This window comes from Mytilus californianus, unplaced genomic scaffold (genome assembly GCF_021869535.1).
Source record: "Mytilus californianus isolate M0D057914Y unplaced genomic scaffold, xbMytCali1.0.p SCAF_7, whole genome shotgun sequence".
Lineage (NCBI taxonomy): Eukaryota > Metazoa > Mollusca > Bivalvia > Mytilida > Mytilidae > Mytilus > Mytilus californianus.
This window is the reverse complement of record NW_026262723.1, coordinates 96,234,739-96,361,331: the sequence shown is the minus strand read 5'-3', so window position 1 is coordinate 96,361,331 and position 126,593 is coordinate 96,234,739. Positions and strand designations below refer to the sequence as shown.

Here is a 126,593-nt window from a genome sequence, read left to right as displayed (position 1 = left end):
ATTATGTAATTAAGGGTCAATTGTAATGGTATATAGGTTTCATGGGCAAGATATTAAACTTACAAGACGTAACACATGAAAATTAAATAAAAACGCGCGAACGCTTTGAATTAGGTAGTAGAGTAAACTCTTTCTTTTTAAGATAGTGTAACAGGTGGAACATAGTAAATAGAATACAAACTGATATTTGGAAGTGGTTTTTGGTGATTATATGTATTTTGTATTATTTAAAGTCAAACATAATGTATTTGCAGCACACAAAGTGCTTCAGTAAAATAAAATAAACTTCTCTAGATAGACTTTAAAAGTTAGGAAGCCAAACATTTACAAAGGAAGTGAATGTATACTTTCCTTTCGTTCCATTTGTTTAAATAGTCTACCGTTTGATTTTGTCTGATTTTATGGACTTCCCCCTATTTTTTTATTTTACCTTGGTATATTTGTTAATACTTTTTTTTTGTATTAAAATATAAAGGACATAAATGGAGTAAGCTAGCTCGGCATTTCCAACTAAATCAAATGTAATAATGTAATATAACACAGTATATCTTACCCATAAGACATAGCAAATATTTATATAATAGCCGTCTTCATGTGTGCTCAAAACCAGCCAATTGTTTAGAGTACCTTGATGCCAAGAAGTCGTAAACAGAACAATTAAATACAATCAGATAGGTATTAAAACCCTGACTGTGTTTCAATGTACATTTCACAAATTGATATGGCTGAAGGGACGAAACTTCAATTCAGATAAGTTTAAATAATTCGCTTCTTTTTAAAGATGTTTTACTTTATAAAGGATAAATGATAAAATATTGATTTGTTTCCCGTGGTGAAAGTATTACCATAACGAGAATTTGATATGCAAGCACTTTTTATGTTCGAAACAAAGACGACCGTACATTTTGGTTATATGTGGTCTTAATTGAATTATTTTTTAAGGAATGTGATGTCAAAATGATTTGTTACTTGTTTATGTGAAAAATTTAAATAATTAGATAGAAAGAAATGTTGATACAGTGTTTGTGGCTTATTAATTACATTCAAATTAATGAATAGTACGTTAGACACATTCATGATAATTTTCGCGTAGGAAAGACTTCATATCATATTAAATATATGTAATACCAATGTATTGTATAATAGCAAGGAGTTGATAAGGAACCGCAAATCCTAATATTAAAAAAAACAGATGGAGCATCATCAGGTATGTTCTGAGGTAAAGTATTATCTCATACTACTCCTCTGTCAAACAAGGTCAATGGACATGTAGGGTTGATCATACTATGTGGGCCCTTTACCATGGCTGGGGACAATTTGATAACCACTTTATTTCTATTTGGTTTAACCTGTAGTGTTGTCTTGTACGATTCAGTGATGTTAATCCCATTTTGTATAATGCTGTTCAGGGTCAGTTGGTTTTAGAAACTTCCTGTTTGCAAATATTGCAACTAGTGAATAGAAACAATTATGATCTTTAGCATATGTCACTATGTAGGAATCTCGAACTGTCTCCCCATTCTTGTCTATAAAAAAAAATATTGTTGTTTGTTATATTTCCCAACATGACTGCATATGTACATACATTTCGCTGCGTTGAAGACCCATTGGTTACTTTGGGCTGTTTTCTGCTCTTTTGTCGGTTTGTTGTCTCTTTGACACATTCCTTGTTTCCATTCTCAATTCTATACAACCTGCTCGTCAACGGGATGACATAAAACACGATACTACTGTGGAATTGGGCATTTTTCTGTATCAAATATTTATTAACAGTTGTATTTCATCATAATACATCCCAAGATATTTATGAATAGTAAAAACTTCTCCTGAATGATGAAATAACTGGCTGCGATAATGCATCTTGTTACACGAATTTGTTACTACAAATATCCTAACTGTTAAAATGTGAATCCGTGTAAATAAAATCAAATTTTGTCAATAAAACGGAACTATAAACAACTGACATACCAATAGGAGGTTAAGCTAGCTATAAAACCAGGTTTAATCAACTATTTTCTTCCGAAAATCCGTGAACCAAGTGAAGAATTTGACACTTGTTTTTCACTTGTTCCGTTGATCTATATCGTTTGATTTTGTCAGTTTTTATGGACTTCCCCTTTTTGAATTTGCCTTGAAGTTCGATACATTTTTAAAACTTTTTTACTAAAATCAGGAACGGTTTCTGATTTTAATATTGTCAGTGTTTCTTTTATATCCCTTTACTATAAATACACAATCTTTTTAAGTTAATGTTGGTCATGTAGCTCCTAAAGTATACATCTTTATGAAGGTAAATCCAGGCAAACGCTTCCGACGCACTAAGCTTATTAAATCTGTTTACATTATTCAAATGTGTAAAAACAAACAGTGCTGAAACCAAAATTCTGATACGTTCGACGTATGATACCGAGCTTTGTTTAAATTAAACAATGTGTGTTTTAGTTGTTATAGATTATTACAATCAAAGTACTGACGTAGTGTTTACTCGGATTATCCCAAGAACTTACGGCTGACGAATAATAGAGAAATGTTGTTATCCCTGGCTTAGTATATTTCTTGGATTTTGATTGGCTAATGACCGTCGTTAAAAAACCCATAGACTAGGGTGTTGCTAATCCATATAATGGATATTGCTATCCATTACCCGGGGAACTTCGCGCTCGTTTTCCTTAGTTCCATGGTTGTTCACAGGGAAAATTGAATTCTGTAGATTATCCATGATGTCTGTAATTGATTATTTTAGTAACTGCAACACTTGGCTACTACGTCGTCAATGAACGGGACTACTGACCTAGTTATGCAAATGACTCACGTTGACGTCATGCTGTCTATGACACAACGCTTGCGACATTGAGTGTCAAATTTGATTTATTCTAGTTTTTCTCTGTCTCTGGATTACGAAAGTCTTATATTTGACTACCAATAGGGTTTTATCAAAAGTAGTACCCTACACACCGTAGAAAATATGTCAAAAATCCAAATTTCAATATAAAAATGTTGCTTAAAAATGTTGCTTTCACGTTACATTTTGTGCCCGAATTTCTAGAAATCGCCCGATTCGAAAACAGGGGATTTTTTCGTTATCTACCTTTATATGCGTAGATATTGGTATTTTAACACCCTTTAATCACCCTGTACACCAATCGGCTTCGCCTCAGGGTATTAAAATACCCATATCTACGGATGAGACGTACATTACTTATAATTTCACTGAAGAACCTGCTTTTGTTTTCTTATCAGTTATAAAATACTTAACGTATATTTGGTCGATACCATTTTTACAACTGATTCGTCGGTACAGAGCGTGAACAGCGACAACTGAAAAAGAGGATTTGCAGAGCTTTATCAGAAATTTTTATTTGCAGCATGTTATTACATGTAATAACACAAAGATTGTTGCAAGGGTTCAGCAACGGGAAAAGTGCATGGTACATTCCGAAAACATGATATTATTCACTTATATTAATGCCCCATACAGATGGTTTTGGACGTATACAGGCAGCAAAATTGATGCACTCCTGTCTTAGAAATGGCTATTTTTTCCACAGAGAAGTCCGGGTGGTACTATTATACTCAATTTGTCCTGATGTTTAGAGTATGGTATGCTTCTCCATACATCTTTGCTTCAAAAGGAACTGAACTATATTTCTCCTTTACTCCCTTAAATCCATAGAGTATGTCGTTAATACCTTCAAAACTGTCTTGTAAAGCTGTTTGCATAGCTCTGAATATTTTTCTCTTTTAGGCACGACCTCTCTAAAGTCTTAATCGTCACATTCTCATGCAGAATGATTAATGCAGTAACATCATAAAAACAATTGTCTTAGTGGTCTAAATGAATAACAGTATACTGTTAGAGGATGTCTCATAATTGTCTTTCTTGTTCGTGAACCAGTATCAAATTCAGACACTCTTGAAAATGGAGAAGTGTAGTTGAATGTGTGTAAAGCGATGGTGTAAAACTGACTTTAACGCGTTTTAAAGCAACTTTGAGAATGGAGAGTTCCGACCCTAATACTTATTCTGCCTGTTTATTTTCTCATTCCGTAAAAATCATATACTAACATTCTGATACGTTAACTGTATATGTTAATGGATTATTCGAGCCAATCTTAATCCTAAGCCTTTCGATGACACAGCTCCGCTTACTGAACTTGACAAAGATTGTAAAAATTTAGAAAGAAATTATTATTTTTATAGCGGATTATACGGAATGGGTTTTGGTCTATGTTGACGGCCGTACGGTGACATGTGGCTGCTTTGGACACTGATGGGTAGTTTTCTCATACTATCTCCTTATTTTATAAAGAGTATACTTTCCTGACCGTAAACGTCAGACTGAAAGAAAATTTATTGTTCTGGTCTTAGCTCTTTGTGTTTTAATTTGCAGCATATCAGTGTGTCAGCTTTTTCAGAAAAGTCCGCTCGTCTGGATCAAAATTTAGCTGATAGATTGATAGAAATTTTGTGTAAATGTAACACAATTCAGCATAATTGATATGGTTAGATTAATATGTATGAGTTCCAACAAAAAAGCATGGAACAAAAACACAGAATTATTTGTTCCAGTAAAATATAGCAAAAACACAAGTATACGAAAACAATAAAAAACAAATCCGTATCAAATAACTCTTCCAAGCCCCCCCCCCCCCCCCCCCCCCCCCCCCCCCCCCCCAAAAAAAAAAATTAACCTGCCGATATGAAATCATGTCGTCCTAAACTTGATATATATAGACTCTACTTCGGAACATATTTCGTACAGTAATATTATGAATATGGAATAATTCTTAAAATAATGAGCATTATAAAAAAAGATGATTTCAGCTTTCATATTACATGCCTACTATTTACGTTTAATTTAGTTTGATTAAACTTAAATTGATAAATTTCATGAAATGAAACTATTGAGAGAGAGATGATGTCAGAATATCTTTTTTTTTTTTTTTTTTTTTTTTCTTTTTTTTTTTTTTGCTATTGGGCGTTTTCGTAGAACGACATTGCGTCAGTTATTTCAGAAATGTTTACTACATTATTTTATCATGTAAAAAATATAAGAAGATGAAGAATGATTGCCAATGAGACAACCACAGCAATTGGCAACTTAAGGTCACACGGTCTTCAACAATTAAAAACATATACCGCATAGCAAGCTATAAAAGGCCGAACATGACAAAATTTAAAACAATTCATACGAGAAAACCAACAGTCTTATTTATGTACAAAACAATAAACGAATAACAAATATGACATAAAGCAAAAAATAAACCCATCCACTGCATTACAGGATCAGGGCTTGGGACAAGCACATACAGAATGTGATCAGGTTTGTGGGCGTCCAATCCTTTCCCTAGCATGGACAGTGGAGAAACAACACAAAATTAGAACAAACTGTTGATAAGTTGAAAAGAATTTGACTCATACGATCGATACGAAGAACACACGAGAACTTACAAGAAGACTAAAGACACAAAAGACCGATCTGAAAGTACTTGCATTAATGAAAGATAGTTCAAAGCCAAAAACAAGTAATAAAGCAAATCAGATATCCCAATCAAAATATAAATCAGAATGAATCAAGTGTATAAACGTCATAAACTGTCTGATAAAAAAACAAGACTTTGTGTAACGCCAAAGTATATGTACCGTAATGATGAAGGACGTAAGTGTTAATTACTGTATAGCAATTCGTATTTAGTGTGGTGTTTATTTCGCTGAACTAGTATACATTATTGTTTATGGGCTAGCTGAAGCCCGCCTCCGGGTGCGGGATTTTTCTCGCTGCGTTGATGACCCATAGGTGGCCTTGGGCTGTTTTCTGCTCTTTTGTCAGATTGTTGTCTATTTGACACATTCCCCGTTTCCATTCTCTATTCTTTTAGTTATGTTTTGATTTTTTTTATAACAAAATGAATATTAATACCAATAAAAATAATATTTGAAAATCTTATTACAGTGTTAAATTGATAACCTTTTAGAATAGGTTTATTTAAAGCATCGACATGCTAACATGGATCGTTTCTACATTTACTTGATCTATGACTAACATCACCGTAACAATTAGGATGTCAATTCCCGTTCGTAGTAAATTTTCTGCGTACAGCCATCCATCCAAACCAAATCTATGTATTAAAGAATAAAATAAAGGTTTAAAAGAGAGGCGAAAGATACCAAAGGGATATTCAAACTCATAAGTCGAAAACAAACTGACAACGACATGGCAAAAACGAAAACGATAAAGACAAACAACATAGTAAATAAAGGCAACAGTAGTATACCGCTGTTCAATAGTCATAATTCGATTAAGCAAAAACAAATCCGGGTAACAATCTAAAACCGAGGAAAACAACGGAACAACAGAAACACTGAACTACAACTAAAGCAAACGCCAACGTACATAGAAACGGACTGTCTGATAACAACTGCCATATTCCCGACTTTGTACAGGACATTTTAAGAAAAAATTGTTGGTTGAACCTGGTTTTATGGCTAGCCAAACCTCCCGCTTATATGGCAATGGTAAACTAAAAACTGAGAAACACGAACCCCATCAAAAACCGGTGATAATTTCATATGCTCCGAAAGGGTAAGCAGATTCTGCTCCACATGTGAGACCCGTAGTGTTGTTCATATAAGTATCGGTACGTCACATTTGAGGAAAAGATGATGGATTGTTGTTACGAAAATTGGAACATATTCAACGTCATCTGTGAAACAGATATTCTATAACGGTCAGCCAACTTGTGATGACGTCCGTAAATTTTGAAGGGATGATTTCTACTCAACCACTTGGAACTCTTGGTCTAAGAGCTTCTTTTGTAAAAATCAACCATTTTCAATGAATTTATGATGCAAACTCTGGAACATATTTTTGGGAGATATATACTCTATATGGAGGCGTTGCTGGAATTTTGCTACATATAAATGATTCAAAGTGATTAGTGGTAACGAAATCTGTCATAACAGAAGCACATAGGTCAATTCATAACCTTGACTTTTCACATTTATTGATGAACAGCGTTTTCGCGTTGAGTATGCAATATAATGTTCAGCAGTCATTTACTATGATTCAAAATGTTTTTCTTTTTCTGCTGTGTCTTTTGTAAATGTAATATTGGTTGATAACGTTTGATTTTGTAAGTTTTTATGGACTTCCTCTTTTTAAATTCATCTTGAAGTTCGGTACTTTTTTATTCTTTTTTATAAAGTTGATTCTGTATTATAAAAAGGATATAACAAAAATACGGGGGTATTCAAAAACCATGTCATAAAATACCAGGGTAAAAGATAAATACAAAAAGCAAATACTAGACTACAAATAAGACTAGATCATAACACACATCACAGAAAACTATAGATACGCAATAACGAACACCATCGAAACTAGGGGAAAAGGAAGAATAGTCTATTCATCCTCCATAAGTTGCACCAGTTACCCGTTGTGTTACTCGCGACGCGTAAAAAAATATCCGGTGAGTCATAAGAAAGGAAAGAAGCACGGGATAGTGGCTACAACAAATGGAGCATCTGAGGCTATGATGAAGTTCGGAAAAGCGATATTGGATAAATTACCATGAGACAACACTCCCAATGTAAATAGGAAAGAATTACTATTCGTCAAAGATGTTGTGCTTTCGTTATTCTTCTTGAGAGCTACAAAAAAAGGTTTTTGATGGATGACCTGTTCAAGTTATATTCACTACATAAATTAGAATCCAGAACATCCGCCGAAATCACATTGAGTTGAAATTCTGTCACGAATGGTTTTGTTTTAAATAGATACTTTATATCACCAATTTCAATAGAAAAAGACCTATATGATCCGGAACATTTCAAGATTATTTCAAGTATAAAACTAAATGCAGTATCCATTTTATTACCCTTTTCCTTGTATGTCTGTGACTGAACTTATTATTATTATTTTATCAAGAGGAACACAACCAACACTAGAACTCCTGATAATTCATAATTTTATGAAAGCTTAAAAAGACTTTTCCACTGTATTGTTAAGGAGGAAATATTAAAATTCAATTAAAGATAGTTTAAATCTTCGATGTCATGAGAAAACGACCTATATGACCTGATTATATTCCAGGATTGATTTAAGTGTATGCAGTATTGATTTAATTACGCCTTTCCTTCCTTTTTATATGTAATGGAATTATTAACGTCTATTGAAACTCTTGTAACAAAACAAAAAAAACTTTATAAAAAAATCCCAAAATATTAGTGATCGTTAGTAAAACGTGCTACTTAAGGAGATTAAAAAAAAAAAATTTTCAGTGTTGAAGTATTGTGTTTCAAAAAATTCAATTAGTTGAACCATATTAGGTTGACTAATTGACATGAATTTGCTTTTACTAATTTGCTATACTCAACGTGTATGCCACTAATTTCATTGTTCATTACATTTGCTTCTTACATAAATAAAGGCAACAGTCGTATACCGGTGTTCAAAGGTCATAAATCGATTGAGAGAACACAAATTCGGGTTACAAACTAAAACCGAGGGAAACACATCAACTATAAGAGGAAAACAAAGGAACAACAGGAACACTGAAGTTCAACAAAAATAAACGCCAACATACATAGAAACGAACTATTTGATAACAACTACCATATTCCTGACTTGGTACAGGACATTTTACGAAAAAAATGATGGGTTGAACCTGGTTTTATGGCTAGCTAAACCCCCGCTTATATGACAATGTTAAAAAATATCGCTAAATGACAATACTATGTGACAGATATACAGCACAAACATACGCAAGAACACTCATCACAGAGAAATGCACAAACAAATAATATAATAGTCGACACAACATGCAAACCACAGAACAACAACGAACATCTTCCATTAACCACAAGACATCACAAACAGTGACGCACTTACGTAACGAACATGCAATATCGAACTTTATACTATTTTTTTCACAATACCAGTCCAAACAATTTTCATGACAATGATGGTATTGAAAGGCTATTTTATAATTGTTTGGACTACAAACGATAAGACATAACACATTATCTTCATTAAACCCTGTGTATGCTAGACCAAAATGTTAAAGACACTTACAAAGTGCGTAGAAGGAAAACCATTTACGAATCAAAATAACAAATGGTGTTAATTCGACCCCGCCACATTGTATTTGTGCTTGTCCCAAGTCAAGAGCCTTTTATTAAGTGGTGGTCGTGGGTTGCTGTCTGCTTTATTTGTTTTGTTTTGTTGTTGTCTTTTTGCCTCTCTTTTGTCATGCCAGGGCATTTTTGTAGCTCACGATACAGTATCAAGAGTTCTTGGGTTATTTACACCATCGCCCTGTTGTTTCCTCTGATTTGTCGTCTCATTGTAAATCATGCTATATCTCCTTGTTTCTATTTTGATATAATATATATTGCGGTTAAAGTCTAACGGCAATTATGCTTGAAATTGTTTCTAGCATTGTCCGAGTTAAATTACATAAGAGCTCATTGTGCAAATAGTATAGGTGGAAGTTATTAGTATTGATTGATTGTTACTTGACTAACTTCCACTGTCAAATATTTCAATTATATTCTGGACGAGGATGTAGATTGTAATAGATTAAGGGGAGATATGAGAATTGGTCTTATTATTCTTTACTCATCTTTTTCCTGTTCCACATGATCTAAAAGAGCGGGTTTGATAAAAGCCATCAGTTGGCCAGGGAAATTACGAATATTGCAAAGATCGTTCAAAGTTAAATTAATGTTATTGGTAAATGAATAGAATAACAAATCTCTAAAAAGTATTGCAGAAATGTGATTTGGAATGTCACTGAAATTGCGAATATTGCAAAGGTTGTTCAAAGTTATGTTAATTTATTGCTGAATGAATAGAATAACAAATCTATATACGGTAGTGCAAATATGTGCTTTGTGATGTCACTGTGACCTCATGAGCATATCGAAATTGACATATTTGACGTAAAATAGTCATTTTTTACATAGTTTTGCTAAAACTATATTTGATCAACAACTTTTCCTAAACATTTTGTAGATATTTTAAACTCTTCTATCTGTGATAACATTGTTAAAAACAAGACACTTCCATTGTTTCTTTATTACTTTTTTACAATTTTGGTGAAATTTTCATCATTCAATGTCTACGTCGAGTAACAACTCTTCTACGAGTTCGTCATCTGATGATATATTGTTGATTGTGCTGTGTTCTATGTAATCTACGATGGAAACATTATCCTAAATGATTGTCGAAGTTCGTTTATGTATATAACATCTGCTTTACTGTTCGATTATATTCTTAATTTCGGCAGTTTTTGTCTCTTTTTTGTATTTTTCTCCCCTTTCTTAAAACAATAACAAATAGTTTTGGAATCAAACAAATGAAAACTGCTGTAGTAGCTTGCGTCAATGTCGACATTTTACTTAGTTCTATGAATTTGAGAAGGATTGAAATGGACACAAAATTATTTATTTTGTAAAAATTATTTCCGTACTCCATGTATACCTTACAACAAAATTATTTTTATTTACCTGTGTACGTTATTTTATTTGGCGGCATTTTGTCCAAGGTTATGGTTGTCTTTCTGATATTGTTAAACATCTAACCCCCTTGTTTTATTAATTTTGTATTTAAATTGTGTCATAGATTAAATTTATTCGTTCAGTGTATGTTCACTAGTTTTTGTTGATATGTCTTTTGATTGAGTTAAGCCATTTCAATTGATATTTTATAGTGTGTTTTTCTATGTTGTGATGTTACACTATTGTTTCAGGTAGGATGAAGGTTGGCGCCTATTAAAACGTTTAAACCCGCTGCATTTGTTTGCACCTGTCCTAAGTCAGGAACCTGATGTTCAGTGGTTGTCGTTTGTTGATTTGGTTCATATGTGTTTCTCGTTTTTATATAGATAAGACCGTTGGTTTTCCTGTTTGAATGGTTTTACACTAGTCATTTTTGGGGCCCTTTATAGCTTGCTGTTCGGTGTGAGCCAAGGCTCCGTGTTGAAGGCCGTACTTTGACCTATAATGGTTTACTTTTACAAATTGTGACTTGGATGGAGAGTTGTCTCAATGGCACTCATACCATATCTTCTTATATCTATATATAGAATAATTACGATGAAGGTCAGTTTCAGTAGAAAATAGTATTTCAATTCTTAAGGGTCTTTAGTACCGAACAACATATCGAAACAAAGGTTCGGAAACAGACATCTTCCAGCCATTACAACTACTAGTAATCAATGGAATGGCCTGGAATTGTCTTCCTTATTTCACTCGTATGCAGATGTTCTTTACGGTTTCAAAAAGGTATGTATATACAGTTTTTACATGTTGTATGCTTTCTGTTACATTTATTATAACTGTAAGCGTGAAAACTAGATAGCCGTAAGTAACGTCTGGATAAGCAATAAGTCCAGCGAAAGAGTACGTACAAATCCGATAAAAAAAGATAAAACTCTCAATAAAAAGTAGCGAGAATAAGTAAATGTCAAAGGCAACACATACGGACATAAATTCAATGGCTACTCTACCGAAAGCAATGCTAGCTGAACCAGTCCTCTGAAACGTGTGCACTTGCTTTACAGTATTATAATATAAAATTGAGAATGGAAATGGGGAATATGTCAAAGAGACAACAACCCGACCAAAGAGCAGATAACAGCCGAAGACTACCAATGGGTCTTCAACGCAGCGAGAAAATCTCGCACCCGGAGGTGGTCCTCAGATGGCCCCTAAATGATGTCCTTGTACCGATGATAAAATTTAGTAAATGTTTTGACTAGTTTGTGATATCGAAAACCCTGGTGTAATAATTTTTCAGTAATACAGAGATTTCTTTCGTTGAAATCAAATACGTTGTTACGTACTCGAGCGAATCGAACAAGTTGAGATATATAAACACCATAAGATGGTGACAAGGGAACGTCACCATCTAAAAATGGATAATTAACAATAGGAAATGAAAAATCATCTCTTTTTTCATAAAGTTTGGTATTAAGCTTCCCGTTAAAGATATAGATATCAAGATCCAGGAAAGGGCAGTGTTCATTGTTAGTATTAGCTTTATTTAAAGTCAGTTCGGCAGGATAAATCTCTTTAGTGTACATACTGAAGTCGTCATTATTGAGAGCCAATATATCATCTAAATATCTAAAAGTGTTATAAATTTTTGAATCAGATGTTGTTTCGATGGGTCTTTGCTGATTTTAGTCATAAATTGTAACTCATAATAATACAGAAACAGGTTCGCAATAAGTGGTGCGTAGTTAGTTCCCATGATAACCTGACGATATACGGAATCTCCATAGCGAACAAGAATGTTATCTAGTTAAAATTCAAGGGCAGTTATAGTATCAAAGCAGGTCCAATTGACATAGTTCTTTTGTTTGTTGTTACTAAAAATGACCTCAAAGAGTTCGAACATATATATTCGCATTCCGACTTTTTAAATGCCCATTTAATCAGGTGTGTGAATTTTTTCTTATTCAGATTATGACGCAAAGTGGTATATAGGGTAGAAAATCTAAACTTTGAACAGATATGCATTGATTATGATAATGAAAAATCCTACTACAGGCAATCCGTACACAAATATTGCTAGCACCCATTCAATAACGCATATTAACAAATAAATTGGGACCAGAGCACGGTAAGAAGGAGTCTATATAACATTCTATTTCTTGTCAGGATGAATCCATTTAATCTCCTTTTTTGAATATGGAACCCGAGATCCAAAAATGACAGATTAATCAGCATGTAAATATTCGCTCTAAGAACCGAATACAGTCGTTTATATCCTGCTTGCCTATGAATATTTAAAACAGCCCTTAATTTTGCTTTCGTATTTATATCAACAGTTAGTAAAGACGTAAACATGTCTGCTTTATCGTCTTAATCCACAAATTTACACAGATGGAAGACAAATCAGAAATGCAGTTAACGTAATACAATCTTAGTGAAATATATGGACCTCCTAAACACGACAGAAAATTGTCCTTACTGAATAAAAATCCAGACGCCATAGTGATCCAATTAAATGGGACTCCTGCTTTAGTGCTGGTTACGACAAAGTCATACATGTAGTAATAATACCTCAGTACTTCAAAACTGCAATCTGCGAAGTTAAGAGCATACAGATGATTTTCAACAATCTTGAACAAATCTTTCCTGAGGCACAAGTACGGCTAAAATGATCTCTCGGTACGTTACCGAACGATATTGGAGTTTAGGGTAGCCATTGTTCATGTACGACGTTTACATTTTTATATTTCTCTTCAGAGTACTTTGTCTATAGAGTGTCTATATGCCATTTTGTTTTTCTTTGTTAAAATATTTATTTGTTTTATAGTGATTAAGATTATAACACAATGTTGACTGCTGTACCCCAATTTTTGACATTTTTACCTACAATTATGTCTGTTTGGTTTGCTCACACATTATTGTCAATATAATGGAATTCTATGCAGCTGTCATACAAGTGAGAGGTTTAACTAGCTATAAAACCAGGTATAATACACTATTTTCTACACAAAGAAACGCTTGTACCAAGGCAGGGTTATGACAGTTGTTTTCCATTCGTTTAATGTTTTTCAGCTTTTGATTCTGCCATTTCATAAAGGACTTTCCGTTTTGATTTTTCCTTTGAGATCGGTATTTTTGTTATTTTACTTTTTCCTTGTATGTCTGTGCCTGAACATTTAAATTTATCAAGAGGAACACAAAGAACACTTCCGGAGCACCTGAGATCACCCTCAGTTTTTGATGAGGTTCGTGTTGCTCAGTCTTTGGTTTTCTATGTTGTTTCGTATACTGTTGTTTGTCTGTTTGTCTTTTTCTTTTTAGCCATGGCGTTGTCAGTTTATTTTTAACTTATGAGTTTGAATGTCCCTTTGGTATCCTTCGCCTCTCTAGAACTCCTTACAATTTCTAATATTATGAAAGCTTAAAGAGACCAGAACTTTGGCACTTGATTGTCCATGATCTGTTTTAAAACGAGGAAATATTAAAATTAATTGAAAGATAGTTTAAATCTTCGATGTCATGAGAAAACGACCTATATGACCTGATTATATTTCAGTATTGATTAAAGTGTATGCAGTATTGATTTAATTACGCTTTTCCTTCCTTTTTATATGTAATGGAATTTTTAACGACTATTGAAACTTTTGTAACATAAAACAAAAAATTATAAAAAAATCCCAAAATATCATGTTTAACTGATCGTTAGTTAAACGTGCTACTTTAAAAGAAGATTAAAAAATGTTGAAGAAATTGTGTTTCAAGAAATTTAATTAGTTGAACCCATATTAGGTTGACGAAATAACATGATTTTGCTTTTAATTTTTTGCTATACTCAACGTGTATGCAATTAATTTCATTGTTCATTACATCTGCTTCTTACATAACTTTCATTAGACAGTGTGTATGCCCGAGACTAACATGTTAAAGACACCTACAAAATGCATAGGTGAAAAACCATTTAAGAAGAACGAATTAAAATGCTTTTGATCCCCCCCCCCCCCCCCCCCCCCACACACACACACTCTCTATTTTATGCTTGTCCCAAGTCAAGAGCCTGTAATACAGTATTGGTCGTGGGTTGCTGTCTGCCTTACTTCGTTTTGTTGGTTTTTTTGTTTGTTTTTTTGGTGTTTTTATCATATATTGATTAGTTGGTTTTCTCTTTTGAAATGTTTCAAATGTTGTCATTCCAAGGCCTTTTGTAGCTTACAACACGGTATGTGTTTTGCTCATTATTTAAAGCCTTCCAGTGTTCTTGAGCTATTCAAGCCATCGCCCTGTTGTCTCCTCTGGATTGTCGTCTCATTGGCAATCATACTCTATCTCCTTATTTTTATATTTGTATTATATATATTGACAGTATAGTCTATCTGCAATTATGCTTGAAATGGTTTCTAGCATTGTCTAAGTTGAATTACATAAGAGCTCATTTCTCAAGTTATATAGCTGGAAGTAAGTAATATGAATTGAGTGTCACTTGCTTAACGACGAGCAAGTAAGTAATGCACATTCTTTGAAAATCATAGATACCAGGATTAATATTGTGTTCGTCGGACGCGCACAACATCTTGAAACATTTTTATTTTTTTAAAGGGTAGATATAGATTATTTTAAATGAAGAGGAGATATGAGATTATTATTCTTTACTGATCTTTTTCATGTTACACATGATCTAAATGTGTGGGTTTGATGAAAGCATTCATGTGGCCACTGAACTTACATCGCATAGATCGTTCAAAGTTATGTTAATTTTTATTGATAAATGAAGAAAATAACAATTCTATATATGTGCAGAAATGTGATTTGTGATATCATTGTGACGTTTTGATCATTTTGCAAATGGCACGTTTGACGTGCTTTAACTGCGTTTGACCTACCAACGTGCCCAAAAAGATACTTTTTTATACACATTTTTTTAAACTAAATAACTTTTGGGGAAAAGCTGTCACACATATCTAAAAATGAATGACTACATAAAAAAGGATCATTTCGGTAAGTTTTTGCTGAAATGCAAGAATTCTAAAAAATTAAAACATATTAGACAAATTTCAAAAGTATACAATCCGCTATCTGGCTAGCTTTAGATTAAATTTACAAACTTGTCTTTGTGTAATTGCATTGTTGCAAGTAAGACACTTCAATTGTTTCTTTATTTATTTTTGACAATGTTGGTGAGATTTTAATCAATCAATGTCTACGTCGAGTAACAACTCTTCTAAGAGTTCGTCTTCTGATGATATATTGTTGCTTGTGCTTTGTTCTATGTAATCTTCTGTTGAGACTTCATCCAGAATGCTGCTCGGAGTTCGTTTATGTATGTAACATCTGCAATACTGTTCAGTTATATTCTTAATTTTGGCAGTTTTGGTCTCTTCTTTGTATTTTTCTCCCTTTTCTTCAAAAATGTGCCACAGTTTTTGGAATCAAACAAATACAAAGAGCTGTAATAGCTTGCGTCAGTGTCGACATTTTACTTAGTTCTTTGAATGTGAGAAGAATTAAAATAGACATATATATAGAAGAATAACGATGAAGGTAAGTTTCAGAAGAGAAAAAGGTATTTCAATTCTTATGGGTCTGTAGTACCAAACAACATACAGAAACAAAGGTTTGGATACAGACATCCTACATTCATTACAACTAATCAATGGAACGACCTGGAATTGTTTTCCTTTTTTCACCTGTATGCAGATGTTCCTTACTGTTTCAAAAAGGTATGTATATACATCTTTTACATGTCGTATGCTTTCTGTGACATTTATTATAACTGTAATCGTGAAAACTAGATAGCCGTAGGTAACGTCTGGATAAGCAATAAGTCCAGCGAAAGAGTCTGTACAAATCCGACATAAAAAAAATTAAACTCTAAATAAAAAGTAGCGACAATATGTAAATGTCAAAAGCAACACATATGGACATTAATACAATTACTACTATACCAAAAACATTGCTAGCTGAACCGGTCCTCTGAAAAGTGTGCAATTGCTTTACAGTATTATAATATGCATTGATTATGATAATGAAAAATCCTACTACAGGCTATCCGTACACAAATATTGCTAGCACCCATTCAATAACGCATATTAACAAATAAATTGGGACCAAAGCAGCAGTAAGAAGGAGTCTATATAACATTCTATTTCTTGTCAATATCAGGATGTATCCATTTAATCTCCTTTTTTGAATATGGAACCCGAGATCCCAAAATGACGGATTAATCAGCATGTAAATATTCGCTCTAAGAACCGAATAGAGTCGTGTATAACCTTCTTGTCGATGAATATTTAAAACAGCCCCTAATTTTGCTTTCGTACTTATATCAACAGTTAGTAAAGACGTAAACATGTCTGCTTTATCGTCTATTCCTTTATCCACAAATTTACTCAAGTCAGATGGAAGACAAAACAGAAATGCAGTTGAAACGTAATACCATCCTAATGCAATATATGGACCTCCAAAACACGACAGAAAATAGTCCTTACTGAGTGAATATCCAGCCGCCATAGTGATCCAATTAAATGGGACTCCTACTTTAGTGCTGGTTACGACAAAGTCATACATGTAGTAATAATACGACAGTACTTCCAAAACTACGATCTGCGAAGTTAAGAGCATACAGATGATTTTCAACAATCTTGAACAAATCTTTCCTGAGGCACAAGATCGGATAAAAGGATCTCTCAGCACGTTACCGAACGATATTGGAGTTGAGGGTAGCCATTGTTCATGTACGACGTTTACATTTTTTATATTTCTCTTCAGAGTACTTTAAAAAAAGAAGTGGCAGAAAAAGGAACAAGAACCAACCCATTAAATAAGGAAAATTCCACCATAACTCACTATCAATCATGATTGTGTCACTAGTGCACGAGGTGGTATCGTGACGGGTAGTTTTATATAATTTATTTCGGCAGCATCGGTAACCCATACTTTGCTTTAGACGGATAATGTATTTACTGAACATGTACATGGTATATTTCATATGCCTTTTACTTACATAACAAATATATCCATACCTTAATCCGATTTCACTATCATGTTGAAATGATTTGTTAAAAACTTTTAAGAATGCTAATCCTAAACGCTCGGTAGTATTTTTGTCTCCAATTCTCATAAGACATTCTCCTTTTAAATTTAGATTGAATGTCATAGATATGGTATAGTGGTCAAGCAAGCTTAGCGAATAATAGGAAAATTCTTTCATTAAAGATAAGTACTGAAATCTACCGTTTTCAACTTTATAAGTCCATATCCATTCATGGCGAAATTTAGTATGATTTACTTTTAATTTCATGTCCTCTGAAAAATTGAGACTTATTTTAAGCAAACTGATGTGATATTCGTGTGATCACAGTTTATTTACGAAGTGGTTTATATCTAGTTGGTTAATGGTCACTTCACAATCTTCATTTACATTATCATAATCTGGATAAACTGTTCAGTAGTTATCACATTCATCCTCATGTATTGATGAATTTTTTTGAATACTTGAAATGAAATGTTCTTTCAGCAAAGGAGAAACCATCTCCACAAGGAATAATGTTGCCAAAAACTGTAATACGTTCATTTTGTATTTTATGGAGAGGGTGCATTTAATAAGGAAGCAGATACAGTAAAAAGTGTGACTTCACGTGATACCCTTATGTTTGAAACCTCTTCTTATCTGAATATATTCAGGTCCCTCATATCATGATTACCTGAAAATAGTAACTTGGAAGTATTACATTATTAGCGTAACCTGGATTAAATGTCAATATACTGTCTCCTGCCACAAATCTGATGGATTTAGAGATTAATCTAATATTTCCATGGTGTGTAGTAACTAACCTGTTATGCCTATAAGCAGCCTTTACGTATTATATCGAATTTACTGTTCCTTAGAATCATTACTCAGAAGCTATGATGATATGAATTATAAATCAACTTATCTCGTCTACAGATTAGAGAGTAACCTTTGCGGATTGGTATATGTCGGTGAAACGAATGGAAGGCGCAATATACAACGTATATGCGGTCACAGATCAGACATTAACAAAAATGTAAATGACATTGTTTACCAGCATTTTAATCAGTCTGATCTTTCCCTTTCTATTCTAGTTCGCATCATCGCAAAAATATATTACAGAACTAACAATCATCATCTTGCAACACCTCTTCGTAGTCAACAGGCAGACTAATTGATTCGAGAATTAGGAACTGCAATATCATATGGTTGTTCAGACAAATTTGATGGTATATGTATTATATCTAGTCTTTTCTATCGCTCGGTGATTGTGATGAATATTTTCAGCTCTGCTCCTCGACGTAGACACAGTCTTGGTCATCGTCCGTATACATCACCTACTCTCAATGATGTCTCTACTAATGGCCTTCTTCCATTTATATAGAAGACATTGGGTATTCGTCACATTTGCACGAAGCTACCCCTTTCAAAACTTCATTCTCTGAAACCTTATGTTTGGAGACCACTGTTACAAACCTCCATTCAAACCAATACAAACATACAGATATCATCTCGGAAATTGCCAGTCATAGACTTTTCCGACCAGTTCTCATGGAAAAGATGAAAAGGAGAAAAGATCCTTTAATGGACTTTTCGTTTTGAATTTTTCTTGGAGTTCGGTATTTTTGTTATTTTACTTTTTTCTAAAACTTTCCGTTACCAACAAAGGTTTCAATGCCATCAACGTGGGCATTATCCTTCATCATTCATCAGTTTACTCAAAATATTTCCCTACTTTAAAGATCAGTATGTACCTATCATCTTTTATACCTATACCAAAACAATTGCCACTAAAATATTCAATCACGAACAAGTGTTGCAGGATCTCAATATTAACGAATTCAAGTCTAAACCTCCTGAATGCACCTTTGCTAGTCCGCCATTGATATATAATCCGGCTGGTTATGTCATTACTGGTGACTTAACATCGTTAATATAACACTTCTCAGCGAAATGTTTTATCCAAAGGCCCGAAATATCATGAGCCTAAATCCATCAATTCTACTTGGTTTCATCAGCTTTCGGATTAATATTACGTGCAACAAACGGTTTAAGAGAAAATCGATAAAACCTTTTGTGTGGACAGAAAACATAGTAAAAGCGAGTAGTCTAAATTATACAATTCGCACTTATTTTACAGTCATGATAAAGCTATCTTTTTTTAGAAATTATAATTTGCTATGAGAAATTTTTGAAAAACAGTTATTGTATTTGAATAGTTCAAAAATGATGTACTACATAAAGCTGGGTATGAAAAAGATACAACTTTTTATTATATTCCTGTAAATGGAATCATACCTCGAAAAAAATTCTGGTGTGTGATATCCTTTAGTAAAAGTTTTGATATCATTTGGTAAAACTTTTGACCACCTGTTGTTTTAAGTAATGACAATACTACATATTGATGAAAGAAATATTGTTAATGTCGATGTGATAGGAAACCAGCGACGCAAAAATGACAGTTAGAGGTCAAAATACGGTATTGAATAATAGAGAAGTCCGCAAAGCAAAATAACGTGAAAACGATGGCAAACAATATCATTTCATCCTAATCAAGCTGTTTGATGATGACAATTGGACAAACCTATCCTCTTTTTAACAAATACATATTTATAAAATAGACAAGTGAGCATAATAAGGAAAAGTTCTGAATATCACCCCGTCGTCAAAAATTATAATGATTTGATTTAACAAAACTACCAAATATCTGCCACCAACGCCAAATAACTATAACTAAACTCTTGTTAATCGACCAAACTTTATAAATATAAATTCAAGAATGAAGTACCAACGAATTAAACCAATCAATGAAAGGAAAATTAATTACCAATAAAAATAGAAATGCGACTTTCATCATCTTTTCTTCGATAAAAAAGGGACAACCATTACATTTTAGACTGCATGCTCCATAGAGACTCCCTTAAAAGAACATATATATCGTGTGTTTGTACATAAATCAGGTCATACGTTTTCCCGTCTAAATTGCTCATTCGGGGCCTTTTAAAGCGTGTTATGCGGTGTGGGTTTTGCTCGTTGCTGGGGGCCGTGCGGTGACCTATAGTTGCTAATTTCTACCTCATTAATTCTCTGGCGGAGAGTTGCCTATTGGGCAATCATACCGCATCATATTTTTATAACAACCAATGTCACATGTGCTGCTCAGTCATAGTATTAAACTGATAAAAAACAAAGATATCAGGCTAATGATTACTTATGTCAAACGCGCTTTTAATCTACATTAGACTGATCAGCTGCGCTCCAATCAAAACAATAGTCAGGCAAATTCTAGAACAAAATTAAAGAGCAGAAAAAAACTTTTGGGTTTCGGAAGATTTTTAATTTTCAACTACTAATGAACAGTATTTTTACAGAAAAAAACCGAGTCAATGATATTTTATGTCAGCATAGGAATGTTGACTACTGGGCTGGTGATAACGTAGAGGTCAAAACGTCCACCACCATTTGCATCGACCCAATGGTTGTTCAAATTGATCAAAGATACCAGACTTATAATTCCGTACGCTAGAAGGGCGTTTCGTCTTCATAAAAGTAATTAGTGTCAATTGAATACTAATAGTTGGATGGTCAAATCTACAACAAAGTTGAAAAATTATAGGAAATCAAAAATTCCACCAGTTCGTTTCAAATCTGTTCAGACCTTTTTTTAAACAATTCATGAACAGCTAATTTAAAGAAATCAAAGTATCTTTGATATTTCATGTCCGCACAATCACTTTACAAGACATTTGGTCGTTCATTGTTAAGACAGTGAATCACAGTTGATCGCATATATAGTTCAAAAGTGCATAAGTTATTTTACCGATATCAACTCTAAACCTGTAACCGGCTTTTTTCCACTAGGAACAACGACTGTTATTACATGCGAAGGTATGTATGCTTAACCCTCCAGGAGCACCTGGTATCTTTCCTGGTTTTGTTGTAAGTTTGTTTGTCCATTCTTATTTTTTGTCTTTGCTGCTCGTATGAGTCTTTAATGTTGGTCTATATGCTTTTCTTTTCTAAATCAGTTCTTGTTAAGTATTGTATGCGTATTCCCCTCAGTATTTATGTGAAAGTATTTACATTTCATTACTTAGATTCATTTTATGTCCTCGATTGTTACATCGTCGAATAAGGTATACTTACAATGAGCAACAAGACGGATACCAATAGTGGAACAGGATCTGCTTACCCTTTCTGGAACACATCAGATCACCCCGGATTTTGTGTTCGTGATTATTAGACTTGAGTTATTTTATGTAGTGCTTTGTAGACTATTGTTTGACTTTTGTCGTTTTTGTTTTTTTGCCCTGATTTTGTCGGTCTCTCTTTGACTTATGAGTTTTGATTATCCCTTTGGTATATTCCTCCTTTTCTTTTCAATTATAGATTTAAGTCATAACTTGAAGCAGTTTAATCATTAGAAGGACCGATGAAAAAACAATGAGATAGAACAGCTCAGATAATTTAAAGAATCTTGAAAAAGAAATGCAATGATGTTGGTACCTAATGTTCATTGGTTGACGTTTGTTGATGTGGGTCATAAGTGTTTCTCGTTTTTTATATAGATTAGACCGTTGGTTTTCCTGTTTCGATGGTTTTGCACTAGTCATTTTTGGGGCCCTTCATAGCTTGCTGTTCGGTGTGGGCCAAGGCTCCGTGTTGAAGGCCGTACCTTGACCTATAATGGTTTACTTTTACAAATTGTGACTTGGCTGGAGAGTTGTCTCATTGGCACTCATACCACATCTTCTTATATCTATTTGAAATATATCTAACATTGTGTGGTGGTTGTCGGTTTCTATGATCACTCTGTTATTTTTTTGTTTGCCATATTTTTTATTATTTATTTTGCTGCTATCTAATTGAATTGTGTCTCAGTTCCTTTAATCATTAAAAATGTTTTTATTTTCTGTTTATTTGAAAGCGATGACGTAAGAAAGATAACTCACTTTTTTAATTCTTTTTCAAAAGGAAAAAAGGAAAAAGGATGCAAGAACCACACACAATAAAAACTTATACAATAAAGTAGATTGGAATTATTGAAAGTCGTGTTTTTGCAATAGTTGTAAGTGAAGAACTGTGAACACTTCGACTTATGGAATTGAATAGTGTTTCATTCAAGACAAAAATATTCAACATTATTAATAGAAAACGGCATTAAAACGGCTACGAAATTGACATTATCACATCTCTGTACAATCCGAGAGAAGAATAGAGAGAATCTGATATTGCCGTTTATAACTTATCACGACCCGGGAGTAACGCATACTTATATTTTGGTATTAATATTGATTCACTCATAGGGTCTTTGCATCGGAAATAAACATATTTATTCTAAAACCAGTTGTTGGCATAATACGGGTTATGTTCTTCTCATATATTTTATAATGGTATGATACTAAACCCCTAACGGGTGGTATTGTACTTGATTTTCATATGATGAAGACATAATCTTTCAATCAGTTTAATTGAGGTTTGGAGCTGGCATGTCAGTAACTGCTAGTAGTCCTTTGTTCATTTATGTATCATTGTCATTTTGCTTAGTTTCTTTTGTTATCTATTCTGACATCGGACTCGGACTTCTTTTAGACTGAGTTTTACTGTGCGTATTGCTATAAAAAGTAAAATCACAAAAATACTGAACTCCGAGGAATGTGTTTCTTTTTTCTACATTGACTAGAGGTATAGGGGGAGGGTTTAGATCTCACAAAACATGTTTAACCCCGCCGCATTTTTGCGCCTGTCCTAAGTCAGGAGCCTCTGGCCTTTGTTAGTCTTGTATGTTTTTTTTTAATTTTAGTTCATTTATATGTTTTGGAGTTTAGTGTGACGTCCATTTTCACTGAACTAGCACACAATTTTATTTAGGGGAAAGCTTAGGACCACCTCCGGGTGCGGAATTTTCTCGCTGCATTGAAGACCCATTGGTGGCCTTCGGTTGTTGTCTGCTTTTTGGTTGGGTATTTGTCTCTTTGACATATTCCCCATTTCCATTCTCAATTTTATTATAATGTTGCAAAGGAAAATGTTTCCCATTCTGTATCAAAGAGAAAAATTGAAAAATGTGTTAAAAAAACCAAATTATCCATAGTCGACGCAAACCTAGCAACCTAAAGAAACAACTACCAAGGGCTAAAATGTGATATGAATGAACCAAACTTTTACGTAACAACTTGTGGTGATTCTAGGTGTGGATGTATCAGGGATAATTAGTATATGAAATACATTAAAAACTGGGAAAATAATCGAAGTATACACATATATACAAAAAAGTAAATCTGCATCCACACAAGAAGAAATATCCGTATGACCATACAATATGGTATATTTTTTTTTTGCATTAGAAGGATGACATGAATGGATATATATATACTAGCATTGATAATGCAATCGTCGAGGTATCATTTCCAATTATTTATTACGTAGTTTCGGAATTTTTGATCGATTTCCAATTTGGTCGATTGGAATTCTATATATTTATAGATAGCAATGTCATGCAAAATAACACACACGTACTTAATTACAGAATTGGGTCAAATGGGAAAAGTACTGGAAACCTTCGATCATGATTTCCGAAACAAAGTGATTCATAATTGGAAACCAAACCTCACCGATTGCATTATATTTTTGAACAGATCAAAGGAGACATTTAAAAGTTCCGAGACCTACAGAATACCTTGCAGCTGTCTATACGATTTTTTACAATTTAAATAAGCAAAACTTATTTACCTTTTTCTACATAGTCTTATCAAAACCTGGTAGTCACCGATATCTATGACCAACAAAAATGGACACACGTCAATATTTAAATGTCCATTCGTGTCATCCTTCTAACATAAAACTTAAGATTTCTAAACAGTGTACAGAATTATATAACTAAAAATGAAGAAGCTAGAAATGTTTTAACATTGCTGTATTGTCTAGCTTCATCCACCTTGGAACTTGTGACTAAGTATGTTTAAGAAAATGAACGCTTGTTTATTACCATTTGGTAACATTTCAGTGTGGCTATTAAAATACCAAAACAAGATTTCTCAGGAATTTTCTCATTATATAGTTTTTAGCAATGTTGGAAGCCATGCATGTTTTATTTTTGTTGTGGTTTGCAAACATCAGAACTTGAAGGACATATTATTCAATGTGTCTAGATATGATATGACAGGGTGCGAATATCAGCAGTTATAAAAATTAAAGAGTTCATTTTCAACATTCAAGTAGTCATAACACAAAGGGAAATGAGTCGTATTGTAATCACCGTTTCAAGTCATGAGGAAACTACATGGTGGTTGCAGTTTACTTGTTCAAATTTAAACATTACTAAATATAGTAGTTTAAAAAGGTAAAAATAAAGTATTCTTGAGTAATGCGTAAAAAATTTTAACAGGAAGTTCAACATCAATATAAGAGATGGCCACATCCAAACCACATACTGGATCTATCAGAAAGGAACAAACTGCTCTAGTCTGCCAATTATGTGAAAATGAGCCAAAAATCAAATGGAAGTGTTTACAATGCTCTTTGATGATGTGTCAGAGATGTAGAGACAAAGTTCATCCTAAATTTAAATCTGCAGAAAGTCATCAAATTCTTGACCTGAAAGATGTGGGAAAGTTAAAGTATGAGGAAGAGATAGACTTCTCTCAGTTCAAGTGCAATGCACATTCAGGGCAGCCATGCTGTTTATTCTGTGAAGGTTGTAAAATCATGATCTGTCCTAGCTGTGTTGCTGGAATCCACAAAAAACATGACCTAGTTGAAATTAAGGTGGAAATACAGAGGAAAGTGGTGAGTGTTCAGAACAGAATAAAAGTCACTGAATCTCAATTGAAAGAACTGAAGGAGGATGAAAGGAAATTAAGAGGAATTCATTCAACAGAAAAGGACAATTACGATAAATTGGGTGAAAAAATTCTGAAACAAGAAAAACATATCTTTAACATTTTACAAAACCATACAAGAACGCTCAAAGATGAACTTAACGAGAAATGGACAGATATAGACCATTCTGTCTCTGAAGAAATAAAGCAAGTAATAGAATCTGGTACTAAATTAGAAACACAAAACAAAACTTTACTTGAAATTCTCCACAACAATGATCCAGTTAAAATTGTTGCTTGCAGCGCAAGTTCTGCCAAGATCAAGCCTACTGTTCTCAACTTCAAAACGATGCCAGTATTTGTTCCTAATAAGCTACATGAAAATGACCTGAAATACGGTTCTTTGAAACAGCTGCTATCAATACACAAACAGCCACCATCAATATCAACTTCAAACACAAAATTTCAACTTTTGAATCAATTTACTCTGGACCATGACATTACCAAAATAAAAGTTGGGGCAGATAACTCAATATGGGTAGCACATCGATTTGAGCAAATTCTTTTGAATATGAAAGTAACGGAAACAGGCCCAAAAATAATTAACCGTTTCACTGATCTTTATGTCTACGATATGGATTTCTCATTTAAACAGGATTTATTGTTGTCCATTGAAAATTGTCACATCTCAGTCATACCAAGTGGAGGTAAAGTAATAAAAGAACTTTCTAATATTTCTCCCCTTGTTACAGAAGCTATCCATGTGACCAAAGATAGAAAAATAATTATCGGTGCTATGGATAGTGGACCACACTTTTCAGTTGGAAAAAATTCAAAACGACAAATGATCATAATGAATGAAAAAGGGAAAATGATAAAGACTTTAGACATGGTAAAAGACAGACTGCCTCAATTTACGTTTCCAAGTCGTATTGCAAGTAATTCGAAAGGGTATATTGCAGTTATTGACATTCATTCACAGGAATACGATGGTAGGGTTGTGGTTCTGAATACGAATGGGAAAATTAAGAACTTCTACACTGGTCATCCAAAAATCAACACCGATTGTCCGTTTCCACCATCAGATATTGATTTAATTCCACAGGAGAACTTCTTGGTCTTGGACTATAAATCGTGTTGTTTCCATGTCTTGGATGAGTGCGGCGATTTCAAAGAGTTTTATGACATAAGACATATAAACACTGATGGATTACCTCAAGCATTTACCTTTGCCAACAATTATCAACACTTATATATTGGATATATACAATATGAAAACAGCAAAACAAAGTCAAAAGTGTGTGTAGTTCAGACACCGTTTTAAGAAATACTGTATTTAACTAGTGAACTTTTGTATACTTTGAGAACTGCAATATCATAAATTAAGATAAATTAATATTGCGAATAAACTCATCATAATTACCAGAATAAAAAAAATATACGTCAGATGCGCCAAAAGACTCATCAGTGACGTTCGAATCAAAAAATCAAAAAAGGCAAAATAAAGTTGAAAACCGATGAGGACCCAAAATTCAGAAAGGTTTTGCCGAAAACAGCTACGGTAATCTATTTCTGGGGTAGAAAATACTCAGTATTTCGAAAAATTGTAATTTTTTGTAAATATCTAATTTATAATTATGAACATATCAATGATACTTCATGTCAACGCAGAAGTGCTGACTGCTGGACTGCCAACCTTGATTGGGTTTTCTTTGTAGTACAACATATCACACCATGCACCAATGAATGATCTAGTTTTCGGTCTGAGACACAATAAAAAGTTTCATTTGTCGAAACGAAAAATAAATTCACAAATTTATTTTGTGGATTTCATAAGATCGTATTTTTTTCTGTCCTGCTCGAGACGTAGCTAAACAGCAGCTGATATTAGATTGGTAGAAAGTATGATTACTGTTATCCGATAATGTACTAGTATTTTAAATTTGATTTCAAAAACTGTAAAATATAATCGTTGATATAGTACAAGTATTATCGTTATTTAATCTGTGTAGTTTGGTCGTATGTAATAAAAAGATAAGTTAGTTAAGCGTTTTTATAACTGAAACTAGCTCGCATAGGGCCTGGCCAGGCAGGCCATTGTGTACAATTGTTATTACTTGACTTCCGTCGTCTGCTACCTTTAACAAACATATTCTCCTCTGAAATTGTTTATGGCCAATTGGAACAAAAGCTACACACAGAATTTTAAGCAATTTTTTGGATTTTTTTTCCCTTAAACACGCTGTTTGTTTTCTTGTTTTAATTTTTCAATTTGTCATGCTGGGACCTTTTCAAAACCAGTGCAACATAAACTGCTCAGTCAGTGTGTTAAACTGATAAAAACTTATCAAAATATAAAAAATTGGCATACAATTTAAAAAGTCAGACGCGCGTTTAGTCTACATAAGACAAATCAGTGACGCCCGAATCAAACAGTAGACATCGAAATCTAGATCGAAGCTGACAAGCATTGAAAACAACAAAATTTCAAAATGTTTTTACAAATCTAACAAAGAACATGGATGTCTAGGGGTAAAAAAATCTTAGCGATTTTTTTTTTTTTTTTTTTTTTTTTTGTAACAAAAAATACAACTTTACCAGAATTATACTTATGTACGCCAACTGGTTTACATAAACTGTTTAAAGTTTTCGAAACACTAAAGTGTGTTAAACGAAACTGGGGTGATTTAGGTGCTCCGGAAGGGTTAACAGATCCACAAATGTCAACCGTCGTGTTGGTCATGGTATTTAAGAATTCGGTGATGAGTCTCATTCGATGGTGTCACAATCGATGAAAATAGGACGCAATTGTGGTAACGACAATTTGAATATAACCGTGGTCATATGTGACACAGATATCCAATAACGGTCAATCAACTCGTGATGGTGTAAAGCTAAGTAAATCATAGATTAAAAATTAGAAGGAACAACGAAAAATTAAAGAGATGGAAAAGTCAAAGAAATTAAACAATTTAAAAAATCTTGAAAAAGAAAAGTTATGATGTGGGTAGGTTTTTAAATATATTTTACATTGTGTGGTGGTTATCGTTATCAATTTCTCTCTGTGATGATTCTAATTTTGTTTTGTTTTACTTTTTTGTCTTTTTTTTTTTTTTTTTTTTTTTGTTCTTTGTTGTTTTTTTTTTATTTGCTATATTTTACAATTATTATTATTATTATTATTATTATTATTATTATTATTATTATTATTATTATCATTATTATTTATATTATTATTATTAGTAGTATTATTTATATATATAATAATTTGTTGACTTCTGTATAAGGTTTTTTTGTTTTTGTTTTAATGAGGTTGTTCAGCTGCCTTACCAATGTTGATTTATTTTCTATGTACTTGAAAGCGATGTCGCAAGAAAGATAACTCACGTTTGTTTTTATAAAAAAAGATACAAACTTAAAGGGTTATGTCGATTGAAATGATATATATATAGAAAGTACTTCCATGCAAAATATCCACACACATAAACGTAAAAAATTGGGTCGATTAGAAATGATGCTTCTATGCAAAAACTTTAAGAACTAGGTCGATTGGACTACCTAGAACTGATCCTGACAGTTCTACCCTCGAACAGTTTTAGACAGTTCTACCTAGAACCGACCAAATCTTTGGTCAGTTCTACGACTAGAACAGTTCTACGACTAGAACAGTTCTACGGCTAGAACAGTTCTACCACTAGAACAGTTCTACGATTAGAACTGATTTGGTCAGTTTTACGGCTAGAATTGATTTAGTCAGTTCTATCCATAGAACAGTTTTAAGAACTCTTTGTCTTAAATATAAATAAGTCAAAAGAATATAATAATTATTAAAAAAATTGCAGTGATGTCATTTAGAACTGTTCTACAATCCTGACAGGTTTGGTCAGTTCTACGGCTAGAATAGTTTTCGACAGTTCTGCTGACAGTTCTACGGTTAGAACTGATTTGGTCAGTTCTGCTGACAGTTCTAAGACTAGAACTGATTTGGACAGTTCTACCTAGAACAGTTTTAGACAGTTCTACCCTAGAACTGATCCTGACAGTTCTACCTAGAACTGATTTGGACAGTTCTACCTAGAACTGATTCTGACAGTTCTGCTTAGAACAGTTCTAGGGTAGTTTAGGACAGTTCTATGACAGATTATTCTGACAGTTCTGATGAGAGGTTAGAAGTGATCTCCACTGTATATAAGAAAATTAATGAAAGATAATAACGGTTTCAATTCATCACTTTAAAGTAAAAGTGATGAATTGAAACCGTTATTATCTTTCATTAATTTTATTATATGTTACCGGTATACGGATTCTACTTAACTTTTCTTTGTATATAAAGATCCATTTTGTTGCATCTTGTGATCCGTTTATTTGGCAATCGCCAATGGCAGTCAACAGGGTTTAAAAACAACCGTTGTTCGACCTGTTAGACAAATGCGTTTTGTATTTAGACCCCTCTACCAAGAAATTTGTTTTGTTGGTAGAGGGGTCTAAATACAGCACAAACAACATTTTCCAAAAGACCAAAAAAGTAAAAAAGTATATTTAAACAAATCGCATTAGGCTAACATGTCGAACAACGGATGTTCTTAAACCTTGCTGACTGAATTTGCGATTGCCAAATAAACGGATCACAAGATGTAACAAAATGGATCTTCATTATTAATTTAATACCAAACAGAAAACAATAAACTTGCGGAAAGATGGTATACCGCAAACATGAGGTGCAAAAATTTGTACATCATATCCGGATTTCGACAATTTATGTCTCTTCAGTGATGTTAGGAATCGAAACGATATTTGGAAAGCCATATAATTTACCTCAATTTAGGATAGACTCTTGAATTTTGAAGAGTCGAAATAGGATGAACGGATCATATAAACCCGAAGGCAGCCCAAACGAAAACAATTAAATAAGTCTAAATTGAAAACAACGTTCAAACCTATGATTGCGTTGTATAAAAACTGCAATTTTTATACGTGTGCATGCAAAACAAACTTATTGGTAGAGGGATCTGAATACAGCACAAACAACATTTTCCAAAAGACCAAAGAAGTGAAAAAGTATATTTAAACAAAACGCATTTGACTTACAGGTCGAACAACGGATGTTCTTAAACCCTGCTGACTGCCATTGGCGATTGCCAAATAAACGGATCACAAGATGTAACAAAATGGATCTTTATTTTTAATTTAATACCAAACAGAAAACAATAAACTTGCGGAAAAGATGGTATACCGCAAACAAGAGGTGCCAAAATTTGTACACCATATCCGGATTTCGACAATTAATGTCTCTTCAGTGATGTTAGGAATCGAAACGGTATTTGGAAGGCCATATAATTTACCTCAATTTAAGATAGACTCTTGAATTTTGAAGAGTCGAAAAAGGATGAACGGATCATATAAACCCGAAGGTAAATATAATACAAGCCCAAACGAAAAAATATAAATAAGTCTAAATTGAAAACAACGTTCAAACCTATGATTGCGTTGGATAAAAACCGCAATTTTTATACGTGTGCATGCAAAACAAATTTCTTGGTAGAGAGGTCTAAATACAGCACAAACAACATTTTCCAAAAGACCAAAGAAGTGAAAAGGTATATTTAAACAAAACGCATTTGACTAACAGGTCGAAGAACGGATGTTCTCAAACCCTGTTGACTGCCATTGGCGATTGCCAAATAAACGGATCACAAGATGTAACAAAATGGATCTTTATTATTAATTTAATACCAAACATAAAACAATAAACTTGCGGAAAAGATGGTATCCACTATGCACATTTATTTATATATATATATAATATAAATGGCCGAATAATAGCCAACGAAAAACGAGGCGATGGATCATATAAATATGATGCAGTACACTACAAAATATAATATATAATAAACAAGTCTAAAAGGGTACAACATCACCACAAAAATAGTAAAATCATGAACAAATATTAAATATTTCGGATAACTTATACCCTTCATCAGTAAGATGTCAAATGATTTTTATCTTGACATATGGTAGTCGAACTGAAACTATAATCTTGAACGTCATACAAATTATCACGAATCAATACGCTGGTAATTTTTTTCAATATTGATGTTTGAGAGGAGGAATAAATTACTTAAAACTGTGAGGGTCCTGTACTGAAGCCTGAGTTACAGGAAACAAGTGATGGTAGGGGCTCATTTTATGTTTTTTTCATTAATGCCATCTGGGGAAACTGTCCTTAACTTTTTATCCAAAAACTTTCCCGAGCAAGTCTGTCGACCAACCCTCGTTGTGGTCTATGATAGTGATGGTTAGGTTTTTGAGATCAGCTTGGGCGTGCCCAGGTGATCTCAAATGACGACTTACGGGGAGGTCGGGATGCAGGTGTAGTCACTTCGATGACCATTCATATATATACGTATGTGTGTGTGAAAGCATTATATATCTATGTCCAGTCTCAAATCTGTTCAAATCATTCTTAAACTACACTATGATTGGCTTGTTTTTGTTTAATGCAAATTCCAATTCGAGCATATTTTTTTAGTCCGTGGTATAAAAAAATTGGGAAAAAAACGAAAATGTGTATACTTGTTCAATAATTGTATCTAATATCTTGTCCGTTATAACCATAGTTCACGATATCTTTCACGTATTGGTTGATCGTTGCAGTGTCTTAGTTTCCTAGACACTTGTATACTTATCCACTGTCGTCCGTCCGACATTTTAAAAGTTTTTTCATGTTCTTTATGATAACATCTGCAACTGGTTAACAGTTGGATTCACATAACAAGTGATGCTGTATTCCAGGAGATGCTTTTAGTAGGTAGAAAATCCTGTCTTATTCCGACTGCAGCTTATACTTGAACGGGGGATTTTCCAGCTAAACCATTGCTGTGAAGCCAGGCACATTTACAGGCATTCCCAAATTTAGTAAATTGATTCAAATTTGTTTCATATCTGAAGGTTTTGAACAGCGAGTTCCATAATATGGATGCAGCATATCGGAAAGATTTTTTTTCCAATAAATTTACATATCTAAAATAATACTTGCTGTTTGATTTTATAGTGACAAGATTATTCAGACTTGGAGGAGCTAGGCCGTTTATGATTTTAAAAGTCGATGCGTCCAATTCTAAGGGAGGGTATATGAGCTACACCCAACAATGTATCATATCTGAAAGATAATCGTTGTCTCAGGGCTCTCTCCTGAATTTGTTTTACTTTTTTTTTTACATTGGATTCACTACAGAAGTGCCATGAAAGTGGACAAATATTAAAATTTGAAAATGCAAAGGTGTGAAAAATAGTTACTTTATTTAGTTTTGATAAATTATATATATATATACTGTCAATTCTTTTTAAAACGTTTAATGGTTGGGATGCCTTTCTACATAATGTTTGGAAATGAAAATCAAAATTTAGGTTAATCTCGATATTTATTCCCAAAAGTTATACAACATCGTCACATGAAATTAACGCGATCCTGGGTATTAAACACGGGAATTTAACTATGGGTTTTCTTATCAATAGCAATAGTCAGGGTTTGTTTGCATTTTATCTAATTTAAACCAATAGACATTCCTGTTCAAGGGTTTTAGTTAGATTATCATAATTTGAATCTAATAATGACAAAGTATTGTCATCAGCATAATTATAAAGTGAACATTGAAGTGCAAATAGATCAAGAAGACCGCAAATACATATACAGAAACCGAGAAGATCGTTTCTTTAAATCTTACAAAAAATAGTGAAAACCTTTTAATGGATAACGAACTATGTGAAAATATTTATCTTTAATCTTTGAACCTGCACAGATACAACTTTTAAATTTTTATACTCATGAAAAGACAATATTTCTATATTGAAAATTCACGTGACAAGAGCAGTCCGGTGTACTCGAAAACAAAGATATAAAAATAGATATATTTTGGAAATAGTAATATGCTATGAAAGATATTTAGATTGTGTATGTACATGATTTTTTCCTTCTTTTTTTATTAATATGCAGCAAGTATAAACATTTTTTGGAATTACAGTTTCACAAGCTTCTAATGCAATTATCTCTATAAATAATTAATATAAAACATCTTGTAATTTCATGTATATTTCTTATAACACAGTTGAACAAATAATTTCTTTAAAATGTTCGATTATTGTTTAGAAATAACTTTTTGTCAGTATCGTCACCGACATTGTTTAACTATTGGTTTTCTCTGCTTTTTCATAAGAAGAGCGACTTTTCTTTCGTTCTTGCGTCATCGGTTTTGCCACTGCCATTGAAAGTAACAGTTCGAAAAGAATTTTTAGACACAATGATATGATTGTATTATCTCCCTTTCTCCACTTCTCTGTGCAATTAATGGTTTATTTAGGAGGGAGCAAAAATATTTGAAAACGCTAAGACATTTTCAACTTTGAATATCACATTCCCTTTGTCAAAAAGCCTTGGTTTATTTCTAATCTATTTTTCATTTATTTAGTTCCGATAAATTATTTCCTTAGGTACGTTTTTGTTCTTAAATCCAAATTATAAAACGTACAGAGCATAAAATCCAAAAGGCCTCCAATAGAACGACATAAACCGTCTATTAAAGATTGAATAAATGGCGATGTGCATGTCAATTTTGCAGTATTACATAAAAATAGTCTTCAACGGTAATGTATATAGCTGAACAACCTTTGGAATTATGAATAAAATAAATTAAATGTCTACCACGATCGTGTCTCACACTTTATTTTATACCCAAAAATACAAGTCCTAATAATTTTAAACCATCGGAGAATTGTATCCTTTATCAATAGCTATAATATGCAAAGATAGCATTTGAATAACAATTGTTTTACCTGCTTGCTATATGAATTGTTTACCATGGCTTCTGGTTGTTATAACATCCCAGAAGTCTAATCATATTTCTACAATAGCCCCAATATATATTAGTGATAACATTAAATATAAATGTTGATCATTATATCATACCTGTATCCATTTTGTATAAAAGAAGATTTGAGATATATCAATGAGTTATCAACCAAACGACACAAAACAGCAAACACATACTGAGGTCAATATACTTTCTTCAATATAAGATGCGTGTCTATACAATATGTCCAACTCTACATCGCCCTATACGTAAAATATGTTTTAATTCAATTATTTTATCTATTGACCTTCCCTATTTTTCCTAGCAGGTTGTAGGAAACAAGCATATACTTTGTTGGCCTCCAGTTATTGGTCTGCTACACATTTTTCTATTGACCTGACTAATTTTTTTTACACCTGATAAGAACACGGTGATGTTCCTGTGTATAAATTTCCAAACTGGTTCGCTTTGTCCGTGTCTGTACTGACGTTTTAGATTTCAATGAAGGTTATTTATATAACTGGTGAATTACTACAAATTACTTAATACCTTTATTAAATTCTTTTAAGATACAAAACTTTGGTTTGGAAGTTTGGCTGTACCTTTCGAAGACTTTTTTTTTATGGGATATCACATCTTATTTTAATGGTGATGTCGTTTATAGAGTTCGTAAATTTAGTAACCATTCATGTAAACCTAATGATTCTTTGAATAAACTTATTATTAAAGGTTATCAATTTAACATTGTAGTAAGATCTTTGAATGTAATTGTATTTATCGGTACTTACATTGATTATATGTTTCAACAGCCTGCCGATACCTGTATTTTTCCATTGCAGAAGGTCGTGTTTTCTCAGACTGCTTACGACGTTTTTACATTGAATCAGTCGGAGATGTACTAGTTGATATATTAGTCTTGGAAAACATGATTTATTTATAGGTTGACATTGGGTTTCGCTCTAGCCTTCACTGTTTGCGAGAAATCTTAGGTCTTTATTTTTTTATGTGTTTAGTTGGGAGTCAATCCCTCTCCTACTCATCTTTATGGTTTGTTCATATCACCGTTGTGCTGTTACATCACTGTCCAAGGTTAGGGATGATGAGCGCTCAAAAACATCCTGTCACGTCCTGTATGTGCCTGTCCAAAGTCAAGAGAATGTAATCCAGTGGTTGTCGTTGGTTGTCTGATATAATTAATTTTCGAGTATTGTCTTAAGAATACATCTAAATGGTTTTCTCTTTTATATTGTTTCACTTCTGTCCGTCCGGGTCTTTTTGAAAAGCCTTTTATAAGATATGGGTCGTGCGGTTGCTTGAGTTTTTACAGATATTGAAAACATTGGATTGTCTATCATTTCACAACAAAAACATCCAGCTATAATACATTTAATAAGCAACACCATATATATATGATAATTATAAGTGCATATAAAATTAAAATCAATTTCACATGGCAAAAAAGGTGCACTCGGTTCACTATATCATCATGATAGATATCTGACACAACATTGACTTAGACAATACAGACTGTTAGTGCATGCCCCACATGGGAGCATGCTACTTTTTGGCATTGCACAAGGTCTCAGACTGTTTGTGACGACACTGAAGACAATTCTCTTTTCTATCATTGCATCATTACAATGAAATGACCGTGCAGACTGCACCATTAAAGTTGTTAGGCGTCTGAGGCCATGTGGCTTCCTTGAATTTTTTTTATCTTTAACTTAATTACACGATAATATAATATATAATACGAGTTAATAAAATTTTGTTTTGTGATGCATTTGAATGATATTTGAAACAAAGTTATAAATGTAATATATGAGTTCTTATCATTACTTCCAATGAATGTCTTGTAAATATTCATAGAAATGTTATAAGTGTAATATATGAGTTCTTGTCATTACTTCCAATGAATGTCTTGTAAATATTCATAGAAATGTATGTTGATGTAGGATTAAAATCAACGAAATCTGAATAGCATAACTGACTGGAAATTGAAAAGCTAGGGCACTATGACTGGATCATTGCATTATACAACTAGTATAATCTAAAACAAGTAAAAAGGTTGGCACTGCCAACTGATGCTCCTGAACTGCAGAATTTTTGAGAGAAAACATTTTTATTTCAAGGGTTCAAAATAGTAGTATGCGTGGAGGGGAGAATAATATAGTTGTTAATTTCTGTGTCATTTGGTCTCTTGTGGAGAGTTGTCTCATTGACAATGATACATACAGCTTCTTATTTTTATATGTACTATCAATGCGATGTTCCACCTGTATATAAACTGGACTATTATACTGGGACTATAAATAAATGTATTGTAATTCATAGTGGGATACAATTCAGAAATAATTTTTCGTTGCAGTGACCTTGACATTTAATATGTTGATCCACAATCAATAGGCTTCTTCCCCTTCCCTGTATATTCCTTCTGTTTCAGTTTCATTTCAATCAAGCCAGTGAAACTCAATCTATATATACCATCCAAAAGTAACAGTGACCTTGGACCTATTGACCCCGAAATCTAAGGGCTTCTTCCCCTTTCCTATAATATTCCATCTGTACAAGTTTCATTCCAATCAAGCAATTGAAAATCAAGTTAAACCATTTTTTCGTGTACAAATAAGTGACCTTCATCTTTGACCTTTTGACCCTAAAATTCATATGCTTTTCCCCCTTCACTATAAGTCTTTCTTTTTTTATTTAGGAGGAACAATACAATACAATGCAGTATGTGTTTATTCCAATTAAGGTCCCATAATATATCTTCCATCTGTACAAGTTTCGTTCCAATCAAGCAAGGGAAATTCAAAAAACATTTCCCAAAACAATTCTATCTTGAGTAACAGTGACCTTGACCTTTGACTATTGGCCCCACAATCAATGGGCTTCTTCCCATTTCCTGTATCTTCTATCTATGTAAGTTCCATTCCAATCAAGCAAGATGTTTTCAAGTTATCACCAAGAAACCTCTGGTTTTTGGCTCACAAGAGGACTGTTCGAGATTGCTCTGATTTCAGGAAAAACAAAGCAATTTTATATGCTTCCTAATTTTTTTGTGGCATGATAAAAAGGGGAAGATGGGCAATGTCATACCAAAAGAAAAATAAAGAAAAGACAAACAACATTCCACTTAACATTACACAATAAAATGCTTCGCTGGGCGCAGCTTGATACGACCGCAGAGGTCGAACCCTGAACAGTTGGGGCAAGTATGGACACAACATTCAAGCTTGATACAGCTCTGAATTTGGATTGTGATTAAATATTTGACACAGCATAGGTTTCTGACACAGAAAGAATGTGGTCTAAGAACTTCAATTTTTTTAATTTACCTATTATGGTCCAATGTCCAAAATCATAATACATGGTTAGATTCAGCATATCAAAGAACCCCATATATTCAATTTTTGTTGAAATCAAACAAAGTTTAATTTTGGACCCCAACTTGGACAAACTTGAAAACTGGTCCCATAATCAAAAATCTAAACACATGTTTAGATTCAGCATATCAAAGTACCCCAAGAATTCAATTTTTGTTAAAATCAAACTAAGTTTAATTTTGGACCTTTTGGACCTTAATGTAGACCAATTTAAAAAACGGGACCCAAAATTAAAAATCTAAAAACACGGTTAGATTTGGCATATCAAAGAACCCCAATAATTCAATTTTTGATGAAATCAAACAAAGTTTAATTTTGGACCCTTTTGACCTCAATATGAACCAATTTGATAGCGGGCCCACATATAAAAAATCTAAATACATGGTAAGATTCAGCATATCAAAGAACCCCATATATTCAATTTTTGTTGAAATCAAACAAAGTTTAATTTTGGACCCCAACTTGCACCAACTTGAAAACTGGGCCCATAATCAAAAATCTAAACACATGTTTAGATTCAGCATATCAAAGAACCCCACATATTCAATTTTTGTTGAAATCAAACAAAGTTTAATTTTGGACCCCAACTTGGACCAACTTGAAAACTGGGCCCATAATCAAAAATCTAAACACATGTTTAGATTCAGCATATCAAAGAACCCCAGAAATTCAATTTTTGTTAAAATCAAAATAAGTTTAATTTTGGACCCTTTGGACCTAAATGTAGACCAATTTAAAAAACTGTACCCAAAATTAAAAATCTAAAAACACAGTTAGATTTGGCATATCAAAGAACCCCAATAATTCAATTTTTGATGAAATCAAACAAAGTTTAATTTTGGACCCTTTTGACCTCAATATGAACCAATTTGATAGTGGGGTCCACAAATAAAAAATCTAAATACATGGTTAGATTCAGCATATTAATGAACCCCATATATTCAATTTTTGTTGAAATCAAACAAAGTTTAATTTTGGTCCCCAATTTGGGCCAACTTGAAAACTGGGCCAAAAATCAAAAATCTAAATACATATTTAGATTCACCATATCAAAGAACCCCATATATTCAATTTTTGTTAAAATCAAACAAAGTTTAATTTTGGACCCTTTGGACCTTAATGTAGACCAATTTGAAAACTGGACCCAAAATAAAAAATCTAAATACACGGTTAGATTCGGCATAACAAATAAATAAAAGTGGTCAAAGATTTTACAAATCTAATGCGCCATACTGTGCAATTAAACATTACTTCTTGAAATTTTTCAATATTTGAAATTTGAAAAAAAAAAATATTTGAAGAATAATTCTTTTTAATTTCTGAAATCTGAAATGAGAAAAAATTGACCCCCCACAATTTCTTTTTACCCCCCCCCCCCCCTCCCCCCCCCTTTTTTCCCCAAAAAATTCTTTCCCTCAAGATATGGTCATAATCTCAATTCAAATTTCCAATGGAGTTTGCAACCATAATTACCCATTAAAATTTACCATAGTGCTAACTTAATCTATTTTATAATAGAATTTAAAATATAGTGTCAAATCTTTCATATGGATCATTTTGTAAAAAAAAAAGATGCAACATTTGCAGATATTTTTACTGGTCTTCCTTTAGAAATATGCATTTCTTTAAACATAATTTAAAAGCAGTGTAAGGGAAGTAACCAAAACGTTGTATTTGGATTACCTCCCTTTCACTGTTTTAAATTATCTTAATTGTTCATTAACCATTACTTTATACATAATTTAAAAGCAGTGTAAGGGAGATAATTTCAATGATGTATTTGATTTATCTCCCTTACACTGCTTTAAATTATGTTTTGTACTAAAGTATTTGTCCATTAACCAGGACAACCTTGCTTTTCCCCCTTTTTTGCCCCTAATTCTTAAACGGTTTGAGCCATAACCCCCCAAAGCAAATCCTAACCATCCCTTTGTGGTATGGAAACTTGTAGTATAATTTCAGAGAGATCCATACACCGTTCCACAGTTATTGTCTGGAAACTAGAAAATGCTTATTTTTGGCCCCTTTTTGGCCCCTAATTCCTTAACTGTTGGTACCATAACCCCCAAAATCAATCCCCACCTTCCTTTTGTGGTATTGAACCTTATGATAAAATTTCACAGAGATCCATTCACTTAAACTAAAGTTAGAGTGCGAAAACTAATGCGTCTTCGGACGACGACGACGACGCCAACGTCATACCAATATATTTTTTTTGCGGCCGTATAAAAACTAGAAGCTCTCAAGAGCCTGTGTCGCTCACCTGATTCTACTTTGGTTTTGGAAATCATGTAAAAATAGATTAAAATCATAACAGATACCCTTATAATAAGTGAGGCAAATTTAGTTTAATATTGGTCCTGTAATTTAATAAAAAATCCTGGTGGCCATCTTGAACAGTAAATCGGCAACAAAGTAGCAACACTTCATCAGCACCTCATAAGAAACATTTATGCCATGTTTTGGTTTCATTCCATTCAGTGCACCTCTAGAAGAAGCATTTGTATATATTTCCCATAGGGTCTTATGTTAAAGGAAGTCCCCCATTGGCGGCCATCATGGATGAAGGATCAGCTTCAAAGTAACAAAACTTAGTCAGCACCTCATAAGGAACATTCATGCCATGTTTGGTTTCAATCCATTCAGTATGTGGTTCTCTAAAAGAAGACATTTGTATGTATTGTCCATAGGGTCCTTTGTTAAACATTGTCCCCATCTGGCGGCCATCGTGGATGAAGGATCAGCTTCAAAGTAACAACACTTGGTCAGCACCTCAAAAGGAACATGCATGCCATGTTTGGTTTCATTCCATTCAATGGTTCTCTAAAAGAAAACATTTGTATGTATTTCTCATAGGGTCCTATGTTAAACTAAGTCCTCCGCTGGTGGCCATCTTAGATTATGGATCGGCTTCATAGTAACAACACTTGGTCAGCACCTCATAAGGAACATTCATGCCATTTTTGGTTTCATTGCATTCAGTGGTTCTCTAAAAGAAGACATTTGTATGTATTTCCCATAGGGTCCTATGTTAAACTAAGTCCCCCTCTGGCGGCCATCTTGGATGATGGATCAGCTTCAAAGTAACAACACTTGGTCAGCACCTTATAAGGAACATTCATGTCATGTTTGGTTTCATTCCATTCAGTGGTTCTCTAAAAGAAGACATTTGTATGTATTTCCCATAGGGTCCTATGTTACACTAAGTCCCCCGCTGGCGGCCATCTTGGATTATGGATCGGCTTCATAGTAACAACACTTGGTCAGCTCCTCATAAGGAACATTCATGCTATGTTTGGTTAAATTCCATTCAGTGGTTCTCTAAAAGAAGACGTTTGTATGTATTTCCCATAGGGTCCTATGTTAAACTAAGACCCCCGCTGGCGGCCATCTTGGATGATGGATCAGCTTCAAAGTAGCAACACTCGGTCAGCACCTCATAAGGAACATTCATGCCATGTTTGGTTTCATCCCATTAAGTGGTTCTCTAAAAGAAGACATTTGTATATATTTCTCAAAGGGTCCCATGTTAAACTAAGTCCCCTGCTGGCGGCCATCTTGGATTATGGATCGGCTTCAAAGTAACAACACTCGGTCAACACCTCATAAGAAACATTCATGCCATGTTTGGTTTCATTCCATTCATTGGTTCTCTAAAAGAAGACATTTGTATGTATTTCCCATAGGTCCAATGTTAAACTAAGTCCCCTGCTGGCGGCCATCTTGGATTATGGATCGGCTTCATAGTAACAACACTTGGTCAGCACCTCATAAGGTACATTCATGCCATGTTTGGTTTCATTCCATTCAGTGGTTCTCTAAAAGAAGACATTTGTATGTATTTCCCATAGGGTCCCATGTTAAACTAAGTCCCCTGCTGGCGGCCATCTTGGATTATGGATAGGCTTCATAGTAACAACACTTGGTCAGCACCTCATAAGGAACATTCATACAATGTTTGGTTTCATTCCATTCAGTGGTTCTCTAAAAGAAGACATTTGTATGTATTTCCCATAGGGTCCTATGTGAAACTAAGTCCCCCGCTGGCGGCCATCTTGGATAATGGATCAGCTTCATAGTAACAACACTTGGTCAGCACCTCATAAGGAACATTCATGCCATGTTTGGTTTCATTCATTCAGTGGTTCTCTAAAAGAAGACATTTGTATGTATTTCCCATAGGGTCCTATGTTAAACTAAGTCCTCCGCTGGCGGCCATCTTGGATGATGGATCCGCTACAAAATAACAACACTTGGTCAGCACCTCATACGGAACATTCATGCCATGTTTGGTTTCATTCCATTCAGTGGTTCTCTAGAAGAAGTTCAAAATGTAAAAAGTTAACGACGACGGACAACGACGGACGCCAAGTGATGAGAAAAGCTCACTTGGCCCTTCGGGCCAGGTGAGCTAAAAACTAGAGTGAACAACAGCATCTACAAGACCAGGGCTCTCGGTCATAAAACTTTTCTCAATACTCGGAGTACAAATTTTGTACTCGAAACACTAATCCCAGTATTTTCATTTATTGATTTTGGAGTCTGGGGTCGTTGAAAGTTTTATGATCACAAGGCCAGGGGATGAGTGAGTCATGTGCTAAAGAGGCACAATCAGTTCCTTCTCCACTTGTTACTTATGGCAAGTAAAATTTGTGATAAGTCACATTTAATCAAAGAAAAGAAGAAGGTATCATGGCTTTGAAAAGTGAAACTAATTATAAACACAGAACACACATCTATTCAGGTATTTTCATATTTATTTTCAGTCATCATTTATAATGTCAATGTTTTATATAATATATACAAAACTTTCATATATAAGTAAATGGTTTTCTACCATTTTTATAATAATTTACATAATTTACAAATCCAACAATATATGTATTCACCTGTAATACATTAACTCTTACTGACTGTAATCACCTGTAATACTGACTTATATAACCTGCATTACAGTTTCTCTGTAAGCAGAAGATTAACTTCTGAAAAGGGTTTGGACTTGATGTTTTTTTTTCATTAGAACTTTTTATTCCATAATTCAGTAAATAATCACAACTCGCAAAGAAAATGAAATAAATAAGCTTATTTTGGAACACTGAAACCAATAACTTTTTTATCGCAGTTTGAGGGATAACATTAACCCATAAATAACAGTAACAATACAGTTTTTTTTTTACAATTGTTCCAATTTTACAGATATTTTCAGCAGTTTGTATACTTTTTCACTTTTGGCAAACACATGCCAAACTACATATTTTTTTTTTTTAAGCAAGACATGTTTTAGCACCAGATGATTTCAGTTGATCTTTGATTTAATTAAATACATCTCAATAAGAAATATATGGTCTGAAAATAATAAATGGTCGATATGAACCATTTAAAGAAAAACATGTTAAATGTGTAGTTCTATGCATGAAATTAATTTTGTTGATAGTATATTGCATATGATCATGAAGCCTTTCAAAATCAAATACGTACACAAAAATAAAAACTATTTGAAATAACAATGTAAAGCTAACTACTGAAATGTAACAAATCCTTCCAATGTTTGTCTCAAACATACATGAAATGAAGAAGTGATATGTATCTTCCACACCAAAATGACTAGAAAACATAATTTGTGATGTAATTTCTCTCAAAATGACAAGACGACTGATCACATTTCATAAAAATTTTGATTTTAAAATACACTTATCAAACATTTATTGCTGGAACAACAAACTCGATCAATGGTACAACTACCCTTACTGTCAGGATAGCTGTTTCTTTTTACATAAACATGTTTCATATCTATAAACTTTTTACATGTATGAAAAATAACACATCAATAGCACTTTAAAAATTTCAGTAAATATTAATTCTATATCTCCGTCATACTAAAACAGTGAATAGACAAAATAAAAAAATAATAAATATTATCTTTTCTTTGTGTTCAGTAAAATAAAATAAAAATTTTACATGGCAAGATTAACCAAAAAGTAAAATAACACTTAATATTAGTAATTAATTTAAGCGCTGAATTTCAAAGTGCCACATGTAGCCAATTTCCTCTTTTATAACCTTGAAAGAAATTTTTTTGGAATAAGAAAATTTCTATAACAACATGGAATTAATAATTATATATAATCATCACAGCCTTCTAAAATGAGACAATAAACAATGTTATCTTCCTTTTCAACAACTATTTGGAAGAAATTTGCATATTGAAGTTCATGCATATTCATTAGCTGTTGAATGCCTTAATAATCTCAACACAGCACTGTCTATTATTATTGTCTCCAGTGTCTTGACATGTTGCTATGGTTACTGTCTTAATGCATAGTGACTAATTATTGCATTCATTTGATATTAATTTATTAAATCTGCTATTTAAAGTCAGATATGAGTTTTTAATTGTATTTCATTTATATAAATTCGCAGAATGTTTTATTCCATATTATAGGCATTATAGAACATGTCTTTTTCACATTCCTCAGTTCCAACTATTATTGATACTGAAGCAAAAATGCACCTTAAGTGTCATTTTTCTATTTTTTTAGCAAGAATAGGCGACGAAAGTAAAGCACTCATTGCAAAAGAAGATATGCATCCACCTTCATCAATCCTTCTATGGTACAGCACTCTTTTGCATAACAGTAGTAGTCATGCACTCGTGCTTCTCAGCCAAGCATCATTTGTTCATTTTATCACAATTTAGAAAACACTCATCACATTTACACTTGCATAGCACAAGAATATTTCCGCTGTCATAACCATGATCCCATATCTTTTTCTAAGACTGCAGCAACATCCAATCTCCCCATAACACGGAAAATATTCATTAAGTCAGTTATTGCAGATTCTTCCCGATGACGTGCCTCCCATAAGTCCAATATGTGCTCTGTTGGTGAAGGTTTGGTTGCGAAATATTGAACATATCTGAAAGAAAAAATGAAAAATAAGTTACCTCAAATAGAAATAAAATTATAAAAATTTGAGTTATATCCAATTCCATGAGGGATACCATTCTTATTCTCATCTATGTGTTACTTTTATTCATTGTCACATATTGTAGATCTACAATTGGAGTTTATTATATTTATAATTACATATTTCATCTATCAATAATTTTTTTATTACATTGTCAACAATCAATAGATAAGAAGGGATAAGGTGTATTATCGATCAATTGATTGTTGATGTAAAATGTAAATTGGCAAATATTACATGCATATTCAGGAACAAAACTAAAATTTGCAATTAATATAATAGGTAGTCTCTGCAAGATAGGTTTACTGGCAGGAAATTTGATCATCCACTGGAAAATGAGAGTATGGATATGGGTCAAAATTTTGCTTTGCAACAGGCCACCTATGGACCACAGAGTTTTGTTATAAGGGTTCTTTAATGTGCAGAGTGTTACACTTTCAGAATTCCTTAACATGAGGCATCATATCTAACCTCCCAATTCTGACATGAATCATTTTTTACAAGGGTTTTACTGTTGGATGTAAGAAGTATGCGTATAGTGTATTCATTCATGACACAAAATTCATAATACACTTGAAAAGGTCAATAGCAAGGGAACAGCTTTTGTTACATCTCAAAATTCATATAGAGGTATTCAACAGAGCTTAGTCTCAAACCTCACTGCAAGTTCAAGATGGCCCCTAGATGTAATACTATAATTAAAATCCACATTATTGTAAAAATCTGAATTAATCAAACTGTTTAATAAAGTGTAAATCTGGTACCTACCTGTCTACAGTTAGTGCTTGTGCTAACATTCTCCAATCATTGCCTCTGGCATTTGGTGGATCTAATAATAGACATAACTGGTACCGAATATGACTGGGTAACCTGAAAATACAACTAAAAGTTAATATCTTTGTCATCATTCAATTCCAGTATTCTGGTATTCATAACATATATTTACACATTTGCTACGGATACTGTAGCTTTTGTTACCATGTACATGCCCATATTATCAATGTGTTGTTCTTTCTTTGCTTATGTAAGTTCATATCTACATCTTCTTTTCAAACATCCAACAAAGCACTTTATATCTTCAAGTTATTATTTGTTTTGCTTAAAAGAAACTTTACTGGTACTTTTGGAATTCATTGTTTCCTTCTGGTCGTTAAGACTTTGTTTCCTTCTGGTTGTTAAGACTTAAGAAATAATGCACCAATATTTACCTAAAATTATTTCCAGCAGGATCTAATGTAACCATTGAATTATACCCTGAACTAGAATTTGTTGTCACTGTTGATGATCGTCCTTTTAATGTTGAAGTAGGGGTCTGTAATGGTAAGGGTTTCTGAAAAAAAAGGAAAATATGATTTAAACAGAATAAATATATGACAGTGTTAACCTTGATTGTGCTTATGACAGTTTTAAAATGGACATGCATTTAAACATGCAGTTTGTCAAATGTATTCAAATTCAAACTTGTTTAACTGTTAAATTCAAAACTGCTCATACTGAAATTCTACTTACTGTAATAGTATATTATCTTGTTTTTTTTATTTTTTATATTCAGCACCAATTGGTTATTTAAGAATTCTTATTAAAATCAAAATAAATCTGACCATTTAGAAGAAAATAAAACAGGCCTAAGTGTTTCCAAAGAAATCTTGAAATGGGTGCAGTATACAAGAATTTTTGTGTATATATATACATCAACACATGGTATCTGCTCATCCAACTAGTGGGAGATCTAAATTAATAATTTGAGATTTCTATATTACAAATTTGACCTGGCATTCTCTACTAAAGTTGCCATCACTTCGTAGGATTTATTTATACAAGTTCTGAATCAGAGAGTGAAGTAATAGTTATAATGTACTAACATCCAGCTTAGCAGATACTGATAAACAAAACAAACACTCAGGTCCATTTAAACATTTCTACAAGTACGATGCACAAAACAAAACAGTTTATACAGCAAGATATTTCTGGATCATAGCCTACATCAATCTTATACTCTTTGATTTGGCAAATTACAATTTGGAGAAAATATAAAAAAATGTTATCTATCTCAAAGAAAAAGAAAAATGAATTTCAAGAAGATCGTTTAGATAAACACACAACAAAGGCATTCTCCACAAATGAAATTGAACAGATGTAGATTTCTAAGATTGGATACATATATTCTGAAAATGATTGACTATTTAATGACAGAAATAAACATTAAGCCACTGACCAGGACAGGTTATATGGTAATTAACTTTAAATAATGGTCAACCAGAACAGAGCATATGATAATTTACTGCTAATCTTCAACAGGTGCTTGTTTTATTGTTGACTTAAAGAAGAATTATGGAAAGTATTGACTCTGCTGTATAATTTTCACATCTTTGTTTCTTTCAAGAGGGAGGAAGAGAGAAACAGGGAAGTTTTGTTACTTAACTTTCACATTGTATTAAATAAGCATGACCTGAAAGAACACCAATGACATTACTATGCTTCGGAAATAGATTTTAAAAATAAAACGGTTTGCACAAGCTTTATGCTACAAAAAAATCTCCCCACTTAATGGACCGTCATTAAGTGACAATGGTTGCAGCAGCTTTCTAAATAAGAAGTAATTCAAATGAAAGATTTACTTATTTATATTTCATGTATTGTTTGATTGTCACAAACCATGTACAATGTATATCTAATTTTAATGACAAGAAAGATTATGATCAGATTTGATTTGGCAAAGCTTTTGCTTTAACTCATTTTTATGTAGAACCTAATAACTTGTTTTCCTTTTGACATATTGATCAAACTCTAAATGACTGATATATATTCCAATGGAATTGTATAATTCCATCAGAAGCTATTTAGATACCTACCTCTTTAAAATTATTGAAGATATTAAGCACCTGTCTGTTACTAAGAATAGCTTTCTGGTAGACCTGTATTTTACAGGAGACTTTGTGTAATCCCCGTTCTGTCATCTCCAATGAGAACGAACAGTGGAGATTGTTCTGGTTCCCACTCCATATATGTTGAAATGGAATTTCCTGAAGAAGAAAAAATCAAAATTAAAATGACACTCCATTATTTACATTAATTCTAGGCAAAATATGAATGTGTATAATAAGTGAACAGGTTGTAACCATCCCTGCCTTATACTAAAGCTACAAAATTGATAGCAAGTTCTTTTAAGCAAACAAAACAGGAAAGATTAACAGTTTAATCATTATTTTACAGTCAGCTGCATCAACAAAAGTGACTTCTGAAATCTACATTTTCCAAAAAATAGACATGTATTTCTGCATGTTTGAAGATTTTTGTACTGTTTGTTTGACATTTTTAAAACAATTCTGAAATCAAGCAGAAGAATCATGTCATTGTATTGATCAGAAATGTAATTTTATAGACATAATTACTTCAATAACAATAACATGTTAATTTCCATCCTTATATTTCAATCAGTGGTTTAGAAGTACCATTTTGAGTGACAAGGCACAGGAAATCATAACTCAGTATACTGGTTAGTGAAATGTTTTTGATGAAAACCAGCTAGCAGAAACGAATATTATCAGGTTTATTTATCTTAAATACATATCATAAAAAAATTATAAATGCAATAACTGAAATATCAAACAACAATTAAAAAACCTAAAAAATAATTTAATTATATATATAATCTATTTCAAAAAGCCAGATCATTTTCAACAAAGAGTAAAAAACTGATTAAAATCGTGTTAAATGAAGTTGAAACAATCATTTGACACTTGAGAAGTTATCTCCCCTCCCTACAGAGTTGACAATATTCCTGATTTCACACTTGCATTGTTTCATCTGACTTTTATTCATTCTGTTGATTACATTTCAATGATATAATCATAGAATTTATTACAGATCACTGAAAGCTGCAAAATTCTTTGTTTTACAAACTCTGAAATGAACACCAAAATCTGATAAAAAAAATGTCATTCCTTTTTAATAGTTAATTTTGTTTATTGGAAAAAGTTTCAACAGAAATCTCTCAGGTCATCTGCTTCACAAACCAATGATTGACAAAAGAAAGAAGCAATTAATCAGAAAAAATGGTTGACTTGACTGTGATAGGGGTAGACATCTGCAAAAGCAAGATCTCAATCCTGTCAAAGCTATTTTGATTCTTTATGGCCACATAAACATGACTAAAATCTTTAAACTTCTACATTTAACATTTGTCATCCAGCTTCCCACTAAGCAAAGTATGGAGGGGTATAATATTTTAAGCTGACCCCCTCTACTAATTAACCTTTGATTGACCTTGAGATCTGAGAAATTGGATAGTTTGAAGATAGAGGTCTTATGATTTATGTATTCGATGTTTATCAAAGTAAAATGTTGATTGTTGACAGAATAAGAAAAGAAATAAATGATGAATGTAAAACACTTGATCTGTTTGTTGATATCATAAGAGGCTCCCCATGGGGGTAATAATTGCCCACTTGACCCAAGGTTAGAATTTATATCACAGTATAATACTCATATCTTCTTTCCTCTAAAACATTAATATGAACACCTGCCAATCACAAAATTTCCAAACAATAATCAAATCACATAAAATTTCAATTTTGAAGAGTGTGAAAATTGCCAGAATGGTTTGGGCTGTGTAGTTCATCTCCCTACCCTTCAACAAGAACAATACACTGGCCCAGACTTGTCATGTAGAATATGGGTGTCAAAAGTAGGCATATATTAATCTGAAATTTTATACCCTAGTAAATCTTCATGTCCCCTGTTCAACCCATCATTAAAGTAATCAATAATAAATGGGGAAATTGCTTGTCAAACTTTTAGAGTTCAGCCGGAAATAAAAAAAAATCAGTTTTAACACAACATCTAAAGTCTTCTTAGAATGGTATTTGAACAGCATTGTGAACTAAGAAAAAACCCAAAACCCCTCATTATTTTCACAACAAACTTTGCTTATACTTTTAAAGTCTAAATTCTTTTTTTTCTCCTTCATTTTGTCATTCCAATTTTGTTTTCTCTTAATCAAACTGACAATCTAGAAAACACTTATCACTACAAAAAGAATGAAGTCAGCAAAATATAAACTTTCATTTTTTACATTTCTTTACCAATTTCAATGTTCTTAGATCTATTCAAACATAGGTTATAGTAAGATACATAAACTTCCTCTTTTTTTCATTTCTTTGACATTAAATTCCCCAGAAATAAGCTGACTTCAAAGTAAAATGTTAACATCATTGGCACACAATCAAAGTATCAAGTAGGTCTGATATGTACTGAACAAACTGTCTTTATTTAACCAGTTGCATTGGACAAACCAAATCCTGATGTAAGTGTAATAATCAGATGGATTGTGAAAAAGGCTTGTAAATGTTGTATATCAAAGACTTAAGACATATTCTCATTCAAATAGATTTCATCACTGAAATAAAATCTGCAACATTTCATCAAAGAAATCAACCCAAATTGTATTATTTTCAGATAAATGTTATACATAGCTTAAGTAAATCATCGCTCTTAAATTTTTTAAATGAAATTATCAGTCTAGCCTTCAGAAAAAAATTGTAATGCATAGCTTAAGTGAATTATGGCTATGAAATTCTTACATTAAATTATCTATCTAGATTTGTTATCTTAGCAATGTCATTCAGTATTAGGACTGAGAAAAGAGTGTATTTTAACTTGGACATATTACAAAAATTTGTCTTGCTAATTAAGTGAAAGCTTTACAATATTCATGATATTTGAGATGACTTTTTACACCAGGCCAGTCAGTCCAACATCAAAGAAATGCACTGTGGGTCTACATCAACCCATGAAAACTAAATCTAATTCAATATTTGTTACCCTTGAAGTTAATGAATGATAATTAATTTAATTAAAGGATAACAATAACTTAATTAAAGACACATGCCTCAGATTTAACACACACTATTGGAGATAATTTGAATAATCTTAAGTTACCATTCACTGTGGTCAGAAACAATGTTCAAATTGTCTTGGAATTAGACAATATTGATTTTACTGTCAAAATCAATTCATTACTTTTTCTGACAGGGTACAAACCCTTTAATATATATCTTAATTATGTCCTAGCATAATACTGCTGAACAACACCCAAACATGTGTCTGTTTCATAGAATGAAACGAAAATTTGTAAGATGGTGGACTAAAGTCTTCAATCTCAGAAATGTTGTTATAAAAATATGGATAACTGCTGCTGTATGGTATTATTTGGACAATTTAATTGGCAGATAGCTAGGCCTGTAAATTAATGACCACTAATTTATTCTTATTGGTCAGTTCTTGTAAAGATTTATTAGAAAATTATGCACAGAACAGCTTTTTTATTTCAGCCAAGAAAATGTACAAGTGAACTTAACTGAACTCTTTTAAGCATTCATTTTTTTGCACTAAATTTTGTCTTAGTTTTTCCACCTGCTGTTTTAAATAATTTGTGGTATCTTTATAATCCATAAAAATATTGTGTTTATAGAAAGTCTTCAGACCCTAACATGATGTCACTCTATAGCAGCTGACTGCAATATAAAAACACATGACTTCTTTCCCCTTTAAGTATTGAAAGACAAAACCAGTTTAATTATCTTAATGTAAGGCAGTTGACAACAAAATAAAATAAAATTGCTTCTTTTCAAAAACTTGATGTACACTATTAATTTTAATATGGATGACTAGAAAACAATAGAAACAACACACTTTCCATAATATGCTATAAAGTGTGACATGCAAATGTACGGAACAAACTACCTTATGCCACACGTTAACATAATTTACACCTCAACATGATGTTAATTTCAATGTTGATTGCTCTGCTGACCATGATGGCCAGGTGCAAAGCCAGGTATTGTTTACTAATCAGGTCCCCGAAGACAGAGATTTACACCTATAATTCTTCTATTATCACTTTAAGCTAGTCGTTTCATTACAATGTAATTAACGGTTCATTCCTTCCTCCATTTCAATGTAATTAGTGCTATATCCGTCATAATACATAAGATCTTGTTATGAACTCAATAGAATAAATACTAGTTACCTGGGTTAATTGCATTTAATACCTTTCAGTACAACAGTCTGCTGTAATAATTGCAATATCAAGCTTCACCACACCTTACATTTTATGCACAACAAAAAATTGTCACAATTTTATGGTTTACCATTCAGTTGTTTCATCTAAATTACCAGTCATTATTTACGCAATAATAATATTAATGTAAATTCAGAAATTATTGCAAAGTTTTTATTAATGCGAATGACGCCACTGGGTAATTATCCCTATAATAAGAACACACATTTTCCTAAAATTGCAATAATTAATCTCGAGTTTTGGTTGGTCAGGTAAAATATCACAATAATAACTGCTCTCAATAATTTCTGAATTTACAGTAAAAACCTGTAATAACTAAAAAAATTACCTGGTAATTAGCAGCTAATTTACTTCTCCAGCCTGGTGGAAGGTCTTCTATTGTAAGACAAAGATTGTGTCCCCCATCTTGGAATGGAATTTGTTTTGGTTTATCAAGTAATCTACCACCATATCTATTTTCTTCTTGGATTACACTCTGAAAGTTAATAAAAGAAAGTTTTAGCTAACATTAACTTTGGTTGCATAAAACTGTGTCCATTTTCTAATTTGAGAATTCTCTTAATGTCATAAATGTATACTATATATAAGTATCTCAGTATTTCTTCAATTCAGTGTTTCAAATTCAGAGTTTACAGTTCAAAAATTAGCAAAGCAAGACAATCTATATTGGTAACTACTTGAGATGTTAAGGTGAGGGAATAGCAAAAATGATTATTTGCAACCATCGAACAACAGACAGATGTCAGGAAATCATAAAATACAAGACTGTTACTTCTAAGTTAATATTATAGAAAAATATAATGTGTTAAGTTTGAGTGATGTGTAAGAATGTCAAATATTTGCTTCTGAATCAACATATTCGATCCTTTTATTTTATTTTCATCCTTACTCTATAATCTAGTAATGACCTACATTTAAATATGATTGTACTTTTCGTCATGTTTTAGTGCTGGTCTTTTTTTTGCAGTATTACAGATATTATTTTATTGTAACCAAATCTTATTTTCATTGAAATTTCAGACCAGCTTAAGAAAAAGTATTTTTCTTTTTGACTAGGTTGTCATCAGGACAAACACATCATACATTTATTGCTAAAAAGTCTTGATAAAATACCAGATTGAAAATCTCAAGACAAAGGATGCAGATCACCACGACAACAACAATGACAGAAAATTACAAGTATGATAAATTACCTAATCACAGTTGTGAAATTAGAATTTTAGGTTTTAAGCACTCAATTTCATCCATGTTTGATTACTTTTTCTAAAGCTCCTAATCTTTCTCCTCGTCAAAAAACCTTATAAAATCTGTATTAGGTCTGAATCAAATGTAAAAACACTTTGTTTTAGACCCTCTAATTTGTCAGCTTAGCCAAATACATTAGTCTGCATGTGTAGTCCATTTTTCATCACAAATTTCTCATTGTCAAAATTCCATGACTTGACAAAGGCACAGATAAGAAGGTTTTGTGTGAGATTTATTCCCTGATCATTTATATTGTGATTTTATACAAAGTAAGAGCAGCTGATGTTTGTTTAAACAAGATGCAGCAGTGGATATGCAGAATAAAGTGAAGATTATGATTATAGGTTGTTCTGTACATGATAAATGACCACTTTAGCTTGTCCAGATGATAACATTGACCAATATACTATCTCTATAATGTCCAGATGAACAATGTAATGTTAACAAGAGATATCATAAATACACTCCATAAAATGAGGGGTATTAGAATCAAATTTCAAAGAAAATAAGAATTTTGTCATAATTAAGATGAAATATGTGAAAAACGACATTTTCAAAATCCAATTTTAGTGATTTAATGATCATAAATTGTGAATTATCATTTCAGAATGGCAGAGAAGATGTATTTTAGATGACAGAATCTATTAAATTCCCCCATGGAATGCCCCTATGACAATAAATGGTAAATTCTTATCTCTTACATCTGTTACTTCCAAAGTTTACAAAGTCAACATTTTTGAACTCCCCCTAACCTCATGTTTTTCAAAACAAAAAAAGATTTATGAAGAATCAAATTATATCTAAATTTAAACTTATACTCTTGTGTTATGAATTCTGGATTTTAAAGGTATGTTATCAAATGTTTGGTATTTGATTTCAACTGAATCTAAGTGTGTCTTGTTAAAAACATTTAAGAATATGAATTACTCATTACAGATTTCAAGATTCATTCCTATAAACAGAGATAACAGATTTGTTTGCAGAATTTCATTACTATAAGCAGATGCATGATAAAATACAACTCATTTGAATACAGTCATGTGATTAATCAGATTTTTTAATAAGCTCTAAAATAGATATTTCTCATTCATTGGTCTCCATTAGAGCTGTATTTTTTTTTTTTTTACCTCTAGAGCATCTTGTGTATCTTCAACCATATAGACTCGAATGCTGAAGTCCAATGACGGATTCTGTGTTGCAGCAAAGGCTGCTAATCGCAGGATTTTCACGGCCCTTCCCCCTGGTATTGATTCTCCTATCAAAGCATATCTCATCAACTGCTCTGTCATTATGTGACAATGTGTTGGGTCTAACTGTGAATATACTGAGGTATTTATTGTCTCTTGTCCTAAGGTAACTATTCTCTGTAAAAAAAATATAAAAATGTATTTTAGTCATATTTTAAATACTTTCAAAAACTTTCTTCCAAAGTGTTTTCCAAAATTAATAATGTAAATGCATTTCTTCAGAATCCTTTTCAGGGGACACTCTGGTGCTGGGACTTTGTCTAAAAAACGTATATACCTTCTCTTAAAATAATATCATTCACCCAAAGTATAATATAACAATTGTGTGAGGATATATATTACTCCTTGCACAAATACACAAATGCATGACTACCGGTATGAGTAATCTTGAAAAGTTCTGATTATATATTTTCTTATATAGTAGGGAATGTTTCTACATTTTTTTGCATACATTTTACTAGGATGAATTTGCAAAATTGATACAATGACATAGTTGTACTCGAAAATGGAAAGTAACATTCTTTTAAACCCTGACATTTTGCAAAGAACTTGACTTTGAATTGATTGAATAAAATCAAGACTGCATATCACATTAAAATCACTAAAGGCCAACAAAACTATAGTTTGACATGCAAATCGGTAATTAAGACTGCTAAAATTTTAGAATTCTTTAGATCAAAGCTTCATCAACATTAATTCCAATGGATGTTTTTAATCTGTTTTACTTAATAGTTTTGATGTCTTTATTAACCTTCTGTGGGTATTTATACAGTATTGATATTTCTTTAACAATATGAAGTGCGATGTTTTTTGTGAAAACAGATGTCATTTGATACAATAATGTACACTAGATATCCAACAGGAAATTAACATTTCTATCCATGACAGGATCGCAGAAAATGCAGGAAATAAAATTAAAATTTTCATTGGTTATCTGTGAAAATTACAGACACTCATAACTATAGAACTGATTCATGCAAGGGTTTTTCATCAACTGAATCTTTTATAGCCATTCAATCAGATTTGTCTAATGTTATCAAAATTAATTTATTGGTTCTATTGATGATGATTTCTCTTCCCATCAATAAAAAAAATCTAAAGCATTATTAATTGTTGATAACTTTTCAGCATGAAACAATCAATTTTTCATTAAATCTAGTCTTTCTACATCAACAATTCTCATAAAACCAAACTTGGTGATTTTCTCCTTTTGTGAGTGCTGTCAACACTTAATGTTTTATTTCTGATTACAATATGTGACAGTTTTTTTGTGTTTTTTTTTGTAGAATAAACACATGATGTGCAGGAATCCAGTAATTTTTGATAATTATTTATGAAAGTAAACACATTTTTATGAATCTCTTTAACCACATAAGACAATTTACTGTTTCAGAATCTAATGCATTCTGGGAATATTTTAAAAAGCATACACCAAATGTGATTGGTTTACTACGTCCCAAACAAAGGAAATTCAACCAATGATGTGACAATATTTTTGTTTTGGGGATAAAAATTACCCATAATCCTTTAGATTTTGAATGGCAAGTTACAGTTCAACATCTACATGATCTAGTGACTTACATGCCACCTAGGTGGTTCTTCCGGGGATGTGTCACTACCACACAATGAAAGCATCCATCCTCCTAGTCTCATATTGGCACAATGTTGGAAAGATAAAATGACGGCTTTCTTCAAAACTCCCGGCTGGCCAGGTCCACATAATATTACAGGACTAATTATTGTCTGCCGATCTGAAATACGAAATAGTCTGAATTTGATAATCATACACAAGAAAAATCCTTACCATATAATATTTTCAGAAATATTCATATTCAACTGATGTTGTTGGTATAGTCTATATATAGTTCGCATCAATTTTGAATATAAAATCAAATCAGAATTTTACTTCAAAGTTTGGATATGAATTGTGATATAAGAATTTTACTGTAATATTTGTCAATGTTTTAGTGTTTTTAAATAACCATTTACGTTACCAGTTGATGGTTAACCAATACATGTGTGTATATTTAATAGACATCTTTCAAGTTATTTAAAGACCACATATATTCATCAGTAATGTGTGCCTTTTGGGTGTATATACCACTTGTTAAGTTACTGTATTCCTCAACTATATGAATCATCAAAGCCTAAATTCTACAGGTGACTTAAACAATCCAATCATAGTAACTATACATCACCATATGTCCTAATTCATAAAGACTTGATCTTGAAATAATTTTGCGGCATAAAATTTTTTTTTTTAATGTTAACCTATGGCTGTTAGTCTGGAGGTGTAAAAGCTGAATTTTGCATTTATCAAAAAAAAAAGAACTTTTATAAAACAGCCCCATTCCAAGCTTACTTAAAATAACTGTTAGAAACCCATTTATTTGTAGAATATAGTAAAACAATGTATTAGATCTGTTGTGGCCGATTTTTTATACAAACATGTCTGAAATACTATTACATAGTCAGAAACCATGAGAGTCTTTAATAAATCTCTTGTTTATTGTACTTGATTGGATTTTCTCAATACATCATAAGCTTAACCAATATAACCACAATATTCCTAACCTTTTCAATTTAAATCCACTTTACAATAACAATAAGTTACGATTAATTCAGTTACTGCAGTATGAATTATATTTATCATGGATACCACAGCCACAAAATTGGTTTCCCAATATGATAGAACTACATTTATCAAGTCAAATTGATCTGTTCGTCTAATCTGCTGCACGACTTTAACAATAGTCTACGATACAATGGAAACTGAACAATAATCATCAAGTAAAATTGTTTATTCCATATAGCTTGACAGAACAGGTATATAGTTGTTGTGGTAGGTTGATGGGCTTTTATCAATGGTATTAGGCTACAACAAACTACCCCCCATCTTCGTCTTTATAAAATGTCTATCAAGTATCAATGCACGGAACTATTAGCTCACGTCTTCTATTGATTTATATTTGTATCATTGGAAATAAGTTGTTTACTAAGTCAAATTTGTTCAACCTTTGAATATTTGATATAAATTTGATTCTTCACAAATTTGAAGTTAAACTACCACCTACCTAACAATTTGGGACGATCTTTGTCATCACGACAAACGGCTAAGAAAAATTCTTCTGAATGTCCCTTTTTGATAGCTCCTTCTGGAACAGTTAAACTAACACCTGTTCAAAGAGAGAAATCAAAATTTAATAACGTTTCTAAAATCAAAATTCAATACAAGAATTATAAACTCAGCATTTGAAAAGATCAATAGCATAAAATAGGTTTTCAATAATTTACGATTAACTGCAACTTTTTCAAATAGAAAACATAAATGCACTGAAGGTTATCAAATTGGAACAGGCCTTTTATTAACATTATTTACGAGCAAATTATACTTCACATTTATCAAAGTTTACTTTAAAAACCATAATTTGTTTACTTAAGTAATATATTTTAGAACCATCTAAAAATTGTGCTACCAGGTGCAAGCAATTTTCTTTTATAGATTTAACCAGACCAACTTTTTAAGAATGAAAGTAATGAAAATGTTACAAGGTATATTGCAATTTTGTAAAGTGATTTATAACAGTATTTTTTGTCAATTTTAAAATTCAGGTAAATTTTATTTTGATCTAATCTGAAAGTCCCATCCTTCTAGCTTTATTGATTCGAGGTATTTTTAACAAAAAGCATGGTTCTGTACAAAGTATATAACAAACATTTGTTTGATTACAATTCAAACTTTTTTATCAACTATGATAGCATACCAGATTCTTGAAGAGCCAGCCTCCCTCCCATGTGATTAAACGTCCCCCATACTACAGCTTCCATATCAATGTTGCTAGGCAACTGCAAAGAAATCATTGAGTGACGATTGTCCATTGCACTATCAGTAAACGATGGGGGTCTGGCCCCTACAGCACTCATTGTCATAGTGTTTTTATCCGACATCTGATCACCCGAATGATGTGACGAATGATTTGACACAGAATGATTCGAAATAGACGATTCTGCATATGGCTGTCCAGCATTTATCAAAGAATTAGAATGTCTGTGATCTAAATTTATATCTGGTTTGTCGTAAATATTTTCAACCGAACTGATGAGATTATTATTTGGTGGTTCTGGGCTAGGTGTGGCACTCTGATATGGAATAGACACCATGGTTTGAGTCAGATCTGGCTGAACTGATATCATATCTGAAATTATATATTATTTGACATTTATATTAGTGGGATTCTGATGTGAAATATCACAATGGTCTAGCTATTTACCATATCTTTTAAAGTGTCAACATCTTGGACCATTGTAAAATTTTAACACAAATGTATCAGACATATTAAAATAGAGATCCTATTTATTAGTTTAATACATGTACTGTGTGTGGATTTTATTTCTCTCACTGATACCACAGACTGTTTAGATTTATACAAATATAGTTTGAATTTGATCTTCCAATGTGGCATGTACCTAAAGGTATATATAAATTTCTAATCATGTGGTCATTTATTTAAACTGTTTTGTATTCTATGAGCAGTTTTCTATCATAGTTATCAGATAAGATTTATTTTCTATAAATAATAATACGATAAAAGTGAATTAACTATATTGACACAAATCTGAAACATATGCACTCACAGACCTACCAAAAAGAAAAGATACACAAAGTAAGTCAGAATACAACAATGTTTCTGTCTTATAAGAATGTACATGCTGACATTACAAGTTAAAGAGTTATGTATTTAGTTATAACCTTCGACAAAAAGTATTTCTCAATATCAAATCTACTTGTATATTTACACTGACACCAATCAGTATTATATGTTATGATCTATGAATATGATATTGCGTCAAAGGCAGAGACCAATGTCTTTCACATACAATAACAATAACACAAAATCATCCTTGTCAAAAACTATAACTATCTGAAGCACTCAAATCACACAGAAATTCGTGTAGCATTTTTTGGCCAATATGTAGACTTCTTAACAACATATTGTAGATGCCCAAGCTTCTGTTTACAAGATTTGTAGGATTTCTGTGTTAAATGTATCAAAGAAAATGGAGTTCCGTAAGAAACAAAATGCAATTAAATGTCGTCTTTCATTAAACAAGAAAGTGTCATCAGCAAACGGAGAAATTTGTCATCTTTATTACAATGAATTATTAATAAAGATTTTGTCGTGGATAAGAAATCTGGTGCCAGTATTTCCTTTCCACCCTTGCTAACTATCTGATCATAATTTACATTCTATTTGATGAAATATCATTTTTATTGTCCTTCATCTTATAGCTGATTTAATATTCCAAGTCTCATTCAAGAAAAAAGGTACTGTTAGGGAACTGATAAATGTGGTTTGATAATTTAGAAATATTCATTTTTATATAAGCAAAAAAGTATATATATTTTTACAGCCATTTGATTTAATTTAGCATCAGTATCATTTGACCACAGATATGAAAATTCACATTGTAACTCAGTATACAAAGGCTATTGTCCTTTTAAAAACTCTTTCTGTACATGACCAGCTATTAAAAATACATTATTAGAAATCATTCAAAAAGATTACAGACCTGGTCATCTTTGTTCACATAAGTTTTAACAGACAGGACCAGTTCAATGATCTTTGCCATAATGAACTTCATTAAAAGTCAATTTACATAAATAAGATTGACCAGATAAACTAACATCCTTAGGGAGTTTGATTTAATTTGCATTTTTTTCAGAAGTTAGAAAATAATCTTATGCTTGGGAGCTATGAAATAAAAGTTTGCATCTAATCTTTGAATATATTTTAACTCTGAAGGTTAGCAATTTCATGCTTTTAGATTTAAACCTTATTTTAGCTGCACAAAGGTATTAAACAGTAAGGAATTTTAAAACATCTGCCATTTTATAGATCAGGATTTGGTTATAGGAGAAAATTTAATTTCTGTAAGTCTTTTGATCTATCTACTGGCAAATATTTCATGGCCTGCTATCAACGGATATTGAAAGTAACAAAAAAAGTGCTTCCGACAACAAAATTTGTAGATGCACGAAGCTGATACTTTAAATAGCTTCTAAATCCATACAATCCTTTACAAATCTCTGTTGTCAACTAAGTGTGGCAGAGAATTAATGCATTAAACACCTGCCTTGTGCTGTAAACTAGCCTTAAAACTGTCCTAATCTCTATCAGATTATATAATTACTGCTACATTCGTCAACACTTTTTATTATGATTAATATTTCTGAGCTGCAATTAATCACTGATTTGCGTAATAACCAAGCAAATAAAATCTTAGAAGAAGAATAATAAAAATTTACCTGTTCCATTCTTATTAATCTTCTTCTCATCATTGGATGACAGGCTGGGAGAATTCGGACCTGAAGATAAAAATTTGGAAATATAAAGATGCAATAAATTTCACTATTTGACATATTTATCTTTATGATAAATTAATATATAGGTCAAATGAAAAGTAGACCTGACATTCACAAGCAAAACAATTTCAATTTGAGACTCTCTTATCATTACCCATTTTCTTCTCTTTTTTTGGTGGGGGTGGGGTAGGTAAAGGAGGTTGAAGGTGTTTGTGTTATTTCTGACAGGTAGGTAATGAACAAAGGTCATGTACACATGACTTTTGAACATTATGAGAATATTTGTCTTTTATCTTGAAAGGTACAGAAACACTATAGCAGTATGGGACAGTTAAAACTTCTAAGTTTAAAAAAAACAAGATTTTACATGTATCAATGCTTATATTTTGCATCAAAGCTAATATTGATGATTAAAAAAAATACAATCAAATATATTTTGGAAATCAAACGATATAATCGATTTGTAGAAAAAGTCATTTTCAATTAAATTAAAATTTATTGCAGTATTGCATGGTACAGCTGAAAATTACATTTTAAATATTAAAGCTAAGAAATTAAGTTGTCAAAAATGAAATTAAATTTATTTCATTGAAATTATGAAGTAATATTGCTTCATAATCTTTTATCACTTCTGGGGATCTGAGAATTAGTTAATAAATTGACAGATCGTATGGCCGGCCGCAGAACCTGGGAGTGTTAAGGAATAAAAACAGACTAAACAAACATAATGTTTCAGTAATCTGATTTTAAAACATAATTACATATAATTGATAAATATCTTGGTTATGATGCATCTGTGCATTTTAAGTAAACACTCTTAGTGAAGATATTATGCTTGCTCCGTTACCGAGAAGAAAATCTATTTGAACATTTTAAATGGAGACGTATGTGACAACTAAGGACCAATTTATTTAAAAGTCACCAAAATTATATGATTTTAATAACATTTCAAGATTTTTTGATAGCTTTGAAAGAATAGGTTTTCAGTCTGCATTTTAAAATCTTCCAAATTTTACGAGACAAGTTCTATAAACATAGATTTTTGTGTTTTTTATTTTAGTGTATCCTTTCATTAATTGCTTTCTCTGTAATTCATTAAAAATGTATTTTTCATTGAAAAATTTATAGCTAAAGGTGGTCGTTAACGAGAAGTTTCATTGATTTTACAATCAAAGTCTTTTCCATTAGTCTATCCTACTGAAAATTGAACAGGACATTAACAATCCTTTAGTCCCTCTAGGTCACAGCAAAGCAACATTGAGGTGCTAATTCTTAGAGTCTTGGGTATTTGTTTGGGCCATATGTAAAACATTAAACAGTAGTAAAGTTCCACGTTTTTCCAATTTAATGATTTCGTTTGCAAGGGGAATTGCTTTACTTTACATACGTAAAATATATTCTTATATCATACAACTAATACCACTTTAGAAAGACCGAAAATGGTTCAAAATTTTTCAATAAAATATCATTTTTCTCAATTGAAAGGTTTAAAAGATAAAAAGTGGATCAATAGGCACAGGCTAAAACAGGCTAGCTCTAATAATACACAGTCAAAATGAACAGGCTGTTTAAATGATAGTAAAATGAAATTAATTCACGAATTTATGATTTTATAATTGGTGGTTTTATACAATAAAACAGGCATGATATAACCAAAAGTGGAAAATTGGGAAGAACTACAAATTTTAGAAAAGGTTTTAAAGAAATTGTTACACATTTTTGTTTTTAAATTGGAAAAGAAGGAGGAATTCAATCTCCAATTTTAAAGGTTTATTTTACACATGATAATGAAATGTTTGAAGTCTGAATAACCTAATCATTAATTATCAAAGTGTAGTTTTCTTATGGTAAATATATCTACCTGCCTAGTAAAAAACATGTTTCCTGCCTTATAGGTTTCTATGGCCTCATCTAGTGAATTGATGTTTGTCAATGTTAAATTCTTCCATAGTTTAATTATCTGTGATTTGTTTTTTATTTCTATCTTGACTTTTTTCTTTTTTAATTTTTTTTATCGATTACCAAATAATGAATTAGCAAGAGTGAAGAGAGGATATCAGTGTCCTTACAACATGTAAACCAAAAGTTGGAAATCCTCAAGATTCATTTAGTCTCAAAACATGGATCTTAGAGATTTCAAGAAAGGTAAGAGTCCTGGGGGGAGACAACTCACTTCCACTTGAGTAGCCATCCAACATACCATGATGATGGCGATTCCTCCGTCTGATAAAAACCACTACGATCACAACAACTGTAATAAGGGCAGCAAACGACACACACAGTCCAACATATATGGCGATGTTTCCCTTTTGTGCTTCATTTGGAGCTACTAAAAAGAAAAAAAAATCATGTATAGATGCAAAATTATATATTTACTTAGCAGAGGATCAAAACCAAAAGTTTTGTAGTTATGATGTTAAAATGAGGCAGTGCACATCATGTATTTAAAAGCTTTGCATTAGATATAATTAAATGCAGAAGATGTGGTCTTTCAGAATACTGTTTAAATCTATTCATCTTATAAATCTTATTTTGAAACAAACCAGTCAAGATTTAACATTCAGTCTTGGTTTCATTTAATTGATTGTTAGTCAAGTGAATCAGCAAAATGCATTTCTAAGTGCAAAACAACAGACAGACTTCACTAAAATAAACCTTGGCATATTGTTAAACAACAAATTTTATTTTCCTTTACATATTACAGAATAATTGATTGAATCAAATTAAATTTTACAAGTGTTAATCAGAAAGTGTCCAATTCTTCATTTTATAAAAATTTGCCAATAAAAATTAACAAATCAATCTAGATAGAGTAGACACCTATATAATGGACTTCATTAGTATTCCACGAACATTTAAAAAGAAGGTGTTCCTCTTTGATCATAAAATCATCTATGATGACATGTTAAAACAACAATCTAAGATGACATGTTAAAACAACAGAACCAAGGATGTCTCTCCAGGCAAGATTCTTTTTTCAAATACTGTCTTTTGTCATTATGTAAATTACAAAAAGTTTAGTGTTGATTTGTTAAATATTTTATCATAATAAAAATCTTATATGACATATCTTTTAATAAAGTATGGCTAATTGTGATTCAATAATTTGAGATGAAAAAGGAAAACAAAATCATCTATCAAAGAAACATTAGAAAGATTTTTTAATGGTTATTTCATGATTAAACTATGTAACCTTAGGCAAATAAAAGCTTTGAAAAAATTAAACAATGGGTAGTCACTAAACTATATACCTTTGTTTTACATTTATTACCTTACTATTGCAGTTTACCAATTTTTATATATTATAGAAAAAGTTTTGGTAAGAATTTATATTATTCACTCACAGTCATTTGGTCTTTGGTGGGTAGTTGTTTCTGTGGCAATCATATCTCATCACCTTATTTTTATAAAGATTCAATTTTGTTCCAAATTGATGGTCGAAAAAAAAAAATCTGTGTGCCGAGTTCCTCAACCGATAATGTATGCACATCAAGGAACATTTGCTTTTCCTTTTCTTGGTGAATAGTGTGAAAACAATGTTCCCCTTTTGAATTTTTAACTTAAATTGTATTTCATACCCTTTTGAAGAATTTGGGGATTTCTTTCTATATCTGATGAAATGTTTTTAAAAAAAATAATCTTTTGAATATGATCAATAACTTCAATTAAACAAAGAAACTGGAAACACTTTTTTAACCAGAAACAAACTTATTTTTAAACTTTGCATAAACAAATCTTTTATCATAAAACCAGAACAGAAATCACTCCAGGTTTTCTGATAAGATTTTGAAGGAGTATTACTACTTAATGACTGGCTCAACATACATTGAAAAGAAGCAAAGACTTTTTTAACAATAAAAGGCCAATGAACCTCAAATTTCCCTTATCATCTTTTTAATTTTCACCCAAATGTCAAGATAAACATTTTCTAGATAACTTTTCCATTAACTCAATTAAAACTTTGCCCTGGTCCTCATGACAAACAGGTCAATAATTCATAGGGAAATCGGCCTTTCAGCTAATGAAGAAAAAAGTCGCAATCTTCTGATATTTGCATCTTCATCCTTTTTCTTTACTCAGTGACAAGCTATTCAAGTTAAATCCATGAAGTGCACAATGTCTAATACACAGATGACTTCATAAAAAAGCAGGTTTTTTAATATGACATTTCATAAATTAATATGTTCTGTCAAACATTTTTATGTTAGCTTGAAATATTTTGAAGAAGACAGTCACTTTCATAAAAGATTTTATCTGTATTTTTTCTAAGACAGAAATAATTAGGGATTAGCTTTTTACCAATGTCTGTGTTTCCTTGTAATAGTAATGGCAGGCTCAACCATCTGCATGAATTTACACAAAACCAGATTTGTCATTTCAAACCTATAAATGCCAAATTTGATTGGCTAGCCAATCCATATAAATAATATCCAGTGTTGGTGCACATGGCCCTGCTATAAATCCTGGACTTGATTAAATTTCTGCATCTGCTACCTAAATTTGTGGAGTGGAAACATTTTTAGTTGTTGCCAAAGTTGCAAGGGTGTGATTCCATGATATAGGAGATAACATCATCTTCAACATAAATCTTCACAGAGAATTTCTATCTTATTGTTTCCATGTGAGAACCATTATCGAACACAAAAACTGCTGCATGTTTTCAATTTGTTTAAATTAATAATGGATTAGAAATTTACCTGGTCGAACCATGCCATCTCTTCTTGGTCCTGTAAAAAAAAACCAAAGAGAAACATTAAACATAAACCATGTATTATTTTGTTTTGCAGGTTAATGTTTAAAGAAAATAGGGTGACCTAAATACATCTTATTCAAATAATCGCTTCAAGATCTTCAAACATAAAAAAGATCCTTTAACCAAGTTGTAATATCCTTTTTATTTTATGCTAATCAGTTGAAATAAACAACTCATCTTAACAAAGACTTTTCATAAAAGATGCACTCTTGACTTTCACTCCCCATTCAGTATTTGTCTGTTGTTGTGTAGTTTATGTGATGACATTTAAAATGATAAATATCATTTAAGAAAATATGTCTTCATAAAATGATACTATAACAAGAAAATCATATGACTTTTGTTATTTTTGTCCGCTGCTCAGCTGGAGGTAGTTCACAGAGCCATTGTTAAACCATTACACCTTATTTATCAAACTTTACATCAAGTTGTAAAACCACAGACAAATTCAGATTATCATTTAGATGATTTGGAAGATAGAATAAAGATTAAAGTTTAACATAGACAACAATGGACCAGAGTTATAAGTTAGCCTTTATTTTCGTCTCTTGTCAATATCAGCATATCATTTCTAAATTCACAAATTCAGTACATACATTGATTTTGATTCATATTATAATACTGTATTTTTTGCTCTGATACAGGTAACACATGGTTATATTTGTAAGGCAAAGTATTAAAATTGTCAGGCTATTTATTTCTAATTTTTAATTGACTTTTCATTGGTCTACCACAACTGCTACAAAAATTTCGAATTATTCTTTGACATAAAAAAAAATACTTCCAAATATAAAAGACAGAATCCTATGTATAAAACTTTTTGAAAAGCACCAACTTTCCAAAATTGATCAAGCTCAGAGGAAACTTCAACTGATGACAAAATGAAATGAACTGTTCTTGTATGTAAAATTGTATACTAGTAACATGCATTTACAAAACAGAATTATTTCAAGGGGAGTTCTGTCCCTTTGTTGAATGTAACTTAAACCAATAAATATGAACATTTTGACTTCGCTCTGCAATTATTCCACACATGAAACATATAATGACAAAATTCAAAACATAATCGTCAGAATTAATGAAAACAATTCAGTGTTTGGATTCCATGCATGTAGGTATAAACTCACAAAATCACAGCTTTTCTAAACAAATGACCCGATAGAAATTCAAAGCACGCTAATTAATTATCATTAAAAATATTTATTTCTAAAGAAATTCAATTCGGTTCATCTACTTTTGCAATTTGACAGAACATGATCCAAAATAATTACTTATTTTAGCACCTCTAACTTAGAAAGTATAAGCTTTTGATGGTAATATTTCCAATTAGTATTATATTGGATGCAATATACAAACAGCTATGTCTAATACTGGCATCATTGAAACAGTTTCATAGCACAAACTTTTCTACAAATCAATGCAGAGCTATAATACAATACTACAGTTACAACCATCAATATACAAATACAATTTGTCAGGGAAATTTCTGGTCAGTATCAAAGTATGTAAGACTAACAGATTATGACTTAGAATACTTAGGTCATAACTTCATCACAATGTTCACTTAGTTATTCATCAATTACAATAAAAGACTATATGTGTGACTGTGATAGTTAGTGATTATATATCCTGACTATGACATGCAATCAAGGATATTGATTAGAAATAGTACAATGCAAGTGAATATGGTACTGAAAAATTACATGCAACTGTCATCAGACACAAGTTTTGTTGAGCGCTTTATGTTATGGCATTAGCTTGGATAAATACCATTGTTTGGTTTCAACAACTTAACAAGGATCTTTTTAAGAAGACTTCTACTAGTGGGATAAGGATATAAAGTAAATATATGTGTCATAGTTCACAGATGGACATAATCAACAACACTGTAACCTTTATAATATGTAAATGGCTCACTGGTTATGTTTTGATCAGAATGCATTTTGATCAGAATGCACTACATGGAGTAATTTGCTACTAAATTATTCTATAAATAATAAAAGTTCAAATAAATCATAAATCATTTTTTATAAAATTATGATATTGCTAGATCATAATAAAGCTTTGAACTTTCATCATAGTACAAATATTACATAATAGAGGGTGGGATATTGTTTGCACGTTTTCTTTAATTAGTAAGCAAAGTTTAAAACCTGTGTTATTGTTATGGGTTCACGCCATGCTAAAATAATCAATTAAATAATTTGTTCATTAATGTTATTGAATTACATAAACTTCAAAACTGAACCTCTTTTCCAGAGAATTTGATTCAAAATATTTTTGCTGTTACAAAATTAATGCTCAGTTTCTTTATAATTTTCTAAAGTATTGGAATACATTTTATACAAGTACACCACAGTAAGATAGTACTTAAAGTTAAGTTAAGTCTAAATTTGAAGAAAATAGCACATGACATAATAATACTGTAAGTTTCAAGAATAACATTCATGAACAAAATTTCCTATACACTGAGTTTAGATTTTTCATGCCCAGTTGTGCATTGTTAAAATTAGGATTCAGTTCCCTTACCAGTATCACTGGGGTTAGACAGAGTACTTGACCCTTCTGGTAACCTTGGCCTTCCTGTAATAATAATGCAGTCAAACCAGTTATCTCTCCTGCATACATTTTTCCTAGCCCTAACAGATATTTAAACCACATGAACAATCATTAAAACCACAGACACTTGAAAAGCAATCAAGATCATTATGAAGTACCATAACAAGAGATGACACACTGCACAAACACAAATCTATAATCAACTGCACTCACTAACAAGAAAAAGATGGTGCTTTTCAAACTCAAAGTTTAAATTTCTCAAAAAGAATTGAAACTGCATATAATCTTTAAATTCATTAAGTAATTTTCTGCATACTTGTCGTAACTGAGTTTAGAATAAGAAATGGCAATGATCGGTAAAGTACTCTACAAAGCTGTAATTAGCCTCACCTTAGAATCGAGGTTACGCATTGATTGACACGTCCATTTGCTTTTGTCTGCACTATTTCTCATTCTTCAAATGATTTTACTAGCATCTTTAAAAAGCATCAACCTTTTATGGTGTTTATTAAGAAAGTCTGATTGAATTATGTTCAATTCAAGGCTTTTTAGAAGTCTTGAGGTTTAAATCTAGGTGCCTTTTCTAACAATCTTGTTGAAGATCTGCGTATTTATAGTTGGTATATATTTTAATTGACTGTATTTGTTGATTTTCATTAATTACTCAAGCATGAAATCTTTTTCCGGTGTTTTACTTTAAAATCATTTGCAACAATTCTGCTCAATTTGTGAGCCTGTCAGTTGAAATTGATTTGTCAATGTGCACTTTACATCCTTTTCATTTCAACACGTAACTTTCAATTGCAACATCAACATTTGCTTCAGCTAGTGACAATTTCAACAGTTTAAACCAATTTATGAACAATTCTCTAAGAAGTAGAAATCAAATAAATTTGATAATATTGAATTAAAATCGCAAGTTAATTAAATCAACACTTCTTTAAACTTTCACGCTAACATGTATTCAGTATATCTCTTCCAGGAGTAATTCGATTAGCAGAGCTTGCAAAACCTTTTTGCTTTTTTTCCTGTCAAAAATCTATAACATTCTTCAGATTATTTACCAGAATCCTAAAACCAATTCATCAAATATATTTAATTGCTTGAACAATTAATTGACTTGTCTTTGTCAATTTCCTCTACAGATAAGTTAGTTTATCATTTATGTTTACCCACCTAGGAGAAAAAGGTAGAGATATTGACAGCTCCATCAATCATAGGAAATAAACTATTAATTTGATTTTTTCAATAATGACAATTAGGTCATAGATATTACTTCTCAAAATGGAATAAAAATAGAAGTACGATCAATGTCATACATGTTAATTTCAAGATGCTTTAATATTTCAAATGTGTCTTAAAGAATTAACAAATCCATATTTATAAGAAATATTCAACTGCTACAAATATAGACATACTGAAAATTTTTTGCAGAAGGGAATGTTAAGCTATGTTTTATATCTACATTTTGATACCGAATTGATTTAATCCAATTTTATTACTAAAGTTGTTAATTTAATATTGCCTTCACAGCCTTTTTTAATCCTAAAATACCTTCCACAAAAATAGAATGTGTTTCAGTTTGATGTATCTCTGTCATTAAATAAAAGCCAAATATAGCATGTTTATCTATTTTAAATTTAATTTTCAAGTGTTTTCAATCAATGCATAGGAATTCCTGTTAAATATATTGCCTTTGATCAATAGGGTGTCAATTTCAATCAGCTGATTGCAGAGGAAAACTGGGAATCTTATAAAACCAATGATTGTGTAATTAAGAATTTTCAAAGTTATCTACAGAAGCAACAGCTTTATGAGAGTTTATGACAAGATTATCAGGAGTTACCCACTGTTAGGAGGCAGATACACTAGTTACCATCTGTAGACCCTTGCTGTGTCATGGAAAATACAACTCAGCATGCATGAGAAACCATCCAAATACCAAAACACAAGTTTGTTATCAATTTTGATTAAAGTTATAATGAAAATTCATCCAACTATTAAAAATAAATTGTGAAGAGTGCTTGTTGTTAAGAAGAACAAACTGCTTTACTAGAACCAGGGCATTCTAAGTTCTATAAAGATTACCTTTCACATATAACGCTTTGATTAAGACCAAATTTTTACCCTTTGCCCAGATGAGATGGGGATAATTCAATTACATATATATCTTCATAAAGACACTATCAGACAAAATATTGCATTTTGTACTTTTCCATTAAACAAATGTATCCCTGAAGAATTGTATGTCTTTGAGTTAGGTAATTAAGAGGGATTTTATTTCAATGTTGAGATTTTCCTTTGATAGAAACAGTCTGCGGCTTTGGGAAATCATATGTGAATCTGTTTACTGCTGAAAATGACACATTTGCAGAAAGTCTGAATTGAATTAGAAGGTTAAACAGAATAGCTAATTTGTGTATGCTTCCAGAACCAGAGGGTCAATAAAAAACAGATAAATGTTATAGAAAATCTCTACATTCCTTCTCTTTCCTAAACAATATAGCAGAACTCTGGCACTATTTGACATACAGTGACACTAACTAGTTTTGAATACAAAAATAAAACGTCTACAGATAGAAACCAAATGAGAAGTATTTCAACATGCTGCTGCCTTAAAACTGTCTAAAATTCATTGATAATGGTAAGATTTACTGCTGACCAAAGGTCAGTTGAAGTTTGTGATAAGGAACCAGATAAAAGCCCTGTTTTTTCTAGTAATTACCACCATTGAACATACATAAATGTCACTAATACTATACTTTAATCTGTTTCAGTTATATTTTATTGAACTGGCTTCCATTAAATAAAACAAATAGCAGTCTAAGTTAGACACTTTATGGGAAGTAAATTTTAAAATTCCAGAAAACTACCATAACATTCTTTTCCAATCTTTCAATTTCTGGTATTTTGTATGACATTAACTACTTTCCTTTGCTTGAGGTTGTTTGAAGGTCATTTGAAGTCAAATCTGGTCTTTTAAACTAAAGAAGTGCAATTATACACAAAGTAGTTGTGTCTATATCTTATATACGTATTATAGGTACAAACTACAAGTCTAAGCATCAAGATGCAAAGCTTCAGGTTCAAGCAAAGGTAACCAAAAATGAATTATTAACTTTTTTGTTCTAAAATGATTGACAATTCCAAAAGCAATTGAACATCAAACCCCAAAAGGCAGCTTCATCAGCCATTATAGTTAGGATCTAATATTGTAGAGAAATGACAACATACTATTTAGTAGGAATAGTACCCCTGATCACGATATTTCTGATACAATTGATAATAGAAGTCAAAGACAATTGCCTGGATTTAATCAAGTACAAGGAACCCTAGAGGATAATTTATCTTAGTATAATAATATAAATAAAACATGTCCATTACAGTGATAATGATGATTATCTAGCCAGTATGGTCACAGGATGTTAATTTCATCTGGTGCGAAATTGACCTTTAGTAACCTACACACGATAGATATGCCAATACATTATTTAATATATTGAAATTTGTATTGACCCACTTATGGTAGTCTGGATTCTAAGCCTTGGGCGAATCTACTTTTAGATGCATTAAGTTCCCACCTGGGTTTGGAATTTCATTATAAAACATTTGATGGACAATTTGGTATCCTTGAAATTCATTAATTTAGTTGTTTAAAAGGACAGTCAGGTATGAGGTTGATGCTTTTTTCAGGGGAGGTTTTTATCTAGGTAAATGGACCAAAACAGATGTGCTGTTAGAGTTCAGCTCTAAATAATTCAAGTCAGCATTAATGAGTAAAATTCAAAATATGATTATTCTTTTAAACATCTTTTGATCTGTTAGAAAATTGTAATGGCATTTAAAATCAAAGTGATAATTCAAAATAGATTAACTGTGATTTATACTTATCAAATAAAGCCCTAATCATTTGAAAATTATCATGATCAATTAAGCTTGGTCCAGTTTATATGCTGAGATGAAATGACCCATGTTAATGCTATATGATACTATCAGAAGACCTCATCATCATTTATTAAACATTATTGCTTCTAACTTTATGCATATTTTGTTTACATTTTTTTGTCATATTTGATGAATAGATAGTTAAGGGCAAAAAAGGTTTTTAGTAGTCTATTTATAATCCAAGGATATCTTTAATATCTTGAATTTACGTAAACATGCTAGGTTTTCAAGGAACTGTGTAAGTTACAAAATCTGAATAATAAACATCTAAGGACTTCCTTGATTTTTCGTTATTAATTACAATTAATCAGGAAATGTTTCAGTAATTTTAGTGAGTAATTAGAAATTTAATGTCTATGCAAATTAATTTAAATTCAGCAGCATGTTTGATATTACTTAACAGTAAAGCATTAAGCTTCTTTTACTATCCAATTTTCCCTCATTTTCCGGTGGCAATCCTAAATTTCCTGCTTTTCATCCTGGACAACCCCTATTACAGGACCTACCTATTGTATGCATTGTGAATTTGTTCTCATCCTGAACAATTGTTTCATATTTTTCATGTCTTAAGCCTTTTATAGCAGACTATACAGTATGGGTTTTTCTCATTGTGCGGTTGCCTATAACTGCTTATACATCCACTTTATTTGAACTTTGGTGGATAGTTATCTCATTGACAATCATACCTCATCTCCTTATTTTTATAATAAATGAAATATTTTCCACTTGACATTAAGCAACCAACTATCAATCCATCAATCTTTTACTAGCAAGAAGCAAGACTTAACATTGATAACGATTCACCAAGTTGTGACGGAGAGTCAATGGATGACTCCTAGCCTGTACCTGACAGTCCACCACCAAAGTAAATAAAGCTATATATGTCCATAATAAGATAAAGTAAATTACCTCTGCACATTCCTCCAGTACAGTTTGTACTGTCAAGGTCATTACCAAAGCAGTAACCTCCACCATTTGAAGGTGATGGATTATCACATGACCTTCTACGATGGTGAAGACAATCAGGACTACAGGTAGACCATGAACTCCACAAAGTCCAACCTCCATGCACTGAAAATAAAATATAAACTTAAGATATCTGCAAGGAACTAAGTTTGAAGTAGGAAAATATTTTACTTTTTTCAAAATAGTAAATGATATTGTTTCATAGTTTTTAATGTATATGTTGAAGTTATAGTACAGTAACAGGAATACTTCATACATTGGCTTGATTTTTTTCTCTCTCTGGAATAGTTTGACATTACAACATTTACAATAGACCTTATTGGTATTTATTCAAATCCAGATTAGTTGTGAAATTACACAACTTTTTCATTTGTATTGTGCGTATAACTTTTCAAAGAGACATGTTAAAACCATCGTAAACACTTCAAACAAAGCATTTTTTATTACTTTAATTTGTCTAAAAAAATTGCTTCATAAACTATGAAATTTTAAAATTTTAAAAATGTTCGCTTTCTAAACTTTTTTCCTCCATCAGCTCAATACTGATGACCTTTGTTATTGGACACTTGATCCCAACAAGAAGTTGTCTAAGTAGGTGTTTTTTTCAGGTTGGACTAAATAACAATAAAGTGTATACATGTACAAGTTTAATTTTGGTATATTCTAAGTACCTTGACATTTGAAAAATTAAACAAAATTAATTCAACTGACAGGAAACATACAAAAACATTTAAACTATAAGTACTTAGGAAAAAACATCTTAAAATGCCAAGAAAAAATAATGAGTTAAGTATATAGGTTAACTAAGAGATACAAGTAAAGTAACTTTGTGAAAAAGTTGTGACACACTTTTAAATAGATTTACGTGATAGATTCCTATCATAATCATTACATGTCAGAATTCATGGCCTTTTTTTTCAATTTTCGTCTTAAATATACAATTATAATAATACATTTATCCATCAAAGTTCTGTCTATATTTCATATTGACAGTATATATAATGACAAGCAAGAACAATGGACCATATGTTACAATTTAATAAACACAGATGAAAGAAATCGGAAAAAAATGAATAAAAAAAGACAGAATGACAACAGATTACGCTCACCTCCATTGTATGAACCATCTTCAGTGACAGCGATAAAAAATGAAGAAAAAGTGTACTAAGTGCATATAAAATATAATATGGAAAAACATAACTATGATAGGACTTTATATTGATACTATGAAGTTGTTGATGATGGGGCATTATATTGATACTATGAAACTGTTGATGATGGGGCATTATATTGATACTATGAAACTGTTGATGATGGGGCATTATATTGATACTATGAAACTGTTGATGATGGGGCATTATATTGATACTATGAAACTGTTGATGATGGGGCATTATATTGATACTATGAAACTGTTGATGATGGGGCTTTATATTGATACTATGAAACTGTTGATGATGGGGCCTTACATAGATACTATGAAGCTTTTGATGATCGGGCTTTATATTGATACTATGAAACTGTTGATAATGGGGCTTTATATTGATACTATGAAGCTGTTGATGATGGGGCTTTATATTGGTACTATGAACAGAGCGAGATACATGTACATATAGTGTTCACATGTACTGGCCAACATCAATATTAATTCATTTTCATTTTGATCTCAGTTACACAATAGGTTGCACCAGTCATATGAAGTTAAGATTAATTGCTTTTACAGGATTTAAATAAATGAGTCAACTAAAAGCTTTAAAGGACGACTGCTGTGACAGACTTTAGAAGCAGTAAAACATTTAATTTCCATGTATGACTAGATTTCCCAGATTTCTAGATTTTTTTCCTAATGCAAACATTCTATCAAAAGAGGAAATGACCCTAATAAATCACTGTAATAAAGGATTTAATCTGAAAAAAAAATTTTTTTTTATGAAAAATGATGTCCTATCTTAGATAAATATTAGAGAATTGCTAGATATCACACCAAAAAACAATACCAATCCACAGGGTGACGAACATAAAGATTATTGTTTGCAACACTGGAATTGCAATTCAATCATCATTTTAATCTTTCCCTCAGTGTAAATGGTTGATCAAAATGGTTGACAAGAGAATGTAGGAAGTCTGGTGTAACACATTAGTAACTATTTAAATCAGAACAAGACAAGACATTGTAAAATTAATGGTGGATAAAGCAGCTTGAATCAAACCAATCTGCTCCTTAAAGCTTCCAGAAGATAACAAAGCATTCAATCCATATCTTTACAACTCTTTATTATAAATTCAAGCCAAAACAATGGTTACTGTGTTTTGTTTAATTATAACATTGAACTAGGGAGTATGAAAATTTTGCTGTTTGCATTAGCTTCGAAGAATGGAATTACTTGGTTGCTTGATTATTCCAAGTCATGGATGTCTTCTTTAAGTAATTGGATCTGCCTGAGAAAGCATGTGATGAATTAGAAAAAATTCAAGACACTTTAGAGAAATTAAACGAATTAGGTCACTAATTTTTAATATACATAATGCTATAAAAAAAATTGCTAAATCCATCTATCTAATAATAAATGTCCAAATAATTGTAATTTTTGTGAGATGAAGCATATTTGTTAAACAGTGACAACTACCTATGAGGTTTACAATTGTCATATTTTTTCTTGAAAAATTACATTTGGTCCAAAACATGGCATTTACATAAAAGTTAACACCAGGTCATTAGCCTACAAGCTTTGTGCATTCAAAATTTAGATGTTCTTATTTTCTGTCAATTTGTTAAATTTTAAAGGCTCCCATTTATTTTAAAAGTCTAGACACATACATATTTTTTGCATTATGTCAGAAAAAAAGTGGAAAAGATGACCACCCACTAAATTTCTGAGTTATCTAAATATTTTATTTAAAAAAAAAATATGCTTAACTTTTCAAACCTATATATTACAGCCAAGTAAATACTAATGTTATGATCATATTGCGTCTTCAAACATCTTACTACCACCTCTATGCCTGCCATAATCCCCTTTTTGATCCCCATTTAAAGAGGTTCATTTACTTCAGATGACAGAGGAAATTCTATGTAAAACTTAATGAAAGTTTTGTTGCTAGATCCCGACAACTGCTTTATTTCTACAGACTTGTACATGAAGTACCTAATTTCAAGCCACTTTGTATGACTTTTGGAAAAAGGGTGTAATTTTGAAACATCAAACAATTTCTATGAGTCATAATGCCAAAAAAATTAATGGATGAATGATCTTTTGTTGATTGAACTAAAGAACTTATGATAGTGGAATATATGACCAGACAAACTTAAACATTCTCAAAATTGTTTGATTATCAGAGATTTTCTTTTGTCCCATCAATCTCACAGGCATTTTTACATCACAAGCATGTTGTTCAATACAAAAATACTTTGTAAGAAAAAACATTATTGTTGATAGAATTTAGAGAGATATGTGTTTATATGTTTCTTCAATTTTTTTTAGTAATTTTTAGAAATATTTTAATCTGTTTTAATATCAGTATGATGTGTGATTAGCACCATAGATTTCTGGAGCAAACTGTCAAGGAATAATCTGTAAACGCAAGGATAAGTCTAAGTGGCAATATTATTACCTGGACAAAGGACGGCACAGTCGTTTTCCTGTTTATCTTCACCTGCACAATGACTGCCGCCATAAAATGGAGTAGGATTTGTACAGGATCTCATCCTCCTCTTCGTACCTTTACCACACTTGACTGAACAATCTGACCACTGATTCCATGTTGACCAGCCTCCATTTACTGAAACAATATTCAATATTATGATATACATGTATTGTATTTATTTAATGGACAGAAGTCGTTTTGACTTAAGACTATGTGATTCACAGCTTAACAACTAATTATCAATGCAAAAATCTCTTAATAGTAATTACAATGAAAATTAAATACAAAAACAAAAATATTTCCATTTCTTATCTGAAATACTTTTTTTAATGGCAAAATTAGGGCCATCTTACAGATAGTTCTTTGTTGGTTCTCTCCACATTCTTTGTCAAGAGGATCATGTCTTACAGCAATATATGCATAGAAATGCATGACTGTTTTAATCTGACAAGACATAAATGTAGGCGTTATAAGTTTTTTTCAAATGTGTGCCAACAGAATGTAACTTTTAAATGTGATGTTCTCTTTCACAGCCTTTTATCTCTATGGCTCAATTATCGTAGAATGTAAAGTAACCTTTTATTAGAATGTACCAAGTTACTATATCATTACACAATCTTCTCAATCCAATCTACCAATTTATTGTCATGAGAAGCAGGTTCCGTCCAGACATATTGAATTTACATATATCATAATTCGTCATGCTATTATTACATTTTTCATACTTAGATCAGCAATATGACATCTTGTTAATATACGCTGTATAATTGAGTAATGGCCAAATGCTGACCGTCTTGTATATAACATTCTCAATCAAAATGTGTCAGTTTGCAGAAAAAAAGAAGTGTTTTTTGGATGTACATTGATAGATTGAAGAAACTAACATATACATTAATAGTTGAACTTTAAGCTTTTTATCAAAGTATACAAAATTTAATAGATAGTCTGTAATATTTGGTATTATATAGATTTACGATAGGATAAAAATCAATCATCAAAAAGACTGTCAGCCGTAACAATTTGTATATGCAGTCAACGCAAAGATCAGACGTTTTGATCACTCAGGCAGAATATCTTAATTCACCTAAACTAAAGGAGGATTGTTCAAACTAGTCGATTTCATTTTTAAAGAAATTTGTCACATCGGGTTATTGATATGAAAACTCCCACAAAATAAGACGAAAGTGATTTTATATAGAACAACCTTTATGTTTTATTTTATAATCAGAATTTTCCCAGCAGTTTATAATCAAATTCAAAATATTAGTAATGAAAATCAATCAGTGAAATCAGCAGTTTTATTCAGGAAAGGGTAAAAGTGGAAAGGATTTGATATCACAAATCAGCATGTGTCAAGTTCTACATTACAAAATCAGTTAAAATTATCATAACTTCTTGTTTTCGATATAACGATATAGTAATAATGTTTTTATTACTTTTAAAAATGTTTTGTTTACATTGGAATAAAATTATGTTTCTAAACAAACTCCAGCAGAGAGATATAAGCCATATTTCCTTTCAAAATCGACAAAATATCAGAATAACACTAGATACAAGCAGTGTTATTCTAACTCCCTTGTTCCATTGATGGAATCAAACCAAGACGAAACAATGTGCAAGAGAGGAAAATCACCAATTAAGTTGGTGGGAATATGCAATTGATCAATTCTTTGCATGTATATCATCAAAATAAAAACAGTCATCTTTGATTACATAGTTCATCAATAAAAGGAGATGATTCTAATGTACCCTATCATCACAAATATTTATCTTCACACTTTGAAAGTTATTGCAAGGGGCATAACTCCTTAAAAAATGTGACACAAATGTCAATTTTGTGTTTCATTACAAAATGGTCCTTAATCAGTATTTTAGCATGTAAAGGTCAACAGAAATATTGTGTATGGAGATCAGGGAAATTTGTATCCAACAAAATCACCACTTCCTCACAGACTTGGTGTATGTCACAACATCTACTCGTGTAAAGACATCATTATATTACTTACTATAGACAGTTAATGTAGCTGAGCAGCCAGAGCATGTTCTCTTTTTAATGACTATATTCCTGGCAGCACATGTATAGTTCCCAGCATCCCCCAGTTTTGCCTGACTGATCATTAGGTTTCCATCATGAGACACAATATAGTTCAGTTTGGTTAACTTGTCCTTGTCCAGTTCTTCTCCATCTTTCATCCAAAAAACCTGAAATTACATTAATATATTGGTGTTTTCTGCTGTATTTGTGATGACCGTACATTGTGTAATTATAAAAATTAGGGTTTGATCTTTTTTACAATTGTTTTTTTTTCTTCCGAAAATATATACGTTTCACACTGTATTGACACTGAAACAGTAAATAAATTGAAGTATATTGCAATGGATTATATTTGAGACATTATTATATAATATGTATGTCAAATATGTACAGACAGGCAGACAGACAACACTTAACACTACTTTTCTGTGATTATGAGTAAGTATGCCAGATAAATGTTCTGACATTTTTTTACTTCTAGGAACCAGATTATCTTTTGTTTGCAAATGGTATTTTAATATCTTTAGTACCAGTTTAGTTAGGAAACAGTTTTCATAGATATAGCCAAGTCCGAGTTGAATTTGAGGTGATAAGACCAAAAAAGTTTCAAATTACAGAATCTAGCATAGGAATAAAATGGAGGTGTAAATTAGTGGATTTACCACCAGAAAAAAAACTTGGGTCTTCAACAACATCAGTTTGCTTTCCATCATAATGAAGGAAGACCTGTGTTAGTTGAGTTTGATCCAACTCAACATACTAGGATAAACTAATAATCTTGTTAAAATAACTGACAAAATTAGTGCTACTAGACATATAATTAGTATAGTACATCATGTATACTTGAACCATGCAGATCCCATTAAAAACCATCTTCAGAGAAATTAAATCTTCAGTCATTTTCTCTTTATGGTTGCTAGATAAATATTATGCTGTTCTTTTTTCAAGATATCCTTTTTTTATTAAGTTACAAACCATAGTTGGTCATTATTCATGATTTTTAATGGATTTCAACAACTATGTTTAACGAGATCTAAAATATCTAATTTCAACTTCACATTCATTTTTATTAAATTAAACAATAAGACAGATAATATATTTTATTTTCATTCACCCTGTTTATGTGAAATAAGAGGCTTTATTTCTTAACCATTTGAAATTTGAGTTAGTGGGAATTTAAACTAACTTTAACGTTGCAGCTGAAAATCTGAACCATATTTTAAGATTAAACTGATATAGCTAGTTTAAACCTTGAATGGGCTGAATACCATTTTGTGCTAGTCTTTTTGTTCGCTTGTTTAAACAGATACAATATTTTTGACGGGTGCAGCAAAAACAAAGGGAGGTCATCCAAATTGTCTTTTCATAATGCATTTAAAATCTGAACTATATTATCAAAATTGCATTGAAATTACATATTCCTATGGAATGCATATAATTTGTTTACAGATTTGTTTGGGTGTCATTTACATGTAATTTTGTCAGGGTATTTAATTGTGGATAGTGATCAATTTCTGGGTGTTCCTGCCATTCATTTCTTATTTTAGCCACACTTCTACTTTGTTTTTAACAATAATCCATAGAAGTGTAAACCATGATACTTTTATCATATTTTTTCTGTCATGCTGTAATGAATGAAACTGACAAGGCTGTAACTTGACACATGTCTTCACATTTTAATTATACTAATTAAACAAGGCTTTAATTCAAGGTCATCTCATTAAACAAGGCCTAAATTCAAGGTCATCTGATTATGTTCAGTAAATGCCATAATTGTTCATTTTCACTTAGATCTAGATTCTAATGTTCAATATTATGTATATTCATATTATAGTAATGAATAAGCTAATCTTATTAAATATTTCTTTATGTACTGCATGTAAAACCAAGCATTCAATCTGTATATTACTCAAATTGACTTTATTCTCATAAAGCAAATTAATTCCAAAAAAAATCACTTACTAAGGGAGGTAACTTTTCAGACAATTAACCAATCAATAAAATAGAATATGATTTCAAAATAAATAATTATCATCTCATAAATAATTCCTTTATCAGATATCATGACTGTTTATTTACTAGAACACCTGACAGAAATTATTTTAATTTCAAAGTATAAATTTTCTTAAAGCTATTAAAAATAGTTGGTTGAACTGTTTATAAACAGAAAGTTGGGACAGAACCATTAAAAAAGTTCTGCTTTAGAAGAGAACAATAGGTGGAAGATTTCCCTTTTATCAGCGGAATGACAAGTTAATTCATCACAATTTATTATAAACACCACAAATTTGTACTAGAACTTTCAAAAATCAAGTATTCCATTCAAGTATTTTTAAATATAGGGATAATTATACGTTTGAAATTTTTTTGCATAATTAGAGGCAATTATAATGATAAAGACTGTTGTATGTCATCTTTATTTAAAAAGAATAGGGGAAAATCAGTCATGTTAGGATTAACAAATTTTCACAAACCTAACTTCTGACAAGGCCACAAGAATACAAGATATATCACTGTAATTACAAAAATCACCTGTAGAATTAATTGACTCATCATGAAGGTCTTTTTACATAAGAAAAGTTTATCTAGTTCTGATCATAGCCTACCCATGTTTGTGTTGTATTGAAAAGAAAAGCATTTTCTTTGGACAAAAAAAATAAAGGTTTATTTAGTTCAAACTGATAAATATCTTAAAAGTTATAAAGTTAAGAGCTTTTCCAAAGTAAATTACAGATTTTTACCATTTAAAGTTTACAATGATTTGATTCAATGAAATATCAAATGATTCAACATAAGACATCTTGAGATTTTTAATATTCTTAAATCTTTGTAAAGCACAATAATCTATGAAAATATATTAAATAGACTGTTCTATTTCAGCCAGATAATTACACATGTTTGGTGATTGGCTGTCAAAATTGTCAAAAAGCAAACAAAGCCCTTTTAAATTTTATAATTTGTACTTGAGTAAACATGTCTAATTTAACATCTGTACCTATAATCGGCTGCATTATGGCAATTTTTTTTCTTAAAATTAGCTAGTCTTTGAATAAATGAAATGAAGGTGAATAATTTCTTGAAGAGATGATGCAAAAAGTAAATGCAGTTTGGAAATTTCTTAACTTGCACACATTTTTCTAACTCTGGTTTCGTGGTAAGAGTTTAAGTATAGTATCTCTAGAAGATGGTTGTATAAATCAGTTTAATGCTGAGACCTTTACATTGTTTGTCTTTTGGACATTTTAAAATATGTTTTCCCTTCTTACAATCAGATCCCATGGCTTTCTCATGTTCAGAATACTAACAACAGAGGAAATACAGAGAACTTGTTGTCATCACGAATATGCATCACATATTTGTAACAGGGTGTCTTGAAACCAACAATTATTCAGTCATTTTAAGATCATTTCAAGTTTTTTCCTTAACCTACAAAATATTTTTGCTGTAGTTTTTTTGTATAGGAATCATTATATAATAGTTTTTACATTTCAGGCACTATGAGTAGTACAAAAAATAGTACTTATAGCCTGAAACCATTGTTTCTGAGTCAGATCACGAATGACTAGTATCTTATGTAATTAATTGATTACAATTGATTTGTAATTGAACACAAGAACATAATTAATATATAAATCTCATTCATCACCCGACTCTCACAACTGTGACAGCCCCCCTATAATTATGACCAGGCACAGAGATGATATCCTTTATGTTAGTCTAATAATTAAAGGTTGTTTTGTAAGGATAGGGTACTATTAAATGTAGAATATTAGTAAATACACAGCACTATATCATGGCGTGTTGGTTAACTTACAGTTGAGTAGTAACAAGAGGTATAAAATATCAGCCGGAGGTACGCTCTATAGCAAGATGAATTCCTATCAGCTTACGCAGGTGTTCTCAGGGATTTAATAATATGATAAGTTTTTAGGTAATTTTTAGCTAAAAAGTCAAGAACCCTTGACAAAAATTTTAAATGAAATCACTTAGAAAAACTGCTTTATCAAATTAAACCGTAAATATGTTAATCTTGGCATTCACTTTCACACATTCAAAAGACACCCTTGTTCACAATCATAGAACTCGGGCCGAATATTTATGAGTGACATGGATTTAGTTTTCTCTGGATTCATGCATCATAATAACTTTTCCCATTATCATTCCAAAATACCCATAGAAAGCAAATAAAAAATAAAAACATCTTAAAAAAAACAAAACCAGGAACCAAGGAACAATAAAAATTTATACCATACAATTTTATGTTATAGTTTATAGGGTTGAAGTAGTGCACATACTGTGCATGTTTGTAATTCAGTTCACACAAACACACACATACTGATAATATTCTATAAACATGCTGTGTAAGAAGTCAGCCATACATCCTTTTTTTTTTGTTCACACAAATGATATAAATAAGAAAGATAAACTTGGTGTATGAATATTAATTGCTATTAAAATCTTAATTCAGCACAGTAGCAAAGGGTTTGGTTTTTAAATGTGTAACATGTACAAATGGTTGAAGCATTTACTATGTGGGTTCAATGCTCTTAAATAAACTTTTAAGTTTGGCTGCAATCTTTTCCCGACATGTCCCATGTAGGTTTCCTTTTCATGTCCCGTGTAGGTTTTCTTTTTTCAGAATATAACAAAACTGACATATTTATTATGAAGGATTATGCATTTTACTTTACATTACAATAACTGTTAAAATTCCATATGTTTTATTTCAAACAATACTCAATCATAGTTTAGGAAAGTTTAGATATAATCCCTGGGTGGTAGGAAGACCTTTCAATATAGATCTTACTTTTTATAGCTAGCAGGTTAAACTGCAGTTTACATGCTTTCATCTATCCTAAAGCATTATATCTACATTGATGCTTCATTATGCAATTACGTAGGGATGTGAACAAAAATCTTTTGTGAAATAAGATGAACAATAGATCAATGAATAATACTAAATCTAACCAAATATCTATTTTATAAAGAAAATTTATATGAAGGCCCATTAAATTTTAAATGGTAAGAAAATGGGTTTACAATAAAATTTTAATAGAGTTATGAAATTTAATCGTCTATATTATTTTTCTGCTTATTTTGCAGGAGGTAATATTTCATAGATAGAAGGAAATACCAATTAATTTCTGATTTATATATAAAAGGTGAAAAAATGTAAAAACGAAATTTGATCTATTGCCATTTTATTATAAAATAATTGGTCATGCAAATAAAATGAAAGAAGATGCTACAGACTAGGACATTATAATGTCAAGAGTACTGTATTACACTAGGACTTTACATTCTACAGTCAAGAATTTTTATATCCAAGGAAAAACATATTTCCTATTCTCTTTACCATTATGTCTTATACATCTGGAGTTTCTGAATCAATTCATGTCTTTTGATGTTATAATGGGTTCAAAACAATTTAAGTTTATGTTTCTAGACATGCATTATCATCTAATTTGAAAAGATTTTTTAAACTTATTTTAAACAAAAATTCTACTGAAATGTTTCTAAAATTTACCTTAAAATGTTCTTTTTCTTTTTTAAATAGTAAGTTGAGACTTGGTTATTGAATAAAAGCTTCGTCAGGACCCTTGTTATAACCCAGGTAATATACTTAAATTTCACCATACAACATCTCTATCAACATCAACTTTCTTAGGACCCATGATAGCCTCAGAAGTTATATTGAAATTGTCACAGTGTACAAAATGCATTAGTTGTGGTCAGTTTTCAATATGACCAGACATGGACATTATTGATTTGTCAGTCATCTGTAAACAATTCTATAATCAATCTTAAGCCACTTCTATTTTATAAAGACACTTCAGAAGAACAAGTGAATAAGGGTCTACAAGGAAACCATGTCTTTTCCATCAATTTGTTGTACTGTCCATTATGGGAAGACCCATTAAGCGGATGAATATTTGAAAACATTTGAAATAGCTGCATATCTTAAGTTAACAGGGCTGATATGCATAAAACCACTTAAGTTAAGATATCCAATAGTAGAATTAATTTATCGTAGGACATGTAGAAAAATCCGTCCGTTCGGATCAAATCTAAACTTAAGTAGCTTTATACATACAGGCCCTGTACTTTACCAAGATTTTAAGTTTTATATTTTTTATGAGGCCCACTTAGGAGTCATTACACCTCACCTTGTACTTAGGCTAAAACTAACTCAACCATTAAATGGTACTGTAAAGTTGGACCTCCTCACCAACATTGGTTGATATGTGTCTCCTTATTTCTATATGGGCTATGCAGTTAGCAAAGTAAAAATTCATACTTGTTTCTAGCACATGAAAGCTAATTTGGTTCATCAGCAGTCTAAGAAAATAGGATTTCAACACTTAATATGTAGGAAGAACTTAGATCAGTACTTTTAAAGAAATGGCAATGAAAATGTCTTTTAAAAACTGGTTTAAACTGGTCAGATTGTGTTTTTTAAATATTTCATCTGAAAACTTCTACAAAAATGCCTATGTTGGTTGGTTGGAGAAAAAAAATATGTTTTAATTCTAAGTACACAACCTCATGATGAATTTCTGAAAAGTATTAAACATTTCAAAACTTTCGCTTTCATTTGCAATGGTCTCAGCGAGATCTTTACATAAAGCTTTTATGGTCTTCAAATATATCATGTTTTGAAGGATTTCAAGCAGGAATAATGGAACCAATTTCATCTTCATCTGCATTCAATTTCATAAAAAGGCATTGTTTTTTTACCTCAGGTAAAGGCTTTCCTTCGGGTGGAAGACACTGTAAAACTGCTGTTTGTCCAAGCTCTGCAGCAACCGAAATTGGCTCTCTTTCAAATTTTTTCCTCAAATCTTAAATAAAAATAATTCAAAAGTTAAATCTTTGAAAGATAATACCAGTACATGTATTAACAAAATTCATACATAAAAGTACAAATGGTTTCAATTAAAAAAATAGTTTATCTCAATTTCCTGATCGTCACATCAAAAATATTTGAGGACTGAGAAATCAAAATGGTGACACTCTTGTAATGGCAATAAGCTAAGACATGCATGGTATAAAATTTTGCCTCTTACACATTAAGTAATAACCTATCCCATGAAGAAAATATCTTGATTGAGCAGTAACAGTCTTACATTAAAAAAGATAATGAAATACAGTCAAAGTCTCAGAGTAAATTAACATTTACTCTGTTGTATAATTATGTATCATATATAATCAAAGACTCCAGTTCTGTCAACATCTATGTTTTCTCATTTGTACTTGGTGCCTTTATGGTGGCTCAATGTTCTGACTTATATTTGTTTGATGTTTTTTTTTCTGTTATTGTATCAAATATTGTGATGATCCTTACAAGAATTCTGCAGAGTTTTTTATGCTCTATGCTTAAATTTTTAAAAGAAAATCAGACGTACAAATAAAAAAGTTCAGAAGTAGTTTGATTATTGCAATGTTATTCCAATACTGGAAAAACAGTGTATCCAGCTTAATGCACTACCTCAATTAGCAACAAACTTAACATAAGTTCATTCATCTAATTAAGAAAATGATTTATATCTTATAGATGTATGATTATGATAGGTATATTAATGGATCAAGTATAAGTATTAGCCCTGCATACAGGATGAACATACTTTCACTGCCACTTCTGTCAAATTAAAACCAATTTCAAGACCAAGTACTTGTACAAGTACCGACCCAATAGCTAATTAACGCACTGCCACACTCAATATAAGTTTATGAATAAGAAAAACTTGTTTTGAACCATTATCTGGAAGAATTTCCAGAAATAGATTTCAAGAGAATATGTCAATCTGCAGTATACTAACAAAGTCTGGCAAGTCGTTTCTTACCAATGCTGTGTTATAAAAATGATGAAGAAGAAAAAATGGCAAAGAATAAGAAATTACCACTTTAGATGATATATTGTATGTTGCTAATGGCATGTGTCTTAGAACTTGACAGTAACTGTACTTAAACAATCTGTATATTTCAAATAACATATGTAACAGGCAAATTCTTTGGTTTTATTGCAAAGTTGGGTTCACTTTCTACTTAAGACCATCAAATATCTGCCATTTACAACAAAGAATCCAAAGACCAAAAAGTTCAGATTATATATTATATATTACTAAGACCACCTGATTTTGGATGGTCAAGCAACCATGTAACAGGATTAAGTATGGTACTTTTTGATATCTCAATGCTCCCTCTCTTCATCTTAATCAGTGGGTAAAAAAAACGATATGTATACATAAAAATGTGCAATAAAAATCACCAGAGAAAAGAACTCAACTCTATAAAACTGGCATTTAAGAGACAACAAAAATATAGGTACAACGAACAGGGTCACCACATCCCCTTTAATAACAACATTACATGGTAGTATGATGGTACTAACAATGAAAAGAGATGAGTAGAGAAAACTTATACTAATATCTGTATCTATAACACTATTTCCTTTAATATGAATAGAACTAGGATGAGTGTAATATATTGACTTCCATAACATGATATATATCATACAGTGTATTCAATATAAAACTTCAGGTCAATCAATGAAGTAAGCAGAGATGGAAATATGGAAAATAATCTGTTGATTCCAAACCATAGTCACCCCCCGCTATGTATTCTTCCCCATATCAATAGATCGATCGTAACAACTTGTTGCTTGGAATCAAATATTCAACACATGGACAAAAAGCATCTTGTCAACTCGGGAATAAATTTGATTAACCCTGTTTTCATGAAAAACCTTCTCCTTTAAATAGAATTACTACCGAAGACACAATCTAGGAAAACCTATCTGTATGAACCACATGCCAGGAATCAATTCCGAGTGACAATTAATGTTGGCCTTAAGTAGAACACAATTACTAAGGGGGTAAATTGATTAAAAACATTTACTATTGTGATCAATTTTTAATGGAATTATGGAGAGGAATGTTGAGACAATTAACTTTCTATTTACATCATTTTGCAGTAAGAATTATTTTTGTTGAAACCTTAAAGAAATTTGCTGTGTACTTTACAAAAATGATTATATCAATTGTCAAAGCATGGAAACGACTGATACAAATCCTCTGATTGAAAGTAATCATCTTTAAGATGGATCAATCGCATCTTAAGTAGTCACTAATTTGTGCGTTTAAGGAGAGAAAATAGTAGTTACATTGACTGCGTAATTACAGTGTACCGTCAAATCAGAAAACATTACATGATTTGACGGAAGTTAAGCCGAGAATTATTGATACTTGAAATCGAGATATAAAAATAACCGATTATTGATCAACAATAAAAAAAAACAGCTGCATCACATAAAATGTGTTTATAAGTCTGTGATAGACCACATAAAATATAATTCAACTTCAAAAAGACAATTCATAAAATTGAATAATAAAAGTTTATGTCGAACATTTGCATATGATGCACTGAATATTTCAATATTTCAGATGTAATTGGGCTAAGAAAAAAATTGTGTCTAGTTCTTCTTTTAAATTAAGTTAATGAAGGTTGCATGTGTCAAATAAAACTGTCAACGATTTGTTCAATTGCTTGTACTTATAGTCCTTGAATAATTATAAGTTTTAAGGCTTAGATGACTAAATTCCTTTCAATTTTATTTAGGAATGAATTTCTTTTTTAATTATTCAATGGTAAGATAATTGGTCCATGTAAATGATGCATAATCCTCATCTTTTGACAGAAAAGACAACTGTGGATTCATTATTAATCAAGGGATACCAATTTTCGTGGATTTCGTGAGTATAGATAAACCCCGATTTCAAAAGTTCAACCAAGAACAAGTTGTCTATAGGCTTGGTTGCAGACTGTGGCAAAACCACAAAAACAAATATCCACCAGAAAATTCTCAATCCATGAAAATTGGTATCCTTGAAAATGATTGAATCGACAGTATCTGACTAACAGAAAAAGTTTGAACTAAGTGAAATGCTTTTAGATCCTTAAAGCCAAAAGGAAAATTGCTTGTTTTGATGAAAACAATGGCTAGCAGAAAGAACAGTGCATTTGTGGGTGTACCTACTTTAGATAGATTATAATGATAACTCAATGTCATTCATAGCTTCATGGTAGGTTTGTAAGTAGGAATGGCTAACAATTTACAGTTCTACTTCAACAGAGATCCATAAATAAACCACAATAGCTATAAATCCAAACCCTGTGTGTATATCATGTCTGTCAGTCTGTCATCCCATTGTTTAACAAACATTCTACTGTTTTAATTAAAATCTTCAGCATATACATGCCAGAAAGAATGTAAAGCATAAAAAGAAATGTTGCAGAAACAGAAACAAAAAGCTAACTTCAAAGACTTTCGTAGGACATAAGTGTCTGTGTGAAATGATAATTTTTTCTTGTACTTGATGGTCTTGCCAACTAAGCCAATAGCAGATGTAGACTTTGTTTTACAGCCTCACATGACTATAAAGGATATTGCCAGGATTAAGACAAATGAAAACAAAATCCTTATTGCTTTATAAAATTCTTTCAACAGTAAAGAAATGGAATTATTTCACTGTGTTACAAAGTTTCACATGTGTATTTGATTAAAACAATTTTTTTACTCATTATGATAGTTTCACAGATCATGAATGTGGTGAAATTTGTTGAGTATTTTGTCTTCTAACACCCTTATGTCTGTTTGTTAGTGCTTTTATATCTATTACACAATTACTTGTGATGCATGCAAAGACATTTTTTCTGGTTTATTAGATAAGAACTTTCACAGAAAGATGTTTGCTATGAACATTAAATATATTCCCTTAAATCCTACGTAAAGAATCCACTAAAAACTTCTCGCAACGCTGTTTTAAATTAATAATTTAAACCTAAATTGACTTTTTTGTTGGATCTTATTCAAAGATGCTGAGAAAAAGCAGTTGACATTTATAAACTAAATCTCCTTGTATTAAAATGATGCCAAACTATAATGTTATGATACATTTAGATATGGTTTGGCAAATTCACCAAATTCTTTTACTTTCATGTAAATATTTTGAAAGTGGTGCAATGCAGTAAATGTTTAATACATTCAGACTTTTATTGTGTCTGCTACAAATTTCATTTTTGTTTACTTGCTCAAAAGAGTTTAACAAAACAGATTTTATTACTTTCCATTAATTTTCATTTCAGAATTACATTATTTAACTCTAAATCTGATGAGAAAAATAGGATTCTGTCAAGTTTCCAAACTTATGCAAATGTATTCATAGACATTGTAGATGAAAATGACAGGTACTTCAATCTTTACACAAGAAACTTGACTATTGGTGTAAATATCAGGCATACCAAATCAGAAGTATAAAGATAAAGAAGTTAATTTGTAATGACATTTTCGACAACATACCCTAACCTGACAATTTTTACATGTAACTATAATTCACACATCAATCATATTTGATAACTGACAAATTAATTTTTACAACTTGTGCAATTTTTATAGATGATTTCACACTGTACTCAAATAATATGTAAGGTTTGACTTAAGAGATTTAATTAAAAACTGAAATATGTAAATTTCAAACTTGGTCGACTACACAAATGGGCATGTGGGACTAGTTTTTATCGAACATTATCTAAGTTTTCATTTTTACATCAATCTAAGTAAGTTGTGCTCATCATACATGAAACTAATAACAAATTTAATTCTTACAGTGAAATGAATCATCAGATGGTTTATGATAGGTAGGGGACTGGTTTGCATATATATATAATTTCCAAAACAAAATATATCTTAGCTTTTTGATACTCATTCAGTTTCTTGCCAACAACAAACAACTTTTGATTAATAATTATTTATTAGAATATTAAAGATAAAGAACATTAATGTCTCATAAAAAATATATTTCTGGTAAAGGGCTACAATCTGGGTGATTACTAATAATTATATATGTAGATATGTGACAATTTGACTTGTAATAACTACAGGGAACATACCACCATGTGAACAAATCAATCAATCACATGTAGACTGGATGGTTGGTTATGTCCCCTTATGGCCAGCAGCAATACCTAACAGTCGGGACAAACTTCCTATAATCCTTCCATAATGGAGACAACTTGTCATGGATTTTACAATAAAATTCATTATTTTTATAGATATACATATTTGATAAATCAGTAAAAATCAAATTATGGTGATTTAAAAGTAATTATGCTATTAGGATTATTATTCTAAATGTTTCACTGTCATTTCATGACAATAAATACCATCTGCTGGAACTTGGTGTCAGACCATCAAACTACTTTTACTCAATGGTGACAATACCAATAATCTATTACAGATTTCAGTAGTTAATAACTGAACCAAACCTTTGTATTTACAGATCTTATAAAGGCTGGAAAATTGTTTTAAGTCATTTTCAAAAACAAGCAACTAATGTGTGACTTATTTCCAGCAAGTCTTATTAGCAATGTCTATACAAGAGTTATATCCCTTTGAACTACTTACATGCTACTTCCACTGTCCCCCTGCTGCTAACAATGGCTCCCTCTTCCTCTAACATTTTAGGTGTTGTGTAACCATGACATTCACACCAGAAATCATTGCCGCCATAATATTCTTTCACTTCATCTCTGGTAACTTCTAATGTTGATATCACAATTTTGACTCCAGACTCCGGATCAACTTCTTCCCGTTTTCGCTCATGTAATTGCCATTGCCCAGCACATCTATAACCTATCCGTACTACATTTATAGCTCTACACTGTATTATAATTGGTAAATTTTTTACAATATAGTAATGATCTTTTGGTTCTTCTATGAAAACTGGTGTCCTTGAGTCTCCAGCATTACTTAGAAGTGCAGTTTGTAGAAGATCTGAAAATATAGGAAAAAGTAGACTTAATATAAAAAAAAGTTCAATATTTTAATTGCAAACTGGCAACAACATGTAGAATATATTTCTACTTCTGACATTTTTCAAAATTAAAATAACATTAATCGATAATTAATGATGCTGATCAGGTTTCCTCTTAATTCGTTAGAGGGAGGAATTTTTATTTTCAAGAGTGGCTCTTTCAGTGAAAGGAGGTCTAACTTTTGGCCCTATTTGTCCCTAACAATTAAAGCAGTATTGCAAAATCACGAATTTTTTTTGAACCGATAATTGACAGGACTATTTGCAAATTTTGAACTGTAAGGTATTGACAGATAGCATATATATATAATTTTTCTACAAAGTGACCAAAATGCACATATCAGATGTGTGCAAGTACCAAATTAATAATAATTAAAGGGGATCTGGGGTAGACAAAAACCGTTTTACCATATCTATGTATATTTCATCAAAACCTGTAGAATTCACTTATTTATGATGGCAATTCTTGAATATTGCGTTATATAATTGATCCTTTCTTAAGTCTGTTTTTTTTATTTCTATTTAACCACAATTTCAAAATACTCATAGACATAAATCCTACATCAAAAATTAAAATGATAATAAAAATAAAATCAGCCAAATAAAATCTTAATCACCCCCTTTCCATTTGTAAACTTTACTAATTCATCCATTTCCAACTTTTATAATTAGTTTCTTTTACAGAGATAGTTCTGTACACCTATTAAAACATGAACCAATGCCAATATTTCCTCCTGCAATAAGCCCATGATAGAAGTATAATGGTAAACTTCCATGTTTACTACACTACAAAATACAAAACATCTTGCAACAATGCTATTCTCACTCAGTTTACAACAATTACAGTTTTACGTAACACAAACAATTTGATAGATTACAATTCATCAACTTTTTTTCATAGCATGATTTCTGGCAGTATTACTGTGCACTTTGTACAGAAGAATTATTCTGTTTGCAATAGATATAGAAATGATAAAACACCAGGATAAAAAACTACAATCCTAATTGTTACCAGCACTCCAACAAAATGAAAGATGTTTTCTTTACTGCTAATTAATCTCTTGGTAAAGTATCTTTTGTGTATTGCCAGCATTCATAACTTGACTGATGACAAAAACAAAAGCAGACACTTCTGTTCACATATCTCGGAACTGTATAATAATTAAAAAAATCATATTAGTGCATCATTTACCCATTCTCAATAGATTCATTGCACATTCAAATGCGATTATCAATAAATAATACCCATGATTAGAGTCAGTCTCAAGCTGCAAATTTTTACTCGCTTTTATATTGGTTCAAATCTGTATTTCACTCAAATTATGAAAATGGATAATCTTAACCCATTGACTTTCCTAAATTAGTATGTCTATTGTAAATTTGTGTACTGTACCTTTGTAGTTTTGTTGTACAGACATTTATCAAATTTGATTACAGAAGTTAATGCATATTTTATCAGCAAATTCCGAAGTGACAAATTGGGTGGCAGTGCAATTTCAAAAACATTAACCCACCATCAAAACCCTCCCTTTAACACCCCCTTCTGTCTACATGTATCGACACCAGATGGTTAAATAATAAGTTTTACTTAGCTACAAACTATTTGTAGTTAATTGTACTAATGATAAATTTACACAATATTATGCTTTAATTCTGCATTAAATGAACACTATAATGAGGAACAGTTATCTAGCTGTGACTAGAATGCATGCTGATTTTAGGCCAAACACAAGGATATCAGTTTTATTTTTGTTTTTGTATTGCAAACATAATACAGCTGCTAGTCAATGGGACATAAGTTGTACCAATGGATACATTGTAGATGAATTAGAAAACCTGATCTGGATCATAACATTTAACAATTACTATCTTAAGTATGCATACAATGACATAAATGCTGTGTATTGTGCTAAGCACTTCCTAATACCACTGAAATATCAGGCCAGGTTAAGGTAAGAGAATGCCGCTGGATGATGCTGGATGATCAGAAAGTGAATTAAATATTTGAGATCAAAATATTCATATTTGTTTGCAATTTTACACAATCATAGCCTTTAATAATTGCCTAAATCATGCACTATTTTATATTCTGGCATACCAGAAAGACCGAAAGCAGCTAGCCACTCAGAAACAGAATTAACCCTAAGAGATTTTTTTAATGAGAACTTGTACTTGCAGTGCACTCATTTTATTACAGGAACTTATTATTTATGCAAGTGCAAATAAAACCTGCTGAGTTTTGCAGTTTTTAATTTAGAAGAAAGAAAGCAATTTAGATAACCTTTAAGCATTTAGATGTTGATAAAAAAAACTGTTTATATAACTTTTTATCAAAACAATTATCACTGTCTTTATAGAAATCTTAAAAATATCAAAATATTGATAAAATTCTTCTTGAATATGGCACATAAATAATATTGGGAGATTATTAACCCCATTTAACTTTTTGTACAATGGTTTCTGGAAAGACTTCAAGCTACAGTACATAGGATTTGTCTTTTCCATGGCAAAAATAATCATTGCTCTCTCAAAACACTTGTGTTCTTTTTTTAAATAAATTAATAATTTATTAGTTTTCATAGTTTGTATCTTTGCCCCCACAGAGATTATTTATAGCCTGCAATGATGTTTGAAGCAGTTTGTTTCACCTTGCAAAAGCCTATTTATCATTCCTTTATAGTATATACCGTCATTCTCACAGCTGCTGCATGATGGTAAAAAAATGGAAACTGCATTTATCTTTAGTTATGTGCATACATACAAAGTAATATGAAAAAACTCTTAACTTGCCAATAGTTTGGAGAAAAATTGAACAGAACAGCGAGAATCTTCATGCAATTTGTTCCTTGAGTATTTTGACTGTGTTTGTGCCATCTGCTTTGCGTCATACAACTAGTAACTTTTAATGGATCAGTGAGGTTACATTTGAGAAAATTAATGCATCTTCAAATTGACAGGAAATACTTTTCTAGGTAGTATTAACCAAGTTTATACTGCCAGTTTGAGTACAGTATCAGCAGGAAGACAAAGGATTATATAATACACAGAAAATCATCATGGTCTTTGTGTAGACTAATCAAAACTCCATTGCTTTTTGTTGAGAACAAATATAATATTTAATGACAAATGAAAGGCAAATGAGATGCATGAACATAGCCATTTAAGTTACTTTAAAACAACATCCAATACTTCCTTGTCCATGTGTGGATTCTTTTTATTTGGTCTATGATGTTTGTATCTACATCTATCCTGACTGATTTGTGTAGTCTCAATCAACAGCTGTATTTGGTGGGCTAGTCTCAAATAAAAGCTGTATTTGGTGGGCTAGTCTCAATCAAAAGCTGTATTTGGTGGGCTAGTCTCAATTAAAGCTGTATTGGGTGGGCTAGTCTCAAACAAAAGCTGTATTTGGTGGGCTGGTCTCAAATAAAAGCTGTATTTGGTGGGCTAGTCTCAAATAAAAGCTGTATTTAGTGGGCTAGTCTTAAACAAAAGCTGTATTTGATGGGCTAGTCTCAAACAGAAACTTTATTTGTTCGGCTAGTCTCAAACAGAAAATTAATTTGTTTGGCTAGTCTCAGACAGGTACAAATAACAACATGTTTGTTTGTTTGTTTGTTGGTGTTTAATGCAACTTTCAGTGTCCTTGGCTAAATCATGGCTGCCAGCTTTTATTGGTCAAGTCAGCAGGAGTATACAGAGAAAAAAACCTTGACCTTCAGCAGGAAAATTGATAATACTTCTCAATTAAGATAGAACACACCTCATTACAAGCAGGGTTCGATCTCACAACCTCAGAAATGACAGGCTCAAATTACAGTAAGATACATAGTCATAAGATAATGGCTAACATGCTTCTTTAAATTTGATCCATCAACAAGGTGTAATTATCTTTTTATATGTAAAACATGAATACACTGAAGAAAAAATAAGTTCTGCAATGTTGTTATTTCCTCAATCAACCATAAATAGTCCTCCATTCCAGAAAACTTTCTGGGAGAAAAGTGTGTAATGAATTTTTACCCCCATGATAACCACCTTTAATGTGGAGGAAATTTCATTCACTAGATATTTTTACTGGAATGCCTTTCTGGTTGGTTTAACCTCTGTCCAAAACACAGCAGTCAAAATAATGATTTACACATGCCCTCTATGTCATTGACAAATGAACACTGTAAAATCAATTATAGCTCCAGATTTTCCTTTCTAACTTGCCATGTAATCATGTCCTATCAGTTCTCAATTATAACCTCTGTAATGCTATTATTGAACATTTTTTAACTACTTAAATATCATTTTCAGAAGAATACTGCAGAGCTGACAAAGTCAAAGGCAAAGACAAAAATTTTGTTTTTTTTGGTATCTTTACCAATCGTTATTATATCATTTGAAATACATGCAGTGTCAAATCAAATATAGATTAAGTTTTGTGATACTATAGTTAGAGAACACTTTTGGAGTCTTTTCTCTTCCAAATGATTTTTTTTTTCAAAATAAATTAATCAAAGCTGCCATTTTCAGATTGTCCCAGTTTGAGTGAAAATGTGTTTATTAAAGAAATCATTTTCCTGTTGTTTTATTGATTTCATTTTTAAATCAAGATTTCAAAGTATGAAATATTTTGGCACATTATCCTTTTCAGCAGATGGTTTAGTAATATCATGCAACAGATGACTGGCTAATCTCTTCATATGTCATCAAAATAGGAGAGTTATCTCCCATTGTCATCAATGATTTCACTTTCTGATTTCAAAAGATTGATTGAATCATTAAAAAGCACTGCACTCTATACCAAAGTTGTTGTAGCATGATATTTTTACACCTTAAATTAACACTGAGAACATGTGCTTCACTACAAATAATCTGTCTGATGAAAAATTAATGATTTATTAAATCATTACAAGCAAACATTGTTGCCAGGATTGTAAAACGGAAGATCATATTGCCAAAGAAAAAACTTCCACACTGGAGGGCAGGCCATGCATTTTATTTGCTTTTCAACACCTTCTAAAGATCCACTCCACCTTATTTTAATGATTATGAAAGATCTATAAAAATCTCTAGAAATGTTTAAAGGAATTTTAATGTTTTATTCTGATCAAGCGTCTGTTCACTACAGTTCCAACAATTGTCCTCAAATTGATTTACTTGATGTATTAATTGATTAAAGGTTGCTAAATGTTCAGTGGCAAATATTTCATATATATTCTCAGCATGATAACATGTTAACATGTTAATGAGATATGAATATACTCTGCTTTTAATTAGAGACACGGTGCATCAGATTTTGAGTGTGCTAGCACTGAAGTTAACTGCCTGTATTTAGACATATCACCACTTAGACTTTACTTTATTCTGATTCTGAGCGAGTCATTGGTTTTGCTCCAACTACTAAGTGTCTGTGTTGTTTAAAAAGGAGCAAATACCATGGCAATGGAAAATGAGGGCATGTTGGATAGGAGCAGAAATCTTTGCATTGCAACTGGCCTGTGACTACTGAAACCTCTGGGAGTTGTTGCAATGGTTCTTTAATGTGCAGAAATCCTGTAGACACAAACAGATACCCTTATTTATCAAGGGTTTTACAGCCGCACAGAAAAAAGACCAAGGGTTTTACTGATGCACAGAAAAAAGACGTCCTGGGATGACCATATGTCTATACCCCAGTCAACTCTTGTGATGTCAAAGCAAATGAATAAATAAAAACATTGTTTAGAGTTAAAGTTTAAACATACTGGTGTTGTTGGAGATATTTATGTTTGGGTAGGTCCCAATAACTATTGTTAATAAGACAAGGAAAGGCTAGACTATTTATGCCAGTTTAAATTATTATACATAAAATAAAAAGTTTAATTATGAATTGACAGTGAGTGATCACAAGGCAAATATCTTCCATTTTAGCAGGCAACTGGCAAGATAAAAAAAAAATCTTCTTTATCTGTATGGTATACAACCATGAATGTTATTGGCCAATAAAAAGGTTTTTTAATTCTTGAAATGATGTATAAGAAACCATAAAGTTGTCATGTCTAAGACTAAAAAAAGTAGGTATACAAGTAATAGTTTTAACAATGCAATCCTACTGAGACAAGAATTTATAGTCCATCTTAACTTCTGTTGAATAACAGAATCAAACAGCTGATTTGTCAGACTTATTCCTGCTATCTTTCAAAAGAGATTTGTATTTTTAGTTTTATAACTATCTTTGTAAAGAGATTTATAATTTTAGTTTTATGAGAATGTCAGTTCAAAGGTCTATTTCACTGAGAAACTGACAAAATTCATTTGAATTAATTTTAAAATTTTACACCTGTTTTTCAAATAGTTTGCCAAATTCATCTTTTTATAGTTTCCTCTGCATGGTTAATACAGAATGTATGGTTGTGATAACTCAAACTTTCCATCTGCTTCCTGCTGACAAGCCAAACTGTTATTCCTTTTCGAAAACTGTTTTCCCTGTATATTGATCCCTTCGGAAATAAATACCCTTCATTTCCATTTCAATCATGATACAAATCAATTTTAAAGTTTTCCTTATTGTTTCAGATGCTTTTTATAGGTCCATTAAGGCCGGTCTAATATTTATATAACTTTTTAATTTCATGGGACCAATTCAATTTCCTTTATTTCTCCACCATTTCACATTGTACTGCCAATCTCTAAAGTTGTAATAACTGCTCCTATCCATCATGGTAGTTATTGAAATCCTGCCTTTAATCACAGTCTAGTTATTGAAATCCTGCCTTTAATCACAGTCAACTTCTAATGTTTAACTTCCATGTGAAGGTAGAAAATTAATTATTCCCCTGACACAATATTACTCATTAATTATCACATTACTATCAAAAACTTTTCATTTATACTGCTAATGTTTGTAGTAAATCATCCTACAAACCAATAATATTGTCCTAAAAATCGATATTCAGCTTCCTTTTCTGTTTATTTTTCACCAATTTTAATATGGCAATTAAAATCTTTTCAATAAATAATAGCCATTGCCTTTTAGCTACTGTGCAATTTACATACTCAATCTAATGACAGCTTAATTTCTTTTTTTTTTATCTGTAATATCAAAGGGAATGGTTGATGAAAAGTTATCTCCCTTTCAAAAGAGGACTGCTAACAATTTTATTAATTAATACCATTTCCATAATTTACAACTCAATTAAAACTATTTTGGTTCCATCAAATTTGATTTTGAAAACTGTTATTTTTTTTTAAATTGCATTTATAAACTTTATAAACACTAGAAAAACATCTGACCAGTCATCAGAAATATTATCAGATAAGATCATTAATACACTCTCTTACAGTGTTCTTTTAAATACATGTATATAAAAACACTTTTTGGTTATGTCAAAACTCAAGATCCTGTTTTATAACATTTAAGGCTATTCAATATAGCAGGGTTTTTCCAACTCTTTATAAATGTTTTAAATTATATAAATGGATATATATTTCAAGCACTTAGTTTCCGCCAAGATGGACGGATAACCCTGGTCAAGCAGGTGTTTGTGAGATGATTCTGATAGGTGAACATGAATATAATTATTTTTTTCTGTGGCCAATGGTATCAGGGGGTTTTAATGATTCACAGTACAATAACTTGTCAGATTGGCTTTCAGTATTTGATCCCTATCAGAAGGAACAATCCTACGAATTCTGTCAACAACCTGTGTTAATGTGCTGACCATAATATCAAATTGCCCTTGCTCTATAGTGACCCCGTCATATATGAGAAAGCAGAAAAAATTCATGACCACACAAAATTATTATATTTTTAGACTAAAATGAAACGATTCATAACTAATACCAATTCATAAATATTTTGGTAATTTATACAATAAGTATTATGAAGGTAATAATCATAAATTTTATGACAGTTCGTTCATTTTCTTTAGTGTTTGTTCAGGTGTAATTCATCATAAACTAATAAAGACCTCAATTTATGAAAAATGCTTTCAAGAAATCGTCCATTTACTGCCATGTGGCTTAGATATCCAAAAGTGATTAGAAAGCACTCATTGTTTGATATTAGATTTTAATATGTAACATTAAGTAGACCTTGTTTACATTATGTTTTGAGGAAAAAATTTATAGACCTCTAGTTATATATATTGGTAATAAAATAAGTCAATAAATGGTACCATAAATTATCCCCCCTTATCTCTCAGATACTACAAATCAATGGTGGAACTTCAAAATTGGCTGGCATTATATGTCTAATAAAAGTCTTCTGGACAGATGTAAACATTTTAAACAGCACTTACTTAGAAACAAATTGAAACCTTTGCCCTTTATCAGTTGAAGATAAAATTGTGTACAAAATAGGACAATATTGAATCCTTCCCTACTATTATAATACCTGAAGGTTCATGAAACCAAAGAGAAAATATAAAGGTATTAGAAACACTAATGATATAACTTGGGTAAATAGTGTATGCATAGGTGGGTTTATACATCTATGGTGTATGTAAAAGTAATATATTAAGGTGTGTTGATGAGCTGATCACTAACCTTCCCAAAATTCAAAGTGAAAGAGTGAACCTCAAATTTATTGGTTATGAATTTGAAATATACAATGACAACGCCTTAAACTAAATACAAAGAACAGTTCAAAATTGAGACAATCTGGGAAATAAATATTTCATTTTGACACTATTATCATTACAATTCCACTGTCTTTTCACATTCTTGGTTTATTAATTACTTCCAAAAAGTAATGAAATATATATATAATTCTTTAATAAGTCATGGATCTGTCTAACTATTCAACTTGTAACTGTCAAATTTATTTAAAATTGTGAACTGAAAACAATAGCTACGATCCTATCTACTGTCAAAAGTCAATCAGAGATTTGAACAAGCTTTACACCACTTTTATATGGCTAACAAAAGTCTGACCCACTTTGCCTTTGTGTTAAAAAGAGGTGTTTGGAGAGATTGGGATCTCAAATTATTCAAGGCACAAACATTTTAAAATTTACCACTCAAATTTTGGGCTTGCACGCAACCTCAAATTATTCATCAAATTACAAGTTGATTTGTAAGTTGACATCTTATATGGAAGTACTGTCCTAGCCAAATTTATATCACTGATAGTTATGCAGTATTTGCTTTTAATAATTCTTTTATGTTACTAATGTTTCTAATTTTCAACTTTCTTCAGAGTCCATTTGTTTATTTAAAGAATACCCATCCATTATATAGAAACATAAAAATGTTGTAAAATTCTCATTAAATTTAATTGTTTGTTAGTTTAAATGGCATTTTCCCATTATCTGAAGCAGAAGAAAGTCTTTACCTATGTAAAAGTGAAAGTTCTGTTATTCTAAAGTAATTACTTGTACAAAAACACAATAAGCTTATCTCTCCTCATCCTAATCCCTACACTACTTCTGTTGATTTGTTGCAAATTTCCAAATAAGAAACACCCCCCCCCCCTTTTTTCCAAAAATTACCTGTGAACTTTTCACACTAAGTTCAATCAAACTTTCATCATACTCAGTACATTTCAAATCTGGCAATCGTCTTTTTATTTTTATATTCTATATCAAAGTGGCTTTTGTTAAAAAGACTAAGACCTCTAGATGTTTTTTGTGTGTTTGCCACTGGGTGGCTGTCTCATAGACCAATATTCACATCTCCTTTTATACATAGATTTGTCTGTAACAATTCTAACCAACATCAGTCTGGTACCAAATATAACATTATCTATGTTTACCTTTATAAATGAGTTTTTTCAACAGGTAATTCGAGTATAAATTACATTGCTTCAATATAAAACATCAAAAACAATATGGTTATAATCCAAATATGTTGACAAGGAAGATAAATTATAGCTTCCCTGCTTTGAAGCAGACAATATCTCCCAGCAGATTGGAATTATGGGTAATCGTATACTGAGATAATTGTCAGCAGACCATTAAATTAAGTTTAAGGTTACAAAACAGTTAAAACTTAAAATAAAGAAATCAAGAGGAAAGTTCTAAACATCTAAATAATATGTTGAAAAAATCTTGATGCTCCAAGGTACCCTACAAACTTTTTTCAAGCAGCTTAAATTCAAGTTTTCCATCTGCGGTATAACTTCTTTAGAATCAAGCAGATAATCACTAGTATGTAAGAGTAGACAAAAGATTGTTACATTTGATTCAGTCTCCATTAGAAAAAAATGTTTGCAATAAATATTTATAGGTGGATTTTTGTATCTTAATTGCTTAGCTAAATAGTATGTATTTTTTAGCAAAGTTCCAAAGAATTCACAGAATATTTATAGAAATACAACAGAAACAATCCAATAGAGTCCTTACAAAGTGGAAACAAATGCTAAGTATACAAGGAAATTCAATTTAGATGATCTGAGAGCTGAAGTTAGCATAACACCAGAAACAACTATATCTAATGACAGTTTGTCAAAATTTGACAGTTGAACACAGGATCATGATGTGCTACAATGTTTCTAAATAATGCCTTATTTCAAACCTACAAGTTGAAAGCTGTGTCTTAGTGAGGACCCAGCTGGTTTTACAGAAATAATTGCATTTGTATTATTTCACAGAAGGAAAGATTTTAACTGTTTTCTTATCATGAGAAAGGAATTAAAGTATTATGCAGCCTTGAACTTTTTAAGCCTATAAAAAGACAACATGACCTCATTATCCAAGTATATCAAAACTTGCTGTATCTTAAAGATAAAACAAAGTACCCTTAGTTGTTGTCCAGTTTGACTCACAGTGCTGTATGAATTCTCGACTTGTGCCATCCTGTTCATATCCAACACAACCCTCCCTTCAATTACAATACTTATTTACCAGCAGCACTCGAGTTAACATTTATGGACCAAACCTATTACATATCCATTGTAAAATTTCTTTATACTACCTAGATATGTTCTGGGCGAATAAATTGTATATTAAACTGATATTAAAGCACATGTTTTTCATTAATGTTAAGCCTGAATACCAGCTGAATCTGAATATATTTTAGTATGTAAATCTGCTTAAATTAACCATAAAAACATCAAAGGGATTCCCTAATAGTTACATGGCTGTATCGTTTGTTCTATTCCTCAATGGAATCTACCCCCTATCAATTCCTTAGGCAGTCAAGATTTAAAGTCCTTTGACCAAAATCACTGAATATTTGTAACACATCATCAAGTGTTATAAGATTTCAGTTTGACCTTTATAACCTTATCAGTATAATGCCTATTCAGTTTTGCCATCTGTAGGTTTGAAGAAACAAATCTTACAAAACCAAACCTGGAATTTTTATAAACAAAAAGTTTTGACAGGAGCATGTTTATGTAGAAGTTATGTAAATATCTTTGTGACATTTTACAAGTCATTGTCAGCCTGTCAGATTGAATATTGTCTTAAAATTTAAATTGCAATCAGACATTTTGAATTGCTACATCATTCTAGATATTACCTTATCACAATACCATAAAGCCAAGAGGCCCAACTCTAAAACCTTAATCCATTGTCTTTAATGTCTGATTTTTGTCCAGATGTATTTTGATTTGTGACTTAAGTGTCAATTGGCGTGGAAAATATTGTAAATATGCCTATCAACCATTGATGCAGGGTAAATTCTGACCTTACAATTTATAAAAAAAAATCATACATTAGTACCTGAACATTCAATGCAGTAACAGCAGACACTGCAGTATCCAGTCTGCTGACAGTCAGTGGTAGACTGTTCCTACTATTAGCCCTAACAACTTTCCATGTAGACACAACGACTATACTAACTGTAACTAATACACCAGTTTTAACATTATAAAAGGTAATAACCAAGATTATTTTACTGTAAAAAACAAAAGGGCTAGATTTTTCACACAATTAGAGGCCTTGCTTACTTCAGAATATTATCTTTCAAGCAATTTTCCAATAAATAATATTTTTGTTCAACAGAACTCATAACATGATGAAATAAAAGATTAGTTTACCTAATGTGCAAATATGACCATTCCCTAGAGTAACTGTGACATAAGAAGTAAAGCACTAAATCAGTCATGTCAGGAAATTCAAACCTTCTTGGCCTATTATATCTGCTTTTATATCAAATTTACACAATATTTTCTGACAAATTGCAGCGATATTGGTAGATATAGTATGCTAACGTAGGCAGATATTGTACAAAATGGCAAAACCAGAACCTTGTTGTCTCCCATTAATCCCTTGGTACAACTTATCATGCTTTACTGAAATATGGCAATTACTGAGTCCTTAGGGACAGCAAACTACAAAGAATTAAGGCATCTGAAACCGCTATTTGAATTACATACTGTAATCAAAGCATTGAGAAATCTTCCACAGTAAAATTCTACATTGAACATCAATTTCCAATATGTTTGTGGAATGTTTTGTAAAACAATTAAGTTTGGAATAACGAAAACACACTCGACCTAAAGAAATTCTACTAAATAAACTTTACTGGGTGTATGATAATGCTATACAGTTATGTTTACTCTGATCAGGGTTACAGATTTATACAACTGCCAATACATTCATTTCTCCAATAATATGAACTGAACATATGTTGTGCACTCTTAATCATCAACTAATTGCTTATTCCCTCAAAAGCCTTAAATTTCTACACTAAGATCTCTCCCCCACTCTTTTTTTCTCTTCTACTTCACTTCATAATATATTCTATAGTAGTTTCAAATAACACTGACCATAACTACAATACCTCTAAACATCTTTTGTTTGAAGTAACAGCATTAGCCCATAGATTTGATTTGATTTTTGGTGTTTTAACGCCACTTTTAAGCACCGCTTTTGGGCTATTTCGTGGCGGCCAGTTTTTATTGGTGGAGGAAGCCGGAGTGCCCGGAGAAAACCACCGACCTTCGATAGGAAAACTGGCAATCCTAGTCAATTAAGATTGGAGTTGAGTGCACCCGCACGAGCGAGGTTCGAACTCACAACCTCAGTGTTGACTGGCTAGTGATTACAGTAGTAACTACTTAGACCACTCGGCCACCGAGGCCCCTATTAGCCCATAGAGATTTAAAAAATCTTATTCAAAAGACTTCAGATGAAAGGTCCATTAGGCATTAATGTAAGGAAATTTCTTAAATATCTATAATGATAATAATAAAGTCTGTGGGTTTTTTTTCAGAGCATGTCCAATTCCATACTAGGACATTATTTTCACTCTTTTTGTTCCAAGAATATTGGCAAGTAATGCTTGCTATCTTTCAAATATAAAAACATTTATACTGTATTTTCATGCATACAGGACTATAATTATTTATTACATACTCAATTACTTAGATGAAAACAATACATTTATTCGATAAACAGTTCAATTTGAATATTTATCACACTAATGTTTATTAATGGTCACATTCCTGTGTCCAGGTGGTCAAAACTTGTTATCTAAATATAACTGTGTCATGCTGACAGGGCAAAACAAATGTCATTTAATCCCTTAGTTTTAGTTACTGTTTTATCCTTCACTATCATCAAGTTCTAAGGATCATGTCACTGATACAATCCAAATTTCTTATAAAGATTGTGGTTTCCTTTCAAAGGCATATATCTGGTAAAATTGTGCTCACAGATGAACTGTATTACCCTTTTACAACTTATCATTTGTTGAAGCCATTTAGAGCATTCTATGGTGTAGGTTCTTTGAAAGCAGTACCATATAGTTAATGCCATTTCCTGTCCCCAGACTTATCCTTAACTGTGGCATTACCGAATAAGAGTTATTATCAAATTTGTACATGACAGGTGCCACAGGTGGAGCAGGAGTGCTTACCCTTATGGAGCACCTGAGATCATCCCTTGTTTTTGGTGAGTGTTTGTGTTGCTCAGTCTTTAGTTTTATATGAACTGTATTGTAGACTGTTGCCTTTTTCCGTTTTTTGTCATCGTTTGGTCAGTAATCCTCTTTGACTTATGAATTTTGATTATCCCTGCGATAATTTTCAGCCTCTTTTAAGAAGTTTATATTTGTAAGGCATTTATTGCTTGGTTACTGTTTCATGCATCTATGCTGGTACCTGGTCTATTTAAGGTTACCTAAATCATTTATTCATAAAGACCCCACCTATCTCCTTTACTTGTTAAATTCAACTGACAATGTCTGACAAGACAAGTCAGGTAAAATTTAATAAGACAGCAAACCCGAAAAACTTATATAACTAATTAATTTAACCAGCATATTGTACCATTTCAAAAAACAAAGAGACTAAAACATTTTTACTTTTATAAAAATATGACGTATCAGTTTTACATGGTCATATCTATAAAATAGACAAGCAACTTTCCAAAAACTATATGATATATTTATCACACTAAAATACACCTTTTTCACAGTGTACATATCAGATATACATGAAGTCCAATATATAAACAATAATTATTCACTCATTATGTAAAAGCAATCAGGTATATAGGTCCCAAGTCAACATAACTTAATTTACTCCTAATTTAAATCTTTGTAGATAATTAAATACAATGAATGGGTAATTAATGAACTAAAAGATAAGATAAGTAAGGTTATTGGGAAGAGATGGGTAGATATTGCACACCTGTGCAGGTAAGATTTGTCCAGGTAGGGAGATGACACCAGATAACAACCTGCCACCTGTATTACTAGGTACTTATTATGAAGATGTTCAATTCTGATGTCTATGATCTTATGATGATGGTTGTCCATGTATCATTTATAATTGAAAGTTTGACACAAGAAATCATTGATTAGTGTATGCAAACGGATTAAATGGTTAAAGCAGCTTTGTAACAAACATTTTATAAAATGCTTGAATCTTGAAATACCACTCTTTTGGTTTGGATACACCCATCAACCATTCCTGGTTCATTCAATATCCATACATTGAGAATACTGGCTAACAAAGTATTACCAAATACCAATCTTATATCCCTACAAAGTTAAAGTCATTCTATACCTTTTTTTTACTTTACAGAGGAACTACTTCTGGAGTATTTGAAAGTATAGTTCGGCTGTTGTAAATCATTCCATCTTTCTACATACTTAACAAACTGTAATCTGCCAAAATGGTTGACAAATGAGGTTGTCATGTCCATGGTCAGCCATATCAAATACACAAGTTACAAATGACCACTGTCAGCTCTGTCAGATGTCAACAAAGATGAATACACATTACATCAGTGACCAGAGTCAAGGTTACAATCAAAACTTTCATTTTCAAGTGTTTTTTTTTTCAGTTTTTCTCGTGTTTTTACCTGCTATAAAAGGTATTAATTCTATGTCAACTACCATCAAACCTGACAATGATGTCAAGGATAAACATACTTCAAAATGTTATTTTCAGAGAAGAAATTAACACTGAATGAGAGGTGAATCCAGAAACTCTACAAAAGAAGTGCATTTTAGCATGTTAAAGCTGCATTTGGGGTGCATGTCCCATAAGCAACAGAGAGCAGAAAGATAACATTCCTTGCACCCAAACACAAAGTCAGGGGTCCAAAGCAGATAGCTCTAGCATTTAACTACCAGTAAGAAATTGAAAGAGCATCATGACTTAATTTACACATGATCTAGTCATGCATATCTAACCCCATATCCTATCTTCCAATCGTTCAAATAATACTTTCTAAAATATTCAGGAATCATTAGCAAGTCCATTGTTAAAAGGCAATTTGAATGTATCAGACACCATTAGGAAAGGCTGCTTAGATGTTACATTACCTTTAATTCATTTATGCAAATAATTGTTAAATGAAAATGATCTGAAGTTTGATTTTTAGCAAACAATAATTGCAATTACACGATAACTAATTTTGAAGAGTTAAAAGCATCATTGCTTAAAATACAGATTCAGTTGCTGATAATGCCAAAGGTTTAAACATTAAAATGATGCAGATGTTCTTCCCAGGATTCATAATTGCATATTCTTAAAATAAGAGGCGATGTTTTGTGCAATCAGCTTCTACCCAACAAGGAATTATTTGTGGATATTTGCAATAATTAATAACAACTTAAAGACTTCTGAAAGAGTTACATTAAGAGAAGAATTATTCCAGTAATTAAATGTTTGTATAAATAATTAATCCTTAACCCAGACACAAAAACATCAGAAATGACCATCTGTATCTCAGCTAACTCAGCTGGTCAATCCATACTGACCAACATTCATCAGCTGATAAGGTTTGTTTATAGACTAGATTAGTTTGTCCACAATCCATTACATTAATTACAAAGAGATAGTATTAAGGAGGAGATAATTAACCAGAAATGTAGGAAACAAATACAACAGGATACCAGAACATGAATCACCTGCTGGGACCCTCCTAGCTAATGTAAACAAACACTGTGTGCTCTTACCAGCTTAATCTTCAGTTTATAAACAGTCAAATTTATCATTTTTATCAAATTAGCATAAAAAGCTTGTTTTGACAGACAAGCCCACTCCAAATGAAAACTTTTAAATTCAAAACTCTCCAACCCTAATTCCGTGCATGTAAAAAGCAAATATTGGAATTTATCAACATATATACAATCACTTTATGTAAATGTACTTTATATAAGGGTGATGTCAACTTTGATTTATAGGGAGACTTCAAATATATTTTTTAACCCAATTTCTGAAAATAAATAGACAAATACTAAACATAACTTTAAAAGCTCACTCACAACAAACATTACACTAAATTACAGCAGTGAGTATATGAAATTTGAGTATGTAGCAATAAGTTAATGCATGGAGATCACTCTAAAATCATTAACAGATGAACCATTGAACTTGTTATGTTTAGAATGGGCTCAGACACTTGGTCCCTCATCAATCATCCATAACTCTTTCCATCATTAGAAATTGTGCCTTTTTATTTAATAGTAGCTCATCTTCAACTTTAAGTCATCAGGGAATCATGTGATTGGATCAGTTCAAAAACTATCACTTAAATTACCATTAGCTTGCGACACTTTGTAATTAAGGATCCATCACTATATTGGTTTGGGAGTTTTCAGTGAAAAAATATCACAAAGGACATTGAGGGACAATAAGAACACTATTGATAGTGATGAAGTAATGTCCTTCTTCTGCATCAGCAATTTTTATAAAAGTTTAACCCCTTCAAGTTAACTTTCAATGGACAATTTGTCAGAACACAAAAAATGAGGTATAGAAAATAACTGAACCAAACTTTTCAGAAGAAATATATACTGACATTTTAATGAGAGCAGGAAACAACCTCTAGCTTAAATTCTCTTTTACCAAATACTATGGACAACATTCAGTGTCATCTCCTATCAAATTTTAAATACTATGGAACACATTCAGCGCCATCTTCTATCAAATACTATGGACCACATTCAGTGTCATCTACTTCCAAATACTATGAACAACATCATGTGTCAAACTATCCAAGTTACATCATCCACATGTTTGGGAAAGACAGATAAATTGTTATTGCAAACACTTCCATAATAAATGTCTATGATTATCCAACCTTTATAATATAATGATTTGTGGCTAATCAAGCAGAAATACATCAATAACTAATTGTTTTCACTAACAATAGAAATGGATAAATTTTAACTGGGATGACATTCAAATTAATCTGCATACAAGGTGACATTCGGTAAATGTTTCTGTCTTTGCCATCTGTTCCTGTGATGGTGAACTTTCTCAGGTTCTCCCATGATGCCACTGACTATCTGACAGGTCCAGTGAGAAACAAAAGGTGACAAAGTTGTTAATAGTTATTGGCAATCAATCATTGCACAACAGTTCATCTCAAATTATATCATCTAATCCCGGATGCAATTTGCAGATTTTCCTTATAGCTTGCTACTCACTATAACTATAAACAAAGTCATATCTCGAAATTAAAATCAATCTTCTATCATTTTAATCCAGGGTTAACAGATAGTACAAAATGTGTGAATAATATTTATGTATAACAACAATATTAATGTATAACAATAAGTACCTAAAGTAAGATACTTTTCTAAAAAAAAGGTTGACCGACTGGTCATCTTAACTTTTTAATATGGGTCATAACCATCCTTAGTCAAATTAACAATGGGGAGTCCACAATGTGTAGATAGTATAACTAGGAAGACAGCACTTAATTGGTGAATTCTTGTGTAACCTACTTCAAAATACTTATACATTATGCATATAGCAATGGACTTAAATTAACATCTGATTCCTGTTGAAAAAAGGTATACATAAATGTTCATTTCATCAATGTACTTCAGAATGATTTTTATTGATAAACAAAACAATAACTTTATTCATAAACCATATGTGTATAAATTCCACACACATTATAAAAATATCAGGCCAATGTTTACATTTTTGAAAACTGATGTTCAGTGATTTTATCAAAGAAACAAAGAATTCCAGGTATTAACCAGGGATATAATTTCAAACAGTTAAAATCCATGATGAGAGAATAATAATATAACTTTATCCAAAAATCAATATTGAAGATTATCAAATTTTCATATCAGAGAAGAAAATGCTGAGGGTCATCAACTAACAAAGGAAGGTATTTGACCACAATTATGAAAACTTGACCAAATGACCTCATGTCTTTCATGTTTAAGCAGATGGCAAGCAAATTTTATGAATGACATTTTTTCAAGATGGTGCACATTAGTTAAACTACTTCACCTGAATAGAAGGCCACAGAAAACTTATTTTGTGTGTCACTGTCTAAACTGCTACTATCCAAATGAAGGAAAATCAGAATTGTGGTTCCTATGACTTCAAAATATTGTCAAACTGAAGATTATTGTGTTTCATTTTTCTGATCGTTGATCACTGAACAAAAAAATTTGGACTAGTTAATGTGTAAAATGCTATATATAAATAATTGGATAAGATTGAAAATGATAATTTTCATCAGTGAAATGATTAATCATGTCATATTTTTTGCAATAATAAAAATATTCAAAATTTTTTCATTTAGGGACAAAAACTGATTACAATTAATGTCAATGAAACTTAAAACGAGTTTGTTCTAGCCTAAGAAGGGTGTTGGTTTGAATACAGAAAACTTCATTCATTACACAGATATTCAATTAGTTGCATAATAATTATAGCCAACTTGTACAATACCCTGGTACATATCTTGTCAACAGTGCACTCAATGGCACAGGATTCTGTAACCAATTTTAAACACTTTCATTGAACAAGCACCTGCAAGGCTAACATGGAACGCCTTGATCTGCTCAGAATAGTTCAATACAAAATAGAGCTCAAAATTTGAATCATTAGAACCCAAGTTTAATATGGACCTACAATTTTTGCTTTACTAGTATAATTTTCTGGGCGTACAATATGGAGATCTCGACAGAGGAGGAGGAGTCAACTCAGCAATACAATTGGTATTGACACAAAAAAGACTTTGGCATAATGAAAAGGGCCCACACTAGTATAAGTAATCATCTTTTAAAAAACTTACTTACTAGAAAGGAAACAGGTGTTTATGAAATTTCTATTGTATTGCTACTTAAAAGAGTTCTAAAAACTTATCAGCAGGCATTTTTAACTTGAAGTATTATTAAGCATTTCAAAAGCAGTTAGTCTCTATTTTCATATATTATTAAATAGATTATTTTTGGTCTTAATATCAATATAAGAGGTGACTGCAGCAGCAAGATAGAAATGAGAAATAGAAACTGTGTAAATAGTAGAGATACAAGACTAAGATATCACTAAAGACCATGATACATCAGATTAATCCCAAGGCAAACAAGTAATTTACTAAATATCAATATAGTAATCTATGGCATGGTGACCTTGATCAGTTAAGGGGTCATTTTCAGTAGATATAACCCTCCTAATTCTCATCTAATAGATCTATGGCAAGATTTCTCACACAAACCTGAAGGCCTGATGAAAGACTAAGTATTACTTGTTTATGTTCTGTCAAATTGAATATAAAAATGTAGTGAAAGAAAGTGTGAGAACATCATGAAGGAAGGAGAGTTTGACCTAGCTTGTCATAGGATAAAGTACACTCAGACGTTTGTCATTCTGCTGTATATGCCCAAATCAGGATTTAATCTCTGAGAGGAATTATTTGGGGTCATGATGCTCTGACTTTAATATTCAAACTTCACATCTGAATCTAGACTTTATTATATTCACTAATAGTCTTTCTTGTTTTAATCAGAACCCCAGGTGAACCCCTCGGGAGTGCCACATTACTAACATTGGGAAAACTTCCCATAGAACTGCCTCTTCTGAAACAATGGAAAACTCTCAAAAGAACTTAATTTTGACAATTAGCCACTTTGTTCCTGAAGAATTCAATTTTGTGTAAGCTACAATAGGCCATGGTTTCAATATACATGAACTAACTATGTATTATTCTACCAACAGGCAGTACACAACTACTCTAAAAACACTAGCAAAGCATGTAACAGCCATTTGAAAGACAGATGACAAAAATAACCTTTCAAATAACCCATTTCACTTTATCTGCTGTTTTTGTACTTTTTTCTTTGAGGTAATTTGCCTTAATTTCATCAAATTAAGCTAAGGATAAAGTATGTGGTTAAGTCTTTTCAAACCTAGGTTAATGTAATTTTAAGTTGTGGAGACCCAAAAATGCACGACTGTTATCTTTACGAATGAGAAATTGATCCAAAAGATAAATACAAACCTTATAAATAAAGGAAAATTGATTGTTTCCTATACAATTAATGTAATTGTGGTCCAATGACTATCCAATTTAACAAATTTGTTCCAGTGAAGTGTAAAATATTAAGAAATGTAACGAGACAATATGGGGACATCAGACTTAGCTATCGAGCCAGTCCTGGCTGGACAACACAATTATATCTGTATGTTTTATCAGACTAATCTTATTACAGCTTATAGCTCCATGATAGGAATAATAAGTATGAACTGGTATTGGACTTTCTGTTTTTATTTCTCTAATTCCTACTATAAACACAAAATAAACAGTACACTATTTAAATCCAGATTGAAGGATTTGATTCATTGTGTCTCGATCACTTACAATGACCAATTAAAGTCAACAAATTAATTCAACAAGTTATTAACCTCAAGCTTTAAAAAGAGAAACCCTGGGATCTAGTATGGTAAAAGGGTCTGATCATACATACCGCAGCTTTAGGGTCAAGAAGTTAAAATAAATTTTTGTTTATGGTTAATTTCAATAAAATTCCATTTATCTCTTGTCTATCTATTCCTCAGAATTAAGCACATACATTTTTCTATATTTCTCCTACTATTCAGTTACACATGTACACTCCCTTTACAAAATAGAAATAGTTTAATCAAAAGAGTGTTTTCAGATATCTGTTGTTTTACTGTGTTGTTGGGTAGGTGTCTCAATGGATGTTTACTCCACATCTCTTTTTATTCATGTTAAAATTTGGTGCATTTTTTTATTTTTTGGGGGCTCCCTGTGAAAATTTGTATCTGATAAGACTTTAAAGTAGCAACAGCAGCTAAAATTACGTAACAGATTTTATGAGAGTGAAGTTACACCCTTATAAACTGCATTTAGCTTCTGGGATTAATTGTTCTAAAACTCTACAGCATAGAATTTCTAACTTATAAAAGACCTGGAAAGCTATAACCTTCACTTACAAGTTCTCTAATTACACTGTGAACATGTAGTATCATTATTATTGGTGCATTGTTGATGCATCAATCTGATAATTTACTGACCCTTTGCATATGCAGCTGCATTTGTTAGCCTGATAAACAAACTTTCACCAAAATCGTTAGAAGATCTGACACTTATGTTTCGATAAATCATTCATCACAGACTTCCAAATTCTTCACTTGAAAGAAGCAGCTCAAATTTCTAAATTGTTTCTAAAACAAGAGTGAAATCTTTTTAAAAGATCTAGGCTAAATTGTTTTTAGAACATTTTCAATTGCATTGAAGCAAAAAGAAATTTTCCCCACTTCTGGTCAAAGCTTCTTCCCTTTCTCACCTGGATAAGATCAAAGGATTTTTCCTTTAGACCATACATATCCCATGGCAAATCAGGCTATTTGTTACACAGAGCTTCAAAAGCTGATAAATACCCATAAAATTGGTTAATCATCAATAAAAAGACTTTTTCTATTTTATCAACATTGCCTGGATATATATTGGTTATGTCACCTACAAGAACATGGACAAAGGCAAACATAGGTATTACCTAACCTAATTGATTGCAGGTTGTAGACCCTTCAAATCAGAAAATTTTATTGGAGAAAATTGCCTTGAGAGGGCTCTTGTCGAACAAAAGCTGTACAAACTTTTATGGTGCTATAAAATAAAACACATAAAACTTGCTAAAATCAAAATCCTTTTAATCTGGTTTTAAATGTTCTTTTTAAAATTAATGACATTTTTTTGTTATTTATTTCAAAATGGAATATAAATGCTAAAATTTTACACAAAAGGTACTTGTATTTGATCAAGTTAATGGATTTGTTTCATTTTTAGAAGAGTAACAAAAGTGCTTTAAGAAATTTTTCAACCATCAAGGTATAAAAACTTTGAATAGATAATAAAAAAAAAAAAGTAAAATGTGAAAGTGTCATTTTCTGGAGAAAGCTGAAATGTGTTATGAAAATATGTTGATGGACACATCTGCTGACATATGACATATATAATTGTGCAGAAAATTTTCAGTTTTCTTTGAGACAAAGGAAACATTGATAAACGTTGACTTAGAAGTGAGAGTAGAAATAACTGGGCCATGTTTATTTCATTAAAAAGTGATGACAATCATATGTTACATTGTTTATAGTGCACACATATGTGTAGTTACATGATAAATTTTCATGTGACAGCTTTAATTCACTGAGACATGCACTGTTGGTCTTTGTACAAATCTACCAAGAGACATGCATAAGTATGAAAACATCTTTCATTAAAAGTAATGTACTAACTGTGTGCTTCAACCAAACTAATGTTAATGTATATACGAAAGAACTTGATGCCAAAGATTAATCACTTATCTAATTCCTTTGAAATATATGCAAAAACTATTAAATAAAGATGTTCAACTTAACACCCCCATTTGTAAAAACCGCAATGATAGATGACAACATTTCAAATAAAGGCTATCACACTTTGTTTCCAAATTTCTCCACCACTTTTAACCTTTTTCACAAATATAAAACACTGCAGGCTTACACTGTAATCCTTCAAAGTCAATGAATATTTGTCAGTTGATGAAACCCTATTCCTAAAACTATACCCAGGGCATTTCTCTATCTGCAGTGAAATAACATGACTGAAACAATCCCTGGTCTCTAGAGAAAACTTCCTTATTCAATGACCAAACTACATTAATCCAATGGGACCTATAATGATACCTAAAATTAGTAGCTAAGTAAAGTAAAAATCAATGAGGCATTTGACAGGGCTAGTGACACTGAAACTGATAACATTTGACCACTTTTACTGATAAAACACAGGTGCAAAGAATACTTAATGTGATTAATGTCTAGGTGACATGAAAGATGCTAATCAAATTCGTTCAGGTACAAAATCTTGGTTACTGTTTGTAATCAGCAGGGGAGATCACTCTTGTTTAGAATTTAATTATGACAAATTAGCTGATTTCTTGGTGAAATGGACAGCAAAACTAATAGAGACCAAATACTGCCATTGAAGTGTATTCAAGGGGAAGTAATTAGCAATTTGGATACAATAAATATGGGACAATGTCAAATCAAAAACATAAAACACTTTACAACTGACATACATTAATCAGAATATACATAGAGAGATGCTTGTTCAATACAAACTAGTCAACATAAAGTAGAATTTTTAAACATTTGAAAGCATGTACTCATCATTCAGAAAATAAGGTTCATTGTTTGAAAATCAGAACAGTTGATGTTATTCCAAAATGTCAAATGACAATAATCTTAAGTACTAATTCAAAATCTGGAGTTTTGAGGTTAAAATACAAGTCATCAGCAATTAAAGAAATTTTGCCTGACAGTTTCCTGTTATATCAGTACCTATATAAATGTATAATGGATTCCCTTAGGAGTTCTGGTGATCTTTATTCCTGATGGCTCTGATGTCATGTCATTTTTCTTATTCAATTCAATTAGCATTACATTACATTTGATTCATTTAAAATTCAATTACAATGGTACAACAGAGAATATAAAGGTTTCAAGTGCACAGATCTTTCCAGATGGGATTGATGTCACAAACGTAAATGGTTTTGTAGGTTGATGTGGGTTCTGAAAATGCAGATGGAATGAAAAAGACAAATTAGATAGGGTTACTTCATAGAACATTCATTCACTGACATTATATTATGTAGTATTTTTCACCAATATAAAAACGAGGATAACCCCACAAGAACAATGGGAGAATGCAGGTGCTCTAGAAGGGTCAGCTGTTCCTGCTATTTACTTTCACGTCCTTTGGTTGTCTCATTGGCAATCCTGATCTTTATACAGATCTATCTAAGGAAACATTTCTCTCCCTTCATTCCAAGAGTTACCATCTCTTTTAGCATCTGTTCACTGTCTATCTTATTTTGCACTTTACATCAATAAACTTTTCAATAGATGATTTTTTTTTGGAAAACCACCTCAGTGGAGTTGGCATTTACATCTTGTGTATGAAATCTCTGACTTGTGTTAACATTTCTTCTGTTCATGTTGATCATTAAAACTCAATAAACGAAAGTTAAAATGTGAATAGCATAAACAAACATCCCTTTTCCAAACAAACCAAGCAGAGAGAGAAATCTACACTAAGTCAATCAAAACTGTGAGTCTTACTTAAGGCAGAATAGAACATATGATGCAAACTAATCTCTCAATAGAATATTATCATTGAATATACAAATGTTAAATTTCTTGTTTGTAAACACCTTGAAGAAATGTCATTTACCTATGTAAGTTGATAGATATTGTAACTTTGTAACTTTGCCTTGTTGGTAGCCCTTAGTGTCCAGAATACATTGACCAAGAAGTGTCAAAGATGAACTGATATAGATATCATTGTATGATGCTAATGATATATGCATTTTTTCATTGTAGTTCATTACTTTCATTATTACTAATAAGATTTTATCTTCCTCTGAGCCAAGACAAAAAGTATGTTATCTTCCAGATACAAACCTAACAGGTAGGGTCAGACAGTCAGATTTTTTTTTTCAATGAGGCATTATGTAAATATAAAATACTTATACATGTATATAAATTAGATAAATACATCTATTTGAAGTTGTCTAGTTCCTCAAATGTTGTATTATTGCTGTTGATATTTATATTAATGTCTGATCTACAAACTACAACATAAGAACCTATGGACATTGGCTTACCCAAGAGAGTCTCAAACTACTAGACCTTTTTTCTTGAATAAAATGATGTAAATGAAACCTCGGAGAGTCTCTGATAGCAACCATCTTCAAAGAAAATTCAGTTTTTCATAAGGTCACATTCCGGAGGTGAAACATATTATGCCCTATCAGTCTATACTGGATTTGACTTCCATGCAATATTATGCAGGTGTTTTCCTAACCTATTACTATAATGTTTATAGGCAAGATATAACATGAAATAAAGACCTCATTGCTTGTTCAATGTATTTACAGAATAAATAGCACTGTTAATAAAACTGCAATAAAAAACCAACATAAATCTGTCTTTCTATTGTATTATGGATGTGCAGATTGATAGTAAATAGGGGGAGGTGAAAATTGATCCACTAAATAGCTGGATGATTTACCACAACGAATTGATTGGAAAATAAGTATTTACAGGTGAAGAAAGTATGAATAAAACAAGATATGGGTTTAAATGTTAATGCCAGCAACCACACAACATATCATATCAAAAGGGTATTACCATAAGATTTTCTTCAAGGAGAAAGAAGAATTTTCTGCAGGATATACAATTTATTAATTCAGAATAAACTGGCCATCTTATTATCATACTGCACAAAAATAATGACTGCAATCCTTGCTGCAAGTTACATACAAGTAACTGCTGATAACTTTCATGGTTAGTGACAATCTCTCATGATTTTACAACATCTGGTGAAAGCTGTCTAGACTTTTTCAGTTGAATGACTAAATTGTACAGAAATAAGCATATACTGACTGGAAAATATCAATTCAATCAAAACCTAATAATGTTTTAATGCCTTTCAAGATGACATGTCTTTATGTTAAAATATGGAAAGAGTAGTACTTGATTGTAAATGTAAGGCTATAATTAGTATGAGTGTGTTGTTTGTACACCTGAAGGTCTATGTCATAAACTGACTGTAGAACAAACACTTTCTGACCTAATATGTAGGTACACAATGAAGAAATTGATTTATACCACTGAACCACACTTAATAAGACTGGTCCCCTACAGCTCAAATTATGTACATAATAAGTACCCATATTTGACCATAATAAGTACTTATATCCTGTCTACTATCAGATCTCAGTCTTCCATACCACAAACTGCAATAATTTTCTGATTTTATGGCATAGTAAAGCGTCCATTCTATTTACAGTATGGTCACCTCTGAGAAACACCTGGTCTTCCTGTTATCACATTCCACAGGTGTACCCATATTAAACTTAGGTGGAGATCTCAGATGTTGATAAGGGGTAAATTAAATATACAGCTATCTCCAAAAACAAACCTTCTAAATATGTACAACTTAAAAAGAAATCCATTAGTGAATACATATACAGCTTAACCTGGGTATTAATGGATGGTTATTGAGATGAACAAGAAACAAACAGTAATGTTAAACAACACACACTCCTTTATCCCATACCAAAGATAAAAAAAAAGCAGTTTCAAGCTTTCAAACTTTTTTCGTAAAGTTTCAAGAAAAGAGGAGAAGATACCTGATGGAGGTAAATAAAAACCATAAGTTGTGTGATAAAGAAGGTGGTGACCATGATTAAAAGACAAAGAAAGTGGTGACCATGACTAAAAGACAAAGAAAGTGGTGACCATGACTAAAAGACAAAGAAAGTGGTGACCATGACTAAAAGACAAGGACAAAACAGGCCAGAATACAACGAAAACTTGAGATTAAGGCAACACGAGTTTGAATCCAACCAAAAACAGGAGTGACCCTAAATGCTCTGGAACTACAGAAAGGGTCAGCTGTTCCTGCTCTTAACTTAAAAGCCAAAAAAAAATAGCAAATTGACTTCTATAAAAAATACAAAAATGTACATTTCTGTCTCATTTACTACTTGGCTAATAGTAATTTATTAACAGCAGAGTATAGCCTCAGCTGCCAGATAAAAGATTTTCTGTCACCCAATTTTTATTCATAAATGAAAGCATATTAATTATGTCAATGCAATGAGCATTGAAGTTCTTCTGGAATCTTCCAGGTGTAATCTAAAAACTCCATAAATGCATGATAACTGATTATGAGAAAGAACTGGTGTCTTAAAAACCTCAATGTAGGGTCAGCAGCATGGCTGTGTATGTTGGAAGCTAATTAAATTGCTCTTTCAGTTTTTTTGGCAGTTTTGTCCTCCTTTTGCCAATTTTCTTTCTCTGTGTATGAGAAGGATGTACATCATCATTTATCAACATGTCAATTAGGAGAAGTCTCAATTCAAATGAAAGATTTCTGCTAGACAGCAACATTTAATTTATTACAAAAAGTGAAATTCAAATAGGCCTTTATCAATAAAGACATCATTTAAATGCTTTCTCATATTCTAAACATTCAGAAACCAAAACTTGTAAGTATTACAACAAAACCATATAATAGGTCATATCTTCTTCACAATAGGGCAAATTAAATGACCATTCAATTTCTTTTTCAGTTTAAAATCTAACAATATGCCTTAAGAGCACTTAAATACAGAATTTTTCTGCTTAAATAATCTAATTGAACACAAAATCCAACAATTTAAATCTGTTATTGTATCTAAAGGGTCATCATGTACCATTGAAAGCATAACAAATTACAACCCCTGCCTATCATTCTAATGTAAAATTCATTAACTGTCCATTTGATGGTTACATCCAAGGCCAAAACATCAAGTAGGCCCCTCAACAAAACATGGACATACAATAAGAAAGACACCCCTAGTTAGACAGATGATGAAGTGCCCTTTCATAACAAATCAAGCACACCATTTATCATCATGGTCAAAGAATAGTTAATGAGATGGGTGGTATAGTTTAGTGGGTAGAAGACAAGGTATTACTGGTCCAGTTTACACCTGTGATCAACATGAGACATGAATGGTCAACATACTAATCTCCTTGTGAAGAAACAGCTGTCCTTATAAATGCAATTTAAAATTATGCATTAAAAGATTTAACTTTTTTTTATATATATATATTTATGAAATTTATCTTCTTTTTGATACATTTTCTACCTGTATCATATTAATCTTCTTTTTTTGAGTATATATTTTCAATTTGATCTCTAAAGTTGAAAATTTATATCAATTTTCAACAGTCTTATCTACTTTAGGAATTACAGACATTGCAATCTTGATCCTAGTGCATAAGTTTTAAGCATGGCCAAACAAAGTAAAATATGATTGGTTTCATATCTTAAAGATACAAACTGTTAAACATTATAACATTTATTTCCCCTGGGATGATTGTGTAACTCGATTAAATAAAATCATCGGAAGGAGCAAGATGAACTTGTTCAATGAGTCATGATACTGTAACTGCTTCTTAACAGCGATTTCTACACGATTTTCAACTGGATGTTGCAATATTCTAGCAGAGCCGTCACATGAGAGATAATAAACAACCACTTTTTTACAATCTAATATGTAGATCAATCCATTTATACACAATTACCGTTAAAGGAAAACATTATTTCTTTCCGCTTGTATCTGAAGAAACTGAACCGCTACAAAATAATGTGACATGAAAGCCTTTTGTAGCGAAAAAGCTTCGTTGATATTGAATCACAATAGTAATATCGGCAATAATTCAACTGAAATACTTTCGCCAAATGACAGCAAAGTGAGAAACAGTTGCTGATGTGACATTTTTATATCTTCATTTAAAACAAGCTAGAAAAGAACTTGAAAACTATCATTTCAAATTGAAAAGTGTTCACATAAAATCTATTATTACAGCAGTGACAAAAGAGCACATCCATAAGACTTGAGTAAATCTACCAAGCAAAGAAAATTACTATGTTAGATTAGTTTATGACTGAACAAACACAGAATATTGTGGATCAATATATTTAACAAACTGTACACCTGTGTCTAAAACACAACCATAAAAGCTGTTTAAATTTAAAAAGACTAGCGGTTTTAAGCATAATTAGAGGGCAATAATCAGTTTGACCCAAACTTCTTGTATCACTTGGGGTCTTTAACAACAGTCCTATGTACACACACCTGCTAATGAACATGCATCATTATTGATTTATATCCCTATAAAACACAATACCTGTATTCTTAATCTATTATAATTCATCAATATTCAAATCTAAAAATTCTGATTACAAAACCGATTAGATTCTTTAAAACAGTAAAATAATAACAGAAAAAAACAGGAGGGCATTTTCAGGTGATGAGAAAATTATTAAACCTCCAATGGGAAATATACTGATGCAACAGTTACATGTTTCCTTTGTACTCAATACATGCCAACAATCCACATGCAACAATTACTTAGTTTGGGGAATACTGGTATTTTATTTTACATGGAATCTCTGTTCCCGATGGACTCATTACTAACCAGGGTTAATAACTCTACCGTGAGTGTCAGAAATTTTTCAGAATACCTTTTTGTTTCAAAATAATTTGGCTTTTTTTTTTACATCTTTATAAAACTCACTTCAACATCAAAATGACTAATTGATCCATATTGTTTGTTGAATTATTCAAACACGAAAGTATCACATGACTTATTTTCCCATCAAAGATGTTGGAAAATGTTATAACAGACTTACAAAGGGAATTCTATCTCTTGTAAACAAAAGATAATTTTACAATCTTCAAAGACAGATAGAAAATTTCTCCAACAGAGCTGTGATTATCCTATTCCAAAACCACTTAATTCATGCAATAAATTCCTTAAAAGTGAATTATGACAAAATAAATATGATTTGTGGGTAGAGAAAATATAGCCCTGTTTATATAGTGTAGTTAAATCCTGAACTTAATTGACATAAACTTTTTATCAATGTAAATACTATTAGTTTATACAAGACTGATCAGGTTACTTTCAGTGCAATTTCCTAAATCAATTATTCGATCTTATTAGACTTATAAGCATCTGGTGCCTACATATTTATGTAACTTGAAGGCCAATTCCTATTCTTTATGAATAAAAACAAAAATGATTTGACAAAATAAGGTATTTATTCATGGAGTAACAGGCTTGAAATTATATAATTTACAACTAACAGTAATAACTATGAAAGCAGATTACTAGTATTCGGTCTTGCCTCTTTTATATTGCATTCATCCTATATGTAGCAGGTAAATACACAAGGAATATTCCTACACATTAAGATTCAGCTAAGCTCTTTATCAATAAAGGATGCTCAGGTCCTTAAAGAAGGACACTTTGGAGTGTTCCCTTTTTAAGCCAGAGCTTTTTAAAGACTAAAATGAGTTATGATAGTGTAGATCTGCAACACTTACAGTGTCAATAACCTCACAGTTTTAACAATGCAAAAAATATGTATAGAACTTATCAAATGCTTTATTTTTATTTTAGTTTAAAATATTTCAGGGGATATTATTATATCAGATATAGAAAAGGCATAAAATATATAACATTTTCAAATGGGACCATTTATATCCAACTGTGTATCTGAAATTGTATGTCTTCCAAATCAAACATTTAAAGCAAAAAAGTTTGAATGTTTTAGATAAAATGGTGATTTACTGCCATTTAGCTTACTGGTAACTGGGGAATGTCAACTGGTTGTCTTATCACTATACAAATTAGCCAGCAATTTACATCATTGTAAGGTCAACCATGCCAACATTACAATCTATCACTTTCAAAATACATAACAAATACAACTTGCAGTCAAACATTTTTCATTTCCCTACAAATGATATTTTAAATATGTGAACTTATCACTGTTCCAGCTTTCATGTAAATTTTAAATGTCAAAACTACAAATTGAAGTCAACAGGATTTCTGGTGATGGATTCATAACAGAATTATTTTTGAATGAGTTATCTCCCCTAACTGCACTAGTGTATCATTTAAATAATCCAGTCCATCAAGTCAGGTTATCAGAAAACTAGAAACTGTTTTGGTAATCAATTTACACATGTATAATATTTACATTTTCACAGGTCCATTGTTAAATAGTCAATACCTTCTTGAGTTAAGTCAACAAGACATCTAATATTAACAGATCAACAACAATACCCTATAACCTTATGGACAATATTGAAAATCTCCTCAAATAAACATGGTCACTACAATAAAACCTCTAAAAAAATAAATAACTCAATGAATAGGCACAATAAGATGGGATCTTAACAGTAAATATTTGGAGACCTTTAAAATATAGCCACAGCTGGACAGAAAATGTCCTGTACTGAAGGACAGAAAATTTTGAGGTCAATATTTTTCCGTTACAGCTGCTTTCGACCTGGAATGAACAGTAGGTGGTAATGTTAATTCTTTCAAACATGATTTCACCTGATTTGTTCAAGAAAGAAATTTTTACATATGTTTCATATCAAGTTTCAAAATATTTCATCAAGTTCATGGGATCATGCATACAAAATCGCATGTTTTCTACGCATCAATATTCAACTCAAAACCCCTCCTGTTACCCACCTGGGCTCTCATAAGTAATTTACAGGTAAAATACAGTTTGACAGCATGCAAGGATAAATAGCTTTTTCTTTTCATATCACTTAATAAAAACCTTCACAAACTATTAAAGTGGTTGGCAGTATCTAAACATTGAAAACAGATAACCTTCGTCACTCAATAATACATGTCCTCACTAAAATCATATCAAGTATTCTGTATTTATCACAGTAAAGTCTGTGGTACATACGGTCACATAATGGGTCCTGACAACTTAATGACCAGCAAACATCTCAGTAGGTATATGACAGTGATTTAGATAGTCACATCCTTTACTTTGCCAGGATACCTGGATTAAACTTGGATTTTCGGGATTGAGCACCTGCAAAGATCCACTTTTTATTTTTTTCAAATCATTCCCTAAGCTTAGGGCTTCAAAGTGTTAATGTACATTTTAAAATCATTAAACTCCGGTAAAATGTTGCTTACACAGGATTATTTAGAAAATTGAAGCCTTGACAAAAAGTGTTTTTATGGTCAACAACTTATAAATGATTATTGAGCTTTAAGAAGATTTAAAATACATCAACTACAAAAGTAGACTTTTCTTAAAACTTGGCTCTCTCAGCCTCATCTATATGGACAATTTACTATGCATGGGCCAAGTTACCAAGCATGGGCCAAGTCATACTATTTAAGGCATGAGTTATTTCTCTTTTGTTCTTTTTAAATCACATCTGGCAATTTCAGTTATGAGATGCAAAGCCAAAATAAAACTTTTCCAATTACAAGCAGCTTAATGCAGTTTAATATGTTTGGCAAATGTAGCAATATTTATACGAAATATGACATCCTGGTGAGCTGCAACCAGACATTGCAGATCACGACATAATTACAAACATACCCCCTAGTAAATTCAGAAAATTGAACAAGACTTGCATTTACCATTACCTTAATCACTCCTATCACAAGAAAGCCATGTGGTGCATTATAACACAAACATTTATCACAACATTTCATAATTTATTTATCTTCAAACAAGCTGAGACCATTAGACCTAACTCAAATATCCTGTGTTTGTGCAGGCAAGAAAAGTTTCATGTATCAACAGAAAAGTGCATTTTTTATAAATTATATTCTAGTCTGACAGAAAATAGAGTAAATCATAGATTTTATGTAAATATGCATATAACTGTATTCTATTTAATGTAGGTTGTTGAAATATTAAGTCATAAAAATCTTTTAAAAAATGGATGAAGCTGGGCAAATTTGTTTTACAAGATCTAATCTTTACCAAGAAGGATATTTTTTTAAATTGAATACCAACCGAAAATTAGTTGGCATATTTCAGAAGGCATAATGTTAGTACAAATGACATACTATAAGTACTTGCAAGACAAGACTTTTACTTCCTTTGTTTACTTTGATGGAGTAATGTTTTTTCTTGCCCCGGGGTCATTACCTACATGTGATTGGTAAATAATTATACCTTATTTTCTTTGTCAATGACAGTACTTAAACAATAATTATAGACAGATTGAAGACATGTTGTCTTCTCAATTTACTGATTATATCCAAAACTCAAACTCAAATAAAACCCTCAGGTGTAAAAAACGGAAATTGATTATTGAATACAAAAATCAATTTTTCATGTATTAATATCATTAAACAAAATATTTGATAAGTTTCTCTACAATAAATTTCATGACATAAAGCTAAAAATAATAGTGTTGGGTTAATATTGACAAAGTCTCATCAACTCCATTGATTCTCTTATATTTTTATTGAGGGATAAGTGTTTGGAAAACAGTGTTATAATATTCATTTAGTAAAAAGGAAATTCTATTAGTAATTCACTGCTAAATTCATTATAAAGGTATTAACTGGGAAATCATTAGATACTTATTCTATTTAATTCAATTGATAAAATTGATTAATATTTGTATTTTCCGACTCTTATTATTTTCCAAATGATTTGTTAACATTAAATAAAGTGATTTCATAAACTAAAAGCAAACTAAAGGTGAAAAAGTCAATTTTTGTTTAATAAGCTTAAAATGTCAAATGTGATAAAAAAAAAATGAAATATTGAGAACTTAGTATTGAACACTCACTACACGGACTGAGATTGTTTAAAGGTGTAAGGAAACCACATTTAACAAATGTTGTACTTATAACAATAATTATCAATTGTTGGTGGCTTCCCTCTTTTAACTCTTTTGATCCGTTAATCCACTTCGGGGGTACCACAGTCGGTATGACTTCAAAACACTAGTATTTAATAGAAAAGTGGAGTCCATACGGACAAGGATCTGTTATAATCCATACAAATTAGTCCTAATCCATTTCTTTCTCTGTAATATTACAGAATATCCTAAATAAATTGTTACTCAATAAAGAGTTAAGAGGCACTTGAACAATTGTCTATACACAAACGGCACATGCCTATAAGAGGATTTATAAATCTCAATAGCCCTTGTCATCAAGGAATTGTCATTAATGATTATTCACAATTATATCCGATGCTATAAACAATCATAATTAATATAAGCAAAATAAAAGAATTATATTTCTTACCTGTCCCATATACACAGTGTACAACTGTCACTAATATTAATCCCGATAACGTAAACATTGTTATTCTTGTCATCTAATTTATCGAATACACATTTCTTATGTACTATCAAAACTTTTTTGCCATAAATAATATTCTTTTATACATCCATATTAACTTTGTTAAAAGTAAAATCCAGGAACAAACTTTGTAAACATTAATCACACTTCGTCCTGCAATGAATTCTTTTCCCTTTTCTGAGCACGTGTTTCACTATTTACGAATGCACATCCTTTAGTAATTGATTTTAGACTAGTGCAAATCGATGCAGTTTTCAGGTACGAAGCATCAGAATCCTTTGATCCTGCAAAACAGAAATATGCATATCATATTCAACTCTGTTGACTTTACTTACAGATAATCTTACAACCGATTGAAAAGTGTATTCATGTTGGTATCAAAACGAACGCAGTGGGCGGAGTTTTATCAACAGTTAATCTGATTGGTTTGTGAAATGAAAAAAATCACACGCCCAATCTCACAATAAATTGATCACATTACTTTGGGCGGAGTCCATAAATAAATGTTTATTGACAGACGAAATAATTGTAACAATACCACTGTAAAGTACCGTTGAATAAATTACATGCTTATTATTATTATGTATGCAAAATAATGATCTGATCAAACAGAATAATTTTAAATTTAATGAAAAATAAACAATACAAGACAATAAACAAGACTGATTTAAAATTAAATATCGATTTAGAATTTGAAAGAAAACAATATTTTTTATGAAGTTTCCCCTAGATTTTTTTTTTATATTTGTTGTAACTGATTCTGCAAATTCTGTTTACTCTAATAATAATATATAAAATGTGAAAAAACAATTGAAGAGGTGGACAGATAAAAGAATCAAAATGTCGTTGATAATCTTATTAATTTGGACAAATCATGGATGAGTAATGATAAGCAATAAAACTACGACAAGGATGATATACGACAAATTCCAGACATGTTAATTCAATTAGCAGACGACAGGTAATATTGTCCAATTTTTGGCAGAATTTTGTTATCAATTAGTAACTT

The 126,593-nt window shown here is 31.5% G+C and overlaps 2 protein-coding genes across 6 annotated transcripts; one reads left to right on the top strand and one right to left on the bottom strand.

Annotated features, from left to right (window-relative positions):
• Positions 1-24,870: 24,870 nt before the first annotated feature.
• Positions 24,871-27,370, top strand: LOC127708852 (uncharacterized). The gene has a single exon (XM_052214011.1). The coding sequence runs from the start codon at positions 24,914-24,916 to the stop codon at positions 26,645-26,647; it is 1,734 nt and encodes a 577-aa protein (XP_052069971.1). The 5' UTR covers positions 24,871-24,913; the 3' UTR covers positions 26,648-27,370.
• Positions 27,371-42,294: 14,924 nt separating this feature from the next.
• LOC127708844 (netrin receptor UNC5C-like) lies at positions 42,295-125,948 on the bottom strand. Of its 5 annotated transcripts, none has more exons than XM_052213995.1 (19): positions 125,528-125,948; positions 90,828-91,196; positions 85,103-85,206; positions 78,336-78,531; positions 76,297-76,464; positions 72,628-72,789; positions 67,744-67,797; positions 65,159-65,188; positions 62,635-62,790; positions 60,405-60,464; positions 57,862-58,293; positions 57,172-57,273; positions 55,679-55,848; positions 53,978-54,214; positions 51,934-52,080; positions 47,377-47,547; positions 45,733-45,854; positions 45,293-45,394; positions 42,295-44,473 (listed from the first exon to the last, which is right to left on the bottom strand). In XM_052213995.1, exons 1-19 carry the CDS (start codon positions 125,598-125,600, stop codon positions 44,302-44,304), a joined length of 3,027 nt encoding a protein of 1,008 aa, XP_052069955.1. In that variant the 5' UTR covers positions 125,601-125,948; the 3' UTR covers positions 42,295-44,301. The 5 variants fall into 5 exon arrangements, with proteins under 5 accessions (XP_052069955.1, XP_052069957.1, XP_052069956.1 ...); XM_052213997.1 differs by having other exon boundaries at positions 62,662-62,790; XM_052213996.1 differs by having other exon boundaries at positions 62,635-62,787.
• Positions 125,949-126,593: the final 645 nt, after the last annotated feature.

Bases quoted from the DNA above. Each gene is read 5' to 3' on its own strand.
- LOC127708852 (XM_052214011.1), top strand. From the start codon at position 24,914: ATGGCCACATCCAAACCACATACTGGATCTATCAGAAAGGAACAAACT.
- LOC127708844 (XM_052213995.1), bottom strand. From the start codon at position 125,600: ATGACAAGAATAACAATGTTTACGTTATCGGGATTAATATTAGTGACA. The intron at 65,189-67,743 runs GTAAGGGAACTG...TTTTTTTTACAG, and splicing joins GTCTAACCCCAGTGATACTG to GACCAAGAAGAGATGGCATG. The intron at 60,465-62,634 runs GTGAGTTGTCTC...TTTTATCTTCAG, and splicing joins GGATGGCTACTCAAGTGGAA to GTCCGAATTCTCCCAGCCTG.